Source organism: Aquarana catesbeiana, linkage group LG02 (genome assembly GCF_042186555.1).
Source record: "Aquarana catesbeiana isolate 2022-GZ linkage group LG02, ASM4218655v1, whole genome shotgun sequence".
NCBI classification, from domain to species: Eukaryota; Metazoa; Chordata; class Amphibia; order Anura; family Ranidae; genus Aquarana; species Aquarana catesbeiana.
The window spans coordinates 798569916-798687027 of record NC_133325.1 but is presented as its reverse complement, the minus strand read 5'-3'; the positions used below and the strand labels follow the sequence as shown (position 1 = coordinate 798687027).

Below are 117112 nucleotides of genomic sequence, written 5' to 3'. Positions count from 1 at the left end.
ACATAACCTGTCAATGAATTCCCAGCTACAGCAGAGACCTTCTAGGACACGCTTTGTGTGTCTTCTCCCTCCTGGGTGGTGGCGGACCCCATCGGAGAGATTTACAGTGCTTTTCAGTACATATGCATTTAATAATCCTCATGTAAGTGGTATGATACTTGTTAAATAGGTAACATGTGAAAGCTTTATATAAAAATGTGAATAGCCTAGAAGTTTGTATATTCCAGATATCCAGTCTATCCCCCTGAGGAAGAGTTTATTGTAACGTGTTGGCTTATCCGCAAGATTAACATCACATACTTTACAAGTATCCATCTTGTGGAATTTACAGTGTGGAAATATGTACTTACTTTGTATGAGGATCGAGCACCTTGTGTCAGCCTTCAGTGTTGGTTTTTTGCATATTTTATAAATTTGTTGTATAATAAAAAGCTTGAATGGTTTTAAGAAAGTGTGCAGTACAATCATCAGTGTGTGTACGGTTGTTCCTAAAAAACAAATTTGTTAATTCGGAAATATCCAAATGAACGAAAACCCGTATTCCCTATATTCGGATACTCAGAATCCGAAAATAAGAACGAAAATTCAAAAGAACGAAAATCCGAAAACCCAAAAATTAAAAAATCTGAAATAATAACTAGCTAATTATAAATTAAATTTGGCTGTTAGTGAATGTAACTAATACAAATTTATCAGAAGTTAAGAATTATCCAAAATAACGAATGCCGCATCTAAACGGATGTAGGGGAAGGAATGAATAATAATAAATAACAATAATAAAAACTATTATTATTATTATTATCTCATTCCGTTCCATTTGTTTAGATGCGGCATTCATTATTTCGGATAATTCATAACTTCAGATAAATTCGTATTCATTACGTTCACTAACAGACAAATTTGAAAGGGAATTCCAATACCTATAATTTATTAGTTAGTTATTATTGATTAGTTAACTATGATTTAGATTTTTTCGGATTTTCGTTCTCATTTTCGAAGTTTCGAATTTTCGAATTTACGAATTTCGATCATAACGAATGACCAGAAAAACGAAAAAAAAAACAAAGGAAACTAAAATGAACAAATTTTTTCGGCAGTGCACATGCCTACCTCACACTTGTGTCCCGGGCTCTGTCCGGGGATTACAGCATCACCATTATTTGAGTTACTGAGCATGGGCAGTAACTAAAAAAAAAAAAAGGGTGATCATGGCCACAAGTGGGTGTTTCCTGCATATTTAGTGTGGGGGGGGGGCAAAACCAAAAATTAGGCATTGTCTGGACATCATGTGACCACCCAGAAAGTGGGCGTGTCAAGAGTGAGGCAGTGGAGAGGGTAATAGTGCCGGGGGGACTAGGACTAATGAGGTTGGTAAGTATGCTCTTGTAGTGTAAAGCCACTAGGTCACTTCCAGAACTGGAGATACAATAGGAAGTTAGAATCTCCAAATTCCCTCTTTTTGGAAGTCTTTGGAAGTTTTCGGAAGATTTCCCCTCATTCCCTGTTCCAGGGACAACCGTAAAACTTTCACATCACTTTGTGCCTAGGTGGTGATGGTCATCAGGAATATTAATGGAGGGGAACCTCCCCAGCAGGGACATGGACAGTGAAAAAAAAATGGCAGGGGCCCATACTGAGTCACCAGTGCGAGGATAACACAATATTGATGGACTTGTGTCTTTTTTCGACCTCACCTACTATGTAATTATGTAAGACAATTACTGTAACCTAATTGTGGATAAGTCTCCTCACTGTAGAAACCTAAAAGGTTATATCAGGATATGGTGGACTTTCCTAAAAGCCACATTTGGGCATACATCAGCAAAAGATAATGAACAGGTATAATTGCCCCACAGCTAGGATTAAGAGGAGTCTCTCTGCCCCATCTCCATTTTTTTTTTTTTTGATAGGGGTGCCATGTATCCTTTACTAAATCACAAGAGGGGAGCCTTCAATTGGGGGACCCCTTTCTTTTAAAGGAAGTTTCCAGATTCCAATAAGACCCCCGCTCGAAGAACACCCCCACCAAGAACCACCAGGCCAGGGTTCTGCGGAAGGGGCCCTTGTCCTCATCAACCTTGAAAAAACATACTTTGCCAGACCTGGCAAGGGACCTACGTGGCCTGGCTTGGTTCAGGAGGGGGCCCCACGTCATTTTTTTTTTGCGTGGTTCGCCCTTGACATTTATACCACACCTTCATCAAGGATAAGGGCCTCTTAAGTATTTTTTAGGGGGAACCTCATGATGCTTTTTATTGTGGGATCCCCCATTGACATCAATACCAGATCCACATCTAAGATATAGATAAAGGGAATCTCTGGCCATTTTATTTACACAGAAGTAAGCTGCAGGGAACTGTCATTTAATGGCAACTTAACTGTCATTTTTTTATGTTAGTAAACGTCAGGGGTGTTGTAGTAGGTTGTGTACATCGTACAGATGTGCTACTTCACAGGCAGGGTCAAGTTACCCCCCCCCCAGGCATGTTATTTAAAAGGAATTTTGCATTTTTTATGTTGCCCTGTAAGCATGGTGACCATATATTGGATGGGTTCTACTCCAAGCCCACAGCCTATGTGCTCCGATGTCTCACCCTTGGGTAGGCCGTCATGGCTCCAGCTCAATGCACGCAGGGGAGGAAGGAACAAAAACGCCAAACTCCTAGGAAGCAGCCCGGGGTGTCAGAGCATAAGAGCGGTTTCAGCCTGGCTCCATCCAAGCCATGCCCACCGACGCGTTTTGCCCCACCCATAGGGCTTACACTATAACTAAGCCCTGTGGGCAGGGCAAAACGCATCAGTTGGTATAGCCTGAATAGAGCTAGGCTGAAGCCCCTCTTACTCTCCGATGCCCCGGGCTGCTTTCTAGGAGTGTAGCGTTTTTTTTTTTTCTTCCTCCCTTGAACCATTATTAACCACTTCCCACCAAGAGGGCATCATATGACGTCCTGGACTTGAAGTGGAGATATCAGGATGATGGTTGCAGCTACAGGCACCATCCCGGTATCTTTTATTTTCAGCCAGTGATTCCCTACAATGTAAAAGCCATCCTAGTGGCTGATTAGCTGCTGGATTGCTTTTACAGGCAGCGGAAGGGGACGTCCCCCTCCCATTGCCCAATTGCGCTTTTACGGGCTCTCCCATGCAATCTGGGAGACCAGGATCCGATCTGGTGGTGCCACTAGGTTACCATAGACCTGGCCATAAACCAAATGGTCCCTGCCCATCTCTATGATCCTGAGAGGCCAAAAGCGGCGTGATGACGTCACTTCCGGCTTTGGCAGATGTAAATACTGCCTGGAAAGCAGAGATTGTTTTTTTTTTTTTGTATTGTACTGTTTTTTTATCTAATGCTTTCCAAGGTAGAGGAGAGTTTGGGGGTCATATAGACGCTAGATGTCTCCATAAAGAGGACCTGTCATGCCTTATTCCTATTACAAGGGATGCTTGCATTTCTTGTAATGGGAATAAATGTGATTTAAAAAATAATAATAATTAGTGTAAAAATAAAATATGTCTCCATAAAGAGGACCTGTCATGCCTTATTAATTTTGAAAGTGCCTTCATCCCCCCTGTGTTCGCACGCAGAAGCGAACGCATAGGTAGGTCGCGCCCGCATATGTAAACAGTGTTTGCACCATGTGAGGTATCGCTGTGAACGTTATAGCGAGATAATTCTAGCGCTAGACCTCTTCTGTAACTTTAAACATTTTTAAAGCATCGCCTATAAGGGATTTTATGTACCGTAGTTTGGTGCTGCACCACGAGCTTGCACAATTTTAAAGTGTGACATGTTAAGTATTTAGTTACTCTGTGTAACATCATCTTAAATATGTTAACAAAAAAATTGGGTTATGTATTGTGTTTTGTTTTTTTTTGTTAGCAAGTGTATTTTTTCCAAAAGAATTGTGTTTAAAAAAAAATATCACTGGCTGTGGAAATGCGGCTCCCATTGACTTTAATGGGGTTCGGATTCATTAATGTTCAGAAAGCCCCCCTCAAAAATGTATGTTTTATATTGTGTTTTTTTGCATTAAAATTCATTAAAGTGTATTTAAAAAAAAATTTGTTTGAAAAATCGCTGCGCAAATTCCGTGCAACATAAAAAAATTACAACACTCACCATTTTATTCTCTCGGGTCTCTGCTTAAAAATATATAATGTTTTGGGGTATGTTCAGCTCATCCCTAATACAGAGAGGCAGAACTTTCCATACATAATACACAGAATTTTATACTATTAGGAATCCCTTCGGTAAAATTTCGGAATCTTTCGGAAATAAGACGCCATCATCCTTCATGAAGAACATTTTATATTAGAATTTTCAGAAAAATAAAATAACATAAGGGGAAGACCTTTGTACACGCCATATGTTGTAACAATGTTTCATTATCAGGTTGCTGTGTGGATATGATTCGTCCCGGGCCGTTTTGAAGAAAATGCCCTTTACACCGAGGTGCCCTCTTGCCATTGGCCGGTGTAGTGGGACTGTCCGGGGACACGGATCACACCTTGTCCATGGTTTCTGTCCCGGGGCCGGTGCTCACACACACCACACACGTGTCCTTGTTAGTGATACTTCACACTAGTGAGCTGTGCTCGGGGGAGAGAGAGGGGGGGGGTCTTGTCATTGTTCCCTAAAGTTCGGGGGTCTGAGTGGGGGCCAGCGGGGCCCGTCCATATGATTGGAGCCGGGGGTGACCCTTGTGCAAGACGGTGGAGGCTGCAAGACAAAAAGGACAGAAATCTCATTATTATTGCAAAACGCTGAGAAAACAAAGGTCAGAAGATCATTTGGGAAAGGGGGGGCGGCGATACCTAAAATTTTAGGACATTTACAACGGGGTATTTATGAAGAAAGGCAAAAAGCTTTCTATTGACATCTACAATGGCAAAAAAAAAAAAAGGGCAAAAAGTAGACAGATTGGTGAAAAATTGCAAGTGTCAGTAAATAAATACAATGTAACAACGTATTGTTTCATTATATTTACTATTCATTCATTCATATGGAGGTCAGAGATGTGACCTTCGATCTGCATAACTGTCTTTTTCATTCCTTATAGACCCTTAATTAACCCTAATCGGCTCTACTTAACTTCTTCATCCCCTTCATTATAGGTTTCTTTATTCTATTTATTTATTTATAATTTTTTTGATCCTTTAATATTGTTTTTTCTTTTATTCTGTTTTTTTTTTTTTTTTTCAAAATGACAGCCGGGAATTGCTTTGTATTACACAGAAGGATTGGCTGTCGCAATGGATAAAATGCCACTTGACGATAGTCTACAAGTATCAGTGAGTAAATACAATGTATTGTGCTTCGTTGTATTTACTATGTCATTCATATGGAGGTCAGAGATGTGACCTTCGATCTGCATATTTCACCAATGAAAGAAACCAGAGAAAAAATAAACTGTATTTTTAACCCCTTTTTGACCCTTAACTAACCCTTATCGACCCTAATTAACTTCCTCTTCCCCTTCGTTATGATTTTATTTATTTATTATTTGTTGAGCCTTTAATATGGTTTTTCCCTTTTTTTTTTTTTTTTTTTTTTTTTTTAATGACAGCCGGGAATTGCTTTATATTACACAGAAGGAGTGGCTGTCGCAATGGGTAAAATGCCACTTGAGGACAGTCTACAAGTATCAGTGAGTTAAATACAAAGTAACAACGTTACAGTATGCTTTGCTGTATTTACTATGTCATTCATATGGAGGTCACAGATGGGAACTTCGATCTGCATATCTCATCAATTAAAGAAACTTTACATAAAAAACAAAAACTATTTCTAACCGCTAATTGAACCTTAATTAACCCAAATCGGCTCTATTTAACATCTTCTTTCCATTCTCCCCTTAGATAGAATTCATTGTTTTGATCATTTATTTTTTTTTAAAACAATATTAAAGAATAAAAGGAAAAACTAATTTAAAGGATCAAAAAAAATAATAAATACATTTATAACTAAGGGGAGAAGGGAAAGAAGATGTTAAATGATGCCGATTAGGGTTCATTAAGGGTCAATTAGGCCTGATTCACACCTAGGCATTTTTAGTGCTTTTTGCATTTTGCAGATTTGCACTACAGTCCATTTAACATGGTTTCCTATGGAACACGTTCTGTAGTGCAAATCTGCAAAATGCAAAAAGCACTAAAACTGCATAGGTGTGAATCCAGCCTTAGGGGTTAAAAATACAGGTTTTTTTTCCTGTAAAGTTTCTTTAATTAATGAGATATGCAGATCAAAGTTCCCATCTCTGACCTCCATATGAATGACATAGTAAATACAACAAAGCAATACGTTGTTACTTTGTATTTACTCACTCATACTTGTAGACTGTCTTCAAGTGGCATTTTACCCATTGGGACAGCCACTCCTGTGTAATACAAAGCAAATCTGGCTGTCATTTTGAAAAAAAAACAATAAAAAGGAAAAACAATATTAAATGCTTTAAAAATTAATTAATTAAAGCATTAATTAAAAAATTATAATAAAAAAATTATAACTAAAGGGGAGAAGGGGAAGAAGAAGTTAGTTAGGGCTGATCAGGGCTAAGTAAGAGTCAATAAGGGGCTAAAAATACAGTTGGTTTGTTTTTTAACTTGTAAAGTTTCTATAATTGATAATATATGCAGATCAAAAGATCACATCACTGACCTCCATATGCATGACCTAGTAAATACAACGAAGCACAACACATTGTTACATTATATTTACTCACTGATACTTGTAGACTATCGTCAAGTGGCATTTTACCCAGGAGTACCTGCATTGTGACAACAACCCCTTCTGTGTAATATTAGAATTATGTAATTGTGTATTATGAAGCAATTCCCGGCTGTCTTTAAAATAATAATAATAATAATAATAAAAGGAAGTGTTAAAAATACCACTTGAAAATAATCTAACTAATATTAAAAATAAATAATTATTTACTGTTTGTACCCTGTTTTTGAAAATTTCATCAAAACTCTTTGCAACCAGAAATTAGTCTACAAGTGTCAGTGAGTAAATACAACGTAACAATGTGTTAAAGAAACTTTACAAGTCAAAAAAAACAAAACAAACTGTATTTTTAACCCCTTATTGACTCTTACTTAGCCCTGATCAGCCCTAATTAACTTCTTCCTCTTCGTCCCTTAGTTATGATTTATTTATTTTTTGAGCATTTAATACAAGTTCTTTTTTTTTAACCCCTTATTGACCTTAATCATCTGTAATGTAACTTCTTCCCTGTCTAACCTTGGTTATGATTTTTTTATTAATTTTTTTAACCTTTATGATTGTTTTTTTTTTTCTTTACGGCCCAATTCACATCATGTAATTTGGAATCGCAGTAAAGCACGTGACGCGGGTTTGTGTGCCATTATTCTTAATGGCATCCCAAACAGAGGTGCGATTCTATCGCGAATGTCAAGCAACAACCATGGCGAAATGCACGTTTAAAGATCGTGTCGCCAAAAAAAAGGAGCAGGAAATTTTTTTGGCAACAATCGCGCATTGCAGTGAAGGGGCTGCCCTAGGCGTGACATGCGGAACTGCATGAAAATCAGGCAACAAAAATTGGGATCGATCCCGCTACGCAATATGTGGACGGGGCTTAAAAGTAAATTTTGTTTTCCAAATAAAATGTGGTTTTATTTAACCCCTTATTGATGCTTAGTTACCCCCTGATCAGCTATACAGTGAGTGGAAGAAAAGTATTTGACCCCCTGCTGATTTTGTAGGTTTGCCCCACTGACAAAGAAATGATCAGTCTATAATTTTAATGGCCGGTTTATTTTACCAGCGAGTGACAGAATAACAAGAAAAATATCCAGAAAAATACATTTCAAAAAAGTTATAAATTGATTTGCATTATAATGAGTGAAATAAGTATTTGACCCCTTTGCAAAACATGACTAAGTACTTGGTGGCAAAACCCTTGTTGGCAATTACAGAGGCAGGGGTGTTCCTAGGTCTAGAAAAGATCTGGGGCTAGAGCCCATAGCAGCGTAGTAAAGAAAGTCATACGCTTGGGTGGGCATATACATGTATATACAGTAATACACATGTGTGTGTGTGTATATCCCCAGAGAGCCCCCCACTTACATCAGGGTCCCCAGAGAGCCCCCCTTACATCATGGTCCCCAGAGAGCCCCCACTTACATCAGGGTTCCCAGAGAACCCCCCTTACATTAGGGTCCTCAGAGAGCCTCCCCCTTAAATCAGGGTCCTCAGAGAGCCTCCCCCTTAAAATCAGGTTTTCCCGAAGAGGGTCCACCTTGCATCAGGGTCCCCAGAGAGCCCCCCACTTACATCAGGGTCCCCAGAGAGCCTCCCTGCCCCTTGGGGACCCCTGCAGAGACTCGGGGCTATGGGCCCCAGATTCGGGGCTATAGCCCCAAAAGCCACCCCCTAGCGACGCCACTGCACAGAGGTCAGACGTTTCCTGGAGTTGTCCTCCAGGTTTGCACACATCTCAGGAGGGATTTTGTCCTCTTTGCAGATACTCTCCAAGTCATTAAGGTTTTGAGGCTGGCGTTAGGTAACTCGAACCTTCAGCTCCCTCCACATATTTTCTATGGGATTAACGTCTGGAGACTGGCTAGGCCACTTCAGGACCCTAATGTGCTTCTTCTTGAGCCACTTCTTTGTTGCCTTGGCCGTGTGTTTTGGGTCATTGTCATGCTGGAATACCAATCCACAACCCATTTTCAATGCCCTGGCTGAGGGAAGGAGGTTCTCACCCAAGATTTGAGGGTACATGGCCCCGTCCATCGCCCCTTTGATGTGGTGAAGTTGTCCTGTCCCCTTAGCAGAAAAACACCCCCAAAGCATAATGTTTCCACCTCCATGTATGATGGTGGGGGACGGTGGTCTTGGGGTCATAGGCAACATTCCTCCTCCTCCAAACATGGCGAGTTGAGTTGATGCCAAAGAGCTCAAATTTGGTTTTATCTGACCACAACACTTTCACCCAGTTCTCCTCTGAATCATTCAGATGTTCATTAGTGAACTTCAGACTGTCCTGTACATGTGCTTTCTTGAGCAGGGGGACCTTGCGGGGGCTGCAGGATTTCAGTCCTTCACAGTGTAGTGTGTTACCGATTGTTTTCTTGGTGACGATGGTCCCAACTGAGATCATTGACAAGATTCTCCCATGTAGTTTTGGGCTGATTCCTCACCGTTCTCATGATCATTGAAACTCCACGAGGTGAGATCCTCCATGGAGCCCCAGACCGAGGGAGATTGACCGTTATTTTGTGTTTCTTTCATTTGTGAATAATCGCACCAACTGTTGTCATCCTCTCACCAAGCTGCTTGGCGATGGTCTTGTAGCCCATTCCAGCCTTGTGTAGGTCTACAACTTGTCCTTGACATCCTTGGACAGCTCTTTGGTCTTGGCCATGGTGGAGAGATTGGAATCTGATTGATTGCTTCTGTGGACAGGTGTCTTTAACACAGGTAACAAGCTGAGATTAGGAGCACTCCCTTTGAGAGAGTGCTCCTAATCTCAGCTCGTTACCTGTATAGAAGACACCTGGGAGCCAGAAATCTCGCTGACTGATAGGGGATCAAATACCTATTTCACTCATTAAGGGTACGTTCACACTGAACGCGGGTTTGAAATCGTGCGAGTTCAGCTAAACTCGCACAATTTCAAACCCGCATTTCAGTGTTCAGGGGGTGATTTGAAAGACATCTGTGCGGGGTTCATGCACAGAGGTCTATTGAAATCGCCCCCCGAAGTCACCAAAAGTAGTGCAGGAAATACTTTTGGACATCGCAAAGTCGGCATCGCACTGATTGGGGCAGTGCCGTCGCTGGCAATAGGCTGCGATCTGATGTGCGGTTTTGACATGTCAAGTTGCGGCGATGAGAACGGGGGGCTAAAATGCAAATCAATTTATAAAACTTTTTTTTTTTTAATTAATTTTTCTGGATATTTTGGTTGTTATTCTGTCTCTCATCACTGGTAAAATAAACCGACCATTTAAAATGATGGACGGATCGTTTCTTTGTCAGTGGGCAAATGTACAAAATCAGCAGGGGATCAAATAGTTTTTTTCCCCTCACTGTAATTAACTCTATTTATTTCTTAAAACGGTTATTTTATTTATTTATTTTCAGTGTCACGTAAAAGAAAATGTGCCAAAAATTAAAGAAAATTTCATTTGCATATAACTTTGCCATACTTTATACCAGAAACATCATTTTCATTGTATTTTTAACTGGACAAATTATAGAATAATGTGGATATTTTTTTATTTACAGTAAAACTAACACTGGTCAAAAAAGAAGAAAGAAAAAAAATAGTTTTCATTTTGTTGTATTTTTCCCTATAGATTACATAGAAAATAAAACAATATATGTATTACTTTTTTATCCTAATTAATGACAAAGGTTTCAATGAATAAACAGCCCCATAGCAGACATATGGAAATTTCTCTACTCAACGAGGGAGGGGTGTACAGGGTGAGAGCTAAACGGGTTAATTACAATTAAAATTTATACATATTTTTTTTCTCCTTAACACACACAACAGTCCTACATTATATGACACTGGAGACCCCCCCCCCTTGTTGGAATGGGTCACAACAAACATGCTGTATGAAGGGTTAATGCACAAAAACATTGTTATCCTGGACCCGGCTCCATTTCACATCCTCTTAGGGGTTTCCCCAATCAAAAGTCTTGAAATCATTTTTCTATTCAACCAGTAAAAATTCAATGGTTTCTTCTGTCTCTATAACAATTCAGCAGAAGCACTCATTGTGCAGCAGGAGAAGTGAGACCACCAGACTGGGAGGCAACAGAGACTTGAATTATGGTAGGGGATACTTTCCTTGCCTACCAAACTCCGTCTTCATAACTCAAAGACTTCTGAAGCTGGAGGCGGTAATCACTTTTTATTTTTTTACGCGTTTTGCTCTATTCGCGTTTAATCATAAAGCCTTGAGATTTACCATGAGCTGTATGATTAGGCACGTAGAGTTTTATGAATTATCCTCGCCGTGGTTTGGCATGAGACTTTGTGCAGCCAGAGAAGCTATGTCGAGTTATGGGAGGTCTCGGGGATGCAGTGAGTGCGCCACCAAGTGGACATGCAGCAGCTTTGACCCAGTGGCAGCAGTGAGCTTTTTGCTGTCCATGTCGTATTTTGGGGAGATTTTCCTCCACTTCCTGTCTTATAGAGAAAAAAAAAACAGGAAAACAAGAGGAAATCCCTCCTTAGACATGTGCAGTTAGTTTCATTTCAAACGAAATTCGGACAAAGTTTTTCGTTATTCAGAAATTCGGATGTATCTGAATTTCTGAATTACAATCGTAACGAATGTAAATGAAGCTGAAATAACAAATCAAAAATTTTGTAGGAAACTCAAATAGTTTTTGAATCGAATTTGAATAGTTTTCGAATTTTAGAAGAGAATCAAATAGAATAGAAAATAAAGGAATAGAAAAGAATAGAATAGAAAAGAATAGAATAGAAAAGAATAGAATAGAAAATAAAAGAATAGAATATAATAAAGTAAAACAGAACAAAAAATAAAAGAATAGAAAAAAAATAGAATAAAATAGAGAAGAATAGAATAGAAAATTAAAAATATATATATAATAGAGTAAAACAGAACAGAATAAAACATAACAGAATAGAAAATAATAGAATAAAATAGAAAATAATAGAATAGAAAATAAAAGAGTAAAACAGAACAGAATAAAAAAATAAAAGAATAGAAAAAATTGAATAAAATAGAGAAGAATAGAAAATAAAAGAATAGAATATAATAGAGTAAAAAATAAAAGAATAGAAAACAAATAGAATATAAAATAAAGCAATAGAATATAATAAAATAGACAGAATATAACCATTTTCTGAAAATCGCATTTCAAATAGAATAATTTTGAATTCAAATAGAATAGAAAAGAATAGAATAGAAAAAAGAATAGACTAGAAAATAAAATAGAAAGAATGTAACCATCTTCCGGATATTTCTATTTCAAATAGAATAAATTTGACTTTGAATAGAATAGAATAGAATAAAATAGAATATAAAAGAATAGAATAGAAAAAAACAATAAAATAGAATAGAAGAAAAGAAAATGGAAAGAATAAAACCATCTTCCAGGATTTTAGGTTTTGAATAAAATAAATTTGAATAGAATAAATTAGAATTTAAATAAAACAGAAAATAAAAAATTAAATAATAGATTAGAAAATAATAGAATAGAAAAAACAATAGAATACAATAGAAAGAATATAACCATCTACCAGTATTCTAATTTCAAATAGAATAGGATATAGCAGAAAAGAACAGAAAAAAAAAAGAATATAACCATCTTCCAAAATTTGAATTTCGAATGGAATAAATTACATTTTTGAATGGAGTTTGAATCGATTCAATCGCAAATAAACTAAATTAATTCCAAAAACAAATTAAATTAAACAAATTTAACTAAACAGATTTATGTAAATAACAAATTTGAAACAAATCTTTTCATTCTGCACATGTTGAATCTCTCCAAAGTAAGAGACTCTCTGGGTGGTACCAAAAGGTATATTTGCCTTTCCAAAAGAGAGCAAGATAGAGAAGATCATTGTTAGGGATTACATATAACTAAGGGGTCTATTTGTTGCACTGGGAATGTATCAAGCATTCGCTAATATAATCATGAATTTTGACTAATATGTTTATTTCCTGTGATTGTGAGCTCCATCTAGTGGCCATTCTGTGGTGTTTTCCTGAAATATGTGAAGCAGGAAACAATACCACATTTAGCCACTTGATTGGGCTGGTGATCAACATATTAGGCAAAATATGGGATTATTTGCGAAAAAAAAAACAAAAGGACTTGTGAGCTCCCCCTGCTGGCTGGTAAGAAGACAGCATACTAATCATATGCACTTGGACATAGTCACATTTACTGGACTATAAAAAGAAAAAAAAAATATTTGTGAAATGTTAATTATTTTTTTCCAGGCCATATTAAATACAAATGTGAACAGGATACACTCCGGTTATTAGGAATGTAGAAAACTAGAGGGCTCTTTTATTTGTCACTGTTCTGCACTCTCAGGAGCTGGGGGACCATATGCAGGTGGGGAAGCAACTGAAATCTGACCTGGGAATATAAAGCTAAAGGGTCCGATACAAATGAAAAATGCGGTCAACTGAGAGGCCACACAATAAAAAATAAATAAAAAAAAGAAGAAACAAAAAAAAAAAAAAAAAAAGAAAAAAACGAAAAAAAAATTGCAATAAAAAGAGAAATTCAGAAGTGACTGGTTCTCTTTCATTTGGGCTTTCATATTGCCGCAAACACCAAGCACAAAGCCACGAGTGGCACAACTGACATCTGTAAGGAGGGGGTTAGACAAGCCGACACCGGCAAGCACAAGCACACACTCCACAAGGATTTGCAGGCAGGGTGGTACTTACGGGGCACTGCCTCACCAGCTGCCTGGCCCCCCTCTCACTTCAAATACTCCCCCTCGCTCCCATAATCCATAAAGGAGCCAGGCAGCTCTGCAAAATCGTCTAGAATGAGGCTGCTCGAGTCCTCACCCAGGTTGCCACTCTCCGGCCGCGGACCTCGGCTGCTGGGGGGTGGCGCCTTCCTCGGGGGTGGGTCGTCCTGCTGAAGGCGGGAGGCCAGGGGATCGGCGATAGGTCGTATGTCGCCCGCCAACTCTGGGGACGGCCCCACCACGTGGTAGAGGCTGGGCAGGCGGATGTCGAAGCGGAGGCCGAACTTGGCGAACAGCTTGTCGTTGAGGGCGTAGAGCTTCTGGGAAATGTCAAAGCCGAGGAGCGAGGAGAAGAGGCGAGCTATGTATTTCTCCTTGGCCAGGAGAAAGTAAAGCTTTTTCCGGGGCCAGCTGATGTATGTGCTGTCCATCTCCGCCGTCAATGTGACCTGAGAGATTACAAAGATACAAATAAAAAAATACAATTACTGCATTTCACTTTGTTCCCTTTTGCTTTATTTTGTTGTAAAGTTTATGAATAGCTTGGCTTTAAATTGGACCTTTTGGTGACTTTACAAGTCTGTATGAATACATTCCTGAGCTCCAGTCAGTGACTTTGTCTAGGCTGAGGTGAGGTCACCAGTCTTTTGCCTTTCCTAGGCTGAGGCGAGGACACCAGTCATTGACCTTTCCTGGGCTGCAGTGAGGTCACCAGTCATTGACCTTTCCTGGGCTGAGGTGGGGTCATCAGTCAGTTACTTTGTCTAGACTGAGGTGAGGTCACCAGTCAGTGACTTTGTCTAGGCTGAGGTGAGGTCACCAGTCAGTGACTTTGTCTAGGCTGAGGTGAGGTCACCAGTCAGTGACTTTGTCTAGGCTGAGGTGAGGTCACCAGTCAGTGACTTTGTCTAGGCTGAGGTGAGGTCACCAGTCAGTGACTTTGTCTAGGCTGAGGTGAGGTCACCAGTCAGTGACTTTGTCTAGGCTGAGGTGAGGTCACCAGTCAGTGACTTTGTCTAGGCTGAGGTGAGGTCACCAGTCAGTGACTTTGTGTAGGCTGAGTTGAGGTCAACAGTCATTGGCCTTTCCTAAGCTGAGGTGTGGTCACCAGTCATTGACCTTTCCTAGGCTGAAGTGAGGTCACCAGTCATTGACCTTTCCCAAGCGGAGGTGAGGTCACCAGTGATTTGCCTTTCCTAAGCTGAGGTGAGGTCATCGGTCATTGGCCTTGCCTAGGCTGAGGTGAGGTCACCAGTCATTGGCCTTTCCTAAGCTGAGGTGTGGTCACCAGTCATTGACCTTTCCTAGGCTGAAGTGAGGTCACCAGTCATTGACCTTTCCCAAGCGGAGGTGAGGTCACCAGTGATTTGCCTTTCCTAAGCTGAGGTGAGGTCATCAGTCATTGGCCTTGCCTAGGCTGAGGTGAGGTCACCAGTCATTGACCTTTCCTAGGCTGAGGTGAGGTCATCAGTGATTGATCTCTCCTAGGCTGAGTTGAGGTCATCAGTCATTAGTCTTTCCTGGGCTGAGGTGAGGTCACCAGTCATTGGCCTCTCCCAAGCTGAGGTGAGGTCACCAACCATTGACCTTTCCCAGGCTGAAGGGAGGTCACCAGTCATTGACCTTTCCCAAGCGGAGGTGAGGTCACCACTGATTTGCCTTTCCTAGGCTGAGGTGAGGCCACCAGTCAATGACCTTGCCTAGGCTGAGGTGAGGTCACCAGTCATTGACCTTGCCTAGGCTGAGGTGAGGTCACCAGTCATTGACCTTGCCTAGGCTGAGGTGAGGTCACCAGTCATTGACCTTGCCTAGGCTGAGGTGAGGTCACCAGTCACTGACCTTGCCTAGGCTGAGGTGAGGTCACCAGTCATTGAGCGTTCCTAGCCTGAGAGGAGGTCACCAGTCATTTATTGTCCCCTAGGCAGAAGTGCAGTATATATATATATATATATATATATATATATATATATATATATATATATATATATATACACACACACACACACACACATACACACACACACACACACATACATACATATACACACGCATCATACATACACATATATACACACACACACACACACGTGATTCTGTGCAGAACAGCCATCCTGGGGGAAGGGGCGCTTTAGGAGCGGTGTTATTCACTGCTCCTACAGTGCTGCAAAAAAGCTGCTTGCAGCTGCTGCCAGCGCAGAGCCCCAGTGTGAAAATACTCAGGCTTTCACACTGGGCTTTATTCAGGTGCTTTACAGTCGCTATTTTTAGTGCTAAAGTGCCTGAAAAAACGCCTCTGACACTTCTCTCCTACATGTAAAAATCATCATTTTTTCTGCTAGAAAATCACTCAGAACCTCCAAACAATATATATATATATATATAGTTTTAGCAGACACCCTAAGGAGATAAAATGGCGGTTGTTGCAACTTTTTATGTCACACACTATTTGCGCAGCAATTTTTACAACGCATTTAAAAAAAAAAACAAAAAAAAAAAAAAACAGTTTCATGAATGTAAAAAATGGCAATGGCAACAAACTTCAGTACTTATAAATCTCCATAGGCCAGCGTTTCTCAACGCCAGTTCTCAAGGCGCCCCACACAGGTCATGTTTTCAGGCTGTCCATTATTTTGCACAGGTGATTTGATCTCACTGCCTTAGTAATTACCACAGCCGTTTAGCCACTTCCATAGCAATGTAAAGTAGTGAGTGTACAGCTTGTATAACAGTGTAAATTTGCTGTCCCCTCAAAATAACTCAACACACAGCCATTAATGTCTGTACACTCACTACTTTACATTGTAGCAAAGTGTCATTTCTTCAGTGTTGTCACAGGAAAATACAGGAAAATATATATATATATATATATATATACACATTGCGGTTTGCGAGTGGTTTGCCGGGGCTATCACCCATAACCACGGTATTGTTTTTTGCAGCTGACGGTTGGCTTTCTCATGAAAACCGTTCCGAGCAGCTCATGAGCCGCTGGAACGATTTCCGAAGTGGCGGGAGGGTATGACCCATCCCGCTGCTCGCCCTCGTTTCTCAGGCTTACCGTTTCTGCCAGGTACACCCGGGAAACGATCCGACGGTGCAGCTGGCTGCTCCCATAGGCAATCAAAGAGTAGAAGACTCTTTGATCGCCTCTTTGGCCTTGGAGGACCAGAGTGAGGTCATGATGTCACTTCCGTTCCAGGCTCGAAGTAAATAATTTTTCTTTCAAAGATAAAAAAAAATATATATATATATATTTTTTATTTATTATATATATATATATATATATATATATATATATATATATATATATATATATATATATATATATATATATATATATATATATATATATATATATATATATATATATATATATATATATATATATATATATTTTTTTTTTTTTTTTTTTTTTGATCTTTTGCTTTTAAAAAGGTAAAGAAGAGATTTGGGGTCTTTTTGACCCCAGATCTCTCCATAAAAAGGCCCTTTCATCTTTATTTCTATTACAAGGGATGTTTACATTTTTTTTTTTTTTTTTTTTTTAAATAACAAAAATAACAACAAAAAAAAAATTAAAAAAAAAAAAAGGGACAGTGTAAAAATAAAAAAGAAAAGAAAAAAATAAAGCGCCCAATCCATCCGTGCTCGAGCGCAGAAGCGAACGCATGCGCAAGTCGCGCATGTAAACCGTATTCGCACCACACATGTGAGGTATCGTCGCAAACGTTAGAGTGAGAGCACTAATTCTAGCACTAGACCTCCTCTGTAACTCTAAAAAGGTAACCTGTAAAAAGGTGTTTAAAGCATTGCCTATGGAGATTTTTTAAGTACCAGGGTTTGTCGCCATTCCACGAGCGTGCGCAATCTTAAAGCGTGTTAGGTATCTACTTACATGGCATAACATCATATTTCACATTAAAAAAAAAAAAAAAATTGGGGTAAATATTGCGTTTTTTTTGTTTTTTTTATTTATGTGTATTTTATTCCAAAAAAAAAAAAACGCTGCACAAATACAAAAAAATTGGGGTAAATATTGTGTTTTTGTTTTTTTTGTTTTATTTATTAAAGTGTATTTTTTTCCAAAAAAAAAAAATGCTGCGCAAATACAAAAAAAATTGGGGTAAATATTGTGTTTTGTGTTTTTTTTTTAAGTTTTTATTGTTTTTTTAACAAAATACAGCGTGACATAAATTCTCATGGGTCTCTGCTAAAAAAAAAAAAAAAAAAAAAAAAAAAAAGTGTATAACATTTGGGGTTATAAGTAATTTTCTAGCAAAAAAAATGCAGGATTAAACTTGTAAACAAAAAGTGACAGAAAAAGCCTGATCGACAAGCCGTTAAATACAGGGGATTCCATTGCTGGCCTCCATCAGATAATGTTAATGTCCCCGGACTTCTGAAAACGTTAGTCATAGAGAAGTCAGAACTCCTAATCTGCATATTTGCTCCAATCAATTGACTCGGAAAGTCATTGGATCTCCATGGAAGCCTGGGAATCAGTATTCTATAAAGAGAGAGGTCAGCAATGAAAAACTTTCATAACTTTTCACTATGGATTCCTTTAAAGAAAGAAGTCTGGGTGGTCTCCTCACCTGGAATGTCCCCTCCTCCGAGGGACGCAGCGATTCCCACTCTGGCGAGTCCAGGAACTGATAGGGGAAGATGTAGTGCAAGAACTGCCCATCCAGACTGACCTTCACCCTGCGGACAACACAAAGAGCCGGGTCATTGAGGACTCCATCGCCACATCTGGAGCCATGTTGGGTCATTTATAGAGATGGGAGCAATCTGGACACTCAACGTGATGACCCAATCCAGAGTCTTCCACTGTCCATAGAATGGTCAATAAAAAGAGGACCTGTAGTGTTTTCGATCAATTTGAGGCGTATATAAGAATATGATCACCTAGTAGAAATTAGAGAAATTGAGTGTTTTCTATTTTGAGAAATTTTTTGTGAAAATCCTGTGAATTTCTGTGAAGTTTTAGAGGATTGTAAGGTTTCTTTAAAATAATTTTAGGTGTACATATGAACGTGATCATCTAGTAGAAATGCGAGGAATTTAACGTTTTGGTTTTTTTTTTTAGCTGAGAAATTTTAGTGAAAATCCTGTAAATTTCTGTAAACTTTTAGGCGATTGTAGTGTTTTTTTAATAATGTTAGGTGTACAGTGAGGGGAAAAAAAAATTATTTGATTCCCTGCTGATTTTGTAGGTTTGCCCACTGACAAAGAAATGATCCGTCTATAATTTTATTGGTCGGTTGTTTTTTTTTTTTTAATTCAGTAATTTTTTTATTGATTTTCCTTTCACTAATACACATTACACATTCATATTTTTCCAGATACAGTTACAATACACATATTACATCCTGCAGTAACCCCACATTAAAAACAAACAAAAAAAAAAAAACCCAAATCAATATAAAAAAAAAACAAAACAAAAAAAAACAGTAATTTCCTCTCCCCCCCCCCCCCCCATGGTTGGTTGATTTTAACAGTGAGAGACAGGAAAACAACAAAAATATCTAGAAAGACGCATTTCAAAAAAGTTATAAAATTGATTTGCATTTTAATGAGTGAAATAAGTATTTGATCCCCTATCAATCAGGATTTTTGGCTCCCATGTGTCTTCTATACAGGTAAAAAGCTGAGATTAGGAGCACTCTCTTAAAGGGAGTGCTCCTAATCTCAGCTTGTTACCTGTATAAAAAAAAGACACCTGTCCACGAGCAAGAGCAACTAATCAATCAAATTCCAATCTCTCCACCATGGCCAAGACCAAAGAGCTGTCCAAGGATGTCGGGGACAAGATTGTAGACCTACACAAGGCTGGAATGGGCTACAAGACCATTGCCAAGCAGCTTGGTGAGAGAGTGACAACAGTTGGTGCGATTATTCACAAATGGAAGAAATACAAAATAACTGTTATTCTCTCTCGGTCTGGGGCTCCATGGAGGATCTCACCTCGTGGAGTTTCAATGATCATGAGAACGGTGAGGAATCAGCCCAGAACTACACGGGAGAATCTTGTCAATGATCTGAGCTGGGACCATAGTCACCAAGAAAACAATCAGTAACACACTACACAGCGAAGGACTGAAATCCTGCAGGGCCCACAAGGTCCCCTACTCAAGAAATCACATGTACAGGTCTGTCTGAGGTTTGCTAATGAACATCTGAATGATTCAGAGGAGAACTGGGTGAAAGTGTTGTGGTCAGATAAGACCAAAATCGAGTTCCTTGGCATCAACTCAACTCACCGTATTTGGAGGAGGAGGAATGCTGCCTATGACGTCAAGAACACCATCCCCCACCATCAAACATGGAGGTGGAAACATTATGCTTTGGGGGTGTTTTTCTGCTAAGGGGACAGGACAACTTTACCGTATTATCCTTCCATGACCTCAATATACAGGATTATATAATAATAATAATGTGCTGCCAATTTCCTCATCCCTCCAAAGTCTGCAGGTCCCCAAGGAGCATCATCTCTCTGAGCAATTTCACTAACTCAGACACCATCTCTTCCCTCATCCCAGCAACCCAACAGCGAGATGACATCCTAGAAGGCTCTGCTCTCCCTGTCACCTCATCACCGACCTCATCACCGACCTCATCACCGACCTCACACACATTCTTCCCAGGATCTCGGCATCCCTGAGTACCTCACCTCAGCAATCCCCAACATCTCACCCCTTCCACCTCAACAGTCTCCCGGCTCAACCCCTCACACCCTAATGACCCCTATAACATAAGCTCCAGGTCATAATGTCTTGATACCCTCCACACTCACCTCCTGTACATACCACCCCATGTCATCTCCTCCACACTCCTCTCCTGTACATACAAGCCCATGTCATCTCCTCCACACTCCTCTCCTGTACATACCACCCCATGTCATCCCTCCACACTCCTCTCCTGCAAGCCCCCCACATCAACAAGGTAATGATGTCTTGGATATACCTATTCAAGACGTAATAAAAGGTGTTAAATACAGCTGTCCTAATCACCCACCTTCCAGAGATGAGAAGGGACAGGCGGTCAATGGGCGTCTTCCCCTCCAGGGCGTAACTCTGGTCGGCGTTCAGGGAATGGACCTCCATCCCGCTACAGTGAGCGATGTCCTTGAAGACATTCAGTGGAACGTGCATGGGCTTGTACAGGGTTTGGTACAGAGTGTCATAGTCTTCTCCGTAGGACTCCGTGTGTAATCTGTACATCAGATGTCCAATTTGCACCACGCAGAGCGCCATCAGGATGGTGTTCCAGGTCACAATGTCCACGCCACAGGCGAACAGGCCGCCCCACAGCGCCATTAAACAGAAGGAAGCCCCCATTAACAGAAGGATGTAAATGCAGCCAAGGATTCCGCTGCCACCCATGGACGCCAACAGGAAGACGAGGCAGGCCAGGTGATAGATTGACCACTCCATGATGGTTTTCCATTCCACACAATTCGGAGCATGGAAGAGCTGCTCCGCCACTGTGCGGTTCGCCTCCATATTTCTGTCCCCGCCGCCTGCTACACCTGCAAGAGAAGAAGACAACATGGTCACTGGAGCAACCACGACACGGGAAACTGATATGTAGGGAAATGTAAAGCATTACTCTACTCAAAGACATAGGGGAGGCAATCTACGTTCAAAAAAGTCCTCCCTGCAAAGTGGAGAGCTAACATTTACTGGTCCCTCCAACTGCCATTGATCTTCATTTACTGGGCCCTCCAACTGCCATCGATCCTTATTCCCTGGTCCCTCCAACTGCCATTGATCTTCATTTACTGGTCCCTCCAACTGCCATTGATCTATATTCACTGGTCCCTCCAACTGCCATTGATCTTCATTTACTGGTCCCTCCAACTGCCATTGATCTATATTCACTGGTCCCTCCAACTGCCATTGATCTTAATTTCTGAGGAAACTCCGGCGTCTGACACTTCAGGGTCCCTCTCTGAGCACCAGGCCCAGATCTAGGGGGGGTGCTGTTCTGGGAAGGGCTGTGCCCCCCCCCCCCCCCCGATTTTTAAATTGTGCCCCCCTGGCCTCTCAGAGTGCATATGGACAGTTGATGTCCAAAGCCCCGAACCTACCCCATCTAGGTCGCGGGTAGGCAGTGCTTTCTCCGGGCAGGGTCTCCTCCTCCTGGTGCTTCACGGCAGCGCCCCCTGTGTCTCCTCCCTCCTCCTCCTCAGCCAATAGGATCGCTTCTCCTATCTGGTGATGATCTCAGGACCCACTTCCCGATTGGCCGGGAGGAGAATCAGGAAGACAATAGCGAACATTAATTCACTATTGTCACACAACTGGGTGGGCCTCGGGGCACAGTGCTCTGTGCCCTATGCCCACCCTTTTTAAAGCCTATTAGAGCCTCTGGTTTTAATCACGTGCTTAAAATAAAAAAATAAAAAAACCCCATTGGAATACGTGTCCAGCTCTGGTGGGGGCAATTGATGTAAGGGGAACTCTGGTGGGGGCAATTGATGTAAGGGGAACTCTGGTGGGGGCAATTGATGTAAGAGGGGCTTTGATGGGGCAGTTGATGTAAGGGGGCATTCTGGTGGGGGCAGTTGATGTAAGGGGGCATTCTAGTGGGGGCAGTTGATGTAAGGGGGCATTCTGGTGGGGGCAGTTAATGTAAGGGGGCATTCTGGTGGGGGCAGTTGACGTAAGGGGGCATTCTGGTGGGGGCAGTTGACGTAAGGGGCAGTCTGGTGAGGGGTAATTGATGTAAGGGGCAATTGATGTAAGGGGAGCTCTGATAAGGACAGGTGATGTAAGGGGGGCACAGGATCCTTTTAGTCATCATAATCTAATGACAGCCTAATACATACTTGATAATACCTGATCTATTCCTTACTAGTCACAATGGATAAAAATCCACTTTGTGTGCGACAAATGCCTTTGCAAACCCAGATATTACCTTGTAATGCAATGCAAAGCAGGAGCAGACAGCATAGTTGTGAGAGGGGCCAAGCAGGCTCCACCCACTATAGGCTGCCGCAGGACGCATGCAGGGCTGGTGTTAGGCTATTCCATTAGCACTGCCCCCCCCATTCAAATTACAACCCCCCATTCACATTACACCCCCCCAGCTCTGCCCCCCATTCACATTACAACCCCCCCTCAGCTCTGCCCCCCCCATTCACATTACAACCCCCCCAGCTCTGCCCCCCCATTCACATTACAACCCCCCCCCTCAGCTCTGCCCCCATTCACATTACAACCCCCCCAGCTCTGCCCCCCATTCACATTACAACTCCCCCTCAGCTCTGCCCCCATTCACATTACAACCCCCCCTCAGCTCTGCCCCCCATTCACATTACAACCCCCCCCTCAGCTCTGCCCCCCCATTCACATTACAACCCCCCCCTCAGCTCTGCCCCCCCCCATTCACATTACAACCTCCCTCTCAGCTCTGCCCCCCATTCACATTACAACCCCCCCTCAGCTCTGCCCCCCCATTCACATTACAACCCCCCCCCTCAGCTCTGCCCCCCCCATTCACATTACAACCTCCCCCTCAGCTCTGCCCCCCCATTCACATTACAACCCCCCCTCAGCTCTTCCCCCCCATTCACATTACAACCTCCCCCTCAGCTCTGCCCCCCCATTCACATTACAACCCCCCCTCAGCTCTTCCCCCCCATTCACATTACAACCTCCCCCTCAGCTCTGCCCCACATTCACATTACAACCCCCCTCATTCACATTACAACCCCCCCTCAGCTCTGCCCCCCATTCACATTACAACCCCCCCAGCTCTGCCCCCCCATTCACATTACAACCCCCCCCCTCAGCTCTGCCCCCGCATTCACATTACAACCCCCCTCAGCTCTGCCCCCCCATTCACATTACAACCCCCCTCAGCTCTGCCCCCCCATTCACATTACAACCCCCCTCCGCTCTGCCCCCCATTCACATTACAACCCCCCCTCAGCTCTGCCCCCCCCCATTCATATTACAACCCCCCTCACCTCTTCTCCCCCCATTGACATTACAACCCCCCTCAACTCTGCTCTGCCCCCCCATTCACATTACAACCCCCTCCTCAGCTCTGCCCCCCATTCACATTACAACCCCCCCTCAGCTCTGCCCCCCATTCACATTACAACCCCCCCTCATTCACATTACAACCCCCCCTCAGCTCTGCCCCCCATTCATATTACAACCCCCCCAGCTCTGCCCCCCCATTCACATTACAACCCCCCCTCAGCTCTGCCCCCCCATTCACATTACAACCCCCCCCTCAGCTCTGCCCCCGCATTCACATTACAACCCCCCCTCAGCTCTGCCCCCCCATTCACATTACAACCCCCCTCCGCTCTGCCCCCCCATTCACATTACAACCCCCCCCCTCAGCTCTGCCCCCCCATTCACATTACAACCCCCCCTCAGCTCTGCCCCCCCATTCACATTACAACCCCCCCTCAGCTCTGCCCCCCCATTCACATTACAACCCCCCTCCGCTCTGCCCCCCCATTCACATTACAACCCCCCCTCAGCTCTGCCCCCCCATTCACATTACAACCCCCCCTCAGCTCTGCCCCCCCATTCACATTACAACCCCCCTCCGCTCTGCCCCCCCATTCACATTACAACCCCCCCTCAGCTCTGCCCCCCCATTCATATTACAACCCCCCTCACCTCTTCTCCCCCCATTGACATTACAACCCCCCTCAACTCTGCTCTGCCCCCCCATTCACATTACAACCCCCTCCTCAGCTCTGCCCCCCATTCACATTACAACCCCCCTCAGCTCTACCCCCCCATTCACATTACAACCCCCCCTCAGCTCTTCCCCCCCCCATTCACATTACAACCCCCCCTCAGCTCTGCCCCCCCATTCATATTACAACCCCCCTCAGCTCCCCCCCATTCATATTACAACCCCCCCTCAGCTCTGCCCCCCATTCATATTACAACCCCCCCTCAGCTCTCCCCCCCATTCATATTACAACCCCCCCTCAGCTCTCCCCCCCCCATTCATATTACAACCCCCCCTCAGCTCTCCCCCCATTCATATTACAACCCCCCCTCAGCTCTCCCCCCCCATTCATATTACAACCCCCCCTCAGCTCTCCCCCCCATTCATATTACAACCCCCCTTCAGCTCTCCCCCACCATTCACAATACAACCCCCCCTCAGTTCTTCTCCCCCCATTGACATTACAACCCCCCCTCAACTCTGCTCTGCCCCCCCATTCACATTACAACCTCCCCCCTCAGCTCTTCCCCCCCCATTCACATTACAACCCCCCCTCAGCTCTCCCCCCCATTCACATTACAACCCCCCTCAGCTCTCCTCCACATTCATATTACAACCCCCCCTCAGCTCCCCCCCCCCAATCATATTACAACCCCTCTCAGCTCTCCCCCCCATTCATATTACAACCCACCTTCAGCTCTCCCCACCATTCACAATACAACCCCCCCTCAGCTCTGCCCCCGCATTCACATTACAACCCCCCTCAGCTCTGCCCCCCCATTCACATTACAACCCCCCTCCGCTCTGCCCCCCCATTCACATTACAACCCCCCCTCAGCTCTGCCCCCCCATTCATATTACAACCCCCCCTCAGCTCTTCCCCCCCATTCATATTACAACCCCCCCTCAGCCCTCCCCCCATTCATATTACAACCCCCCCTCAGCTCTCCCCCCACCATTCATATCACAACCCCCACTCAGCTCTCCCCCCCCCCCATTCATATTACAACCCCCCTTCAGCTCTCCCCCACCATTCACAATACAACCCCCCCTCAGCTCTTCTCCCCCCATTGACATTACAACCCCCCCTCAACTCTGCTCTGCCCCCCCATTCACATTACAACCTCCCCCCTCAGCTCTTCCCCCCCATTCACATTACAACCCCCCCTCAGCTCTGCCCCCCCTTCATATTACAACCACCCTTAGCTCTCCCCCCCATTCACAATACAACCCCCCCTCAGCTCTTCTCCCCCCATTGACATTACAACCCCCTCTCAACTCTGCTCTGCCCCCCCATTCACATTACAACCTCCCCCCTCAGCTCTTCCCCCCCATTCACATTACAACCCCCCCTCAGCTCTGCCCCCCCTTCATATTACAACCACCCTTAGCTCTCCCCCCCATTCACAATACAACCCCCCCTCAGCTCTGCCCCCCCATTCACATTACAACCCCCCCTCAGCTCTGCCCCCCATTCACATTACAACCCCCCCTCAGCTCTGCCCCCCCCCCCATTCACATTAAAACCCCCCTCCTCAGCTCTGCCCCCCATTCACATTACAACCCCCCCTCAGCTCTGCCCCCCATTCACATTACAACCCCCCTTAACTCTGCTCTGCCCCCCCATTCACATTACAACCCCCCCTCAGCTCTCACTCCCATTCACATTACAACCCCCCCTCAGCTCTCACCCCCATTCACATTACAACCCCCCCTCAGCTCTGCCCCCCATTCACATTACAACCCCCCCTCAGCTCTGCCCCCCCCATTCACATTAAAACCCCCCTCCTCAGCTCTGCCCCCCATTCACATTACAACCCCCCCTCAGCTCTGCCCCCCATTCACATTACAACCCCCCTTAACTCTGCTCTGCCCCCCCATTCACATTACAACCCCCCCTCAGCTCTCACCCCCATTCACATTACAACCCCCCCTCAGCTCTCACTCCCATTCACATTACAACCCCCCCTCAGCTCTCACCCCCATTCACATTACAACCCCCCCTCAGCTCTGCCCCCCCCATTCACATTACAACCCCCCCTCAGCTCTGCCCCCCCCATTCACATTACAACCCCCCCCTCAGCTCTGCCCCCCCATTCACATTACAACCCCCCCCTCAGCTCTGCCCCCCCATTCACATTACAACCCCCCCCCTCAGCTCTGCCCCCCCATTCACATTACAACCCCCCCCCCCTCAGCTCTGCCCCCCCATTCACATTACAACCCCCCCCCTCAGCTCTGCCCCCCCATTCACATTACAACCCCCCCTCATTCACATTACAACCCCCCTCCTCAGCTCTGCCCCCCATTCACATTACAACCCCCCCTCAGCTCTGCCCCCCCATACACATTGCAACACCCCCCTCAGCTCTCCTCCCCTCATTGACATTACAACCCCCCTTTAACTCTGTTCTGCCCCCCCCCCCCCATTCACATTACAACCCCCCTCAGCTCTGCCCCCCATTCACATTACAACCCCCCCCTCAGCTCTTCTCCCCTCATTGACATTACAACCCCCCTTAACTCTGCCCCCCCATTCACATTACAAACCCCCCCCCCCTCAGCTCTGCTCCTCACATTAACACTGCAGCCCCCCTCGGCTTTGCTCCCCATTCACATTATTGCCCCCTCAGCTCTGCTCCTTCATTCTCCTTCCTTCATTGGGTATACAGAATGGAGAGCAGGAGGCAGAACAGCTCTAGACAGCAGGAGACACAGCAGCTTTGAATGGAGGGTGGGAGCAGGAGTGGAAGCTCCCAGAGTTAACTTTTTAAGTGTCCCAGCAGGCGATTGGTAGCTAGGACCGCCTTACATCCCAACAACCAATCAACTGCTGGGACACTTAAAAAGTTAACTCCGGCAGCTCCCGCTCCTGCTCCCGCCCTCCATTCAAAGTTGCTTTGTTTCCCGTGGCGGCCTCCGCTCTGCTATAATAAGGTGGCAGAGGGGGAAGAACCGGCTCCTAAATGACGGAACCGTGGTGGTCCAGATGGCTCAGTCCGCATCCAGCCCGCGGTCCGCCATTTATATGATGGCTGGGGGCAGGGAAACCAGCGGCCGCGGCAGCGCCCTAGGCGGCTGCCTAGTTCACCTATTGGTAGAACCAGCCCTGGACACATGGGATGCTGAGCCTCCATGATTGCAAGAACTGAAATCTGATTGGTTAGCTTAGGTAGGTCCTTATATTACATCGTTTTGGTAAAATTTATGGTGACCTTTATGTATTTATAAAAAGTAAAAAAAAAAAAAAAAAAAAAAAATCACACAGAGCGATTTTCCCAGTGAACGTACACGCACATTTCTTCTCTGTGAATGGCTCAAAAAAAAAAGTGAATATCATCAGGAAATTTCCTGAGCTGGTTAAATGTTGTTCATTTTTCAAATGCCACATTTGGCCACTAGATGGTGCTAAATATCATAGCAAATTCCTAATGCCGCGTACACACGGTCGGACTTTTCGGCTACAAAAGTCCGACAGCCCGTCAGACAGGCTTTCGACGGACTTTTGGCGAACTTGCGGCAGACTTTCTAACGAACGGACTTGCCTACATACAATCACACAAAAGTCCGACGGATTCCTACATGATGACGTACACCGGACTAGAATAAGGAAGTTGATAGCCAGTAGCCAATAGCTGCCCTAGCGTGGGTTTTTGTCCGTCGGACTAGCATACAGACGAGCGGATTTCTGGGTCCGGCGGAGTTACGACGTAAAGATTTGAAGCATGTTCCAAATCTAAAGTCCGTCAGATCTGCGGCTGGAAAAGTCCGCTGAAAGTCCGGGGAAGCCCACACACGATCGGATTGTCCGCCGGATTTGGTCCGTCGGCGTCCGTCAGACTTTTGTAGACGAAAAGTCCGACCGTGTGTACGCGGCATAAAAGAATCTGGCCAGTAACACCTCTTCATTCTTAGAGCACCCCCCCCCCCCCCACACACACACACACACACACCCTGGATGAAGGAGCACCTTTGGACAGCAGTATGGGGGGAGGGGAGCGTTAGATGTACTAGCAGATTTAGATATACCAACACATTGAAGCCAAATCCAGTTAATACTTTATAAGCAGTTATAGTCTATAATAAAAGGTTTGGGATAAAGGTTTTTTACATAAATAAAAAGCTGATCATTGTAAGCACCCCTGTCAGTGGTAAATGGTTTACTTCAACCCTCTAATTGCTACATCTGTAAGGCTGGGTTCACACTTATGCAGCGTGGGAAAAAGATTTACTGGAGTTTGGCTTTGATGTGTCGGTATATCTAAAATCAGTACATCTAACACTCCCCCCACCCCCGACTGCTGTCCAAAAGGTGCTCTCTGTGCTCCTTCCTCCAGAGTGGGGGGGGGGGCGCTCTAATACAGGAGGTGTGTTCCTGGCCAGATCACCGGGAAAAAAAAAAAAAAAGGGAGTTACAGACACCCCAAAACGCAGTTCGCAAAATGCAGTGCGTTTGCCTGCCACAGATCGCACGGTATAAAAAGATCTAAAAAAAATAAGACGTGTGCAATTCTTTGGTGTGATGAGGTGCGATTTGAGCCCATTAGAAAGGACAAACTTGTTCTGATGAAACAACAGACTTATTGGTAGGATCGCCAGGTGAAAAGAAAAAAAAAAAAAAAAAGGAAAAAACGAATGCAGCCATCGCACATCTAATGATTGTTAAGCTGCTAATATGGAGTTGCGATGAGTTGCCGAACGCTTGGGCTACGTTTTTCCACCATGGCGACCACAAAGTCGCGCGATTCAGGTGTGCGACTTTGAGTGCAGCTTTTGGTCCAACTTTACAGTCTCCGGATCAAAGTCGCATCGAAAGTAGCGCGGGAACCTTTTCAAAGTTGCGGCAACTTTAAGTCGCATGGGTGGAAAAACGGGTTGCTATGGAAATGAATGGGCTGTGACTTGTCATGCGACTTGTGTCCAAAGTCACATGACAAGTTGCACTAGTGGAAACGGAGCCTTAGACAGCAGAGATACAATGCATTTAACTAGTTGCCACCTGCCCAACGTCATATGACGGCGTCCCAGGACGGCCGCTCTCTAGCGCGTTCTGTCTTGCTAGGACGCGGCGCGGCCCCGATCTCTGTAAAGAGCTGCGTTCGCGGCTCTTTAACCATGTGATCGGCTGTGTCCAATCACAGCTGGTCAAATGTAAACACGGAGATGCCGGTAATCGACGCTCCTCGCCTCACGCTGACAGTGTGTGGAGAGGAGAGCCGATCAGCGGCATCTCCTCACAGGAGACATCTGTAATCAGGGCACCGATCATCAGTGCAATGATGATTACAATAGAGACACTAGTGCCACAAATCAGTGCCAGCGATGAGTGCCCACCAGTGCCAGCAATCAGTGCCCACAAATGCCACAAATCAGTGCCAGCGATGAGTGCTCACCAGTGCCAGCAATCAGTGCCCACCAGTGCCAGCAATCAGTGCCCACAAGTGCCACAAATCAGTGCCAGCCATGAGTGCCCACCAGTGCCAGCAATCAGTGCCCACAAATGCCACAAATCAGTGCCAGCGATGAGTGCTCACCAGTGCCAGCAATCAGTGCCCACCAGTGCCAGCAATCAGTGCCCACCAGTGCCACAAATCAGTGCCAGCGATGAGTGCTCACCAGTGCCAGCAATCAGTGCCCACCAGTGCCAGCAATCAGTGCCCACCAGTGCCCACAAGCGCCACAAATCAGTGCTAACCAGTGCCAGCAATCAGTGCCCACCATTGCCTACAAGTGCCAAAAATCAGTGCCCATTAGTGATGCCAGTCAGTCCTGCCTATCAGTGCTGCCTATCAATGCCCATCAGGGCCACCCATCAATGCTCATCAGTACCGCCTATCAGTGCCCATGAGTGCCGCCCATAAGTGCCGCCTAACAGTGCCCAACAGTGCAGCATATTAGTGCCTCCTCATCAGTGCCGCCTCATCAGTGCCCATCAGTGAAGGAGAAAAATTACTTACATTACAAAATGACAAAATTTACTGACAGAAAACTAAGTAAAAACACTTTTTTTAAAAAAAATTGTTTGGGCTTTTTTTTTTTTTTTTTTGCAAAAAAATAAAAAACCCAGCAGTGATTAAATACCACCAAAAGAAAGTTCTATTTGTGTGAAGAAAATGATAAAAATTTCATTTGGGTACAGTGTAGCACGACCGCGTACTTGTCATTCAAAGTGCGATAGCGCTGAAAGCTGAAGAATGGCCTGGGCAGGAGGGGGGTGCAAGTGCCCGGTAGGCAAGAGGTTAAATTAGGGATCTTCATACGATTGTGTTGCGTGAATAAAAAAAACACAGCTTTTTTTTTTTTTTCAGCGCAATGCAAGCGCAACCCACCTGAACGTAGTAGTATGTCAACGCAACGCACACCGTGCACATGGGGGATGGGTATTTTATTCAAGCAAAAAAAAAAAAAAAAAGATTTTTTTTCTCAATTGAAAAATAAAGAAACACAACGCATGTAAAAAAACGCAATACAAACGCAGTTCACGAACACATGCCAACGCACTCACGTGAACGCCTGCACTTTGCTGTGAATGGGGCGGTAAACTTCAAACTTTCCCCACTAATTGGCTAACACCCGGGTATTGTTAATCAAATCCCTTATAAAATAAAATGTAAACGACCACGTGCAACTAAAAATCACGCATGCAGCCTACGCTGCGACCACCAATACAATGTGGCATCAATGCCGAGCTGCAGAACTGGAAGGGAACTCGCAGGAAATCTGATACCTTTTTTTTTTGTAGCGCCGGAATGCGTCTTGTAGTAAGGGATTAGCGACAGGCTTGTAGGTGCATTGTGGGTAAGGTTATGATTAGGTAATACAAGTTGGAGGGTAACTTACCTGTAATATATGGGGGAGGGGGCTTTTAAGATATTTGGTCGCCCCAGTTGTTTTCACCACGGATCAGGAACAGCAGAGTGGGGGGGGGGGGGTCGGTGTTACTCCATGGGGTGGTCGGGATAGCCAGTCTTAGCGTTCCATTGGTCTCCTCCAACCGCGTTGAGGTTAGATCATACTACTAGTGGTACTACTATGCCCCCCTTGTGCCCTGCGGAGATCTCATGGCATTAACTCCGGAGTTGTGTCCGCACTCCCTCCCTGGCCGGCGTACAACTGGCTGTACACAGGGGCAGGGGGAGACGGAGGCCTCTGGAATGTCTTGTGGTGACAGCTTGAAGTGAGAGCCCAGCTGGATGGCCATGTTTGGTGCTGAAATCCAAGCTGGGTTAACACAGGGAGAGATAGAGAGCAAGCTCCAGAGACATTGCACAGCTCCCTGTCATACGAACTATGCCTCACACTTTACAACCGGCTCACGTTAAAGGGTCCGCCAGCCCAAAAACTCATGTTTCGGCTCTGAGTTGATGCTGGAGAAATAAACCACCTTACTTTATTTTATTTTTTTATCTGTGGGGGAACCCCTGCATTGAGGGATTCCACTCTCTCGGGGAACCTACTCTGTTATGTGGAGGATCCCTCCCTGTCAGGGAATTTCTGTCCTTCGGTCCCCGAGTCTGTAACACCAGGGATTCCCACTCTCTTGGGAAACCTTTGCCCTTGGGCCCCGAAGGTTTATAGTTGCACCGGGGTGATTTCACTCTTTTAGGGAACCTCTGCCCTTGGATCCTTAGTTCTGTCACAGTGGGGGGATCCAACTCTTAGAGAACCTCCGCCCTTGGGACCCCAGGTATGTCACACCAAGGGGGATCCCACTCTCTCAAAGAACCTCTGCCCATAGGTCCCCAGGTCCTTTACTCCGGGGGGAGGGGGGGAATCCCACTTTCTCAGCGTACCTATGCCCTTGGGTCCCCAGACTTGTTGCACCGGGAGGGGGGGGGATCCCACTCTCTCGAAGAACCTCTGCCCTTAGGTCCAGAGGTCCTTTACACCGGGGGGGGGGGGTTCCCACTTTCTAAGGGAACCTCTGCCTTGGGTCTCCAGGTTTGTAACATCAGGGGGATCCCGCTCTCTCAGGGATCCTCAGCTCTTGGCTCGGGATCTCGCTCTCTCAGGGAACCTCAGCTCTTGGCTCTCCAGATTTGTCACACTAGAGGGGATCGCACTCTCTTTCAGGAAACCTCTGCACTTGGGTCTCCAGGTTTGTCACACCAGGTTGATCCCGCTCTCTCAGGGAACCTCAGCTCTTGGCTCTCCAGGTTTGTCACACCAGGAGGATCCCGCTCTCTCAGGGATCCTCAGCTCTTGGCTCTCCAGGTTTGTTACACTAGGGGGATCGCACTCTATTTCAGGAAACCTCTGCTCTTGGGTCCCCAGGTCTGTTGTACCAGGGGGGATCCCACCTTCTTGGGGAACTTTTGCCCTTGGGTCCTCTGGTCTGGCACAATGGGGGAATCCCACACTTTTGGGGAACCTTTACCTTTGGGTCCCCAGTTCTGTCACACCAGGGGGATTAAGCTCTCTCTGGGAATCTCTACCCTTGGGTCCTCAGGTCTGTCACGCTGGGGGATCCCACTCTTTTAGGGAACCTCTGTCCATGGGTCCCCAGGTCTGCTGTACAGGGGGATCCCACTCTCTCAGGGAACCTCTCCCCTTGGGTCCCCCATTCTGTAATACCAGGGGGAACCTCCTCTCTCAGGCAACCTTTGCCTTTTGGATCCCCAAGTCTGTTGAACCAAGGGGCTATCACTCTCCTTGGGAACCTTTGCCTTTAGGTTCCTGGGTCTGTTGCATCGGGGGGATCCCACTCTCTCGGGAAACCATTGCCCTTGGGTCCCCAGGTCTGTCACAGTGGGAGATATGACTTTTTTGGGGAATTTCTGCCCCTGGGTCCCCAGATCTGTTGCACCACGGGGATACCACTCTCTTAGGGAACCTCTGCCCTTGGGTCCCCAGGTCTGTTGCACCAGAGGTTATCCCACTCTCTGACAGAACATCTGTCCTTGGATCCCCAGTTCTGTCATACCCACGTCTTTCACACTGGAGGGATCCCACTCTCTCTGGGGAACCTTTGCCCTTGGGTCCCTGGGCTTGTCATACCAGGGGATCCTACTCTCTCAGGGTGTCTTTGGGTCTCCAGGCCTGTCGAACCAGGGGAATTCCACTCTCCTGAGGAACCTTTGCCTTTAGGTCCCAAGGTCTTTCACACCAGGTGGATCCCCCTCTCTCAGGGAACCTTTGCCCTTGGGTCCCTAGGTCTGCCACACTGGGGGATACTACTCTTTTGGGGAACCTCTGCCCTTTCGTGTCCCCAAGCCTGTTCTACCAGGGGGATTCAACATTCTCGCAAAACCTTTGCCCTTGGGTCCCGAGGTCTTTCACATGAAGGGGATACTCCTCTCTCGGGAAACCTTTGCCCTTGGGTCCCCAGGTCTGTCACAGCAGGAAAGAACACTTTTTTGGGGGAATCTCTGCCCTTGGGTCCCCAGATCTGTTGCACCACGGGGATACCACTCTCTTAGGGAACCTCTGCCCCTGGGTCCCCAGGACTTTCACACTGGAGGGAATCCCACTCTTGGGGGAACCTTTGTCCTTGGGTCCCTATGCTTGTCATACTAGGGGATCCTACTCTCTCAGGGAGCCTTTGCCTTTGGGTCCCCAGGTCTGTTGAACCAGGGGGATTCCATTCTCCTGGGGAACCTTTGCCTTTAGGTTCCGAGGTCTTTCACACCAGGGGGATACCACTCTCTTAGGGAACCTCTGCCATTGGGTCCCCAGGTCTGTTGCACTGGAGATTATCCCACCTCACAGAACATCTGTACTTGGATCCCTAGTTCTGTCATACTAGGGGGATCCTACTCTCTCAGGGAGCCTTTGCCTTTGGGTCCCCAGGTCTGTCAAACCAGGGGGATTCCACTCTCCTGGGGAACCTTTGCCTTTAGGTCCCGAGGTCTTTCACACCAGGGGGATACCACTCTTAGGGAACCTCTGCCCTTGGGTCCCCAGGTCTGTTACACCGGAGGTTATTCCACTCTCTCACAGAACATCTGTACTTGGATCCCCAGTTCTGTCATACTAGGGGGATCCTACTCTCAGGGAACCTTTGCCATTGGGTCCCCTGGTTCTGTCATACCGGAGAGATCCCACTCTCTCAGGGAGCCTTTGCTTTTGGGTACCCAGGTCTGTTGCACCATGGGGATTTCACTCTTCTACGGGAAACCTTTACCTTTAGGTTCCTATATCTGTTGCATGGGGGGGGGGGGGGTCCACTCTATTGGGGAACTTCTGCCCTTGGGTCCCCAGGTCTCTTGCACCGGTGGGATCACACTCTCTCTGGGAACTTCTGCCCTGCCCAGGTCTGTTGAAAAATTCAGCTGGGAGGAGTGTGTACACCTCAGGGTTGACAGTAACAATCGTAGGCGTCGAAACTGTAGGAGCAGCCAGAAAAGCCAGTGGGGAGGTCTGGCTCCTGGACTCCCCCAAAAAATCCAGCAAGTGCCCCAACCCATCAGACGCCATTGTTGGATGAATGTGACAAGCATTCGCACAGTCTTGATGAGTTCTGGCCATATTTTGCTTAATACAGCGATTTCCTATGGTTGCCACCTCCATCTAGTGGCCAAAATGTGGAAACTTCTCTGAAATAACTTGCTTGTCACATATGATATAAATAGACCCCTGTCTGTTATTGAAGCATTTTTGGGTGGACTGAGCCTTTACAAGTGACATTTAATCTGCTTATATTTTGTCGTCCTTGGTTCCCCCTCCCCCCTTCTATGAACAAATCATTTATTGCCCCAACAGCTGAGAGGTTGAGTAGCCATACAGATATCTGGAGGTCAGCCAATGAATTTCCTCCTGCCAGCCGTACACTGATGAGTGATCTCTTCCTATAGATCTATATTAGGCGCTGTGAGATGGGAACAGATGCCAGGCCCTGGGAAGTGGTATGCAATACAAGGACCGGGGGGGGGGGGGTCTCTTTACAAACCACGGTCAAATAACAGCCAGCAGGGCATGCTGGGACTTGTAGTCCATTACGGAATGCTGATCTTCAAATGCTCGCTCTGCTTATCTGAGCAGTCTCTCTGCAACAGCGTTAGCACTCATGCAAATCCATTTTCTTATTGATCCTCAGGGGAACGCATCAAGCAGGGAAAGTCAATCGATCGCTCCCGGCGCCAGGATTTCACTGCACAGTTGTTGCCGCTTGAACAGATAAGTACCTAATAATGGCGGTGAACAGATAACCGCTCCGAACTGTCTGATTTCTGCCAAACACCACTTCAGCAGATCCATTTCATATTAATACATAACTGGTGTGTGAGAGAATCAATACGGGGCAGAGACCGGCGTTGCACTGACTGGCGCGATAGGAACCAACCGCCAAGCCAAATTCCAACTGTGCGCTATATGCGGGAAAACTGGCAATCTTAGGGTGTCTGTTATATATATAGGAGGGTTAAAAAAAAAAAAAAAAAAATTCTTCTCAAGATTGTTAAAATTGTAACGGGTAGTGTGGAGAAAATCAATGCAAAGCAGATGTTACCAACGCGTTTCGCTTTTGTAAGGCTACGTTTCATGGGACTCAGCTTACGGTGCTTTGAAAAAAGTATTAATACACCTTTAAATTTTCCACATTTTGATATGTTAGAACCAAAAACGTAAATGTATTTTATTGGGATTTTATGTGATAGACCAACACAAAGTGGCTCATAATTGTGAACATTTTCTACAAATAAATAATCGAAAAAAGTGTGGCGTGCATTTGTATTCAGCTCCTATATATTTTTTTTTTACACTTTCTGTACATTTGTTGTGTTTTCTCCACACCACAATATCCCCCTTTACAATGGCTCAATCTGGAGTATTTAAAACATTTTGGGGTGGTGATGGTCTAGGACTAAACTAACTAGCACGAAACAGGAGGAGAGGACAGGGGAAGATACCAATATCACATAGTAAACAAATTGCAGTGGCCTGAAACCACCACTAGATGTCAGCATGCTACAGAGAAATGATAGCCTAATGCGGTTCAATACAAGACATGAATGTGAGGGCAGAACAACAAAAACAATGTAAAAGCAAATTTACAATTTACAAACATTTTACAAGTTAACAGTCAATTAGGTTACATTTATTTTCCAACTGTGTCAAGAGTTTCCTAGAATTGTTACGTTGTATGTCTTGTAACAAAGATGCAGATTTTCTGTGCTCCTCACATCCATCTAGTAGACATAATACTGTATTTTACCACTGTCCATAATAAAAGAACATTCATTCAGAAGAAAAACAAAAAAACAAAAAACAAAACAATATAGTCTAAAGAACATTCATTATTGCCCAATCTGAACAGAACAAACACACGTGCAGATTTACTGGATGGATGGCTGCGCCAATTTTTTAAAATAATCAACCCCTTAGGCTTCATTCACACCTACAGTGTAGGGCTGCAACTAACAATTATTTTCATAATCGATTAGTTGGCCGATTATTGTTTTGATTAATAACCTTAAAAAAAATAATAATAATAATAAAAAAAAAAAAAAAGTGTGGTGTATAATTTAATATGTAAACTTTTTTTTTTTAAAAAAAAGGCAATTTATTCTTAAATATCTCTATGCAGAGGTAAATATAAATAACCAAACTATATGGGTAGGGAGCAAAATATCGAATCCACTCTGAGAATAACAGACAGAAGAGATATATACTGTATATATACTATTGGAGGTTGAATCTGGTAAATATCATCAGACTCAAAGATCACATTTTTTTATTTAGATCCCTTTCACACTGGGACGTATGTAATGTGCCCTGCTCCCACTTAATGTGCCCTGCCCCCTGTAATATTCCCTGCCTCCTTGTAATGTGCCCTGTTCCCATGTGCCCTGCCCTCATGTAATATGCCCTGCCTCCTTAAAATGTGTTCTGCTCCCACGTAATGTGCCCTGCTCCCACGTAATGTGCCCTGCCCCCACGTAATGTGTCCTGCCCCCACGTAATGTGCCCTGCCCCCACGTAATGTGTCCTGCCCTCATGTAATGTGCCCTGCCCCCACCTAATGTGCCCTGCTCCCACGTAATGTGTCCTGCCCTCATGTAATGTGCCCTGCCCCCACGTAATGTGTCCTGCCCTCATGTAATGTGCCCTGCCCCCACGTAATGTGTCCTGCCCTCATGTAATGTGCCCTGCCCCCACGTAATGTGTCCTGCCCTCATGTAATGTGCCCTACCCCCACGTAATGTGCCCTGCCCTCACATAATGTGTCCTGCCCTCATGTAATGTGCCCTGCCTTCATGTAAAAGTTTACTTTAAAATATAATAGTAATGCCTTCTATTACCTCCAGTCTATCAGCCTTCACCTTCTCTGGGTTCAGATGCTGGTCTTCTCTGCACAGTCTTTAAAGTATTTTTTTTCTAAAAACAACAAACACGTTATACTTGCCTGCTCTGTGTAATGGTTTTGCACAGAGCATCCCCGATTCTTCTCTTCTGGGGTCCCCCACCAATGCTTCTGGCTCCTCCCTGCCTTCAGAGTGCCCCAAAAGCAAGCTGCAAATTATAGTATAGTGGGCCCCTATAGCAAGGTAAAACAAACTTCTGCCTTTAGACCAGGACTACATGTCCCATGAGGCATTGCTCCTCACACATTCACAAGTTCGCAGGCACTTACTGACACCACGAGCGGCACAGTGGTGTAGTGGGTAGCACTCTCGCTGGTTCGAATCCCAACCACAGCACTACCTGCCCTGCATGTTCTCCCTGTGTGGGTTTCCTCCGGGTACTCCGGTTTCCTCCCACACTCCAAAGACATGCTGGGAGGTTAATTGGCTTCTGTCCAAAATTGGCCCTAGTATATGAATGTGAGTTGGGGACCTTAGATTGTAAGCTCCTTGAGGGTAGGGACCGATGTGAGCGTGTGGAGCCCTGCGTAAATTGACGGCGCTATATGGGTACCTTAAATAAATAATATATAATAGAGAAGTATCTTAATGAGACACAATGTACAAGAATAGGGACAATTGTAGACACACCCACACTCGCTCAGGTTGGACTGGTGTCTTTATTCAACCTTACCAACTATGTAACTATGTACGGATGGTGTACTGAGCTGTATGTGTGCTGAACTGTATTTTCTGATATGTAAACCAATAACGCATTCTGTATGCAGGCCAACGAATAGGCTGGCCGATTAATCGATTATGAAAATAGTTGACAACTATTTTCATAATCGATTCGTTGTCGATTAATCGATTCGTTGTTTCAGCCCTACTACAGTGCATCCGGAAAGTATTCACAGCGCTTCACTTTTTCCACATTTTGTTATGTTACAGCCCTTAGTCCAAAATGGATTAAATTCATTATTTTCCTCAAAATTCTACAAACAATCCCCCCGTAATGACAACGTGAAAAAAGTTTGTTTGAAATCTTTGCAAATTTATTAACCACTTGCTTAATGGGCACTTAAACCCCCCCTCCTGCCCAGGCCATTTTTCAGCTTTCGACACTGTCACACTTTGAATGACAATTGCGCCGTCATGCTACACTGTGCTCATATAAAATTTTTATAATTTTTTATCACACAAATGGAGCTTTCTTTTGGTGGTATTTAATCACTGCTTGGGTTTTTATTTTTTGCTAAACAAATTTAAAAAAAGACAGAAATTTATAACAAACTATGAAACATGATTTTTATTTTTTTTTTTAATTTTTAATTTTGCAAACTGGAAATTTTTCTCCTTCATTGATATTCGCTGACGAGGCTGCACTGATGGGCACTGATGGGCTGCATTGATAGGCACAGATAAGGCGACACTGACAAGACGGCACTGATGAGTGGTACGTGGTATTGATAGGCAGCACTGGTGATGAGGCACTGATTGGTGACATTTATAGGTGGCACTGATGGGTGGTACTGTGGGCACTGGTAGGTGGCGCTGGTGGGCACAGAAGCCTCCGCAGAGGCTCTCCACGATCGAAGACCGATGTCCCTCTCACAGCTGCCGGTGATCTGCTTTTTCCCTTTCTCCTCATGCTACCAGCCTGTATGGGGCTTTAGGGAGAGATGACATTCTTCTGTGTAAAGTGGGTTACAAGGCATGGGGGGGTGTAATGCAAGATGAACAGGTGGGCGCCAGACACTTTTTGAATGCAAAGAGATTTATTGTCTCTTAAACAGAACTGTGGGAGACAGGGTTAGGGCCAGGACACCCTTAGGTAGATGCAATGTTAATTGGCAGACTCTGAGACTTTTATAGGAAGCTATACAGGTGAAGGCCTCCAGCCGGGCACCACTTCTGTATAGGTAGGATCGGTGTCTGCCATGGCAACGATCTCATAGCTGTTATGAACGGTAAATGGTATTCAACTATTTGCAACAGGAGCAGTCCTCTTTACCCCACATTCACTCACTGTGGGTCTTCACTCAACCAGCTCCCAGTCTATCTCACTAGACTTCAGATCCACTAGCCACTGGATCCCCTGAGCTCTTCCACTGGTAGCACTTAATAGCGTCCCTAGGGGGGGGGCAGAGGGGGCCAGAGGGGGCCCTGACCCCCCCCCCCAACATTATGCTGTGCCCCACCATGTGCCTCCCCAATAAAAAAAAATTTTTTTTTTTTTTTACAAAAAAATCAATGTCTAAGAGGGAGAGAGTCCCCAGTCAGCTCCTGCGGGTGATTCCTCCCCCTCCCTCTGCTTGCTGACACTGCATAATGCGAACGCTCACACAACCACGGGCACCCAATCTGCTCCTTCCCCTGCATCCTCATTGGCAGGGAGAAGAGCGAGTTGCAGGAAGGACTCCACCAGGACTCTCAGTTACTGAAAAAACAGACTGATTTCTCCCGTCCTTAGGACAGGAGAACCAGCCTGTAAATTCCAAGAGATGCCAGACCAGCACTGTCAATAGCAGGGGCAGGACAGCAAGAGGAGGCTGGGGAACCCCACAGTGGCAGAACACCAGGGCCCGGTGGCAAGACAACCTTTGCAACCCTGATAGTTCTCCCACTGCTTTGGAGCCTTATATTTTCTTGGTATGCTGGTGACATATATATCTTGTTTTCTGCCACCCTGGGGGGCCCCAATACAGTAGGAAGGGAGCTCACTGCAGAACATGTGAAAGGGTCGTTGTGGGGTCGTAGTAAAAGGGCCCCAGGATAGATATATATATATACACACACATATACACACACACACACACACGCATTTTATAGTTGCCCCCCTACTTTTGTCCCTGTCCCCTCATGTGCCCCCCCTAAATATGAAAGCTGGAGACGCCACTGGTAGCACTCAGTATCTTCTTCAAGCGTCACCCCCGCTTCACTGCTGGGTCCCTGGCTTGGCACTCACAGATGCTCCTCAAGCTTCACCCCCACTGACATGTTAGGTCCCTGGCTTGGCACTCCACAAGCGTCAACTCTGCTGTCCCACAGGGTCCCTGGCTTGGCACTTGCTGACATTTTCCCACTTCTTCACCGTCCCCGGCTGGTGAGAAGTCTGCTCCGGTACTGGCTTCAGCTTAACTCATATTGGTCTCCAGTAGCAAGGTGGATGATCCCTTAGTGGCGACAGCTTTCCCTCTACCTCCGACCATGACTGGTTCCCCGGCCGGCGGAACCGTTACTTCTGGTTGGACTACAAGCCCACAGTCCCAAATCTACGCTGCTTTTCCTGCTTCTGGATAGGCCCTCAGACAGACTAGCAGCCAGATGTCCCCGGGATAAGCCTTAAGTCTCTGGCCTAGCAGCCCGGGGCAATTTAACACACGTCCACCCAGTGGGCCGTCCAGGTGGCACAGAACCCCGATCACCTGAATCCATCCAAATAAATAGGTTCTCCCAGCAAGCCAAGGGACCCAAGAAAATCCCTGCCCATTGGCTGAGACACCCCATTCATTCCTAATCTGTCCTTGCAATGCCCTTGTTTTATCTAATGTCACCAGATACCAGGCCACCTAGCAACAGAAGAGAGAAGTACTGCAATTCCAGAAGTAGGGGAAAAAAAAAATCAAATGATCTAACAATTGGCCTAGGCAACTATCACTTGACAACTAAATTTAATAGCAACCCTGCCTAAACATCAGGGTGCTACACAGCCTCAGGTATTTTTGAGTATGATGCTACAAGCTTGGCACACCTATTTTTTGGCAGTTTCTCTCATTCTTCTTTGCAGGACCTCTCAAGCTCCATCAGGTTGGATGGGGAGCGTTGATGCACAGCCATTTTCAGATCTCCAGAGATGTTCAATCGGGTTCAAGTCTGGGCTCTGGCTGGGCCACCCAAGGACATTCACATACATTGTCTCGTAGCCACTCCTTTGTTATCTTGGCTGTGTGTTGTTGTCCTGTTGGAAGATGAACCTTCCCCCCAGTCTGAGGTCCAGAGTGCTCTGGAGCAGGTTTTTATCAAGAATGTCTCATTGCCGCATTCATCTTTCCCTCGATCCTGACTAGTCTCGCAGTTCCTGCTGCTAAAAAACATCCCCACAGCATGATGCAGTTAACCCCATGCTTCACTATAGGGATGATATTGGCCAAGTGATAAGCAGTGCCTGGTTTCCTCCAGACATGACGCTTGCCATTCAGGTCAAACAGTTCAATCTTTTTTCATCAGACCAGGGAATTTTGTTTCTCATGGTCTGAGAGTCCTTCAGGTGGCTTTTGGCAAACTCCAGATGGGCTGTCATGTGCCTTTTACTGAGGAGTGGCTTCCGTCTGGCCACCTTACCATACAGGCCTGATTGGTGGAGTGCTGCAGAGATGGTTGTTCTTCTGGAAGGTTCTCCTTTCTCCACAGAGAAATGCTGGAGCTCTGTCAGAGTGACTATCGGGTTCTTGGTCACCTCCCTGACTAAGGCCCTTCTCCCCCGATCACTCAGTTTGGCCGGGTTGCCCACTCTAGGAAGTCCTGGTAGTCACAAACTTCTTCCATTTATGGATGATGAAGGCCACTGTGCACACTGGGACCTTCAATGCCGCAGAAATGTTTCTGTACCCTTCCCCAGATCTGTGCCTCCATACAATCCTGTCTCGGAGGTCTACAGACAATCCCTTGTACTTCATGGCTCTGTTTGTGCTCTGACATGCACTGTTAACCTTATATAGACAGGTGTGTGCCTTTCCACATCATGTCCAATCAACTGAATTTGCCACAGGTGGACTCTAATCAAGTTGTAGAAACATCTCAAGGATGATCAGTGGAAAAAGGATGGACCTGATCTCAATTTGGAGTGTCATGGCAAAGGCTGTGATACTTTTGTACATGGGATTTTTTTCATCTTTAATAAATTTGCAAAGATTTCAAACAAACTTCTTTCAGGTTGTCATGATGGGGTATTGCTTGTAGAATTTTGAGGAAAATAATGAATGTAATCCGTTTTGGAATAAGGCTGTAACATAACAAAATGTGGAAAAAGTGAAGCTCTGTGAATACTTTCTGGAAGTACTGTATGCATTGCGGGAAAGTGTTAAAATCGTGCAATTCCAAAAACACACAAAATTGTGCCGCCTTTTTTGCAGACGCGCGGTGGTGTCAATAATTCTTAATGGCACCCCAATGCTTTTTGCTAATGCGCGTGTCTGCAATACAATGCGTTTTGGAGCAGCACCATTTTTTTTTTTAATGTGTCAGGTACTTTTTTGTGGGTTTCTCCCACACAGGGCAGCTCTTATCTCAGACACAGTCAGATTGAGGCCCTTGTCTGCTCCGGGGTGTGAGAGGACAGAGAACAGACCTTCTGCTCAAGTTGAAACACACACATGAACCATGTAGCTGAGATTCCTCTCTCATTACTCAACATGGAAATAAGAAGGACATCGCCTGACACCATGCTGGAAAATGGACAGTGTTAACAGCAATATGGGGGCTTTCATGACTGACTTCCTCCCATCTTGGCTGTCATGCAGATCCCACCTTAGGGGCCCTGTGAGTGACTTCAAAACTCATGATCTAAATACTTGTTCTCATTTATATGTGTGGTTGGGGAGCAGTAAAAATGCATGCTTGAACCACTTTTTTGCTGCCCTCCTTAAGCTGCAATAGGCAGCAGACAGGGGTGTTTACAAGCATGGTCACAATGCTTTGTACCCACAGCAAAATCTACCCAACATGTAGCGACATGACACATTTTAGGCAAACAGGGAAGCACTGCAAATGCCCCACAATTACGTGCAATGTGGGTGCACAAAAATACTTCAAACCACCTTCTCTGCTCCCAATCCCATCCCTCTATTTCTAATTATTCCCAAAATAATCCAAATATAGATTTCAGGGATGTGTAAAAATTATCTGGCATCAGGACAGTATGCAAGCAGTTGAATAGGACGGTGATAGAAAGAGACAAGGCACATTTTATCTTGTGATAAATAATTATTGTGTATATCGATATTGCACAGTGGCTGGACAGTATGTAAGCAGCATAGTTAAAGCCACAGTTTAAGAGGGAGCGACAAGGCAGGTTTTATAGAAATTAGAGTGTGTTATCTGAGAAACATTATCCTCAAATATTGTACAGTGGCTGAACAGAATGTAAGCAGCTTGGTTAGGTCACATATATGAGAGAGAGAGAGACAAGGCAAGGTTTAATTTAAAATAAACATTAGAGAGTGTATTATCTGAGAGATAAGAGCCACCGATATTGCACAGTGACTGAACTTTATGCAAGCATCTTGGTTAAGCCACTGTTTAAGAGGGAGTGAAAGGGCAGGTTTTATTCTGAACTACAAATGAGATTGTATTATTGGAAAACTAATATCCACAAATATTGTGCAGTAACTGGACAGCATGTTAGCAGCCTGGTTAGGCCACAATATAAGGGGGAGAGACCAGGAAGGTTCCATCTTGAACTCAACATTAGAGCAATGGTGCCCAAACTATGGCCTGAGGACCATATATGGCCCTTTGGTGCTTGCAGTGTGGCCCTCAGACCCAGCAGTGAGCAGTGGGAGTTTTGATTTTGAGCGCCAATAAAGGCAGGGTATATCCTGAAATGTAAAAGACAGCATATTATCCGAGAGACAATAGCCACAAATATTGTACAGTGGCTGGGCAGTATGCAAGCAGCTTGGTTACACAGCAATACAAAAGGGAGAGAAAAGGCAGGGTTTATCCTGAAAAATAAATGAGAGCATATTGTATGAGAGACAATAGCCACATATTGTACAGTGGCTGGACAGCATGTAAGCAGTTTGGTTAGACTGAAATAGGGGGGAAAGACCACAGAGGTTTGATCTAGAAATAAACATTAGAGTGTATTATATGAGAGACAATAGCCACCAATATAGCCCAGTAGCTGGACAGTAGAGGGAGCCACTATCTTAGAGGGAGCGACAAAGCAGGGTTTTATTCTGAAATAGAAATGAGATTGTATTATCCAAGAAACAATAGTCACTAATATTGTAAACAGCTTGGTTATACCAAAATATAGTGGGGGGGCAGAGAGGTTTTATCTTGAAATAAACATTAGAGTGTATTGTCTGAGCGACAATAGCCACTAATATTGCACGGTAGCCAGACAGCATGTTAGCAGCTTGGTTAGGCTGCAATACGAGAGAGAGAGAGAGAGAGAGAGAGAGAGAGAGAGAGAGAGAAGGGTTTATCCTGAAATAGAAATGAGAGCGTATTATCTGAAAAACGATAGTCACAAATATTGTGCAGTGGCTGAACAGTATGCAAGCAGTTTGGTTAAACTGAAATATAGGGGGGGGGGGGGGGGGAGACCAGAAAGGTTTTATCCTGAAATAGAAATGAGAGTGTATTACCTGAGAGACAATAGCCACAAATATTTTTGAACAGCATGTAAACAGCTTGGTTAGGCTGCAATACAAGAAGGAGACACAAGGCAGGGTTTATTCTGAAATATAAATGAGTGTAAAAGCAGCTGAGGTCCATTCCATTTGTCAAGGTGGTGGTCTCTTAACATGTCTCCACCATAAACCATAACGCAGGAAGAAGCCTGATGTGAAAGTGACGTTGTTTCTTTATTAAGAATTTTACAATAAGAACTCAAAATGTTCATATCTTAATAAGGGTTTGATTTTTTTAGGGTAAATTACAAACTTTGCCATTTCTATGGAATGGACTGACTTTATTTGGTTTTCCTCATTGACTCCACTGTATTTCACCAAAACTGCAAACTCTTGCCGATATCTCCCAATTTTTGCTGAAATTTTAGAAGAAGAAATACTAAATTTTGCTCATCGCTGTTCGCGAGAAAGGTGTCTGGCCGCCCTTTAAACAAGACTACAAACATTGGTGGTCACAGGCGCCAGCCCCTCCCACAAACACCCTCCGCCAGCTGTGCAGTTCGGGAGGGCCGGAGTGGGCTGCTGAATGATTCTGTTCCTGGGAGACATCTGCTGCCTATCAGTAATGAGACTTTCCTCGCTGGATGCCAGGATCCCGGGCACAGTGCCCACAGCTAATGGAGTCTCCGATTAACTCTTCACTGCCGAGTACGTTGGTTCAGGCGTAGAGAGTCAACCTGGCAAAACCCACTGCTGGGATTAGATTGTAAGCTCAAGGATCTACAGGGCTAAAGTAAAAGAGGCTCATGGGACAAAGATTTGACTTTTTCAAGGGAAGAACACATTTAAAAGGGGTTTTCCGAATCAATTTCCCTCCTTCATGCCAGAGTCCTCTCATCACAACAAATCCCCCGTATACAAAGGCCCCCCCGGGCCCCACCACCACATCAGAGCCCATGTTCACTTCAGAGTCTACAACCATGTTAGATAGAGATCCCCCTTCATGGCAGAGTCCTCTCATCAAATACCCCATATACTGTATATCAGAGGTCCCCCCACCACATTTGAAACCCCCCCTTCACATCAGAGGCTCCTATCACATCAGAGTCTTCCTATCACACGATGTTCCCCCCTATAAATCAGTGCCCCACAACACCACCGAGACCCCCATCACAGAGTCAGAGCCCCCCCACATCAGAGGCCACCTTAAGTCACAAGCCCCTGTCATATCAGAACCTCCTCCTTTGAGTCACAGGCTACTATGATATCAGATTTCCCCCCTTATTGTGAGAGTCCCCCCGTACATCAGAGGCCCCCCATCACAAAGTACCCCATCTTAGAGTTAGAGGCCCTCCATAATATTAGACCCCCCCTTTCATCAGAGTCCTCATTCACATCACATGTCTCCATCATATCAGAGTTTCCTCTTCACACCAGAGTTCTCTTTCACATCAGACTCCACACTATACATCAGCCCCCCCCCCCCCACCATCAGTGAGCCAGAGCCCTGCCACCCCATCACATTAGAACTCCCCCTTTATCAGAGTCCTTCCATCACATCAGCATCACCCATCACCTCAGAAACCCTTCCTGCACACCTTCACGTCACAGGCCCCATGACATCAGAGTTCCCCCCTACATGTCAGAGTCCCCCTATACATAAGAGGCACCCATCAAAGTCCCCCCATACATAAGAGGCTTCCATCTCCCCCCCCCCCCCCATCACAGGGCCAGAGTCATCTTCATCTTTTACATTAGAGGTCCCATCATATCAGAGTATCAGAGTTCCCTCTTCACACCAGAGTCCTCTTTCTCATCAGAGTCACCACCACCAGTCTTCCATCTCCACAAAGCCCCCCCCCCCCCAATCACACAGTCAGAGGTCCCCCATCACATCAGAACCCCCTCCTGCACATCAGAGTCCAACTTCACAACACAGGCCCCAATGACATCAGAGTTTCCCCCTCCCCTTCATGTCATAGTCTCCCCATACATCAGAGGTCCCCATCACCAAACCCCCCCCCTCTCATCAAAATTGTCCTTCACATCAGAGGCCTCCATCACCACAAAATCTCCCCCATCACAGAGTTAGAGGCCCTCCAGAATATCAGAGCCCCCCCTCCTTTTATCAGAGGTCCCTGTTCATACCAGAGTCCTTTTTCACATCATACTCCCCCCTATGCATCAGAGTTCCCCCCCATCACAGAGTCCTCATCATATCAGAGCTCCCTCCTAAGGGTCAGTTCCCACCAGATGCAATTCCGTTTTTTCTGCACCACTACAGTCAGTTGCGGAAACTGACTGCAACTGACTCCGCACTGGTGTGAACTAGAGCCACTGGAATACATGGAAAACACTGTGCATGCATTTTTAGTGCAGAAAAAAAAAAAGCATGCAGAACTGAACGGAGCTGCGTCTGGTGTGAACTAGCACTTACACCAGAGTCTTCTTTCACATCAGAGTCCTCCCTATACATCAGGGGACTGCCCAATCACAGATCAAGAGCCCCCCCCCCCACCTCATTACATCAGAGTCCCCCTATATAGCAGAAGCCCCTCATCACCACAAAGTCCCTGCCCCCACAGAGTGGTTGTCCGTCACATCAGGTCCCCCCCCCCCCCCATCACGGAGTCCTCTCATCCATCTCTGATCCAGAGCAGACCGGGGGAACCCAAAAGGCCCATCAGTGTGTGGTGCCACCCCGATAGAGAAACATTACATAATGGGGGTATGGGGGGTTCGGCTTTAAAGTGAACTTGTCATTATGGCTCCTACCTGGGCTTACCCACTGCACTGCCCTACTCCCAGAGGTGGTGCTGGTTCCAGAAGAGACCAGCGCAACTTATTGAAATAAAATAAATTCATTAATAATAGGATACAATCCACTGTGCAAATGCTAAGTGCAAGATATATAATCAGTGCTCTCTAAACTCTTACCTCTGTATAGATGGTATATCGCTGCAGAGATAAGTATAGCTGGGGGCCTTTGCCGGGATGTAGTGATGGTGGTTGATACCTCTCAAAAGCGCTGTATTCCAGATGATGGCTTCCGATCAGGGCATACGGACGTTCACCCACAGCAGGTATATACAAGGGATGAAAAAGAATCTCCCATAGTGCAACAAAGTATAAACTCACTGATTTATTAATAGCCAAATGGGCACTTACAACAATAATAGGATCCCCTGATGAAGTCACGTGTCGTGTCGTAATGCATAGGGAGTGACCGGACCACGAAAGAACCCGGAAGCGATGTAAGAGGCGCCTGTAACGCCGTTTAAATTACAGATCTGCCGTTTTTAACCTTATTGTTGAGACTGAATAGGTTAGTTATTTACTCGTCTATACAGATTATAATATTTACTTGATTTTCCAGTACCGGACACGCACTTTATCTATATTTGCACTGATATATTCCGCACAAGACTATTTTGTTTTTGCATAAAAGATTATATATCTTGTACTTAGCATTATTTGCACAGTGGATTGAATCCTATTATTAATTAATGTATTTTATTTTAATAAGTTGCGCTGATCACCTTTTCACTTCTTACTAATTTTAGTGCACTGTATACACTTTAGGTCTAGCCGCAGTTTATTGGAATACTATATATTCACCATTATTTATTCACTTTGATAGCGCGAGGGACTTTATTTACACAGTTCCAGGGGAGACAGGTCGCTGTGTGATGCGATGGAACCAGCACCGCTTCCAGAAGTCGGGCTGCGACCTCCTGCTGTGTCTCGCCTGTGCTAGACTGGTCCTCTTCCCCGAGAAACACATTACAAGATGGTGGTTTGGGCACTTTTGTTGGGAATGGGGGGGTAATATACCTTTAAGGTGTACTCAGGCTGAGTCTTCTCTCTGCTCAGATTGTACAATAGATGATGACAGATTGAAACCGAGAGTTTCCATCAGATACACGATACCAGCCGCCGGCTATTGTGCGCCGTCTGCTAAATGAGGGGAACCAACCAGGCACATAAGTATCATCATAGCATGAGAAGTTACATTGTGCCCAATAATTTTCAGTGCAGGGCCCCCCCCCCCCCCCCTTTAGTCTTGCACGGGTATACCGGCTTTTCTCGCGGACTGAAATGGCTTCCTCTGATTTCACTGCACACTGTGAGCTTCTCACCATGTGCATTAGAAGCTGCAACAAGTCAGATAGAGTCCCGCCTCCTCGCCAGCCTGAGTGTCCCTGGCCCCGCCCTTTTCATTCATTGGATTTCAGGCCTCCCAATCATGGGGGCTCTGTGTCACATGTGGGCGTTACCTAGCGCGGTCTTCATCCAAATGCAGTCTGTCTAATGAATCCCACTTCCACCCATCAAAGTATTTTCATATTTGCATCAGTGGCGGCTGGTGCTCCATTTTTGGGGTGGGGGGGGGTGGCGGCAAACCTCCCCGCCCCCTCCCCTTGCCAGCCCCGCACGCTCACCAGCCCTGCACTTTCCCCATCCAGGTCGCTGGCAGCTTCCCTGGCTTCTCCTCCTGGCCAATCCGGTCGTTTCTCCTCCCGGCCAATCCGGTCGTTTCTCCTCCCGGCCAATCCGGTCTTAGGACCGGCTTCCTGTCCTGATTGGCCAGGAGAAGTAGGAAGACAATAGCAAAAGTTGGTTCGCTAGTGTCACAATTGGGTGGGCTTTGGGCGCAATGCTCTCCCCTCCCCCCCCCTCGAGCCCAACCTTTTTGAAGCCAAATTAGAGCCTCCGGCTCTAATCATGTGCTTCAAAAGAACAAAAACCTTGTAGAACTCTATGCGTCTGGCGCCCCGCATGGAGATTAGGGGCCGACCCATGGAGATTAGAGGGGCGGCCTCCGCTGATTTGCATAACTCCTCCCAAGGGCCAGCCCACTGCTTGCATCAGGTCTCAGGCTCCCTTCGCAAATGAGCGACTTGAATTTTGAGGGCGATTCTAAATAGCGGCAAATCGCGGGACGCTTGTGCAATGCCATTACTTCTTAACGGGCTGCGGGCGATGCTGTCGCTCAAAAGAAGCTCCTGCTCCTTTTTGAGCAACAAGCGTTGCGTGTTACGATTTGCCACGATTGCGTCCCGCCATTTGCCATGATTCTGGTCACTCAGGTGAAAATTGAGCCATGTACAGCACCCTACTGGCTCCTCCCACCAGCAATGACGTGCCTGCATTGCATAGAGAAGCACAGAAACCCAGTGATGACATCAGAATAGTCTATAATAAAGGTAATAATGAAAATAGAAAGGTGGATTGAGAGAACTGAGTGAAAGGGGCGGGGCTAGGGACAGTCAGGCTGGGGGCGGGGCGTGGCTAGGGACAGTCAGGCTAGGTAGGAAAGGGGCGAGATGATGCTGTGTCCTCCAGCCAGGAAATGGGGTGGGGCTCTAGCTGACTTTCTGCAGCTTCTAATGCACATTGTGAAAAGCTCACAGTGTGCAGTGAAATCCAAGGAGGTCATTTCAGTCCAGGGGGAGGAGCTGGTGCTCTGAAGGTGAGGCCGGAGGGAGGATTTAAAATATGCCCAAACTTTGCTGGATGGATTGAACCACTGCCTGTGCCCCAAAGGGGATATTTCCCTTCACTTCCTGCCCTGGAGATACAACAGGAAGTGAGAGAAAATCCCCTTTTTAGTGGAACAAGTGTCCCCATTGGAAGATTTCCCCTCATTTCCTGTTCCGGTGACAACTGTAAAATGTTGGATTTTTTCCCCCTGACTTTGTGACAATTATTAGGATGCGGAATCTGACCCTGCTTCCATAGTAAAGGCCGGTCCTCCCAATCAGCACTCATTTTCAAAGATTTTAATAGGCGCATGTAAATAATCCATTATAATGCAACAGACGCAGCGAAGACTTTCCCACAATGCCTGTCTGATTCTTTGGCTTCAAGCAATGGCTTTGTTTTCCTTTTAATGCATTGAGCAAAAGTGGACGTGTGGTAACCAATCAGAAACCACCTTCCATTAGCCTGACCACAAATGACCCCATGAACCTGATTAGCTGATGGGATGAGCGACGCTCCGCCGGTTCTCCTTGGGGAATAATTCGGAGGACACAGGAGGTGACACCCCTACCCACCCCCCGTCTGACAATAACAGGACTTACCTGGATAGGTGTGCGCCTCGGCCACTTCCTTGGCGAGGATTCCTCCCATCCCAGACACATTGCGCTTTTTCCGGAGAGAGACGAGCTGTGAGGCGTATCACATCCTCAACCACAGGCTGCCTTCATCTACAATGTGTAATAAATAATTCAGGAGCCCCCCCGGGGACACAGGCTGTGAGCGGAGGCGCTGAGAGAGGCAGGTGTGAGATCAGACAGGCGGGAGGGAGGGAAGTCAGCCAGGTGAGAGGCTGCACAGATAAGTGCTATAGAGAGATGAAAGGTGAGAGGCTGCACAGGTGGGTGTTGTAGAGAGAGGTTAGGAGAGAGGCTGCACAGGTAGGTGCTATAGAGAGAGGTTAGGTGAGAGGCTGCACAGGTAAGCATTATAGAAAGAAGACATGTGAGAGGCTGCACAGGTGAGCATTATAGAGAGAGGACACGTGGGAGGCTGCACAGGTGAGTACTATAAAGAGAGGACAGGTGAGAGACTGCACAGGTAAGTCCTTTAGAGAGAGGACAGGTAAGTGCTATAGAGAGAGGACAGGTTAGAGGCTGCACAGGTAAGTGCTATAGAGGGGACAGGTGAGAGGCTGCACAGGTAAGTACTATAGAGAGAGAGAGGACAGGTGAGAGGCTGCACAGGTGAGTACTATAGAGAGAGGACAGGTGAAAGGCTGCACAGTTAAGTACTTTAGAGAGAGGACAGGTGAGAGGCTGCATATGTAAGTACTATATATAGAGAGAGGACAGGTAAAAGGCTGCACAGGTAAGTGCTATATAGAGAGAGGACAGGTGAGAGGCTGCACAGGTAAGTGCTATATAGAGAGAGGACGGGTGAGTGCTATAAGGAGAGGACAGCTGAGAGGCTGCACAGGTGGGCTTTATAGAGAGAGAACAGGTGATAAGATGCTCAGGTAGGTGTTATAGAGAAAGGACAGGTGGGCTCTATAGACAGAGGACAAGTGAAAGGTTACACAGGTAAGTGCTATAGGGAGAGGACAGGTGAGAGGTTGCACAGGTGGGCATTATAGAAAGAGGACAAATGATAGGCAGCTCTGGTGGCTTCTATAGAGAAAGGACAGGTGAGAGGCTGCACAGGTGGGTGTTATAGAGAGTGGACAGGTGAGAGGCTGCACAGCTAAGTACTATAGAGACAGGTGAGAGGCTGCACAGGTAAGTGCTATAGAGAGAGGACAGGTGAGAGGCTACACAGGTAAATGCTATAGAGGGAGGACAGGTGAAAGGCTGCACAGGTAAGTACTATAGAGAGAGGACAGCTGAGAGGCTGCACAGGTAAGTACTATAGAGAGAGGACAGCTGAGAGGCTGCACAGGTAAGTACTATAGAGAGAGGACAGGTGAGAGGCTGAACAGGTAACTGCTATATAGAGAGAGGACGGGTGAAAGGCTGCACAGGTGAACGCTATAAGGAGAGGACAGGTGAGAGTCTGCACGGGTAAGTGCTATAGAGAGAGGTGAGAGGCTGCACAGGTAAGTACTATAGAGACAGGACAGGTGAGAGGCTGCACAAGTAAGTACTATAGAGAACAGCTGAGAGGCTGCACAGGTAAGTACTATAGAGAGAGGACAGGTGAGAGGCTGCACAGGTAAGTACTATAGAGAACAGCTGAGAGGCTGCACAGGTAAGTACTATAGAGAGAGGACAGGTGAGAGGCTGCACAGGTAACTACTGTAGAGAGAAGAAAGCTGGGAGGCTGCACAGGTAAGTACTCTCTATAGAGAGAGGACAGGTGAGAGGCTGCACAGGTACGTACTCTCTATAGAGAGAGAGGACAGGTGAGAGGCTGCACAGGTACGTACTCTCTATAGAGAGAGAGGACAGGTGAGAGGCTGCACAGGTACGTACTCTCTATAGAGAGAGAGGACAGGTGAGAGGCTGCACAGGTACGTACTCTCTATAGAGAGAGGACAGGTGAGAGGCTGCACAGGTAAGTACAATAGAGAGAGGACAGCTGAGAGGCTACACAGGTGGGTGCTATAGAGGACAGGTGAGAAGCTGAACAGGTAGGTGCTGTAGTGAGAGGCTGCACAGGTAAGTACTATAGAGAGAGGACAGGTGAGAGGCTGCACAGGTAAGTACTATAGAGAGAGGACAGGTGAGAGGCTGCACAGGTGGGTGCTATAGAGAGAGGACAGGTGAGAGGCTGAACAGGTAAGTTCTGTAGTGAGAGGCTGCACAGGTAAGTACTATATAAAGAGGACAGGTGAGAGGCTGCACAGGTAAGTACTATAGAGAGAGGACAGCTGAGAGGCTGCACAGGTGGGTGCTATAGAGAGAGGACAGGTAAGTGCTGTAGTGAGAGGCTGCACAGGTAAGTACTATAAGGAGAGGACAGGTGACAGTCTGCACGGGTAAGTACTATAGAGAGAGAGGACAGGTGAGAGGCTGCACAGGTAAGTACTATAGAGAGAGCACAGGTGGGTGCTATAGAGGACAGGTGAGAGGCTGAACAGGTAAGTACTATAAAGATAGGACAGGTGAGAGGCTGCACAGGTGAGTGCTATAAGGAGAGGATAGGTGAAAGTCTGCATGGGTAAGTGCTATAGAGAGAGGAAAGGTGAGAGGCTGGTGTTTTGGCACTATGGACAGGTGAGTGTGTTTGGCGCCATTCGCTGGGCGGTTATCGCTCAGGTTGACGCCTCCCCTCTCTTCCATATCTGCCGGTGTTGCGATGCGTATTTTGGATCCCCCCTCCCTCCCTCCCTATTAGTGGAGGAGTTGGGTGGGTGTTCCTCTGCGCGTCAACGCCATGCCCCCAGTCCCGGGCACATGACGTCGATCCGGCCGACATCGGTGCGTGGGCTTTCTGAGATGTATATCCGGCATTATGGATGAGGGAATGTGTTTGGCGCCATTCGCCGGGCGGTTGTCACTCAGGTTGACGCCTTCCCTCTCTCCCACATCTGCCGGCATGACGTTGGAGGCAAACGGTGGCTACAGGGGCGTATCCACACTCCTACTGTTTGAACGGGCATTCTCTGTTTGGACTGGTGTTCTCTGGGCTACCATGCGTGGCTATCGCATACATTTTTACACCCACATCAGAGGTAATCTTCATCTTTCATTTCCCCCATTTTCCAGTTTGCAGTTTTATTACCTTTATCTTTTCACTCATTTATTCAATGTCTAGGCACATCAATAACATCGCCTTGCGACTGTTTTTGCTGCCTCTGCTCCCGGGGGAGACAATTGTCCGCAGCTTTGCCCTGGCATCCACCGCCGCACCCCGTGCTCATTGGTAAGCTGTAAGTATGGGTGAATGTTCTATCATTCCCCCTCCCCCTTCTTTTGGTGTGTTCAGTGTATTTACTGTTCACCTTTCAATCTTCTAGACATCCCCACAGTGTCTGCTCCTGATGAGTGAGGGATAGTCACGAAACGCGTCGAGCTAAAGATGCAACAATCATAGTTATACATCCAGTTGGTCGAGCTATTAATACTGCTACTACTTGTTTACAGGCAGTGATAATTTTTAATGTACGGGATGTCATATGCAATTGTATTTTATGTTTACCTATTTATACTGCTTTAAAATATGCAACTTCACTTCAGAAGGCTCGCAGGTTGCAATGTGTATCTGTGCCGTTGATGTATTGTACCTTATGTTGTATCCATGGAATAAAAGTCATTTTCATAACCTACAGTGTCTCCTTGCTCTCCAGCTGCTTCACACAAAGTCCCAAACCCTTCCCTCTCTTTTTTTTTTCTGCGCAAAATCCGGGATGGAGGTACCTCTGATAATTACTTCAGTGGCCTCATATAAAGTTCCAAATTCTTTCCACTTTATTAGGTGAGAGGCTGTATGGGTAAGTGCTATAGAGAGAGGACAGGTGAGAGGCTGCACACAAAGACGTGACACGGGAAGACACAGAGAGGGCAGGAAGATGTGAAACGGGAAGACACAGAGAGGACAGAAAGACGTGAAACAGGAAGACACAGAGGACAGGAAGAGGTGACACAGGAAGACACAGAGAGGACACAAAGACGTGACACGGGAAGACACAGAGAGGATAGGAAGAAGTGACACGGGAAGACACAGAGAGGACACAAAGACGTGACACGGGAAGACACAGAGAGGATAGGAAGAAGTGACACGGGAAGACACAGAGAGGATAGGAAGGCGTGAAACAGGAAGACACAGAGGACAGGAAGAGGTGACACGGGAAGACACAAAGAGGATAGCAAGAAGTGACACGGGAAGACACAGAGAGGACACGAAGAGGTGACATGGGAAGACACAGAGGACAGGAAGTGACACGGGAAGACAGAGGACAGGAAATGACACGGGAAGACACAGAGGACAGGAAGTGACACGGGAAGACACAGAGAGGATAGGAAGACGTGAAACGGGAAGACACAGAGGACAGGAAAAAGTGACACGGGAAGACATGGAGAGGACACGAAGAGGTGACACGGGAAGACAGGACACGAAGAGGTGACACGTGAAGACAGAGAGGACACGAAGAGGTGACACGGGAAGACACAGAGGACAGGAAGTGACACGGGAAGACACAGCGAGGACAGGAAGTGACACAGGAAGACACAGCGAGGACAGGAAGTGACACGGGAAGACACAGCGAGGACAGGAAGACTTGACACGGGAAGACAAAGAGGACACGAAGAGGTGACACGGGAAGACAGAGAGGACACGAAGAGGTGACACGGGAAGACACAGAGAGGACGGGAACAGGAAGACGTGACACGGGAAGACACAGAGAGGACGGGAACAGGAAGACGTGACACGGGAATACACAGAGAGAACGGGAAGACGTGACACAGGAAGACACAGAGAGGACGGGAAGACGTGACACAGGAAGACACAGAGAGGACAGGAAGAGGTGACACGGGAAGACACAGAGGACAGGAAGTGATGCGGGAAGACACAGAGAGGACAGCAAGACGTGACACGGGAAGACACAGAGGACGGGAACAGGAAGAGGTGACATGGGAAGACACAGAGAGGACAGGAAGAGGTGACACAGAGAGGACAGGAAGAGGTGACACGGGAAGACACAGAGAGGACAGGAAGAGGTGACATGGGAAGACACAGAGAGGACAGGAAGAGGTGACACGGGAAGACACAGAGAGGACAGGAAGAGGTGACACGGGAAGACACAGAGAGGATAGGAAGACATGAAACGGGAAGACACAGAGGACAGGAAGAAGTGACATGGGAAGACAGAACATGAAGACGTGACACGGGAAGACAGAGAGGACACGAAGACGTGACACGGGAAGACAGAGAGGACACAAAGACGTGACACGGAAGACAGGACACAAAACGTGACACGGGAAGACAGGACACAAAGACGTGACACGGGAAGACACAGAGGACAGGAAGTGACACGGAAAGACACAGAGGACAGGCAGACGTGACACAGGAAGACCTAGAGAGGACAGGAAGACGTGAAACGGGAAGACCAAGAGAGGACAGGAAGATGTGACACGGTAAGACACAGAGAGGACAGGAAAACGTGAAATGGGAAGACACAGAGAGGACAGGAAGACGTGACACGGGAAGACACAGAGAGGACAGGAAGACATGACACGGGAAGACACAGAGGACAGGAAGAGGTGACACGGGAAGACACAGAGAGGACAGGCAGACGTGACACAGGAAGACCAAGAGAGGACAGGAAGATGTGACACGGTAAGACACAGAGAGGACAGGAAGACATGACACGGGAAGACACAGAGAGGACAGGAAAACGTGAAATTGGAAGACACAGAGAGGACAGGAAGACGTGACACGGGAAGACACAGAGAGGACAGGAAGACGTAACACGGGAAGACACAGGGACAGGAAGAAGTGACACGGGAAGACACAGAGGACACAAAGACGTGACACGGGAAGACAGAGAGGATTTGAAGAGGTGACATGGGAAGACAGAGGACAGGAAGTGACACAGGAAGACACAGAGAGGATAGGAAGACGTGAAATGGGAAGACACAGAGAGGATAGGAAGACGTGAAACGGGAAAACAAAGAGGACAGGAAGACGTGACACAGGAAGACACAGAGAGGACAGGAAAAAGTGACACGGGAAGACACAGAGGACACGAAGACGTGACACGGGAAGACAGGACACGAAGAGGTGACACGGGAAGACAGAGAGGACACGAAGAGGTGACAGGAAGTGAACGGGAAGACACAGAGAGGACAGGAAGACTTGACACGGGAAGACACAGAGAGGACGGGAAGACACAGGGAAGACGTGACACGAAAAGACAAAGAGGACACGAAGAGGTGACACGGGAAGACAGAGAGGACACGAAGAGGTGACACGGGAAGACAGGACACGAAGAGGTGACACAGGAAGACACAGAGGACAGGAAATGACACTGGAAGACACAGAGAGGACAGGAAGACACAGGGAGGACAGGAAGACGTGACACAGGAAGACACAGGACACGAAGAGGTGACACGGGAAGACACAGAGAGGACAGGAAGACGTGACACGGGAAGACACAGAGGACAGGAAGTGACACAGAGAGCACAGGAAGAGGTGACACGGAAAGACACAGAGAGGACAGGAAAAGGTGACACGGGAAGACACAGAGAGGACAGGAAAAGGTGACACGGGAAGACACAGAGAGGACAGGAAAAGGTGACACGGGAAGACACAGAGAGGACAGGAAAAGGTGACACGGGAAGACACAGAGAGGACAGGAAGAGGTGACACAGGAAGACACAGAGGACAGGAAGTGACACGGGAAGACATAGACAGGACGGGAAGACACAAGGAGGACAGGAAGATGTGACACAGGAAGACACAGGACACAAAGAGGTGACACGGGAAGACGCAGAGGACAGGAAGAAGTGACACGGGAAGACACAGAGAGGACAGGAAGACATGACACGGGAAGACACAGAGAGGACAGGAAGACATGACACGGGAAGACACAGAGAGGACAGGAAGACATGACACGGGAAGACACAGAGAGGACAGCAAGACGTGACATGGGAAGACACAGAGAGGACGGGAACAGGAAGATGTGACACGGGAATACACAGGGAGGACGGGAAGACGTGACACAGGTAGACAGAGAGAATGGGAAGATGTGACACAGGAGGACACAGAGAGGACAGGAAGTGACACGGGAAGACACAGAGGACAGGAAGTGACACGGGAAGACACAGAGAGGACAGGAAAAGGTGACACGGGAAGACACAGAGGAGAGGAAGTGACAGGGGAAGACACAGAGAGGACAGGAAGAGGTGACACGGGAAGACACAGGACAGGAAGTGACACGGGAAGACACACAGAGGACAGGAAGAGGTGACACGGAAAGACACAGAGGAGAGGAAGTGACAGGGGAAGACACAGAGGACATGAAGACGTCAGGGGGCCCTGCTATAGACCCATTGTGTGATCAGTCCCTGGATGCAGCGTGGAAAGTGAGGGGGGGGTCCAAAAATGTTACAGTTGTCTCCAGAACAGGTGAGATGAAACCTTCCAATGGGGACACCAGAACTTTAATTTTGGCGGAATCTCCTCCCACTTCCTGTTGTGTCTCCAGAATAGGAAGTAAAGAGAAATCTTCCAATGGGGACACATGACATATCCTGTTCTGGTTATCCGGGGTCCTTGGTGACCCCAGAATTGTCATTAGGGGTCCCCTTATAAAGAGAACCTGTCACCTGAGGCTGACGTCACTACAGAACAAGCATGCAGCCAGTGAAGTCTGAACTCCCAGCATGCACAGGGGCCCCTATAGGGGGGATTTCTGGTCAGTGACCCCGGAAATACAGAGCAGTCTCCATCCTGTCCAGACACCGGGCTCTGCTGAGAGCTGAACTCTGCACTGATATCACCTAGGAGAGGAGAAGGAGCCATATCCTCTACTCATCTCCCCGGGCTCCTCCCCTCTCAGTTCAGGCCGCACAGGATGCCGGGAGATGTAGTCTTCTTTCCGCCACGCCCACCCGTCCTCACGTGACTCCGTCTCCCTGGGAACCGGCGGCGGCGGTCCGTCTCCATGGTGACGCTGTACGGAGAGATCCACGGAGGAGCATGAGCCGGACCCTGACCACCCAGACCGGGCTGGGCCCCTACAGAGCCAGCCGGACCTATGACTTCCTCTACGGTACCGGGACACCGGAGGGGGGAGGAGGGGAACCCAGTGAACCGACTTCACATAACAACCCGACCTCCACCTTACCGCTAAAACCTGACCCCCAACAAAGTGACCTCTCATATGTGACCCCCATAACCAGGGACCCCTCATATGTGACCCCCATAACTGGGGACCCCTCATATGTGACCCCCATAACCGGGGACCCCTCATATGTGACCCCCATAACCGGGGACCCCTCATATGTGACCCCCATAACCGGGGACCCCTCATATGTGACCCCCATAACCGGGGACCCCTCATATGTGACCCCCATAACCAGGGACCCCTCATATGTGACCCCCATAACCGGGGACCCCTCATATGTGACCCCCATAACCGGGGACCCCTCATATGTGACCCCCAACAAAGTGACCTCTCATATGTGACCCCCATAACTAGGGACCCCTCATATGTGACCCCCATAACCGGGGACCCCTCATATGTGACCCCCATAACCAGGGACCCCTCATATGTGACCCCCAACAAAGTGACCTCTCATATGTGACCCCCATAACCAGGGACCCCTCATATGTGACCCCCATAACCAGGGACCCCTCATATGTGACCCCCATAACCAGGGACCCCTCATATGTGACCCCCATAACCGGGGACCCCTCATATGTGACCCCCATAACCAGGGACCCCTCATATGTGACCCCCATAACCGGGGACCCCTCATATGTGACCCCCATAGCCGGGGACCCCTCATATGTGACCCCCATAACCAGGGACCCCTCATATGTGACCCCCATAACCGGGGACCCCTCATATGTGACCCCCATAACTGGGGACCCCTCATATGTGACCCCCATAACTGGGGACCCCTCATATGTGACCCCCATAACCAGGGACCCCTCATATGTGACCCCCATAACCGGGGACCCCTCATATGTGACCCCCATAACTGGGGACCCCTCATATGTGACCCCCATAACCAGGGACCCCTCATATGTGACCCCCATAACCGGGGACCCCTCATATGTGACCCCCAACAAAGTGACCTCTCATATGTGACCCCCATAACCGGGGACCCCTCAAATGTGACCCCCATAACCAGGGACCCCTCATATGTGACCCCCATAACCGGGGACCCCTCATATGTGACCCCCATAACCAGGGACCCCTCATATGTGACCCCCATAACCAGGGACCCCTCATATGTGACCCCCATAACCGGGGACCCCTCATATGTGACCCCCAACAAAGTGACCTCTCATATGTGACCCCCATAACCAGGGACCCCTCATATGTGACCCCCATAACCAGGGACCCCTCATATGTGACCCCCATAACCGGGGACCCCTCATATGTGACCCCCATAACCAGGGACCCCTCATATGTGACCCCCATAACCAGGGACCCCTCATATGTGACCCCCATAACCGGGGACCCCTCATATGTGACCCCCATAACCAGGGACCCCTCATATGTGACCCCCAACAAAGTGACCTCTCATATGTGACCCCCATAACCAGGGACCCCTCATATGTGACCCCCATAACCAGGGACCCCTCATATGTGACCCCCATAACCAGGGACCCCTCATATGTGACCCCCATAACCGGGGACCCCTCATATGTGACCCCCATAACCAGGGACCCCTCATATGTGACCCCATAACCGGGGACCCCTCATATGTGACCCCCATAGCCGGGGACCCCTCATATGTGACCCCCATAACCAGGGACCCCTCATATGTGACCCCCATAACCGGGGACCCCTCATATGTGACCCCCATAACCGGGGACCCCTCATATGTGACCCCCATAACCGGGGACCCCTCATATGTGACCCCCATAACTGGGGACCCCTCATATGTGACCCCCATAACCAGGGACCCCTCATATGTGACCCCCATAACCGGGGACCCCTCATATGTGACCCCCAACAAAGTGACCTCTCATATGTGACCCCCATAACCGGGGACCCCTCATATGTGACCCCCATAACCAGGGACCCCTCATATGTGACCCCCATAACCGGGGACCCCTCATATGTGACCCCCATAGCCGGGGACCCCTCATATGTGACCCCCATAACTGGGAACCCCTCATATGTGACCCCCATAACTGGGGACCCCTCATATGTGACCCCCATAACCGGGGACCCCTCATATGTGACCCCCATAGCTGGGGACCCCTCATATGTGACCCCCATAACTGGGGACCCCTCATATGTGACCCCCATAACCAGGGACCCCTCATATGTGACCCCCATAACCAGGGACCCCTCATATGTGACCCCCATAGCCGGGGACCCCTCATATGTGACCCCCATAGCCGGGGACCCCTCATATGTGACCCCCATAACTGGGAACCCCTCATATGTGACCCCCATAACTGGGGACCCCTCATATGTGACCCCCATAACCGGGGACCCCTCATATGTGACCCCCATAGCTGGGGACCCCTCATATGTGACCCCCATAACTGGGGACCCCTCATATGTGACCCCCATAACTGGGGACCCCTCATATGTGACCCCCATAACTGGGGACCCCTCATATGTGATCACCATAACCGGGGACCCCTCATATGTGACCCCCATAACTGGGGACCCCCAGCATCCTGACCTAACCTGAGGACCCAAAAAACCTGAACCCCGATAACGTGACCTCCACCTGGGGACCCCTCATATCTGACCCCTCACTGTACCTGGGGACCCCAACATCCTGACCTTCACCTCACCTGGGGACCCCCAAACATCTGATCCTCAACAAAGTGACCTGAACTCCACTGGAGACCCCTCATATCTGATCCCTCCCAACCCGACCCCCACTGTACCTGAGGACCCCAACATCCTGACCTTCATTTCACTTGGGGATCCCAAAAAATTTCACCCCCACCAAAGTGACCCCTCCCTGGGGACCCCTTCATACCCAATCTCGCCCAGCTTGACTCCCAATGACCCAACCCTGTACCCAGTTACCCCAACATACTGAACCTCTGTATCTGGGGACCCCTCACAATCTGATCCCCCCCGCCCCCCTGTACTTGGGAACCCCAACAACCTGATCTACACCTCATCTGGGGACCCCAAAAAACCTGACCCTGATCACTGGAGACCCCTTCATATCTGATCCCTCCAACCTGACCCCTCCCAACCCGACCCCCATTGTACCTGAGGACCCCAACATCCTGACCTTCACCTCACATGGGGATTCCAAAAACTCTATACCCTCCCCAAAGTGACCCCTACCTGGGGACCCCTCCATACCCGATCTCGCCCAGCTTGACTCCCAATGAGCCAACCCTGTACCCAGTTACCCCAACAACCTCAACCCTCCCAACCTGACACCCTGCAACTGGGAACCCCAACATACTGAACCTCTGTATCTGGGGACCCCTCCCAATCTGACCCCCCCCCTGTACTTGGGAACCCCAACAACCTGATCTACACCTCACCTGGGGACCCCAAAAAATCTGACCCCTCCTACCTGATACCTCCCAACCTGACCCCCAATGACCCAACCCTGGAACCGGTGACCCCAACAACCTAAACATTCCCAACCTGACCCCCATGGAACTAGAAACCCCAACATCCTGCAACTCTGTACCTGGGGACCCCTTCCAATCTGACCCCTCTTGTACCTGGAAACCATCACCAATGTAATCACCAAAAACTTTACCCTTACATCAGTTGGGGACCCCCCCATACCTGGCTCCCCTCAACCCAATAGTTCCCAACCTCACCTCCCATGACCTAACTGCAAAGGTCCATTCGAAATCTGACCATACGTGACCCCACAGCTATTCTGGTCACCCCAACCAACCTGACTTCTACCGTTCTTTACCTGACCCCCAAAATATCTGATGACCCCCCTCCCAATTTAACCCCCAAAATCCTGACCCCCAATTTATCTGATGGACACCCCCCCCCCCCCCCCCCCAAATACCTGATCACCAATGTATCTGATGTACTCCACCTACCTGCTTCCAATTTATTTTGTGACCTCCCACTACCCGACCCCCAATTTATCTGACCCACATCAACCCGACCCCCAACTTTTCTCTCTGCCACTATACTTGCTTATCCATGTAATCTCCCCCACCACTCCGCCCCCTCCCTTTCCTCTGGACCCTCTTGTTAGTATTGCAGTATAAGCCACATAGAGAGTCTTCTGTTTCTGGTCGAGCGGAGCGGTCAGACTCTTGTATAGCGATCAATAAAGGATCAATAAAGCACAATCACTGAGCACAAAATGAGGGTTCCCCTCCCCAATTAATGATCGCTCCTCGGTGCTCCCGATGTCCAGGGGAAGGTTCTGAAGAGGAATAGAGTGGGTGGGATTGGGGGAATCCTTGGGACCCATATGGGCTCCCCTTTCCTCCTCATCCCTCCCAGGCTCCTCTCTCTCCCCCCCCCCCCATGTCATCCTCACCCCCTGGGTTCCTCCTCATCCTGTGGGCTCCTCTCTCCATTTCACCTTCTGGGCTCCCCTCTCCTCCTCATCCACTGGGCTTCTCTCTCCTCCTCATCCACTGGGCTTCTCTCTCCTCCTCATCCACTGGGCTTCTCTCTCCTCCTCATCCACTGGGCTTCTCTCTCCTCCTCATCCACTGGGCTCCCCTCTCCTTTTCACCTTCTGGGCTCCCCTCTCCTCCTCATCCACTGGGCATCTCTCTCCTCCTCATTCCCTGGACCCCTCTCCTCTCCAGGCTTCTCTTCCCACTCCCAAAACTCCTCTGCTCTCTGGGCTTTCCTTCTTAGCCCACAGACACATCTTCTCATCACCCTGGCTCCTCTCCTCTCTGGACTTTTCTCCTTAGCCAATGGACTTCTCTCTAGGCTCACCTCCACATTCCTGTGATCCTCTCTTCTAGTCATCCCCCAGACTCCCTCCTCATCCCCCCAAACTCCTCTGCTCTCCAGGGTATCTTCCTCATCCCCTATACTTGTCCTATTCAGCCTCTCCTTATAATCTCATGGAGTCCTCTCCTCTCCAGGCTTCTCTTCTCACTCCCCAGACTCCTCTCCTCTCTAGGCTCTCCTTCCTAGCCCACATACCCCTCTCTTTTGCAGGCTCCCCTTCTCATCACCCTGGCTTTTTTCCTCTTAAGACTTTACACTTTAACTAATGGACTTCTCTCCAGGTTCTCCTCCACATTCCCTGTAACCCCCTCTACTCTTCAACCCCCAGACTCCCTTCTCATCCCCCCAGATTATCCTCCTTATCCCCTGTAGTCATCCTCTTCAGGCTCACTCACCAGACTCCTCTCCTCTTTAGGCTCTCCTTTTTAGCCCACACTCCCATTCTCATCACCCTGGTTCCTCTCTTTGTTCCCTGTGCTCCTGTCCAGGCTCTCATTCTCTAGGTTCCTCTTCTCTCTTGGCTCTCCTTCTTGGCCCATAGACTCCTCTCATCTCTAGGCTCTCCTCATTATCTTCTGGACTCCTCCTCTTCTGGCTTTCCTCCTCATCCCCTGGACCCCTCTCCTTTTCAGGCTTCTTTTCTCACTCCCCAGACTCCTCTCCTCTCTAGGCTCTCCTTTCTAGCCCACAGACCCCTTTACTTTCCAGGCTCCCCTTTTCACCCTCCAGGCTCCTCATATCTCTAGGCTTTCCTTGTTGGCCGATGGACTCATCTCCACTCCATGTTCTCCTTATTCCCAGGCTTACCTTCTCATCCTTCGAGACTCCTCTCCTTTTCAGGCTCTCCTCACTATCTCCTGGACTCCTCTTTTCTCTTTACTCCTCACCCCTTGGACCCCTTTCCTCTTGATGCTTATTTTTTCACTCCCTAGACTGCTCTCCTCTTTAGGTTGTCATTCCTAGCTCACAGACTTCTCTCCTTTTCAGTTTACCCCTTTTCAACACCCTGGCTCCTCTCCTCTCTTGACTTTCCTTCTTAGCCAATGGACTTCTTTCCAGGCTCTCCTCCACATTCCCTGAGGTCCCTTCTACTCCTCATCCCTCAGACTCCCTTCTCATCCTCCTTTCCAGGTTATCCCCCTTATCCCCTATGCTTATCCTCCTTAGGGTCACCTCCTAATCCCCGGGAGTCCTCTCCTCTCCAGGCTCTTCCCCTCAGAATGTTGGAGGGAGCGTAGGACTTACTTCCACTTACAGGGGAAATATCACTTTTGATTGGACTGACCCTTTGTCTTTTTTTCTTTTGTCCATACTTAATCTTTTCTGCATTCCACATATCCAGGATCCCCCCAAACCTTACCATCTAGAGGGTCGATAGTCATAAGAATCACCCGGGGGGGTTGGGATAATTCATCACCTGAATGACATAAATATCATACTGAACCGTATGCACGGCTTGGTCATGGTTTGGTTGCAGTTATTGCACTTGTATTGATTCTTCATTTTCTCTGCATTCTTTTGTAGATCCATTGTACACGTTATCCAGTGAGAAGGACCATGTACAGACCACATATAGGGTGCACATGTCCTATGACAGAGTGGTGAGTAATCCCGGAAACTCCATCAACCTTGGGTGCTCATCTGCTGGGGTCACCACTTTGCTGAATCCAGATCTCATGATATTGAAAAATATTGTCCTCATGTGTCACCTATTCAATGATTATTTATTGCATACTTACCAACATTATGATCCCATGATACAGTTAACCCCACCCACGGTCCTCATTTCATCTTCCCACTTTGTTGAGGTTCGGATGTTTGGGGGTCCCCAGGTGAGGTGAAGGTCAGGCTGTTGGGGTCCCCAATTACAGTGGGGTTGGGAAGGATCAGGTATGGGGGGGGTCAGGTTAGGAGGGATCAGGTATGGGGGGTCAGGTTGGGAGGGATCAGATACGAGGGATTTCCAGTCAAGGTCAGGGTCACTTGGTTGGGGTTCAGATGTTTGGGGGTCCCCAGGTGAGGTGAAGGTCAGGATGTTGGGTTCCCCAGATACGGGGGGGGGGTCAGGTTGGGAGGAATCTGGTATGGGGGGTCAGGTAGGGAGGGATCAAATATGAGGGGTCTCCAGTGGAGGTCAGAGTCACTTTGTTGAGCTCCAGATATTTGGGGGTCATTAGGTGAGATGAAGGTCAGGATGTTGGGGTCTCCAGGTACAAGGGGGTCAGGTTTGGAGGGTCCAGGTATGGGGGGTCCCAAGGCAGCGGTCACTTTGGTGGGGGTCAGATTTTTCTGGGTTCACCAGGTTAACCCCACCCACGGTCCTCATTTCATCTGCCCACTTTCTGAGTGGGTGTGCCAATACGGTGCCCCACTTTATAGGTTGGTCTCACCCGGATCCCACCTCTAAAAAGAGAGGACCACCTATTACATCCACTTTAGGGGTTGTCCTGCCCAAACCCACCTCTAATATGTAAGATCACCCATCACACCCACTTTAGGGGTTGTCTTGCCCAAACCCCACCTCTAATATGTAAGGTCACACATCACACCCACTTTAGGGGTTGTCCTGCCCAAACCCCACCTCTATTATAAAGCAACATTAGCAATGGGAGGAAGGAATCCTGAATGGAGACCCTCTACACATTAGACATCTAGTGTCTGGTACCACATCCTGAGAAAAATATATGCAAGCAAATACCCTAACTAAACAATGAAGGACTTTGAAGGTACCAAAAAAGATATATAAAAAAGATCAAGATTTTATTATACATATGTTAAAAAACTTTTGTTAGGACATTTAAAAAGACAAGCATCAGCGTCTATTGTCATATAGGTACATGGGTTGTTATATCCTCAAATAGTTCATTCAGCATCCCCGCCAAACTTGGGCGATGAGTTGCTTGCTGTGACATTGACACATTTCACGGGTCGTTGCCCTCTTCATCAAGAAGATAAGTACAGTTAAGCTCTACAACAATGAAAAGTATATTTATCAGAACAATTTCACAGAACTACATCTAATATGAGTTTGTCCACCACAATTTGTATGTCCCTGATACTGTCACGCCCAGACCCCACCCTAAAATATGTGGGGATCACCCATCATGCCCACTTTAGGGATTGTCCCTTCCAGACACCTCTTCTAAATATGTGGAGACTATTCATCACTCCTACTTTAGGGGTTATCCTGCCCAAACCCCATCTCTAATATGTGGGGTCACCCATCACGCCCACTTCAGGGGTTACCCCACCTCTAATATGTGGGGACCACCCATCACACCCATTTTGCTAGTTGTCCTGCCAGGATCCTAACTTTAAATCTTTAAAGACCACCCAGCATTCCCACTTTGGGGGTTGTCCCGTTCAGACCCCACCTTAAAATATGTGGGGATCACGCCTTCTTTAGGAACTAACCCTCCCAGACCTTTCTTCTAAATATGTGGAAACTATACATCACACCAACTTTAGGGGTTGTGCTGCCCAAACTCCACCTCTAATATGTCGGGACCACCCACCATGCCTACTTCAGGGGTTAACCCACGAAGACCCCACCTCTAATATGTGGAGACCACCCATCACACCCATTTTACTAGTTGCCTGACAAGACACTAACTCTAAATCTGTAAAGACCACCCAGCATTCCTTCTTTGGGGTTTGTCCAGTCCAGACCCCACCTTAAAATATGTGGGGATCACCCATCACGCCAATTTAGAGATTTTTTCTTCCCAGACCACTCTTCTAGACGCGAGGGGACCACCCATCAAACCAACTCTAGGGGTTGTCCTGCCCAAACCTCACCTCTAATATGTGGGATCACCCATAACGCCCACTTTAGGGGTTGTCTCGCCCAGACTCCACCTGTAAATATGTGAGGTCCACCTATCACGCCCACTTCAGGAGTTGCCCAGCCCAGACCCGACCTCTAATATGTGGGGACCACTAACTCATCATGCCCATTTTACGGGTTGTCCTGCCAAGACCCTAACTCTAAATCTGTAAAGACCACCAACCATTCCTACTTTGGGTGTTGTCCAATCCAGACCCCACCTTAAAATATGTGGGGACCACCTATCACACCCACTTTAGGGATTGTCCCTCCCAGACCCCTCTTCTAAATATGTGGAGACTATACATCACACCCACTTTCGGGGTTGTCCTGCCCTCACCCATCACGCCCACTTTAGGGATGTTCCCAGCGGCCTGCTCTAAGAAGTGTCCTGGTGGTTCCAAACATCTTCCATTTACAGATGATGGAGGCCACTGTGCTCATTGGGACCTTCAATGCTGCAGACATTTTTCTGTACCCTTCCCCCGATCTGTGCCTCCATACAATCCTGTCTCTGAGGTCTACAAACAATTCCTTGGTCTTCATGGCTTGGTTTGTGCTCTGACATGTACTGTTACCTGTGGAACCTTTATATAGACAGGTGTGTGCCTTTCCACATCATGTCCAATTAACTGGATTTACCACAGATGAACTTCAATCAAGTTGTAGAAATATCTCAAGGATGATCAGTGGAAATGGGATGTACCTGAGCTCAGTTCTGAGTGTCATGGCAAAGGCTGTGATACTTCTGTACATGGGAGTTTTTTTATTTTTTATTTTGAATAAATTTACAAAACTTTCAAACTAATTTCTTTCACGTTGTCATTATGGGGGATTGTTTGTAGAATTTTGAGGAAAATAATGAATTTAATCAATTTTGGAATAAGGCTGTAACATGACAAAATGTGGAAAAAGTGAAGTGCTGTGAATACTTTCCGGATGCTCTGTATATAAAACCCCTTTCCATAGATCACTAGGGCGCCATCTTTGCACATGGCAGTCCAGGCTGACCCAAAACCAAGCAGTGCTATGTACTGGCACCTATAGAAGGGTCGGATATCACATACTTATCCCAGTTTTATACTATGTGATACCTGGATTTGGATTTGTTTCCTGATGCCCTTTAAGCATCACTGTAAATACCGACAGCGATGATACCATTTCTATGTGGAGATCTCCTTTAATTTCAGGTCAAATGAACGATCACAAATTCTCACTCACTGTTTTTTCTTTCCAGCAAAGAGTCCCAGAATACCCCACAATGTTCAGCGAACTGGTCCACCACCCCCGCCACACTCTGCGCCTGCAACTTAGAGATCCCGTTCCGTCGTTCATCGACCGCCAGTGGCGAGGAAGAGGAGAGAAAAGGATGCTGGCTCTCAAACAGCTGGCAGGGTAAGTGATACACCTGAGTGACCAGCAGAGGGCAGTGTAGCAGCTCTAAACCTCCTACACACCTCCTCAGACCTGAGATGAGCCCCGCCGTGCCCCCCCCCAATAATACAGATGGTCCACAGAGCTGGCAGCTGTGCCAATAAATCATTGAGGTTTCTGCAGGATACGCTTCTAATACTGAACTCATCCGTATGGGTTCAAATGTCGTCACCATGACCATGACACTGCCACCCTGTATTCCAGATCTCAGCCTATGTTAACAACTTCCTGGCAACATGCGGAGAACCAAGATGTGTCTGGAAGCAACCGATACAAATATTTTGAGAGGTGAGGTTATTTGTCGAGTGTGAACACCTGTGTTATCTAGAGTATAGATTGCTGTGTTATGACCTCCGCCCCAATTTCCTGCACAACTGTCCCTGGGGACAAACTGCAGGAGACGATCAAAGACTGCAGACTAACTACAGACGATTGTGAGAGACTAGGGACACGCTGCAGGAGACTGTCAGAGACTGGGGGTATGATGCAGGAGATTGTTAGAGACCTGGGACATAATGCAGGAGATTGTTGGGGACTTGGAACGTGATGCAGGAGATTGTTGGGGACTTGGAACGTGATGCAGGAGATTGTTGGGGACTTGGAACGTGATGCAGGAGATTGTTGGGGACCTGTGACATGATGCAGGAGATTGTTGGGGATCTGGTACGTGATGCAGAAGATTGTTGGGGACCTGGGATGTGATGCAGAAGATTGTTGGGGACCTGGGACGTGATGCAGGAGATTGTTGGGGACCTGGGACGTGATGCAGAAGATTGTTGGGGACCTGGGACGTGATGCAGGAGATTGTTGGGGACCTGGAACATGATACAGAGGATTGTTGGGGACCTGGGACGTGATGCAGGAGATTGTTGGGGACCTGGAACATGATACAGAGGATTGTTGAGGACCTGGGACGTGATGCAGGAGATCGTTGGGGACCTGGGACGTGATGCAGGAGATTGTTGGGGACCTGGGACGTGATGCAGGAGATTGTTGGGGACCTGGGACATGATGCAGGAGATTGTTGGGGATCTGGGACGTGATGCAGGAGATTGTTGGGGACCTGGGACGTGATGCAGGAGATTGTTGGGGATCTGGGACGTGATGCAGGAGATTGTTGGGGACCTGGGACGTGATGCAGGAGATTGTTGGGGATCTGGGACGTGATGCAGGAGATTGTTGGGGATCTGGGACGTGATGCAGGAGATTGTTGGGGATCTGGGACGTGATGCAGGAGATTGTTGGGGACCTGGAACATGATACAGAGGATTGTTGGGGACCTGGGACGTGATGCAGGAGATTGTTTGGGACTTGGGACATACTAGAGGACATTGTTGGAGACTGGGGACATACTAGAAGACATTGTTAGAGACTGGTGACATACTAGAGGACATTGTTAGAGACTGGAGACATACTAGAAGACATTGTTAGAGACTAGGAACACACTAGAAGACATTGTTAGAGACTAGGAACATACTAGAAGACATTGTTAGAGACCGAGGACATACTAGAGGACATTGTTATAGACCGGGGACATACTAGAAGACATTGTTATAGACTGGGGACATACTAGAGGACATTGTTAGAGACTAGGGACATACTAGAAGACATTGTTAGAGACTAGGGACATACTAGAGGACATTGTTAGAGACTAGGGACATACTAGAAGACATTATTATAGACTGGGGACATACTAGAGGACATTGTTAGAGACTAGGGACATACTAGAAGACATTGTTGGAGACTAGGAACATACTAGAAGACATTGTTAGAGACTAGGAACATACTAGAAGACCTTGTTAGAGACTAGGAACATACTAGAAGACATTGTTAGAGACTAGGAACATACTAGAAGACATTGTTAGAGACCGAGGACATACTAGAAGACATTGTTATAGACTGGGGACATACTAGAAGACATTGTTATAGACTGGGGACATACTAGAGGACATTGTTAGAGACTGGGGACATACTAGAAGACATTGTTAGAGACTGGTGACATACTAGAGGACATTGTTAGAGACTGGGGACATACTAGAGGACATTGTTGGAGACTGGGGACATACTAGAAGACATTGTTAGAGACTGGTGACATACTAGAGGACATTGTTAGAGACTGGAGACATACTAGAAGACATTGTTAGAGACTAGGGACATACTATAGCAGACAGTGCATCTGTATACAGGGTGAATGTAGACCAATGCCTGCAGGGGTCCCCTGATTGAGTTTTAGGTGAATGTCTTCCTCTGTATTTTTCCTGAGTCTGACATGGGTTTGTATTTGGTTTCAGGCCTCTGATCCCGTTCTCCCAGCAAGCCCCAAGCAATGTTCTCCTCGCTATGTCCCGGTGAGTACACTCCAACAGATGGAATAGAGGATGAAGATGCAGCTCAAGGCACTATCACTGTATTACCTCTACAGGGCTCAGGAGCTGTAACCTCTAACATATAGAACTTAAAATAATTGTAAAGTCTCTTTTAAAAAATTAAAAAAAACAAACATGTTGTACTTACCTCCTTTGTACAGTTGGTTTTGCACAGAGCAGCACAGATCCCCCTCTTCTCAGGTCCCTCTTCGCTGCTCCTGGCCCCTCCCTCCTGTCGAGTGCCCCCGCAGCCAGCAGCTTGCTATGAGGGCACCCGAGCCGAGTCACAGCTCCCTGTGTCCATTCAGACACAGAGCCCCGACCCGGCCCCGCCCCCCCTCTCCCCTGATTGGCTAACCAATTTTGATTGACAGCCGCAGGAGCCAATGGCGCTGCTGGTTAGTCTCAGCCAATCAGGAGGAGAGTCGCGGATGGCTAACACACTCGTGGACATCGCTGGAGAGAGATGGGGTTTGGGTAAGTAATTGGGGGGGGGGGGAGTGCTGGGGTGGCTGCTACACACAGAAGTTTTTTTATCTTGAATGCACTTCTGCCTTTATAACTCCTTTAAAGTAGAACTATAGGTAAAACTTTCTAACCCTAATCCTTTACCTTAACTCTAACCTACTCATAATCCTCTAACTCTAACTTTAATTTACTAATCCTAATCCTCCACCTTTAACTCTAACCTACTAACCCTAATCCTTTACCTGTAGCCCTAATCCTCTAACTGTAACCTAATAACCCTAATCCTCTACCTCTAACTCTAATCCTCTAATCTTAACCCTCTAACTACTAACTCTAACCTACTAATCCTCTAACTTTAACCTACTAACCCTAATCCTCTGCCTCTAACTAATAACCCTAATCCTCTACCTCTAACCTACTAACCCTAATCATCTAATCTTAACCCTAATCTATTACCTCTAACCTACTAACCCTAATCCTCTAACCTACTAACCATAATCCTCTAACTCTACCCTGTATCCTGTAACCCTAACCCTAATCCTTTACCTCTAACCCTAATCCTTTACCTCTAACCCTAATCCTCTACCCCTAACCTAATAACCCTAATCCTCTACCTCTACCTCTAACCTACTAACCCTAATCCTCTACCTCTAACTTTAACCTGCTAACCCTAATCCTTTACCTCTAACCCTAATCCTCTACCTCCAACTCTAATCCTTTACCTCTAACCCTAATCCTCTACCTCTAACTTTAACCTACTAACCCTAATCCTTTACCTCTAACCCTAATCCTCTACCTCTAACCTAATAACCCTAATCCTTTACCTCTAACCCTAATCCTCTACCTCTAACTTTAACCTACTAACCCTAATCCTTTACCTCTAACCCTAATCCTCTACCTCCAACTCTAATCCTCTTCCTCTAACCCTAATCCTAATCTATTACCTCTAACTCTAACCTACTAACCATAATCCTCTAACTCTACCTTTAATCCTCTAACCCTAATCCTTTACCTCAAACTCTAACCTACTAACCCTAATCCTTTACCTCAAACTCTAAACTACTAACCCTAATCCTCTAACTCTATCCTACTAATCCTCTAACGCTAACTTTAACCTACTAACCCTAATCCTCTACCTCTAACCTACTAACCCTAATCATCCAATCTTAACCCCAATCTATTACCTCTAACTCTAACCTACTAACCCTAATCCTCTAACCTACTGACCATAATCCTCTAACACTACCCTTAATCCTCTAACCCTTTACCTCTAACTCTAACCTACTAACCCTAATCCTCTACCTCTGACTCTAATCTACTAACCCTAATCTATTACCTCTAACTCTAACCTACTAACCATAATCCTCTAACTCTACCCTTAACCCTCTACCTCTAACCTACTAACCCTAATCCTCCAACTCAAACTCTAATCCTTTAACACTAACTCTAACCTACTAGCCCTAATCCTCTAACTCTACCCCTAATCTTCTGACCCTAAGCCTCTAACCCTCCAACTCTAACCCCAAGCCTGGCGAGGAACAAAATTCATAACTTCAGTGTCACAGACTTCATTTTGTGATTGGCCAAGCATAAGTGGTGGGTGGAGACATGGCACCAGAGCTGGTCTTTCATACCTGCGTGTACAGAATGTGGGGGGTTCCTACACAGAGAATCAGATATCTCCAATATTATTATTATAAGACCTCTTGCACACTGCAGCTTGAAAAAGCTCAGTACAGCGTTTTTTTTTTTTTTTTACTGAGCTAAAATACATCCCAATCATTGTAATGTGCCTATGCACACAGGTGCGTAAACAAGCGCCGTGCATTTCTTTCTCGAACATCACGGGACACAGAGCCACAGTAATTACTGATGGGTTATATAGGTATCACTGGTGATTGGACACTGGCACACCCTATCAGGAAGTTCAACCCCCTATATAATCTGTGTAAACGGCACCCTGCGGCTGGATAAGGTAAGAGGAGATTCCACAGAATTTTTGAGTTCTAGTGGCTTTTCTCCTTTAAGGTAAATGCATGCTATGCCTATTGTGACCACCGGGGGCTGCCAAGAGCACAAACCTACACATGCTGAATGTCTGTCTCAGGTGTTGTAATCGCTGTTTATGTCCCAGCGTATCAAGCAGGCTGCAAGCAGGTAAGGTGGATGGGGGGATTTCTCATGTTTGAATGTTCCCCCCCAGGCTAGAGAGGGGCCACAGGGGTCTAGAAAGTGGTTATACCACCCGGGCTCTGTGGCCTAATGGCCACCATCTCTGAAGATAGCCGTTCAGGCAAATCTTGTTACCAGTCTCCCTCCTTCCCCCCCCCCCATCCCCAGCCTTTTCTCCAGAGCATGACAGGAGAGTCGGCAGTGCGGGAAGCGCTCGTTTTTTTCAAAACTTGAAGGGGGGGGGGGGGCGGTAGAGGAGGGGGCGGGATGTCAGCACAGAGTGTTTAGACTCCCACTCAGGCCAGCTGCAGGCTATTAAAGGCACTCTGTACAGGTGCACTCAGCCTTCTGAGAGACACAGAGCTGACGGTCGCATGTAAGGTGGGACACAGGCATTCTCCTAGGCAGCATTTACTGAAGTAACACCAGACTGAGCATTGGGTAGCAAGGCTTTTAGCCAGACTACATCGCTCAGCGGACAGTGTTCATTTGTATACCTCACACCTTGTTGCTTTGCACTATGGGTAGAAGAGGTTCAAGCACCCCAGGAACCAGAGACACTAGGGGATCTCGTTCAGGTTCTGAGGGCCCCCTGTCGGCAGCATCCTTCCCCCCTAAAGATGGGCCAGGGACGGCTAGCCAGGGAGAGCCATCGGGGTCAGGGGCTACACCTGCTTCTGGCACTTCAGCCCCTGTATATATTACACAAGAGGTTTTTTCCTCAACCATTAATGGTCTAGAGGAAAGATTAATGGCCGTGATTACGTCTTCACTCAGTGGAAGAAAACGCACTAGGCTTTCCTCTGTTCCCCAAGACCCTCAGACAGAGGAGCTCTGGGATAAAGGAGATGAATCCCTTTCAGAGGATCGGGATGGGATGGATGATTCCTCTTCGGAGGATTCAGGTGGAGAGGGACCCTCTGCGACTTCCCAAGAGGAGAAAGTCTTAGTGCAGATCCTCACGGGATTGGTCCGCTCCACATTTAAGTTGCCCATACCTGAAACTGCTAAAGAATCCTCTTCTGCTTTGGGGTCACTGAAACCTTTCCAAGCAGCACATGCTTTTCCTGTTCATACTTTACTTGAAAAGCTTATTTATTCTGAGTGGGATCACCCAGACAAACGTTTTTTTCCGCCGAGAAAGTTTTCAACACTTTATCCGATGGAAGAAAAGTTTATTAAAATGTGGGGAATACCAGCTATTGATGCCGCCATTTCCTCCATAAATAATAGCCTGACTTGTCCTGTAGACAATGCTCAGATGCTCAGGGATCCTGTAGATAAAAGGATGGAATCCCTATTGAAGGATGTTTTCTCCTTAGCAGGATCAGTGGCCCAACCTGCAATAGCAGCGATTGGAGTCTGTCAATACTTAAGAGACCATGTTAAGCAGGTCATCAAAGTATTACCTGAACAGCAGGCCCAGGGGTTTGCTAACCTTCCAGCGGCCTTATGCTTTGTGGTTGACGCCATTAGAGACTCTATCGTGCAAACCTCCCGTCTTTCACTGGGGTTGGTGCATATACGTAGAATCCTATGGTTGAAAGATTGGTCAGCCGAAGCACCATGTAAGAAGCTACTGGCTGGGTTTCCATTTCGTGGTGCAAGGTTGTTTGGAGAGGACTTGGATAACTATATCAAGAGAATCTCTTGTGGGAAAAGCACTCTCTTACCTGTCAAGAAGAAGAGTAAGCGTCCCTCTTTCAAACGGACTCTTTCCCCAGTGCCGGGGGCTTCAGCCTCCAGGCAGTCTCGACGGCCGCCTCCATCGGGGTCCAGAGACAAGAGTCAACCCCAGGGACAAAAGAAGTCCTGGGGAAAGAAGCCTACTAGGCAAAACACTAAGACCTCTGCATGAGGGGGCGCCCCCGCTCACTCGAGTGGGGGGAAGACTGCGACAATTCTCAGAGCTCTGGCAGGAGGACTTCCAGGACAGATGGGTAGTCTCCCCGGTAACCTTAGGGTACAAGCTGGAGTTTCAGGAATTCCCTTCTCCTCGGTTCCTCAGATCAAATGTTCCCAGAGACCCAGAGAAGAAGCAGTCGCTCCTTCTAGCGTTAGAGCGACTTTTGTCGCAGGAGGTCATTATGATAGTCCCCGCAAAGGACCAGGGATTGGGCTTCTATTCCAACCTTTTTACGGTCCAAAAGCCAAATGGGGATGTCAGGCCCATTTTGGACTTAAGGGATCTGAACCGATTCCTAAGGATTCAATCCTTCCGCATGGAATCAATTCGAACAGTAGTTCCCACCCTGCAGGGAGGAGAATTTCTGGCATCAATAGACATCAGAGATGCATATCTGCATGTGCCCATTTTTCCTGCTCATCAGAAGTTTCTGCGCTTCGAGGTAGGAGGGCGCCATTTCCAGTTTATGGCTCTGCCCTTTGGGATAGCCACTGCACCTCGAGTGTTCACAAAGATCTTGGCTCCTCCTCTGGCCAGATTAAGGGCTCAGGGTATAGCTGTCATAGCATACCTAGACGACCTGCTCTTGATAGACCGGTCGGTAGCCTCTTTGAATGGAAACTTGAGGACCACGGTCAGGTATCTAGAACACCTGGGTTGGATCCTCAACTTAGAAAAGTCTTTCCTAAAACCAGTAAGAAGACTGGAATATTTAGGTCTGATTATACATACAAGCCAGGAGAAAATATTTCTACCCCAGGCAAAGATCACTGCTTTGAGAGAGCTGATTCTGACAGTAAGGACCAAGAAGGGTCCCTCAGTCCGCCTTTGTATGAGGCTACTAGGGAAGATGGTGTCTTCATTCGAAGCAGTTCCCTATGCTCAGTTTCACTCAAGAATGCTGCAACACAGTATTCTGTCGACCTGGAACAAGAAGGTTCAGGCATTAGACTTTCCGATGCACCTGTCGCATGCGGTGCGTCAGAGCCTCAATTGGTGGCTCATACCCGAAAACCTGCAGAAGGGGAAATCCTTTCTACCGGTTACCTGGACGGTGGTAACAACAGATGCCAGTCTGTCAGGTTGGGGAGCAGTTCTGGAACAGGCTGCGGTCCAAGGAGTATGGTCCAAGACAGAGAGGACCTTACCCATCAACATTCTGGAGATCCGGGCGATACATCTAGCTCTAAAAGCCTGGACTATCAGGCTACAGGGTTGTCCGGTCAGGATCCAGTCCGACAATGCCACAGCAGTGGCTTATGTCAATCAGGGAGGCACCCGGAGCCGAGCTGCTCAAAAAGAGGTGAACCAGATCTTAGTCTGGGCAGAGATGCATGTGCCATGCATATCGGCAGTTTTCATCCCGGGAATAGAGAATTGGCAGGCGGACTATCTAAGTCGCCAGCAGTTACTTCCAGGGGAATGGTCTCTGCATCCCGACGTCTTTTGGGCCATATGCCAAAGATGGGGGGTTCCAGATGTAGATCTCTTTGCATCCCGATTCAACAAAAAGATAGACAGATTTGTGGCAAGGACAAAAGATCCTCTTGCATGCGGGACGGATGCGTTGGTGATTCCGTGGCATCGGTTCTCACTGATTTACGCATTCCCGCCTATTCTGCTACTACCACGACTCCTTCGCAGGATCAGGCAGGAAAGGAAGTCGGTACTTCTGGTGGCCCCCGCTTGGCCCAGAAGGACTTGGTATGCAGAAATAGTAAGGATGACGGTAGGTTCCCCGTGGACACTACCGGAACGCCCAGACCTGTTATCTCAAGGTCCAGTGTTCCATCCTGCCTTACAAACGCTAAATTTGACGGTTTGGCTATTGAGACCCACGTTCTGAAGAGTCGTGGGCTCTCAGGTCCTGTCATATCTACCTTGATTAATGCAAGGAAGCCAGCTTCCAGGATGATTTATCATAGAGTCTGGAAAGCTTATATAACCTGGTGTGAATCCAGAGGTTGGCATCCCAGGAAATATGTCATAGGTAGAATCCTTGATTTTCTACAGATGGGATTAGAGATGAAGCTGGCCTTGAGTACCATCAAGGGCCAGGTCTCTGCTTTATCAGTATTATTTCAGCGGCCACTTGCTTCGCATTCTTTGGTCCGAAACTTTATGCAGGGGGTGATGCGTCTTAATCCTCCGGTTAAAGCGCCCCTAAACCCCTGGGACTTGAATTTGGTCCTGGCTGTGTTACAGAAACGGCCTTTTGAACCAATAAGTCAGATTCCTTTGGTCTTGTTGACAAGGAAATTAATTTTTCTGGTGGCCATCTCTTCTGCTAGAAGAGTATCAGAATTAGCAGCTCTTTCCTGTAAGGAGCCTTATTTGATTATACACAAGGATAGAGTGGTACTACGCCCTCATCCTAGTTTTTTACCGAAGGTGGTTTCTGATTTTCATTTAAACCAAGACATTGTTCTACCTTCCTTTTTTCCAGATCCCTGTTCTCCGGAAGAGAGATCTCTACATTCGTTGGATGTAGTAAGAGCAGTTAAGGCCTATCTAGGGGCAACTACTCAGATCCGCAAGACGGATGTTTTGTTTGTGCTGCCAGAGGGTCCCAATAGAGGACAGGCAGCGTCAAAAGCTACCATTTCTAAATGGATTCGACAGTTGATCATTCAAGCTTACGGTTTGAAACAGAAGATTCCTCCGTTTCAGATCAGGGCACATTCCACAAGGGCTATTGGTGCTTCTTGGGCAGTGCATCACCGGGCCTCTATGGCTCAAATCTGCAAGGCCGCAACCTGGTCTTCAGTTCATACATTCACCAGATTCTATCAGGTGGATGTGAGAAGGCATGAGGATATCGCTTTTGGGCGTAGTGTGCTGCAGGCAGCGGTACAGGGTCCTCAGGTCTGATTGCACCCTACTTGGTCGTGGTTCCCCCCCTCAGGTAGCATTGCTCTGGGACATCCCATCAGTAATTACTGTGGCTCTGTGTCCCGTGATGTTCGAGAAAGAAAATAGGATTTTTTAAAACAGCTTACCTGTAAAATCCTTTTCTTTCGAAGGACATCACGGGACACAGAGGTCCCACCCCTCTTCTAATACACTATATTGCTTGGCTACAAAACTGAGGTATCCCTGCAAGGGGGAGGGATTATATAGGGGGTTGAACTTCCTGATAGGGTGTGCCAGTGTCCAATCACCAGTGATACCTATATAACCCATCAGTAATTACTGTGGCTCTGTGTCCCGTGATGTCCTTCGAAAGAAAAGGATTTTACAGGTAAGCTGTTTTAAAAAATCCTATTTTTTCAGTAAAAAAATAAATTGGAAAATCTGCATTTTTGGTCAGTAATTTACGCCTCGTGCACAAATGTCCGTTTACATATTGTACAGAACGAGAACGCGAGAATAAGTTTGCGTGAAATTGCAAGAGCGCGCGCGAAAATACTTACAAAAAACGCCTGAAATTACGTCTGAAAAAGTAGATGCTCAAACAGGAGTATCCTATGCGAGAAGCCTTATTCCTTATTCTGGGTTGCCGGCCATGTTAGTGAAAAGAAAAACACTGAAAGTGCTAGTTGGCATCTTCTTGCCGGAGATTACTGGACAGGAAGTCAGCTGTGCACAGGAAAATATTACCCCAGCATTATACCAAGAGCCTTTTCTCTTTTGTTCTGATAATTTCCCAATCTGTCTCTGTGTCCCTTTTTTATTAGTAGACCAACCAACCCCACCCCCACTGAAACGTACCCCCTCTGAATTCCCGCTCTGCCCCGTTTGTCTGTGGGAGTTCTTACTCCAAACCCTGTGTAAGCTCCATGTCAGTGAGTGTTGGAGCTTACACAGAGTTAGTGACATTTTCCCCTCTCCCACCTCAGTGTTCAAGCCTGTCTGTTGGCCAATCAAGCCCAAGCATTGCAATATGGAGGAAGGGGGGAAGGTCACCTGCTCTCCCCATACACGGAGGTACCAGATATTTCTGAGGCTCCGACAGACAAACGGAGTGGCGGGGGAAGGGAAGCAAAATTATCCGGGGGTATGGGGGGCTATTAGGAGAACCCGTCGCTTTGCAGTAAATGGGCAACATGACTTATTTTCTTTGCTGGAATACTATTCTATACTATTCTATTCTATACAGTGTGGTGTTCTGATAACTGTATGCTGCTAATATGTGTATTGGACTGATTTCTTTGATATTCTTCTATGAACAGGAGGGAGCACAGCCCACGGCCGGAGAGGGCCCCCACCCCCTTGGTGCGCACGGTGGCAATTCAGACAGATTACCGCGACAGCGAAACCCAGACTGACCCCTACAGTCCAGAGTTTGTAGTACAGTCTGGGTCTGTTCCAGAGATACTAACGCTGGCCAATCTTACCTGGGGTGAGCCTGACCTTATTCAGTGTGGTGCCACACATAAGACAAAGAATCCTCTAATAAACACAATTCTGGTCAAAATATTTGTATACTTGCTATTAACCAATTCTGCCCTCTCACTGCCGTCCTATGTTCCGTCCTCTCACTCCCGTCCTCTGCTCCATCCTTTGCTCTGTCCTCTCACTCCCATCCTCTGCTCTGTCCTCTCACTCCCGTCCTCTGCTCTGTCCTCTCACTCCCGTCCTCTGCTCTGTCCTCTCACTCCCGTCCTCTGCTCTGTCCTCTCACTCCCGTCCTCTGCTCTGTCCTCTCACTCCCGTCCTCTGCTCTGTCCTCTCACTCCCGTCCTCTGCTCTGTCCTCTCACTCCCGTCCTCTGCTCTGTCCTCTCATTCCTTTCCTCTGCTCTGTCCTCTCATTCCTTTCCTCTGCTCTGTCCTCTCATTCCTTTCCTCTGCTCTGTCCTCTCATTCCTTTCCTCTGCTCTGTCCTCTCACTCCCGTCCTCTGCTCTGTCCTCTCACTCCCGTCCTCTGCTCTGACCTCTCACTCCCGTCCTCTGCTCTGTCCTCTCCCATCCTCTGCTCTGTCCTCTCACTCCCGTCTTCTGCTCTGTCCTCTCACTCTCGTCCTCTGCTCTGTCCTCTCACTCCCGTCCTCTGCTCTGTCCTCTCATTCCTTTCCTCTGCTCTGTCCTCTCATTCCTTTCCTCTGCTCTGTCCTCTCATTCCTTTCCTCTGCTCTGTCCTCTCACTCCTTTCCTCTGCTCTGTCCTCTCACTCCCGTCCTCTGCTCTGTCCTCTCACTCCTGTCCTCTGCTCTGTCCTCTCACTCCCGTCCTCTGCTCTGTCCTCTCACTCCCGTCCTCTGCTCTGTCCTCTCACTCCCGTCCTCTGCTCTGTCCTCTCACTCCCGTCCTCTGCTCTGTCCTCTCACTCCTTTCCTCTGCTCTGTCCTCTCACTCCTTTCCTCTGCTCTGTCCTCTCACTCCCATCCTCTGCTCTGTCCTCTCACTCCCGTCCTCTTCTCTGACCTCTCACTCCCGTCCTCTGCTCTGACCTCTCACTCCCGTCCTCTGCTCTGACCTCTCACTCCCGTCCTCTGCTCTGACCTCTCACTCCCGTCCTCTGCTCTGTCCTCTCACTCCTGTCCTCTGCTCTGTCCTCTCCCATCCTCTGCTCTGTCCTCTCGCTCCCGTCCTCTGCTCTGTCCTCTCGCTCCCGTCCTCTGCTCTGTCCTCTCGCTCCCGTCCTCTGCTCTGTCCTCTCACTCCCGTCCTCTGCTCTGTCCTCTCACTCCCGTCCTCTGCTCTGTCCTCTCACTCCCGTCCTCTGCTCTGTCCTCTCACTCCCGTCCTCTGCTCTGTCCTCTCCCATCCTCTGCTCTGTCCTCTCACTCCCGTCTTCTGCTCTGTCCTCTCACTCCCGTCCTCTGCTCTGTCCTCTCACTCCCGTCCTCTGCTCTGTCCTCTCACTCCTGTTCTCTGCTCTGTCCTCTCACTCCCATCCTCTGCTCTGTCCTCTCACTCCCGTCCTCTGCTCTGTCCTCTCACTCCCGTCCTCTGCTCTGACCTCTCACTCCCGTCCTCTGCTCTGACCTCTCACTCCCGTCCTCTGCTCTGACCTCTCACTCCCGTCCTCTGCTCTGTCCTCTCACTCCCGTCCTCTGCTCTGTCCTCTCACTCCCGTCCTCTGCTCTGACTCTCCCTCTCGTCCTCTGCTCTGACCTCACTCCCGTCCTCTGCTCCATCCTCTGCTCTGTCCTCTCACTCCCGTCCTCTGCTCTGTCCTCTCACTCCCGTCCTCTGCTCTGTCCTCTCACTCCCGTCCTCTGCTCTGTCCTCTCACTCCCGTCCTCTGCTCTGTCCTCTCACTCCCGTCCTCTGCTCTGTCCTCTCACTCCCGTCCTCTGCTCTGTCCTCTCACTCCCGTCCTCTGCTCTGTCCTCTCATTCCTTTCCCCTGCTTTGTCCTCTCATTCCTTTCCTCTGCTCTGTCCTCTCACTCCCGTCCTCTGCTCTGTCCTCTCACTCCCGTCCTCTGCTCTGTCCTCTCATTCCTTTCCTCTGCTCTGTCCTCTCATTCCTTTCCTCTGCTCTGTCCTCTCCCATCCTCTGCTCTGTCCTCTCACTCCCGTCCTCTGCTCTGTCCTCTCACTCCCGTTCTCTGCTCTGTCCTCTCACTCCCGTCCTCTGCTCTGTCCTCTCACTCCCGTCCTCTGCTCTGTCCTCTCACTCCCGTCCTCTGCTCTGACCTCTCACTCCCGTCCTCTGCTCTGTCCTCTCACTCCCGTCCTCTGCTCTGTCCTCTCACTCCCGTCCTCTGCTCTGACCTCTCACTCCCGTCCTCTGCTCTGTCCTCTCACTCCTTTCCTCTGCTCTGTCCTCTCACTCCCGTCCTCTGCTCTGTCCTCTCACTCCCGTCCTCTGCTCTGTCCTCTCACTCCCGTCCTCTGCTCTGTCCTCTCACTCCCGTCTTCTGCTCTGTCCTCTCACTCCCGTCTTCTGCTCTGTCCTCTCACTCTCGTCCTCTGCTCTTTCCTCTCCCTCCCGTCCTCTGCTCTGTCCTCTCACTCCCGTCCTCTGCTCTGTCCTCTCACTCTCGTCCTCTGCTCTTTCCTCTCCCTCCTGTCCTCTGCTCTGTCCTCTCACTCCTTTCCTCTGCTCTGTCCTCTCACTCCTTTCCTCTGCTCTGTCCTCTCACTCCTGTCCTCTGCTCTTTCCTCTCCCTCCCGTCCTCTGCTCTGTCCTCTCATTCCTTTTATCTGTCCCTGGTCTATGAAGTTCTCTCTGTCCTATCACTTCTGTGCTCTGTCCCTGGTCCCTAGAACTGTGTTTATCTCTCTTACCTGGTCTCAATGTTGGCTCATTTTGGTTTTCCAGGCCGTGGTCTCCCTGCTAGGCTGGCAGAAGTGGAGATGATAGAGCGGGCGAGAGAGAAGAGAGCCTGGGAGGCCACATTGCCACCTCTGAGCGATGTGACCCAGCTGGAGAAGAGGAGGAAGATGATGGATGAGCAGGAGAGGAAGGAGTGGGCCTTCCGGGAGCAGGAGATAGAGAAGTAAGTGATGATTGTGTTCTGTACGAGGTCCACACAGCTGGCTTTATTTAGGAGATTAGCTGGATGAATATATTATTAGGAGAAACATTTCATCAAACTGAAAATCTGATTACTATGGATTGCTGAAAATTTCACATTTTTACTGTTCTGACTTATTAAAGAATCACTCCACTGAAACAGTTTCATTGTTTGGTGGATAATTGAATGTTAAACCACCTTTCAGTCTCTTCTACCTCTTAGAAACTTTATTGACGAGATCTCTGTGGAGTTCCCACCATGGAGCTCCCGAGTCTGTACACCCGCTGTGCCCATTATGAGGGGTTCCCACCATCCCTGTGCTGAGTTCCCAGGTCTGAACACCTGCTGTGCCCAATATGAGGGGTTGTCACCATCCCTGTGCTGAGTTCCCGGGTCTTTACACCCGCTGTGCCCATTATGAGGGTTTCCCACCATCCCTGTGCTGAGTTCCTGGGTCTGTACACCCGCTGTGCCCATTATGAGGGGTTCCCACCATCCCTGTGCTGAGTTCCCGGGTCTGTACATCTGCTGTGCCCATTATGAGGGGTTCCCACCATCCCTGTGCTGAGTTCCCGGGTCTGTACACCTGCTGTGCCCATTATGAGGGGTTCCCACCATCCCTGTGCTGAGTTCCCAGGTCTGTACACCCGCTGTGCCCATTATGAGGGGTTCCCACCATCCCTGAGCTGAGTTCCCAGGTCTGTACACCCGCTGTGCCCATTATGAGGGGTTCCCACCATCCCTGTGCTGAGTAGCTGGGGAGACTCTCAAAATAAATAAGTAGTCAGTGAGTGACCATTGACTCCGCCTTCTATTTAGTTATATCTGGTGGATAAAGCAACCCTATCAATAAATCTTTATGTGTTTTGTTCTTGATAAATTTCAGACTGCAGGAGGCTCGTCTGGAGGCACTGAAGAAGCTTCTCCAACAACGTAAAGTGAGTCGGCATGAGCTGGACACAAAGCAGCTGGATAGAAGGTGGTGCAAACTACAAACCGAGAAAGAAGAGAAACTTAAGCAGATCCAGAAAGAACACATCAAAGGTAAAAGAAATTACAGCCTGATAGCGATGTAATCCGTCTTCTCATCTATCCTTCCACTATTTAATACCACTTGAAGGCCAGGCCTTTTATGTCACCTTTGGTTTACAAATAAAAATCTGTATTTTTTGCTAGAACCCGCAAACATTATAAAATTTTATATATATATATATATATATATATATATATATATATATATATATCAATTTTTTTTTAGCAGAGACCCTACAGGATAAAATAGCGATCCTTGCCATTTTTTATGCCATACGACATTTGCGCAGCGGTTTTTCAAATGCAATTTTTTTTCTAAAAAATTACACTTTAATGAATTTTATTGCAAAAATACACAATATATAACCACATTTTTTGGTATAATATAAAAGATGATGTTACGTCGAGTAAATAGATACCTAACATGTCACGCTTTAAAATTGCGCACGCTTGTGGAATGGCGGCAAACTACGATACCTAAAGTTCTCCATAGGCAACAGTTTAAAAATGTTTACAGGTTACCAGTTTGGAGTTACCGAGGAGGTCTAGCGCTAGAATTATTGCTCTCGCTCTGACGTTTGTGGTGATACCTCACATGTGTGGTGCGATCACTGTTTACATATGCATACGTGACTTACCTATGCGTTCACTTCTGCGCACGAGCATGGAGGGATGGGGGGGACGTTAATTTTTTTTTTTTTTTTTTATTTACTCTTTTTTTAAATTTTTTATATATATATATATATATATATATATATATATATATATATATATATATATATATATATATATTTTTTTTTTTTTTTTTTCTTTCTCGAACATCACGGGACACAGAGCCACAGTAATTACTGATGGGTTATATAGGTATCACTGGTGATTGGACACTGGCACACCCTATCAGGAAGTTCAACCCCCTATATAATCCCTCCCCCTTTGCAGGGATACCTCAGTTTTTACGCCAGTGTCTTAGGTGATGGACGTGTAAAGATGTCCTGTGCTGAGCTCCAAAGGGAATATCCTAAGATCCTATACTGGGGCAAGCCAGGCGAACCGGATCCATTCGAAGTGTCTTTTCATGGCCGAATTGAATGGTACCCGGGCCTCGTGTCCGAAGAAACGAGGTTTTACCCGTAATGCTTCTCTTTTTAGAGAGCTGGACCCCGCAGATCAGAAAATGGCTTTAAACTTCCTAATTTCTGGCGAGGTGCTTTACGGTCCCAGAACTGTTGGATCCCCCTACTGATGGGGGCCCCAGTCTCTGACGGTTTTTTCAAACGGAGCCCACCGTGAGAGGTGAAGATTGGGTCTGTGTAAACAGCACCCTGCGGCTGGATAAGGTAAGAGGAGATTCCACAGAATTTTTGAGTTCTAGTGGCTTTTCTCCTTTAAGGTAAATGCATGCTATGCCTATTGTGACCACCGGGGGCTGCCAAGAGCACAAACCTACACATGCTGACTTTGTCTCAGGTGTTCAGTGCTGATTATTCCCAGCATCTCAAAGCAGGCTGCAAGCAGGTAAGGTGGAAAGGGGGGATTTCTCATGTTTGAATGTTCCCCCCAGGCTAGAGAGGGGCCACAGGGGTCTAGAAAGTGGTTATACCACCCGGGCTCTGTGGCCTAAAGGCCACCATCTCTGAAGATAGCCGTTCAGGCAAATCTTGTTACCAGTCTCCCTCCTTCTCCCCCCCCATCCCCAGCCTTTTCTCCAGAAGCATGACAGGAGAGTCGGCAGTGCGGGAAGCGCTCGTTTTTTTCAAAACTCGAGGGGGGGGGGGGGGGGGCGGTAGAGGAGGGGGCGGGATGTCAGCACAGAGTGTTTAGACTCCCACTCAGGCCAGCTGCAGGCTATTAGAGGCACTCTGTACAGGTGCACTCAGCCTTCTGAGAGACACAGAGCTGACGGTCGCATGTAAGGTGGGACACAGGCATTCTCCTAGGCAGCATTTACTGAAGTAACACCAGACTGAGCATTGGGTAGCAAGGCTTTTAGCCAGACTACATCGCTCAGCGGGCAGTGTTCATTTGTATACCTCACACCTTGTTGCTTTGCACTATGGGTAGAAGAGGTTCAAGCACCCCAGGAACCAGAGACACTAGGGGATCTTGTTCAGGTTCTGAGGGCCCCCTGTCGGCAGCATCCTCCCCCCCTAAAGATGGGCCAGGGACGGCTAGCCAGGGAGAGCCATCGGGGTCAGGGGCTACACCTGCTTCTGGCACTTCAGCCCCTGTATATATTACACAAGAGGTTTTTTCCTCAACCATTAATGGTCTAGAGGAAAGATTAATGGCCGTGATTACGTCTTCACTCAGTGGAAGAAAACGCACTAGGCCTTCCTCTGTTCCCCAAGACCCTCAGACAGAGGAGCTCTGGGATAAAGGAGATGAGTCCCTTTCAGAGGATCGGGATGGGATGGATGATTCCTCTTCGGGGGAATCAGGTGGAGAGGGACCCTCTGCGACTTCCCAAGAGGAGAAAGTCTTAGTGCAGATCCTCACTGGATTGGTCCGATCCACATTTAAGTTGCCCATACCTGAAACTGCTAAAGAATCCTCTTCTGCTTTGGGGTCACTGAAACCTTTCCAAGCAGCACATGCTTTTCCTGTTCATACTTTACTTGAAAAGCTTATTTATTCTGAGTGGGAAGACCTCTGCATGAGGGGGCGCCCCCGCTCACTCGAGTGGGGGGAAGACTGCGACAGTTCTCAGAGCTCTGGCACGAGGACTTCCAGGACAGATGGGTAGTCTCCACGGTAACCTTAGGGTACAAGCTGGAGTTTCAGGAATTCCCTTCTCCTCGGTTCCTCAGATCAAATGTTCCCAGAGACCCAGAGAAGAAGCAGTCGCTCCTTCTAGCGTTAGAGCGACTTTTGTCGCAGGAGGTCATTATGATAGTTCCCGCAAAGGACCAGGGATTGGGCTTCTATTCCAACCTTTTTACGGTCCAAAAGCCAAATGGGGATGTCAGGCCCATTTTGGACTTAAGGGATCTGAACCGATTCCTAAGGATTCAATCCTTCCGCATGGAATCAATTCGAACAGTAGTTCCCACCCTGCAGGGAGGAGAATTTCTGGCATCAATAGACATCAGAGATGCATATCTGCATGTGCCCATTTTTCCTGCTCATCAGAAGTTTCTGCGCTTCGAGGTAGGAGGGCGCCGTTTCCAGTTTGTGGCTCTGCCTTTTGGGATAGCCACTGCACCTCGAGTGTTCACAAAGATCTTGGCTCCTCCTCTGGCCAGATTAAGGGCTCAGGGTATAGCTGTCATAGCATACCTAGACGACCTGCTCTTGATAGACCGGTCGGTAGCCTCTTTGAATGGAAACTTGAGGACCACGGTCAGGTATCTAGAACACCTAGGTTGGATCCTCAACTTAGAAAAGTCTTTCCTAAAACCAGTAAGAAGACTGGAGTATTTAGGTCTGATTATAGTTACAAGCCAGGAGAAAATATTTCTACCTCAGGCAAAGATCACTGCTGTGAGAGAGCTGATTCTGACAGTAAGGACCAAGAAGGGTCCCTCAGTCCACCTTTGTATGAGGCTAATAGGGAAGATGGTGTCTTCATTCGAAACAGTTCCCTATGCTCAGTTTCACTCAAGAATGCTGCAACACAGTATTCTGTCGACCTGGAACAAGAAGGTTCAGGCATTAGACTTTCCGATGCACCTGTCGCATGCGGTGCGTCAGAGCCCTAATTGGTGGCTCATACCCGAAAACCTGCAGAAGGGGAAATCCTTTCTACCGGTTACCTGGACGGTGGTAACAACAGATGCCAGTCTGTCAGGTTGGGGAGCAGTTCTGGAACAGGCTGCAGTCCAAGGGGTATGGTCCAAGACAGAGAGGACCTTACCCATCAACATTCTGGAGATCCGGGCAATACATCTAGCTCTAAAGGCCTGGACTATCAGGCTACAGGGTTGTCCGGTCAGGATCCAGTCCGACAATGCCACAGCAGTGGCTTATGTCAATCAGGGAGGCACCCGGAGCCGAGCTGCTCAAAAAGAGGTGAACCAGATCTTAGTCTGGGCAGAGATGCATGTGCCATGCATATCGGCAGTTTTCATCCCGGGAATAGAGAATTGGCAGGCGGACTATCTAAGTCGCCAGCAGTTACTTCCAGGGGAATGGTCTCTGCATCCCGACGTCTTTTGGGCCATATGCCAAAGATGGGGGGTTCCAGATGTAGATCTCTTTGCATCCCGATTCAACAAAAAGATAGACAGATTTGTGGCAAGGACAAAAGATCCTCTTGCATGCGGGACGGATGCGTTGGTGATTCCGTGGCATCGGTTCTCACTGATTTACGCATTCCCGCCTATTCTGCTACTACCACGACTCCTTCGCAGGATCAGGCAGGAAAGGAAGTCGGTACTTCTGGTGGCCCCCGCTTGGCCCAGAAGGACTTGGTATGCAGAAATAGTAAGGATGACGGTAGGTTCCCCGTGGACACTACCGGAACGCCCAGACCTGTTATCTCAAGGTCCAGTGTTCCATCCTGCCTTACAAACGCTAAATTTGACGGTTTGGCTATTGAGACCCACGTTCTGAAGAGTCGTGGGCTCTCAGGTCCTGTCATATCTACCTTGATTAATGCAAGGAAGCCAGCTTCCAGGATGATTTATCATAGAGTCTGGAAAGCTTATATAACCTGGTGTGAATCCAGAGGTTGGCATCCCAGGAAATATGTCATAGGTAGAATCCTTGATTTTCTACAGATGGGATTAGAGATGAAGCTGGCCTTGAGTACCATCAAGGGCCAGGTCTCTGCTTTATCAGTATTATTTCAGCGGCCACTTGCTTCGCATTCTTTGGTCCGAAACTTTATGCAGGGGGTGATGCGTCTTAATCCTCCGGTTAAAGCGCCCCTAAACCCCTGGGACTTGAATTTGGTCCTGGCTGTGTTACAGAAACGGCCTTTTGAACCAATATGTCAGATTCCTTTGGTCTTGTTGACAAGGAAATTAATTTTTCTGGTGGCCATCTCTTCTGCTAGAAGAGTATCAGAATTAGCAGCTCTTTCCTGTAAGGAGCCTTATTTGATTATACACAAGGATAGAGTGGTACTACGCCCTCATTTTAGTTTTTTCCAGATCCCTGTTCTCCGGAAGAGAGATCTCTACATTCGTTGGATGTAGTAAGAGCAGTTAAGGCCTATCTAGGGGCAACTACTCAGATCCGCAAGACGGATGTTTTGTTTGTGCTGCCAGAGGGTCCCAATAGAGGACAGGCAGCGTCAAAAGCTACCATTTCTAAATGGATTCGACAATTGATCATTCAAGCTTACGGTCTGAAGCAGAAGATTCCTCCGTTTCAGATCAGGGCACATTCCACAAGGGCTATTGGTGCTTCTTGGGCAGTGCATCACCGGGCCTCTATGGCTCAAATCTGCAAGGCCGCAACCTGGTCTTCAGTCCATACATTCACCAGATTCTATCAGGTGGATGTGAGAAGGCATGAGGATATCGCCTTTGGGCGTAGTGTGCTGCAGGCAGCGGTACAGGGTCCTCAGGTCTGATTGCACCCTACTTGGTCGTGGTTCCCCCCCCTCAGGTAGCATTGCTCTGGGACATCCCATCAGTAATTACTGTGGCTCTGTGTCCCGTGATGTTCGAGAAAGAAAATAGGATTTTTTATAACAGCTTACCTGTAAAATCCTTTTCTTTCGAAGGACATCACGGGACACAGAGGTCCCACCCCTCTTCTAATACACTATATTGCTTGGCTACAAAACTGAGGTATCCCTGCAAGGGGGAGGGATTATATAGGGGGTTGAACTTCCTGATAGGGTGTGCCAGTGTCCAATCACCAGTGATACCTATATAACCCATCAGTAATTACTGTGGCTCTGTGTCCCGTGATGTCCTTCGAAAGAAAAGGATTTTACAGGTAAGCTGTTTTAAAAAATCCTATTTTTTTATTTACACTGTCCCTTTCATTTTTTTAATCACTTTTATTCCTATTAAAAGCAATGTAAACATCCCTTGTAATAGAAATAAGCGATGACAGGTCCTCTTTATGATAAATATCAATAAGACCCCAAATCTCTCCTCTACTTTTAAAAACATTCGATCAGGGAAAAAAAAAATATCTGATGCTTTAAAAAAAAAAAAATTGTTTACTTCTGCCCTAGACAGGAAGTGATGCCATGACGTCGTTTCAGTGTTCTGTCAAAATAGCCAATTCATCAAGATCTCCAATTACTTCACTTCCGGTTATTGTAAACCATCAGTAATTGGAGATTTCAATGACTTGCTGTTTTGACACAACACCGGCAATTGCGCACACTGCGGTACAAGAAGACTTTGCTGTTTTGACACAACAGCGGGTAACGAGGAAAAAGTTGTCGCCGCCACGGAGGCGGCCATTTTGTTGGTTAGTATCAGAGCGGACTAACAATATCCACTCATAATACCGTGTACCGGAGTGTATACATTTGCCGGTGTTGTGTCAAAACAGCAAGTCGTCGAAATCTCCAATTACCGACGGTTTACAGTAACCGAAAGTGACGTAATTGGAAATCTTGATGAATTGGCTATTTTTGACGGAACACCGGTCCTCCTAGATCATAGAGGTAGGGAGAGACGATCTGGTCTCTATTCACCTCTATGACCGTCAAATCTTTTCCCAGACTAGCTGAAAAAATCTGGTGCAACTCTGAATAGAAACCAATCAGTTTCTGGGTTTGTTTTTTTGTCAAAGCTTAATTGGACAAGCTGAAGTTAGAAGTGGATTGGTCCTATGCAGAGCTGCACCAGATTTTGCACTTGCCTGTTTTAGTAAATCAACCCCACTGACTTTACTAAACCCTGCCTCTATGAGCTGCTAATGCTGAAACAGGAAAGAAATGGGGATGGTCTAGCTAGGACTGAATGAACTAGCACTATGCAGGAGGGGAGGACAGAGGGAGAAACCACAATCACATAGTAAACAAGTTGTAGTGTTCCAAAACGTCCACTAGATGCATAACTACCTAATAATAACCTGATGCAGTTCAATACAACATATAAAAATAGATATAAATAGCGGAGAACAAATTTTATGGGTTCCCCAGGTTAAGATTAAGCTGACCTGGCCTAAAATGTTTCTCAGGTAAGGCACTGAAGTACCTGTGTCTCTCTTCAATTGATCCATCTCTTCCTGTAGCCCCTAGGAAGCTAGGAGCAGACTGTGCTAAGCTCCACCTCCTAGTAAGCTCCACCTCATCCTGATAAGCCACACCCCCACCTGTATAAGTAGACCATACACACTGCATTGTGACACTAGATAGTTGAATGATGGGGCAGGACTTAGTGTTCATAGGGGGCAGGGCCTTATTCTGACTCAAGGCCTTATGTACAACCTGGACCTAGGATCCAGTAGAGGGCCATGGAGGCACAAGGGCCAGTGAACATCACCGCAGTGTCGTCTTCTATGCTGCCCGGTGCAGGAGTCATTTGGTAGGGATGGTCTTTGGTCTGTAAGGTCTGAGATTTGGAGGTTCCTGCTGTGTGATTGGCTCGGGTTGGTCTCTAGCGGTTCTCTTGCATCTCATAATGTGTCTTCTCTGGAACTCCACAGCCATCAGGAAACTAACAAAGAAGATGGAAAACGTTGAAGGAAAGTTGGAGAAGCGTGACATCCTCCAGGACTACTCCAACTACGCCTCTCAGACTTACGCACCCCTCTCCCGGACCGGGTACAGCCTGGATCGCCTCTCTGCACAATACGCAGTGAAAAGCCCTTTCCTAGACTCCTACCAAGGTGAGACCTCTTCTGTCACAGATACCTACAGAGAATAGACGGAGACTGACCGAACGTGCACAACCCGGCCACCACATGATCTACTAAGCTAACCTTAGTTATATTGGGGGAACTTAGACATTTCTACATATAGAGGAGTGTTGCAGCATTGCAACTTACTTACATACCTACCAACTTCCCCCTCGGCCGTGACAATAGTGAGCAACTTTTTCCTTAAAGCGGACCTTCACTTATTTTTTCATCTTTCCATATATTAAATTATCTTTTTAACTTTGGATAGTAAAACATTTTTTTTTCTGCTAGTAAATCCCTTATACAGCCCACTTCCTGTTTCTTGTCTGGTCATTAGCCTAGGCTTATGACATCATGCACAGATCTCTCGTGCGAGCTTGCCAGGAAGGGAGGGGGGATGAGTCATAAGAGGGCCAATGAGAGCTGCAGAGCTGGAGGTGTGTGTCTGTGTAAATCCAGAAAGTCAGCAGCTTCAGCTGCCCACAGTTAAAATAGTTGCAGCCAGAGTCAGTGGAGATAAGTGTCTTTCCTCTATATTGGCTGTGAAGACCATTCTTTGTTATCAGCCAAATAAGGATGGGTTGTCCAGAGCGACTTTATAAATAAACTCTTCGAATCGATAATTCCCATGAAAAATAACATTTAATACTTTTTTAGAACTTGTGATAAATCTGATTGTTGGTGTGTTGTGTCTCGTTATTCCTCCTAGGATTGCTGGACCTGGAGGCCAACCTTCCAGATTTTGTCACCCAACCTCGCGTCCGCTCCCCCAAACCCAGGACCACCACCAGGGACGGCTTCTTGAAACGTGAAGCTCTGCTGGACCGCGAGCTGAAGCAAGTCCATGAGGTAAGGGAGTGAGATTCCATCAGGAACGTTCTCTGTGTTGTCACTATAGTGCCAGGTGAACCGGAGATGTTCGAGGAGAAGTCTTCTGCTGGCTGCCGTAACGTGGCCAATGCAATGTCATGGGATCCGCTGTGCAGAGTGACGGCAGGTGCCCGATCCCTGCATTTCACATCCTGGCAATCTGTTACAGGTAATATTGGGTGGAGTGACGTCCGGTCCAGGGCCTGATCTAGTCTATCTGATCTGGGGGGCAGTAAAGAAAAAAATCGGGGGGGGGGGGCACAATGACAGCACACTGTGTCTGAGTTACTGACTGTCACAACCTGGGAAGCTCTGGTATGAATTAGGCTGCCATTAGATACATCAGGAGTACTCATCAGAGTGCCCATTGGTTCCTCACCAAAGTCCCCCTTACATCAGGGTTACCATCACAGTCTCCATCTACATTTGGGTCCCCATCAGAGTGTACCTTTTAATCAGGTGTCCCCCTTACATCAGGTGTCCCCACTTTACATCAGGGTTGCTCTTTGAGAACCCTCTTACATCAGCTCTCCCCATCAAAATCTTCTCCCACATTAGGGTCCCCATCAAAGTTCCTCCTTTACATCAGGGTCCCCATCAGAGTGCCCCTTTACATACAGTTACCCACCTTAAATCAGGGTCCCCTTCGAGTCCCCGTCTACATTAAGGTCCCCATCTGTCCCCCCTTATATATTAGGTGTTTCCATCAGTGTCTTGTCTACATCAGGTTCCCCATCAATCATCCCTTACATCAAGGTCCCCATCAGAATGCCCTTTAAATCAGGTGTCCCCATCAAAGTCTCCTCCTACATTAGGGTCTCCATCAAATTTCCTCTTTTTAGGGTCCCCATCAGAGTGCCCCTTTACATATGGTTCCCACCAAAGTCCCCCTTGCATCAGGGTCCCCACCAGAGTCTCTGTCTACATTGGGATCCCCATCAGTCTTCCCATACATCAGGTTCCCCATCAATCATCCCTTACATCAAGGTCCCCATCAGAATGCCCTTTAAATCAGGTGTCCCCATCAAAGTCTCCTCCTACATTAGGGTCTCCATCAAATTTCCTCTTTTTAGGGTCCCCATCAGAGTGCCCCTTTACATATGGTTCCCACCAAAGTCCCCCTTGCATCAGGGTCCCCACCAGAGTCTCTGTCTACATTGGGATCCCCATCAGTCTTCCCATACATCAGGGTCCCCATCAGAGTGCCCACTTGCATCAGGTGTCCCCATCAGAGCCCCCCTTATATTAGGTGTCCCCATCAGAGCCCCCCTTATATTAGGTGTCCCATCAGAGCCCCCCTTATATTAGGTGTCCCCATCAGAGCCCCCCTTATATTAGGTGTCCCCATTAGAGCCCCCCTTATATTAGGTGTCCCCATCAGAGTGTCCCCTTACATCAGGTGTCCCAATCAGAGTCTCTGTCAACATTTGGGTCCCTATAAGTCCCCCATTACATCAGGTGTCCCCTTCAAAGTCCCTTTGTATATCAACTGTCCTCATCACAGTGCCCCCTTACATGGATTGTCCCGATCAGAGTGCTCCTTGACATCCCCCATAAGACTGGCTCATAGACCACACCTCCCAACTTTCTGAGATGGGAATGAGGGACACCTATAGGCAAAAGTATGTAGGCATAGGACACACCCCCTGCCACACCCCCTTAAAGGAGAATTATACAAAAAAAGGATTAGTTAAACCCACAAGTGTTTTTTTTGCCACTAATATGCCATTATATTGGCTTTTGAAAATTTACAAATGCAGCAATTTAGAAATTGGATGAAAGGTTTATCACTTCTGAAAGCTAAAAAGTGCATTTTATATACAACTACACTATATTACCAAAAGTATTGGGACGCCTGCATTTACACACACACATGAACTTTAATGGTACTCTAGTCTTAGTCCGTAGGGTTCAATATTGAGTTGGCTCCGCCCTTTGCAGCTATAATAGCTTCAACTCTTCTGGGAAGGCCGTCCACAAGGTTTAGGAGTGTGTCTATGGGAATGTTTGACCATTCTTCCAGAAGAGCATTTGTGAGGTCAGGCACTGATGTTGGACGAGAAGGCCTGGCTCGCAGTCTCTGCTCTAATTCATCCCAAAGGTGTTCTATGAGGTTGAGGTCAGGACTCTGCGCAGGCCAGTCAAGTTCCTCCACCCCAAACTCGCTCATCCATGTCTTTATGGATCTTGCTTTGTGCACTGGTTCGTAGTCATGTTGGAACAGGAAGGGGCCGTCCCCAAACTGTTCTCACAAAGTTGGGAGCATGAAATTGTCCAAAATGTCTTGGTATGGTGACATCTTAAGAATTCCCTTCACTGGAACTAAGGGGCCAAGTCCAACCCCTGAAAAACACCCCCACACCATAACCCCCCCCCCCCCCCCCCCCCCCTCCACCAAATCATCAGTGCATAAAGCCAGGTCCATAAAGACATGGACAGTTTGGGGTGGAAGAACTTGATTGGCCTGCACAGAGTCCTGACCTCAACCCCATAGCACACCTTTGAGATGAATTAGAGCGGAGACTGCGAGCCAGGCCTTCTCGACCAACATCAGTGCCTGACCTCACAAATGCTCTTCTGGAAGAATGGTCAAACATTCCCATAGACACACTCCTAAACCTTGTGGGCAGCCTTCCCAGAAGAGCTAAAGCTGTTATAGCTGCAAAGGGTGGGCCAACTCAATATTGAACCCTACGGACTAAGACTGGATGTCATTAAAATTCATGTGTATGTAAAGGCAGGCGTCCCAATACTTTTGGCAGTATAGTGTATGTAGATCAGACCAAAATGAGGGACAGATGTCCCCTCCATGTGATGACCCCTCCGTGTAATGAACTCTGTGCGATGACCCCTCCATGTAATGACCTCTCCGTGTGATGACCTCTCTATGTGATGATCCCTCCATGTAATGACCCCTCCATGTAATGTAATGACCTTTCTGTGTGATGACCCCTCCGTGTGATGACCCCTCCATGTAATGACTCTCCATATAATGTAATGACCTCTCTGTGTGATGACCCCTCCATGTAATGACCACTCCATGTAATGTGATGACCCCTCCATGTGATGACCCCTCCATGTGATGACCCCTTCATGTGATGACCCCTTCATGTGATGACCCCTCCATGTGATGACATCTCCATGTAGTGTGATGACCTCTCCATGTAATTGCCTCTCCATGTGATGACCCCTCCATGTGATGACCCCTCCGTGTAATGTAATGACCTTTCTGTGTGATGACCACTCCATGTGATGATCCCTCCATGTGATGACCCCTCCATGTAATGTAATGAAATCTCCATGCGATGGCCCCTCCATTTGATGACCCCTCCATGTAATGTAATTACCCCTCCATGTGATGACCTCTCCGTGTAATGTGATGACCCTCCATGTAATGACCACTCCATGTAATATGATGACCCCTCCATGTGATGACATCTCCATGTAGTGTGATGACCTCTCCATGTGATGACCTTTCCATGTAATGTAATGACCTCTCCATGTAATGATCCCTCCATTTGATGACCTCTTCATGTATTGTAATGACCTCTCCATGCGATGACCCCTTCATGTAATGACCCCTCCATGTAATGTAATGACCTTTCCATGTGATGACCCCTCCATGTAATTGCCTCTCCATGTGATGACCCCTCCATGTAATGTAATGTCCTTTCTGTGTGAAGACCCCTCCATGTGATGACCCCTCCATGTGATGACCCCTCCATGTAATGTAATGACCTCTCCGTGTGATGACCGCTCCATGAGATGACCTCCATGTAGTGTGATGACCCCTCCATGTGATGACCTTTCCATGTAGTGTGATGACCCCTCCATGTGATGACCTTTCCATGTAGTGTGATGACCCCTCCATGTGATGACCTTTCCATGTTATGACCCCTCCATGTGATGACCCCTCCATGTAATGTAATGACCTTTCTGTGTGATGACCCCTCCATGTGATGACCCCTCCATGTAATGTAATGACCTCTTCGTGTGATGGCCCCTCCATGTGATGACCCCTCCATGTAATGTAATGACCTCTCCATGTGATGACCTCTCCATGTGATGACCTCTCCATGTAATGTAATTACCCCTGCATGTAATGACCTCTCCATGTGATGACCTCTCCATGTAATGTAATGACCCCTCCATGTGATGACCCCTCCATGTGATGACCTCTCCATGTAATGTGATGACCCCTCCATGTGATGACCTTTCCATGTAATGTAATGACCTTTCCATGTGATGACCCCTCATGTATTGTAATGATCTCTCTGTGCGATGGCTCCTCCATGTGATGACCCCTCCATGTAATGTAATGACCCCTCCATGTGATGACCCCTCCATGTAATGTAATGACCCCTCCATGTGATGACCCCTCCATGTAATGTAATGACCTTTCTGTGTGATGACCCCTCCATGTAATGTAATGACCTCTCCGTGTGATGACCGCTCCATGTGATGACCTCCATGTAGTGTGATGACCCTTTCATGTGATGACCTTTCCATGTAGTGTGATGACCCCTCCATGTGATGACCTTTCCATGTAATGTAATGACCATTCCATGTTATGACCCCTCCATGTTGATGACCTCTCCATGTAATGTAATGACCTCTCCGTGAGACTACCCCTCCATGTGATGACCCCTCCATGTAATGTAATGACCATTCTGTGTGATGACCCCTCCATGTAATGACCTCTCCGTGTGATGGCCCCTCCATGTGATGACCCCTCCATGTGATGACCCCTGCATGTGATGACCTCTCCATGTAATTTAATGACCCCTCCATGTGATGACCCCTCCATGTGATGACCGCTCCATGTGATGACCCCTGCATGTAATGACCTCTCCATGTGATGACCTCTCCATGTAATGTAATGACCCCTCCATGTGATGACCGCTCCATGTAATGTAAAGACCTCTCCATGTAGTGTGATGACCCCTCCATGTGATGACCTTTCATGTAATGTAATGACCTCTCCGTGTGATGACCCCTTCATGTGATGACCCCTCCATGTAATTGCCCCTGCATGCGATGACCTCTCCATGTAATGACCTTTCGGTGTCCCCCAGGCTTTGCTGAAAAAGAAGAATCGCTCTCCGCAGCCTGAGAAGCCTCTCCGCTTCTTACAGAAGATCGAGAAGCCGGCTCCCCGACCCGCACCCCAGAGTCCCAGAGCCGCCGGAGGTGAGCCTCTTCTAACGCCGGCCCTCCACAAATCCATTATTTATTCACCTTTTCATTGTGTTGTTCTTCTCTTTCCAGGGTGAGGAGGAAAAGGAGCTGGCTGTCATCTTTCTGCAGAAATTGATCCGGGGTCGGGCGGTACAGAACATGGTATGGCGTCATTGCCTCGCTAAGCCTCCTATAGGCCTACGCAGCTTTCTCACCATTTCTTTGTCGCAGAGTGCATGCGTTTAGGCTCCGTTCACACCATGCAGGTGTGACAGAGCGCAAAGTTTTCCACGTGTCATGTGTAAGGAAACCCATTCATTGTAATGGGCTGCCCCCAGAAATGCGGAAAAGAAGTCCCTGACTTTATCTTTTTTTAAACATGCCTCACAGAATCATGCGTTTTGGTGCACGTTAGCAGATCTGCGCGGGTGCCGTTAACAGTTGATGCCACCAACACACGCCTGTTACAACGGCAACATGATTTTTGCCCCCATTCCCAACAGGCACAAGGTGTGAACCCAACCTTAAAGTAGATTTTGTTTTCCTGTAAATGATGTGTTTATGGCTCACGTTGCACAAAATAAAATAAATGGCAATATTTTTTTTACCTTCATTGTATACATGAAGGTAAAAAGCCTTCTGTGTACAGCACCTCCCTCCAGCCCCCCCGAATACTTACCTGAGCCTCACCGTGATCCAGCGATGTGCACGAAAGTCTGAGCTCTCTGGGGACTCTCCCTCCTCATTGCCATTTGCTCCCGCTGCTGCCAATCACAGCCAGTGAGCCAATGAGAAGAGAGAAGGGGGGGGAGGGTCAATGAATGGACATGCAGAGCAGCGGCTGGGAAGCAAGCTATTTGCTGTGGGGGCACTTGACAGGTGGCTGGAGCCAAGAGCACTGGCGGGGGACCCGAGAAGAGGAGGATCGGGGCTGCTTTGTGCAAAACCGTTACACAGAGCAGGTTAAGTATAACATGTTTGTTTAATAAAAAAAAAAACTTGACTTTAATATCCCTTTAAGATATGGGCACATTATTTATACACATATATAAAATATCTTGATTTTTATTTTTGCCAAAAGAAATAAGGACTTACATATGTTCCCCTCATTCACATTAGAGACCCCTTTACAATTTTATAACTGCATATCAAACATCATAGGTTGTCTTAGGTGATGATTGATATATATATATATATATATATATATATATATATATATATATATATATATATATATATGATCCCCTGCTGATTTTGTAGGTTTGCCCACTGACACAGAAATGATCAGTTTATAATTTTATTGGTCGGTTTATTTTTCCAGTGAGAGACAAAATAACAACCAAAATATCCAGAAAAAACGCATTTCAAAAAGTTATAAATTGATTTGCATTTTAATGAGTGAAATATGTATTTGATCCCTATCAATCAGCAAGATTTCTGGCTCCCAGGTTTATTCTATACAGGTAACAAGCTGAGATTAGGAGCACTCTCTTAAAGGGAGTGCTCCTAATCTCAGCTTGTTACCTGTATAGAAGGCACCTGTCCACAGAAGCAACCAATCAATCAGATTCCAATGTCTCCATGATGGCCAAGACCAAGAGCTGTCCAAGGATGTCGGTGACAAGATTGTAGATCTACACAAGGCTGGAATGGGCTACAAGACCATCACCAAGCAGCTTGGTGAGAGGGTGACAACAGTTGGTGTGATTATTCACAAATGGAAGAAACACAAAATAACGGTCAATCTCCCTCGGTCTGGGGCTCCATGGAAGATCTCACCTCATGGAGTTTCAATGATGATGAGAACGGTGAGGAATCAGCCCAGAACTACACCGGAGAATCTTGTCAATGATCTCAGCTGGGACCATAGTCACCAAGAAAACAATCAGTAACACACTACACCGTGAAGGACTGAAATCCTGAAGTGCCCGTAAGGTCCCCTGCTCAGGAAAGCTCATGTACAGGACCGTCTAATGAACATCTGAATGATTCAGAGGAGAACTGGGTGAAAATGTTGTGGTCAGAGGAGACCAAAATCGAGCTCTTTGGCATCAACTCAACTCGCATGTTTTGGAGGAGGAGGAGGAATGCTGCCTATGACCCCAAGAACACCATCCCCACCGTCATACATGGAGGGGGAAACATTATGCTTTGGGGTTGTTTTTTCTGCTAAGGGGACAGGAAAACTTCACCGCAACAAAAGGACAATGGATGGGGCCATGTACCATCAAATCTTGGGTGAGAACCTCCTTCCTCAGCCAGAGCATTGAAAATGGGTCGTAGATGGGTCTTCCAGTATGATAATGACCCAAAACACACGGCCAAGGCAACAAAGGAGTGGCTCAAGATGAAGCACATTAAGGTCCTGGAGTGGCCTAGCCAGTCTCCAGACCTTAATCCCATAGAAAATATGTGGAGGGAGCTGAAGGTTTGAGTCACCAAACGTCAGCCTGGAAACCTTAATGACTTGGAGAGGATCTACAAAGAGGACAAAATCTCTCCTGAGATGTGTGCAAACCTGGTGGGCAACTACAAGAAACATCTGACCTCTGTGATCGCCAACAAGGGTTTTTGCTACCAAGTACTAAGTCGTGTTTTGCAAAGGGGTCAAATATTTATTCACCCATTAAAATGCAAATCAATTTATAACTTTTTTGAAATGCGTTTTTCTGGATATTTTTGTTGTTATTCTGTCTCTCACTGGTAAAATAAACCGACCATTAAAATTATAAATTGATTATCTCTTTGTCGGTGGGCCAACGTACAAAATTAGCCGGGGATCACATACTTTTTTTTGCTCACTGTATGTATGTATGTATGTATATATATGTGTGTGTGTGTGTGTGTGTGTGTGTGTGTGTATAACCAGTGTAAGTATACATATTCCATACCTGTGAAATCACTTTGGAAGTAGAGAATCCCGGTAGTTGGTGCAATTACAGTGATCGTCCAATGTTACAGGTTCTGTACCTTGCGGCTTCCCTCTACACTGACCACAAGGGGTCGCTCACTCGGTACTGCCGCCATTCACAGAACATCTTACCTGAGGGACCGCTGTGGTAGCTGACATTTACTGTAGTAGACGGCACTAGTATAGGGATCGCCGCGATCGTCCGGGTCCTGAGCAGGAAATGCCGGCCTGGGTGTGAAATAGAATAGAAAAGAATAGAATAAAATAGCATAGGAAATAAAGGAATAGAAAAGAATAGAAAAAAAACAAAAAAACTATAGAATAGAATAAAATAGAAAATTTGAATTTCAAATAGAATACATTTGAATAGAATCTAAAGGAATAGAAAAAATAGAACTGAATAGAAAATAAAATAGCATACAAAATAAAGGAATAGAATAGAAAATAACAATGGAATAAAATCAAATAACCATCTTTCCAACTTCGAATTTCAAATAGAATAAATTTGAATAGAATATAAAGGAATAGAAAAATAAAACAGAATAGAAAATAAAATAGCATAAAAAATAAAGGAATAGAATAGAATAGAAAAAAATCAAATAACCGTCTTTCCAAATTCGAATTTCAAATAGAATAAATTTGAATTTGAAAATAATAGAGTAGAAGAAAATAAAAAATATTAGAATAGAATAAAATAGAAAGTACGGTATATAACCGTCTTCCAAAATTCGAATTTCAATAGAATGAATTAGAATAGGCTAGAATAGAAAAGACAATAGAATAAAATGGAAAGAATATAACCATCTTCCGAAATTCGACTTCAAATAGAATACATTGAATAAAATAGAATAAAAAAAGGAATAGACTATAAAATAATAAATAGAGCAAAATAAAGAATAGAACCGTCTTAAGAATAGAATAGAATAGAAAAAATAGAATAGAATAAGATAGAAATAATATAACCATCTTCCGAAATTCAAATAGAATAAATTTGAATAAATAGAAAATAGAAAAAAACTATAGAATAGAAAATAAAAGAATAGAGTAGAATAGAATTAAATAGAAATAATATAACAGACTTCTGAATTCGAATTTGAATAGAATATATTGGAATTGATTAAAATTTGAATAGATTAGAATAGAAAAGAACAAAGTAGAAAAAAAAAACAATAGAATAAAATAGATATAACTCTGTACCGAAATTCGAATAGAATAAATTCGAATGTTGATCCAAATTTTCCAGATTTGGACTAAATTCGGAAAATTAGAATCAAATTTGAAAACAAAACAAATTTATTACCATTTTTTAAATAGGGAAACAAAACAAATCGTTTGGTTCTGCACATGTCCGTTCCTTCATCTCTCACCAACAACACTCCATTTCTTTCTAGATGTTTGAGGGAAGGAGAAGCGCGTGAGCTGATCCGGGAACTGCGCACCACGCACGCTCTGCAGGAGGAGGGCCAACTGCTGAAGAAGGAGGACAGACAGGAGATCCTGGCCCTGCAGCGTCAGCGGGAACTCGATGAGCACAAAGTAAGCGTCCCTCTGAATTTTGGTCACCTTTTATTTTTTATTAAAGGAGAACGGTAGACAAGTCCCCCCCCCCCAAAAAAAATCCCCCAGATCCATCTCAATTGAAGCAGAACTCAAAAATAAGATAAAAGTAAAACCGCCCAATAAAAAGATGAAGTAACAAAACCAGCTTTTGGTGCAAAATTTACTTTCAGTCCAAGAAGGTACTTTTTTTTTCTTTTTCTCTCCTTATTTTGATGGCCAACATCATTCCAACTACTTCCCGTGAGCCCAGTTCTTCTAGGACCCACCCCTGGCCTAATGCCTCTGCTCTCTCATCCTATCAGAATGCTTTTGGTCAGCACATGGCCTAAATGGCTCATTGTACTGCCATAGAGTCGGGGGATCTTGTGAGAGCCCGCCACCTGTGGGCCTGCAGCCTTCTGGGATGCTTGATGTGTATCCCAAAAGGCTGCAGGGCCCCTCATATCCAAATATCTCTTTATAACAGATAATATTCATAAAAAACGCAAAAAAAAAAACACATAGAAAGAGAGAGGGTTTACGCGTCTCACACTAATGGTGTGAAACGCGTTAACCATATTGCCCTCTTCCCTGCGGGCGATTTTTTGGCTGTTTTTTTTTTTATATTCTCTGTTATGAATAAAGAGATATTTGGAAGATCCCAGATGTGCAGCCCTCCGGATTTCTTTGTGCCAAGAACCAGGAAGACTTGGCCAATTCCATTGAAGAAAACAAAGATGGCGGCTTGGGATGGGCAGTGGTAGAGTGGAGAACAAAAGGACAGTGCAGGATATCCTGAGCTTTTGAGTGGGTTCATCCTCAATTGGACATGTGCGATTCGTTCATTCGAATTGAAATTCGGACAAATTTCTCATTATTACAATAGTAAGGAATTTCAACGAATCCGAAATAACAAAACAAAAATTTCAGATGGAATTCGAATAGTTTTCAAAATGGAATTTGAATTTCCAAAGAGAATGAAATAGAACAGAAAAGAAGAGATTAAGAAAGGAATAGAATAAAAAAATAGAATATAACCATCTTCTGAAATTCGAATTTCAAATAGAATACATTTTGAATAGAATAGAATATAAAAGAATAGAATAAAAAAAATAGAATAGATAGAAAAACAAGCATAGAATAGAAAGAATATAACCTCCTTCCGAAATTCAAATTTTAAATAGAATAGAAAGAAAAAATAGAAAATAACCATTTCCCAAAATTTTAATAGAATAAATTCAAATATGAATAAATTAGAATAGAATAGAAAAAACAATAGAATAGAAAGAATATAACCATTTCCCAAAATTTGAATAGAATAAATTCAAATACGAATAAAATAAAAAAAAAACAACAGACTAAAAAGAATATAACCATTTTCCAAAATTTGAATAAATTAGAATAGGATAGAAAATAAAAGAATAGAATAGAAAAAAAGAAAAAACAATAGAAAAAAGAGAATGTAACCATCTTCCGAAATTCAAATTTCGAATAAAATAAATTTGAATAGAAAAGAATAAAATAGAAAAAAAAATAATAAAATAGAATAGAATTAAAAAACAATAGAATAGAAAGAATATAACCATTTCCAAAATTTGAATAGAATAAATTAAAATACGAATAAAATAGAAAAAAAAACAACAGAATAAAAAGAATATAACCATTTTCCAAAATCTGAATAAATTAGGATAGGATAGAAAAAAAAGAAAAAACAATAGAATAAAGAGAATGTAACCATCTTCCAAAATTCAAATTTCGAATAAAATAAATTTGAATAGAAAAGAATAAAATAGAAAAAAAAAGAATAGAATTAAAAAAACAATAGAATAGAAAGAATATAACCATTTCCTAAAATTTGAATAGAATAAAATTTAATAGAAAAGACTAGATTAGAATTTTAAAGAATAGAATAGAAAAAACAATAGAATATAAAGAATATAACCATCTTCCAAAATTGAAATTTTGAATGGAATAAATTAGAAATAGAATAGAAAATAGAATAAACACTAGAAAGGAATATAACAATTTTCCGAAATTCTAATTTCAAATAGAATACATTTGAATTTGTATTGAATAGAAAAGAATAGCATATAATAGAAAAGAAAAGAATAGAATAGAAAAAAAACAATAGAATAGAATGGAATAGGAGGAATATAACCATTTTTCAAAATTCGAATTTTGAATAGAATAAATTTGAATTTGATTAGGATTCGAATGGAATTGGATTTGATTCAAATTTTTCCGAATTCGTATGAATTCAGAAAATTTGAATAGTTTTGAATTAGAATAAACTAAACGAATTTGGAAATCGGATAAGCAAATTAAACCAATTTATGTAAATAGCGAATCGAAACTAAACAAATGTTTTTGTTCTGCACATGTCTATCCTAAATAAACAATCATGAAAGGTAATGAGGTCATGAGGCTTAGTTTTCATGGACAAGGGGGAAGGTTCCCCTTTAAAATCTCATCATGAACGATCGTTCAGTATTGATTGATTGGTGTGTCCTCTCCACAGCCGCAGTGCAGGAAGAGCACATGTCCCGGATGGAGGGGGAGGTCCTCTCAGAGATGTTCGACTTCCTCTCCAAGGAACTCGTCCGCCTGCAAGAAGAACGCCGGATCCACGCCTTCGCCATGCTGGCCGAACGCCACCGACGCATCCGAGAGGCGGAAGAAAGCGGGAGGAGACAGGTGGAGGAGCGGCGGAGGCGGGAGGAGGACGAGATCTTCCGACAGGTACACGCAGAGGCGTAGGGGGGCGGGGTCAAGTTTTATCAAAAATTGGATACAAAGTATAAAAAACAGAAGATTGGAGCGCGCCGGTTCTGATCCTTCCAGAAGAAAATACCGTGGGCGGAGCCGGGCTTTACTAGACGCAGCTGAGGGAACTGAAGGCAAAGTGTTCAGTTTTTAAATGTTTTAAGGGTTGCGATTAAAGTCTCTTCCACATACCCCCCCGGTGCATTCTCCCCTTCCCCCGCATGCACCCCCAGACATGTTTCCTGGGGCTTCACGCTCCCATCTGTAGACTTAGAACCGGCATTGTGGGATGCCGCTGGGAAGGAGACCAGCAACAGTCCATTCGCTGATCTTCCCTGCCTAGTAAGAACCCGGAAGCATCCTGCATTACATCCCTTCCGGGTTCAGCTGTCACTTCCCTCAGCCACTGCAGCCGGAACTAATGTATAAATAATTGATTCGTTTCCGGTCTCTCCCCTTCCTCCATTGTAAAAGGAAGAGGAGAGCTCACAAATGTAACCACTTAAGGACCGAGCCTCTTTCTGAGATTTGGTGTTTACAAGTTAAAAACATTTTTTTTGCTAGAAAATTACTTAGAACCCCCAAACATTATGTATATTTTTTTCTAACAACCTAGAGAATAAAATGGCGGCCGTTGCAATACTTTCTGTCACACCGTATTTGCGTTGCGGTCTTACAAGCGCATTTTTTTTTTGGAAAAAACACCCTTTTTTGAATTAAAAAAATAAGACAACAGTAAAGTTAGCCCATTTTTTTTTTTTTTATATTGTGAAAGATAATGTTACGCCGAGTAAATTGATACCCAACATGTCGCGCTTCAAAATTGCGCCCGCTCGTGGAATGGCGGAAAACTTTTACCCTTAAAAATATCCATAGGCGACGTTTCACTCTAAATTCTACAGGTTGCATGTTTTGAGTGACAGAGGAGGTCTAGGGCTAGAATTATTGCTCTCGCTCTACCGCTCGCGGCGACACCTCACATGTGTGGTTTCAACACCGTTTTCATATGCGGGCGCTACTCGCGTATGCGTTCGCTTCTGCATGCGAGCTTGTCGGGACTGGCACGTTTAAAAAAATTTTTTTTCTTTCTCATTTATTTATTTTTTATTTTTACAGTTCTTTTAAAAAAAAAAAAATTGTCACTTTTATTCCTATTACAAGGAAAACATCCCTTGTAATAGAAAAAAAGCATGACAGGACCTCTTAAATATGAGATCTGGGGGGTCAAAAAGACCTCAGATCTCATATTTACACTAAAATGTAATAAAAAAAAAAATAAAAAAAGTTGTTATTTAAAAAAAAAAAAAAAAAATGGCCCTTTAAGAGCTGTGTGCGGAAGTGATGTTTTGACGTTGCTTCTGCCCTGCAATGATATGGAGACGGGTGGGGGCCATCTTCCCCCTCACTCGTCTCCATGACAGGGAAAGGATCCGATCGCCTCCGCCGCTGCCGACGGCTCCGCTAAGCGGCGGGGGGCCCCGGAGGGGGGCCCGCCGCCGATAAAAGTGATCTTGCGGCGAATCCGCCGCAAAGACCACTTTTATCTTAAAGCGGACCCCCCTGCTGAAAAAGAGGATACCAGGGTTATGGCAGCTGACTGCTGCCATAACAACGACATTCCTCTTTAAAGTACCGACGTGTAACGACAGTGGGTGGTTCGGAAGTGGTTAAGCACGGCACTGTTTATGTCATGTGACCACTGTGATTGGTCACCGCAAAGATCACATGGTACAGAGCCGCTCACGTGGGCTCTGTACACTGTGCCTGGGAACAGTTCAGGAATCAGCAGCAGAAATGGCCAGACCTGCATGGCTACACTCAGGTAACTGAGATCAGACTGTGTATGCTTTAAGTGAGATTTATTTACAGTGAAACAAAATCCATCCAAACACCGGCACACAGCAAACATAAAAATGTAAGTGATCCGAAAAACCCAAACGACAGAATACCTAACTAATCAACCCAAACAGAAAGCCTAAGACCCCTTTCATTCGCAGCCGAGATTTTGGCGCGACTTTGCCGCGATTTCAGGGAATGCCTGTGTAAACTTGAAGTCTACGGATCAACTCAAAGTCGGACCAAAGTAATACAGGGACTACTTTGAAGTCGGTGCAACTTTTAAGTCGCTCAGATATGAATGGTTATCATTGGAAATCATGGGGTACAACTTGTCATGTGACTTTGCAGTCCCAAGTCGCAGGACAAGTCGCACAAGTGTGAAAGGGACCTAACTAACAACTACCTTTTTATGCAAGCTATAAAAAATAAAAAAAATGGGGAACACAGAAAAGCAGGGGGAAACTGGAGGGCGCAGGAGGAACCAAAACTATGGTCAGCAACAAGGGAGAGCAGGTACAAGGCAGCAGGATACAGGGCAGGTGCAAAATCAGGATCAAAGGCAATCAAAATCTAGCAGCAGCAAAACACTGGAGCAAGAGGCAGGGCTGGGACAAGGGGTGGGCAAGAGGGGCAGTTGCCCCACATCCCAGCCCTGCCTCTTGCTCCAGTGTTTTGCTGCTGCTAGATTTTGATTGCCTTTGATCCTGATTTTGCTCCTGCCCTGTATCCTGCTGCCTTGTACCTGCTCTCCCTTGTTCTTACCCCAGTTTTTGTTTCATGTGCATTGTGCTAGAATGGGGGATTTGGGGGGGGGGGTTTATGCTCAAAGGAGAGATTTGAGGGCTAGAGGAATCGTGCTAGGAGGTGGGAGTTGGGGGGGGGGGGGGGGATTTGAGCTGGGAGGGGTGATTTGTACTGAAAGAGGGGGATTATTTTAGGGGAGAAATTTGGCTTGCAAAGGGAATTTATGCTTAGGGGGTAAGTGTGAAGATTAGTGATCACATTTTTTTTTTGGAAGGAGGGAGAGGATTTTTGCTGACACATAATGCTCATAATTTGGGGGGGGGGGGGGCTGGGGTTGATTGCACTTGGCTACTTCACCTTGGGCGCTAGATGACCTTGTCCGGCACTGGCAAGAGGCACAACCTAAATACCCTCCCATCAGCCAGCATCAGGTGGAAACTGAGTGCTGGGAGACTCCGGAACCACAACCTTCCACTTTGGGAAGCACAGTGCCACCAGCAGGTGATCCAGGTCCTGACACAGACTTTTTAGGGGCGCACCTACCACCTAACGGGTATAAGAGTGAAGCATTTTCATAGCATTACCTTGCAGCACATTATACTCCTTGTACCTTGCAGTGTTTAAGGAGCCTGTCCCAGTCCTGGAGATTTTCACTCTTCCCCTCCACCTGGGCCCGTGGACTGTATGCTCCTGCGTCTAGCACCTGTATACTCAACCAATGCTCTGCCAGAAAACTCCAGTCCAACCTCAGTCCTCAGAGACGTAACTTATCAGATAACCGCCTTTTATCAGGGACAGACAGACGAGGTGGACTTCCTGCATTGTAGACAGAACAAACCTCGATAAGCAGGTTAGGACAAGCCTGATCCATGTGGAATTTTCTCACTGTTTCCACTAGAGAAACCCAGTAATGTGCCAGTGCAGCTAAAAGTCCCTTAAACCCCACCCAAGAACTCAGAGGCCCCTTATACTACACTATATTGGCAGATGTTGGGTAGCCCTGATCATCACACCACCTATGAGCTTGTTGGAAACTCCATTCCACGGCCATGGCCATTAATAGGGAGTGGGCCCTCTTTTGCAGCTATAACATGGTGCCCCATGGCAGATGACATTTTTTTTTTGCTGCAGTTTGGCACCAGGTCATGGCCCTTAGGATCGCTCCAACCAAGGGAGTGGCTGGAACAGAAAGGATAAGGTGCAAGGACTGTTCACAGGGCTGCAGACAAGAGAGGTCAGGTCAGAAAGAGGTCTCGACCAGCAGCAAGAGATTAGTCAAGTCAAGGCTGTTGTCTTTGTGGTCCGCAAGTGAGAGAGCAGTCAGGGTCATGCAGGGGTTGAGGCAGGTCAGAGAGTAGTCAGGGTCAGGCAGGGGTCGAGGCAGGAGAGAGAGTAGTCGGGTCCGGCAGTGGTTGAGGCAGGTGAGAGTGTAGTCAGGGTCAGGCGGGGTCGAGGCAGGTGAGAGAGTAGTCGGGGTCAGGCAGGGGTCAATGCAGGTGAGAAAGTAGTTGGGTCAGGCAGGGGTCGAGGCAGGTGAGAGAGTAGTCAGGGTCAGGCAGGGGTCAAGGCAGGTGAGAAAGTAGTCAGGGTCAGGCAGGGGTCAAGGCAGGTGAGAAAGTAGTTGGGTCAGGCAGGGGTTGAGGCAGGTGAGAAAGTAGTCGGGTCAGGCAGGGGTCGAGGCAGGGCGAGAGAGTATTCAGGGGTTGAGGCAGGTGAGAGTAGTCAGGGTCAGGCAGGGGTCGAGGCAGGTGAGTAGTCAGGGTCAGGCAGGTGAGAAAGTAGTCGGGTTGAGGCAGGGCGAGAGAGTATTCAGGGGTCAAGGCAGGTGAGAGAGTAGTCAGGGTCAGGCAGGGTCGAGGCAGGTGAGAAAGTAGTTGGGTCAGGCAGGGGTCAAGGCAGGTGAAAAAGTAGTCGGGTCAGGCAGGGGTCGAGGCAGGTGAGAAAGTAGTTGAGTCAGGCAGGGGTCAAGGCAGGGCGAGAGAGTAGTCCGGGTCAGGCAGGGGTCGAGGCAGGTGAGAGTAGTCAGGCCAATCCAGGCCGGCAACTGGCAGGTAACTATTTTAGTGCCTCAGCCATCAGGTAGACTCGGCATGAACCACTTCAAAGGCTGATGCTTTAAATACCCTTCTGGTCACGTCCAGCATCATTTCTGGAAACTTTGGAAGTCTTGGAGGTAGTGGAGGTCCTAGGAATCCTAGAAGACCTGGCAAGGGTCCTGTAAGTACTGTTACTGAAGACTTTTCAGAAGATTTTGGAGTGTCTGTGGGAATTTGTGCCATTTGTGAGGTCAAGTACTGATGTTGGATGAGAAGACCTGGCTCACACATCAGACCTCACGTTGGGCACCAACAAAAAAAAAAAAAAATATATATATATATGGTTTGCAATTGGCATTCCAATTCACCCCAAAGGTGTTCAGAAGGGTGAAGTCAGGGCTCTGTCCTGGACACTCCAGTTCCTTCACCCCAAACTGGTCACACCATGTCTTAATGGAGATGGCTTTGTACACAGAGCACAGTCATGGTGGAACAGAAAAGGGTCTTCACCAAACTGTCACCACAAGGTTGGAAGAACATAGTTGTCTACAATGTCTTTGTATGTTATAGTATTACCAGGACCCTTCACTTGAGACACCTGAACTCCATCTTTTGGATTGGGGGGGGGGTTCTTCATGCTGACCACAAATGTTTGACCATATCTCTATTAGGCAGACTTCGAGGGGGAGCACCAAGCCTGAGCACTTACAAACTGGGATAACGTGCTCCTTATTTTGTTTCCTTCTTCTGGCCACATCTGGACCTCTGTATATAGATTCCGCAGGGGAGGAGCTGTAAAGGAAAGGGAGGTGCTGGGGATGCCGAGAGGAGTCAAGAGTCTCTTTAAATTCAGAAAACACCAGACCATCTCTTCTTACCCTTGTTTGGGGATCTGCAATAAAAAAACAGCATGCTGATTTCCCACGGAAGTGTAGCTAATAAAGTGGGCGTCACTTCACAGGGAATAGTGTGGGCAAGCTGAGCTGTAAGAATCCCCCGCAGCATTGGTAGTCAGGCTGTAAGAATCCCCCCGCAGCATTGGTAGTCAGGCTGTAAGAATCCCCCCACAGCATTGGTAGTCAGGCTGTAAGAATCCCCCCGCAGCATTGGTAGTCAGGCTGTAAGAATCCCCCCGCAGCATTGGTAGTCAGGCTGTAAGAATCCCCCCGCAGCATTGGTAGTCAGGCTGTTAGAATCCCCCCGCAGCATTGGTAGTCAGGCTGTAAGAATCCCCCCGCAGCATTGGTAGTCAGGCTGTAAGAATCCCCCCGCAGCATTGGTAGTCAGGCTGTAAGAATCCCCCCGCAGCATTGGTAGTCAGGCTGTAAGAATCCCCCCGCAGCATTGGTAGTCAGGCTGTAAGAATCCCCCCGCAGCATTGGTAGTCAGGCTGTAAGAATCCCCCCGCAGCATTGGTAGTCAGGCTGTAAGAATCCCCCCGCAGCATTGGTAGTCAGGCTGTAAGAATCCCCCCGCAGCATTGGTAGTCAGGCTGTAAGAATCCCCCCGCAGCATTGGTAGTCAGGCTGTAAGAATCCCCCCGCAGCATTGGTGGTCAGGCTGTAAGAATCCCCCCGCAGCATTGGTAGTCAGGCTGTAAGAATCCCCCCGCAGCATTGGTGGTCAGGCTGTAAGAATCCCCCCGCAGCATTGGTGATAAGGCTGTAAGAATCGCCCCGCAGCATTGGTGATAAGGCTGTAAGAATCCCCCCGCAGCATTGGTGGTCAGGCTGTAAGAATCGCCCCGCAGCATTGGTGGTCAGGCTGTAAGAATCCCCCCGCAGCATTGGTGATAAGGCTGTAAGAATCCCCCCGCAGCATTGGTAGTCAGGCTGTAAGAATCCCCCCGCAGCATTGGTAGTCAGGCTGTAAGAATCCCCCCGCAGCATTGGTAGTCAGGCTGTAAGAATCCCCCCGCAGCATTGGTAGTCAGGCTGTTAGAATCCCCCCGCAGCATTGGTAGTCAGGCTGTAAGAATCTCCCCGCAGCATTGGTAGTCAGGCTGTAAGAATCCCCCCGCAGCATTGGTAGTCAGGCTGTAAGAATCCCCCCGCAGCATTGGTAGTCAGGCTGTAAGAATCCCCCCGCAGCATTGGTAGTCAGGCTGTAAGAATCCCCCCGCAGCATTGGTAGTCAGGCTGTAAGAATCCCCCCGCAGCATTGGTAGTCAGGCTGTAAGAATCCCCCCGCAGCATTGGTAGTCAGGCTGTAAGAATCCCCCCGCAGCATTGGTAGTCAGGCTGTAAGAATCCCCCCGCAGCATTGGTAGTCAGGCTGTAAGAATCCCCCCGCAGCATTGGTGGTCAGGCTGTAAGAATCCCCCCGCAGCATTGGTGATAAGGCTGTAAGAATCGCCCCGCAGCATTGGTGATAAGGCTGTAAGAATCCCCCCGCAGCATTGGTGGTCAGGCTGTAAGAATCGCCCCGCAGCATTGGTGGTCAGGCTGTAAGAATCCCCCCGCAGCATTGGTGATAAGGCTGTAAGAATCCCCCCGCAGCATTGGTAGTCAGGCTGTAAGAATCCCCCCGCAGCATTGGTGGTCAGGCTGTAAGAATCCCCCCGCAGCATTGGTGATAAGGCTGTAAGAATCCCCCTGCAGCATTGGTAGTCAGGCTGTAGGAATCCCCCCGCAGCATTGGTAGTCAGGCTGTAAGAATCCCCCCGCAGCATTGGTAGTCAGGCTGTAAGAATCCCCCCCGCAGCATTGGTGGTCAGGCTGTAAGAATCCCCCCGCAGCATTGGTGATAAGGCTGTAAGAATCCCCCTGCAGCATTGGTGGTCAGGCTGTAAGAATCGCCCCGCAGCATTGGTAGTCAGGCTGTAAGAATCCCCCCGCAGCATTGGTGGTCAGGCTGTAAGAATCGCCCCGCAGCATTGGTAGTCAGGCTGTAGGAATCCCCCCGCAGCATTGGTAGTCAGGCTGTAAGAATCCCCCCGCAGCATTGGTGGTCAGGCTGTAAGAATCGCCCCGCAGCATTGGTAGTCAGGCTGTAAGAATCCCCCCGCAGCATTGGTGGTCAGGCTGTAAGAATCACCCCGCAGCATTGGTGGTCAGGCTGTAAGAATCGCCCCGCAGCATTGGTAGTCAGGCTGTAAGGATCACCCCGCAGCATTGGTAGTCGGGCTGTAAGAATCACCCCGCAGCATTGGTGATAAGGCTGTAAGAATCGCCCCGCAGCATTGGTAGTCAGGCTGTAAGGATCACCCCGCAGCATTGGTAGTCGGGCTGTAAGAATCACCCCGCAGCATTGGTGGTCAGTGGCAGGCTGGAATTATAACCCCCCCTCCCCCACCCTGAGTGGAAGCTGTGAGTAAGGCATGGAACTGTGGAATGGGACACCATGCTGCTGCCCTCCCCCAATAAATGCTGCCCTGTCCCCTTCACCAGGAAATGCTTAGGAGAAGCTGTGTGGTCACATGGCCGTGTCTTTAAGGCACAGTGTACAGGAATTATGTTGTGTTTGTAATATCCTGATAGATTTGGAGTCCCTGGCGTCACCTGATCTGTTACGGGAGGTCACCTGATCGGGGGGGTCACCTGATCTGTACGGGACGTCACCTGATCTGTACGGGGGGTCACCTGATCTGTACGGGACGTCACCTGATCTGTACGGGGGGTCACCTGATCTGTACGGGGGGTCACCTGATCTGTACGGGGGGTCACCTGATCTGTACGGGGGGGTCACCTGATCTGTACGGGACGGTCACCTGATCTGTACGTCACCTGATCTGTACGGGGGGTCACCTGATCTGTACGTGACGTCACCTGATCTGTACGTCACCTGATCTGTACGGGGGGTCACCTGATCTGTACGTGACGTCACCTGATCTGTACGTCACCTGATCTGTACGGGGGGTCACCTGATCTGTACGGGACGTCACCTGATCTGTACGGGGGGTCACCTGATCTGTACGTGACGTCACCTGATCTGTACGGGGCGCCATTGCTGTTTAATAACGGATCTGGTTGTTGAGTTGAACGGTCTGGGATTCCCATAATGCATTGCTGTGGTTGTGTGCCGGCAGGTTGTGAACATTCACCAGAGTACGGTGGACTCGTACCTGGAGGACGTCATCCTCAGCGCCACTCGGGACACGGCGGAGGAGCAGGCCCGGGAGGAGATCCAACGCAGAGCCCAGGAGATCAACGAGATCGCTTACCAGATGGAGAGCAGGTGAGAGCCGTACCCATCCCCCCGGGGGGAGGACACAACTTACCTCCACCCTTCCCCCTCAGTCTCCTCTCCTGGACTGAAACGGCTTCCTCTGATTTCACCGCACACTGTGAGCTTCTCACCATGTGCATTAGAAGCTGCAGCAAGTCAGATAGCTCCCCGCCTCATTTCCTGGCTGGAGGACATCCAGCATCATCTAGCTCTATGGGTGGCTCATACCTGCCCTCTGCAGGCCACTATAATGTCTGCAGTAAGCATTGGAGTAACATTGTCCCTCCTTTCCACAGCCGGAGCCGGTTGCAATCGGAGGAGATCGTGGCGGAGTTGGTGTACAGCTTCCTCATCCCGGAGATCCAGAAGAGCGACGTCCGGGGGAGAGGTAAGTGCGCCCGGTGCAGAGTGATCAGACTGTTCATTGTAACAAGGTCATCTAATCTGCATGCTTAACCCCTTAGTATAAATTCCCCCTTCTCTCAGGACAAATCAACAACTGCCCCACCCCCCGCCCTTGAAATCTCCCCCAACTGCCCCACTCCCCCACCCTGAAATCCCCCCCAACTGCCCCACCCCCCCACCCTGAAATCCCCCCCAACTGCCCCACCCCCCCACCCTGAAATCTCCCCCAACTGCCCCACCCCCCCACCCTGAAATCCCCCCCAACTGCCCCACCCCCCCACCCTGAAATCCCCCCCACCCTGAAATCTCCCCCAACTGCCCCACCCCCCCACCCTGAAATCTCCCCCAACTGCCCTACCCCCCCACCCTGAAAACTTCCCCAACTGCCCCACCCCCCACCCTGAAATCTCCCCTCCCAGCACAAATCTTTGCACCCATCCCCCAGCACAAATGCCCCCCTCCCGCCCCCCCAAAAAAATAAAATGTTCCACAATCAACTTTATTTAAACAAATCCCCCCCCCCCCTCACCATATCACATCTTCTAGCATGAACCCCCCAAATCCCCCCTTCCAGCACAAATTCCCCCTCCAAGAACTAATACTACAACCCCCCCACCCCCACAATGTATGAGCATTCTGTGTCCGCTAAAATTCCCCCACAAAAATTGAAGCACAAATCTGCATGCTTACCCCCTAGGCACAAATCCCCCCCCCCAAAAAAAAATCACCCCTCCAAGCACAAAACTTCTTCCCCCTCAAATACACCCCCCCCCACTCTAAATCCTCCCTCCCAATTCCCCCTCCAAGCACTAATACTCCAACCCCCCCCCCACAAAAAAAAATCCTTTCCAGCACAAATATTCCCCAATCAACTAGCACAACCCCCCCCCCCCCCCCCCCCCCCAACATTTCACCTCTTCTACCGCAAACCTTCCAAATCCCCTCTCCTAGCACAAATCCACTCCTCCCATCCCCCATTCAACACAAATCCCCCCCTAAATCACCACTCCAAGCACTTCCCCTAAAATGTCCCCTCCTAGAACAATTCTTATCCCCTGCTGCCCCCCAAATTCCCCCTCCCAACACAAATACACCCCCCCCCCCCCATAGCGCCCCACCCCAGATGATCCCACAGTGTCCAGAGCAGCCGCCCCTCCTGCCCACGGAGTGTCCAGCCCTGATTGTAGCTTTGTGGCAAGTTGATAAGTTGCAGCAGGGGCTGATCTGTGTCAGACATTTGTGAACACAGCCACCCGGATTTACATGACTGTCACCTCTGAGCTGACATCTCAGTCCAGGAAGTAGATGGTGACCCTGGATGATGCCTGAACAAAGATGGTGCTGTCCTTCTGGAGTGAAAAGCATTGTGGGGGAGGAGTGCTGTCATCTCTTATTGACTTTCCTCTTTCGTTGCCCTGCAGTGAGAAGCTCGCAGCGGAGACATATTATGGCTGCCCATCGGATCATTCATGGAAATACCGAGACCTTACTGAGCGCGGAGGAGAACCAATCGCAGCCGACTACAGATGCGGAGAGAGAAGGGGAGGATCCGCAGTGACGTAACAACACCGCCGCGCTCCGCCCTCTGATCACCGGACGAAGAGAGAACACAATCCAAAGATTACAACCAATCCGCCTCATGTGACCAAATACAACACCGACCAATCAGAGGCTAGAAGACTTCCAAACTGGACTCACAAAAATAATTATGTGGGATTTGATTGGTTGCTCAGGAGGTTTTACAGAGGAGGCCCAGAGTTTGTTCTTGTATGGAATTCAAATAAACTCCGCCCAGAACTGGGATTATTATTTGTATTTATTATTTCCCCATTGTGGGCGGGGCAGAGACACAAACTACTGCAGGAAATGTCCCCATTGTGGGAGGGGCAGAGACACAAACTACTGCAGGAAATGTCCCCATTGTGGGAGGGGCAGAGACACAAACTACTGCAGGGAAATCTCCCCATTGTGGGAGGGGCAGAGACACAAACTACTGCAGGGAAATCTCCCCATTGTGGGAGGGGCAGAGACACAAACTACTGCAGGGAAATCTCCCCATTGTGGGAGGGGCAGAGACACAAACTACTGCAGGAAATGTCCCCATTGTGGGAGGGGCAGAGACACAAACTACTGCAGGAAATGTCCCCATTGTGGGAGGGGCAGAGACACAAACTACTGCAGGAAATGTCCCCATTGTGGGAGGGACAGAGACACAAACTACTGCAGGGAAATCTCCCCATTGTGGGAGGGGCAGAGACACAAACTACTGCAGGGAAATCTCCCCATTGTGGGAGGGGCAGAGACACAAACTACTGCAGGAAATCTCCCCATTGTGGGAGGGACAGAGACACAAACTACTGCAGGGAAATCTCCCCATTGTGGGAGGGGCAGAGACACAAACTACTGCAGGAAATCTCACCATTGTGGGAGGGGCAGAGACACAAACTACTGCA

The 117112-nt window shown here is 47.2% G+C and overlaps 2 protein-coding genes across 3 annotated transcripts; one reads left to right on the top strand and one right to left on the bottom strand.

The window, feature by feature from the left end:
• Positions 1-4292: 4292 nt before the first annotated feature.
• POPDC2 (popeye domain cAMP effector 2) lies at positions 4293-31360 on the bottom strand. Of its 2 annotated transcripts, none has more exons than XM_073617516.1 (5): positions 31002-31360; positions 20472-20985; positions 18050-18158; positions 13426-13903; positions 4293-4723 (listed from the first exon to the last, which is right to left on the bottom strand). In XM_073617516.1, exons 2-4 carry the CDS (start codon positions 20957-20959, stop codon positions 13460-13462), a joined length of 1041 nt encoding a protein of 346 aa, XP_073473617.1. In that variant the 5' UTR covers positions 20960-20985; positions 31002-31360; the 3' UTR covers positions 4293-4723; positions 13426-13459. The 2 variants fall into 2 exon arrangements, with proteins under 2 accessions (XP_073473617.1, XP_073473618.1); XM_073617517.1 differs by having other exon boundaries at positions 13552-13903; positions 31002-31356.
• A 27481-nt stretch (positions 31361-58841) lies between these two features.
• On the top strand, positions 58842-116420 carry CFAP91 (cilia and flagella associated protein 91). The gene is given in 18 exon segments (XM_073617515.1): positions 58842-58996; positions 65363-65439; positions 68902-69059; positions 69303-69386; positions 71390-71446; positions 80183-80352; positions 83225-83402; positions 84307-84464; positions 92013-92195; positions 92917-93056; positions 98153-98241; positions 98243-98267; positions 98346-98422; positions 102567-102703; positions 105224-105444; positions 114115-114263; positions 114551-114642; positions 116081-116420. Coding segments are annotated over 18 exon segments (2205 nt in total). The 5' UTR covers positions 58842-58923; the 3' UTR covers positions 116218-116420.
• The last annotated feature ends 692 nt before the right edge of the window (positions 116421-117112 follow it).

What these genes read in the sequence shown, in the direction of transcription:
- POPDC2 (XM_073617516.1), bottom strand. Translation starts at nt 20,959, where the DNA reads ATGGAGGCGAACCGCACAGTGGCGGAGCAGCTCTTCCATGCTCCGAAT. An exon ending in TCCCTTCTCATCTCTGGAAG is followed by an intron (nt 18,159 to 20,471) that starts GTGGGTGATTAG and finishes TGTTGTCCGCAG; the next exon opens with GGTGAAGGTCAGTCTGGATG. An exon ending in CGGAGGAGGGGACATTCCAG is followed by an intron (nt 13,904 to 18,049) that starts GTGAGGAGACCA and finishes GTAATCTCTCAG; the next exon opens with GTCACATTGACGGCGGAGAT.